At 42.1% G+C, this 144,179-nt stretch overlaps 5 protein-coding genes across 55 annotated transcripts; 3 read left to right on the top strand and 2 right to left on the bottom strand.

Annotated features, from left to right (window-relative positions):
* The first annotated feature begins 31,667 nt into the window (after positions 1-31,667).
* Positions 31,668-34,147, top strand: LOC149984098 (uncharacterized). The gene has a single exon (XM_090232490.1). The coding sequence runs from the start codon at positions 32,746-32,748 to the stop codon at positions 33,991-33,993; it is 1,248 nt and encodes a 415-aa protein (XP_090088616.1). The 5' UTR covers positions 31,668-32,745; the 3' UTR covers positions 33,994-34,147.
* Positions 34,148-39,884: 5,737 nt separating this feature from the next.
* Positions 39,885-50,696, bottom strand: LOC110522100 (mitotic checkpoint serine/threonine-protein kinase BUB1). The gene is made up of 23 exons (XM_021600220.3): positions 50,416-50,696; positions 50,030-50,089; positions 49,481-49,819; positions 49,295-49,338; positions 49,134-49,213; positions 48,994-49,040; positions 48,637-48,821; positions 48,273-48,406; positions 47,603-48,165; positions 47,356-47,402; positions 47,147-47,266; positions 44,293-44,403; positions 44,005-44,089; positions 43,821-43,896; positions 43,515-43,683; positions 43,206-43,275; positions 42,181-43,046; positions 41,972-42,072; positions 41,616-41,777; positions 41,180-41,337; positions 40,858-41,035; positions 40,649-40,755; positions 39,885-40,470 (listed from the first exon to the last, which is right to left on the bottom strand). Exons 1-23 carry the CDS (start codon positions 50,436-50,438, stop codon positions 40,275-40,277), a joined length of 3,921 nt encoding a protein of 1,306 aa, XP_021455895.3. The 5' UTR covers positions 50,439-50,696; the 3' UTR covers positions 39,885-40,274.
* Positions 50,697-54,921: 4,225 nt separating this feature from the next.
* LOC110522097 (heterogeneous nuclear ribonucleoprotein Q) lies at positions 54,922-71,483 on the top strand. Of its 23 annotated transcripts, XM_090232475.1 has the most exons (13): positions 55,883-56,040; positions 58,293-58,326; positions 61,886-61,906; positions 62,155-62,332; positions 63,115-63,233; positions 63,317-63,424; positions 63,706-63,819; positions 64,095-64,271; positions 64,417-64,552; positions 64,688-64,893; positions 67,836-67,985; positions 68,087-68,208; positions 69,430-70,561. In XM_090232475.1, exons 4-13 carry the CDS (start codon positions 62,155-62,157, stop codon positions 70,013-70,015), a joined length of 1,896 nt encoding a protein of 631 aa, XP_090088601.1. In that variant the 5' UTR covers positions 55,883-56,040; positions 58,293-58,326; positions 61,886-61,906; the 3' UTR covers positions 70,016-70,561. The 23 variants fall into 23 exon arrangements, with proteins under 23 accessions (XP_090088609.1, XP_090088604.1, XP_021455885.2 ...); XM_090232483.1 differs by lacking the exons at positions 58,293-58,326; positions 61,886-61,906 and adding an exon at positions 71,394-71,483 and having other exon boundaries at positions 54,922-56,040; positions 69,430-69,790; XM_090232478.1 differs by lacking the exons at positions 58,293-58,326; positions 61,886-61,906 and adding an exon at positions 71,391-71,483 and having other exon boundaries at positions 54,922-56,040; positions 69,430-69,790.
* snx14 (sorting nexin 14) lies at positions 71,394-104,186 on the top strand. 29 transcript variants are annotated; one of them, XM_021600202.3, is made up of 29 exons: positions 73,803-74,633; positions 74,781-74,930; positions 75,168-75,288; positions 75,459-75,535; positions 83,960-84,038; positions 84,124-84,167; positions 84,269-84,356; positions 84,553-84,637; positions 84,770-84,926; positions 85,162-85,237; positions 85,387-85,431; positions 85,520-85,600; positions 85,856-85,970; positions 89,572-89,727; positions 89,905-90,029; positions 90,164-90,222; positions 90,631-90,657; positions 93,415-93,544; positions 93,839-94,013; positions 98,461-98,544; positions 98,706-98,806; positions 99,042-99,153; positions 99,444-99,484; positions 99,692-99,811; positions 101,196-101,319; positions 102,016-102,180; positions 102,438-102,533; positions 103,290-103,381; positions 103,474-104,186. In XM_021600202.3, exons 2-29 carry the CDS (start codon positions 74,794-74,796, stop codon positions 103,540-103,542), a joined length of 2,781 nt encoding a protein of 926 aa, XP_021455877.3. In that variant the 5' UTR covers positions 73,803-74,633; positions 74,781-74,793; the 3' UTR covers positions 103,543-104,186. The 29 variants fall into 29 exon arrangements, with proteins under 29 accessions (XP_090088596.1, XP_090088595.1, XP_090088577.1 ...); XM_090232455.1 differs by having other exon boundaries at positions 74,408-74,633; positions 98,449-98,544; XM_090232462.1 differs by having other exon boundaries at positions 74,419-74,633; positions 75,462-75,535.
* LOC110522099 (5'-nucleotidase) lies at positions 101,785-124,319 on the bottom strand. The gene is made up of 9 exons (XM_021600219.3): positions 120,092-124,319; positions 111,977-112,199; positions 111,309-111,497; positions 110,008-110,205; positions 106,579-106,733; positions 106,382-106,490; positions 106,049-106,198; positions 105,636-105,836; positions 101,785-105,239 (listed from the first exon to the last, which is right to left on the bottom strand). Exons 1-9 carry the CDS (start codon positions 120,533-120,535, stop codon positions 105,073-105,075), a joined length of 1,836 nt encoding a protein of 611 aa, XP_021455894.2. The 5' UTR covers positions 120,536-124,319; the 3' UTR covers positions 101,785-105,072.
* Between the last annotated feature and the right edge of the window lie 19,860 nt (positions 124,320-144,179).

Genomic DNA, 144,179 nt, shown 5'->3' with positions numbered 1-144,179 from the left:
TAATATTGAAAATCAATGAGGGAGGACGAGAGAGGAGTCTTCACACAGACAGAAAGCCCATTTAGTCCATCTCTCATATGAAATTATCATTGACATTTCTTGGTCAAGCACGATGGCTTTGGCTCACAAAAAGTGCCGTATTAGGTCCCAATATTTCACATATTACTGCATCCAGCAGTCAAGGAATATCTTTAAAAGTATCAACATGATCCAACTGAGTTGGTCTCGATAATTTATTCAGCCCCATACAATTACGTGTATTGAAGCACATCTTGGAGGACCTCCAGGAATTCCTATTTCCAAGTAAAACAATACTGGAGGGATGAAATGTCAGGGTTTGCATATATTACCCATGTAGCCATGGGTGTAGTGTGCCACTAGCATGTGCATTGTTGAATTCGTTTGGGGATAAGATCCCATGGGAGCTGTACACTTTTAATGGAAAGCCATATCAGGAAGTCTATTTACGGCATCTCACTTTGATAACAGTAATGTGTATGTATACTACATGACCAAAAGTATATGGACACCTGCTTGTCGAACATCTCATTCCAAAATCATGGGTATTAATATGGATTTGGTCCCCCCTTTGCTGATATAACAGCCTCCACGCTTCTGGGAAGGCTTTCCACTAGATGTTGGAACATTGCTGGGGGACTTGCTTCCATTCGGCCACAAGAGCATTATTGAGGTCGGGCACTGATGTTGGACCATTAGGCCAGGCTCTAGCACTCAGCTCTTCAGTAAGACCATTCTACTGCCAATGTTTGTCTATAGAGATTGCATGGCTGTGTTCTCGATTCTTTACACCTGTCAGCAAAGGATATGGCTGAAATAGCCAAACCAACTACTCTGAAGGGTGTCCACATACTTTTGTATATACAGTACTTATTAACAACGGGTGAGACATTGCAATCACCCTTTAGGGTTTCGTCTGGCCTAGTGGAAGTATGAGGAGTTTGGGCTTGAAAGGGGGGGATAGCTTAAACAAAGAAGAAGTCTGACTCTGAAGAGCATTTCTACTGGAGTAGGCCATCATCCATCCCTCTCAAGTTAATTGATTACTTCTGGGTGTTCATTAGGTCAGGAACAGGTTCATTAGGTCAGGAACAGGTTCATAGGTCCGGAACAGGTTCATAGGTCAGGAACAGGTTCATTAGGTCAGCAACAGGTTCATTAGGTCAGGAACAGGTTCATAGGTCAGGAACAGGTTCATAGGTCAGGAACAGGTTTCCTTGCGTCTAATTCGGTAACTCGGGAAAGGAGGGATATGTAGGGATAAATGTCACCTGGAGACAGCAGGTTCCTATTGGTTCTCCATGGGTCAACCATCGCAAGGATTCCACAGAACCATAAATCACTACAACTCTGTCCCGGCAATCAGCCCACAGTCTGTGCATGCATGACTTATTATGTGCTCAATGGGTCTTGGTCAAAAGTAGAGCGCTATGTAGGGGAATAGGGTGCCATTTGAGACTCAACATCATGGGTGGCAGGCTGAAAAGAGCTCATTAGAGTGATTAGATTGTTTCTATCCTCGCCAAATATTTCTGGTTAACCTGAACCGTTCATTATGATGGCCATATTTCACATTGATGTGACGTAACAGAAGAGGAACAAACTTTAAGCATAGAAATAGAATGAGTAGAACAGGCTTGGAAACACTGACCATTATGGTATAATTGACCTGAATGGGAATGCCTGTTCTATTTCTTCTAATTATATGCCTTTAGGAACTCTCCTCTGCTGAGGATTAGTCAAAGGAAGTCACATGCAGAGTAGTGGCCATAGGTGTGTCATCGTTAATGTTGCCAATGCCATGTCAATGAAATAACATTGAACCAACGTGGAATAGACGTTGAATTGACATCTGTGCCCAGTGGGATGGAGATTAAATTAAAATATCCTTCACCAAAGTGGAAACTGTAGCTAATACTGCCTGACAACAACCAGCATTTGACGTAAATAAACTTGGGGTTTTCCCTATACTAATTGTCCACTGCAAACTGAGTCACACCAAAGCAAGAGTCTCTTATCAAGCTTATTCTTACTGGCTTTAGTCATTTTGAACTTGACAAGCCCTTATCCTACCTACAATCATTATGTAAGTTGTTCAAACAGCATATTATGACTTTAATTATTCTATTCCATATGGAATGATGAAACGTGGCATTTAATCTTTAAAAACCTCAGTTTCCAGAATTGATCGTAGAATAAAACAACATCATCTGATCTGCTGTTCTCTTGTTCACTATACTCTCCCTCCTCCTGTATCCTTGTATCACCCAAATCTAAGAGTATCTAATTACATAGAAAAGAGCCTGATGATTGTTTAAGAATTATCGAGAAAAAACAAAACAACAGTAATGGTAACAGCATCCAGACAGCATCCATACATAACCATGGTAAACAAAATAGCCCGTTGTCAATGACACACACACTTGATTATCTATATTATTATCTCTCAGGGACTAAACATTATCTCTATCATTATATCTCAGGTAGTAGTCTAGAGCTAATTCACCCAGCGCTGCTCTACAAAGATCCTAAGTGCACACCATTCATTAATTTAAAATGGCTCCCTTTGAACTCTAACTTTGTTTCGAACAGTAGGGACCTTTAATTTGATTTATTTATTAATATATTTTGTGTTCATTTCTCTTCTCTCTTGCGGTGAGCTTATCACTAATAAGCCTGTGGCTCACCAGGGAGAATATTTAATTAGACTACAGGTCCACCACAGGTCTGATTTACAGTCCCCCTCTTCCTGTCAGTACCCATAAGCCACTGCACTACCAGACAGGTGAATAGATCAGTGGGAGAGGAGAACATCTACCTCAGATGCAGATAGAAAACTTATACGTAGGTTAGTGTAGCGATTGCTGTTGCATTATTCAAATGGGTTCACATCCACAGCTTCTCAGGATGTGAAAGTAATATGAATCTATAGCCGAGTAGACTAGAAATGGTGTTTTAAATTCTTGATAGAGGGGAGCTTTGGATCTCAGTTCTGCGCTGCTACTTTGATCAGTCACCTGTCATCAGGAAAAGAGGCATGAGTACAGCACAAGGATCTAATGGGCAGCAGTACTTGTCTATATATGGAAGTCTGCATCAGGCAGATGCATAAGAATGGTTTCCTGGATATGTACTTTGTGAGGAATATGCTTTAAGATAAACTACGTTCCTACTCAGTCCAAGCCTGTAAATGAAATGGAGTCTGGGAGAGTTATGTCTGCGACAAGGTCAGACAAAAATCTTTCCATTAACAGCTCTCTGAGCCCAGCAAAACACAGTGGGGGTGAAATATGATGCCGCCCTGAGATGTCTACCACGCTGCACAAAATGTAATCATCCTATTGTTGTTAGGGTACCCGTTAATGTTGTAGATAAATCTATCTAAAGAGGAAATGGTTGATATGGCTGCTATTGTTCATTAGACCGTGTACAATTGACACGCTATATTGATTATATGGCGATTGGCGAGGCATCACACCTAATAGGATATTTTTTTTCTCCCTTAATCATATCACAATTAACTTAGGGAAGGAGGGCAATGTGGGATAAATGTCACCTGGAGACAGCAGGTTCCTATTGGTACTCCATGAGGAACCATCGCAAGGATTCCATAGAACCATAAATCACTACAACTCTGTCCCAGAAATCAGCCCACAGTCTGAGCATGCATGACTTATTATGTGCTCAATTGGCCTTGGTCAAAAGTAGAGCGCTATGTAGGGAAATAGGGTGCCATTTGGGAGGGAGCCCATGACTCAACATCATGGGTTGCAGGCTGAAAAGAGCTCATTAGAGTGATTAGATTGTTTCTATCCTCGCCAAATTTTTCTGGTTAACCTATATGAACTATAGGGCGATTGGCGAGGCATCACACCTAGTAGGATTTTTGTTTTCCCTTAATCATATCACAATGAACTTATAATACTTTTTTGTATTACAACTTTTCTGAAATATTGCATTAAAATATACAAATGAGGCAATATCTCATTAAATATGTGCATGTTTGCATATTCCGCAAATACATTTTTCTTGACACTGGAGGAAGTTTTCTTAAGACACTCCAGGACCAAACTTTTGTCGAGCAGATTGTGGATATATAATTTTTTCATATTTCTAGCTGTAAAATACTCAAGACTGCATTTTTTTGGGGCGTATTTGCAAAAACAATATTATCTACAATCAAACTTTGACAACGTATCAACAATTCTCTCTATACAAGACTGGAAAATACAGTGGGGCAAAAAAGTATTCAGTCAGCCACCAACTGTGCAAGTTCTCACACTGAAAAAAGATGAGAGAGGCCTGTAATTTTCATCATAGGTACACTTCAACTATGACAGACAAAATTACCAAAAAAAATCCATAAAATCACATTGTAGGATTTTTAATTAATTTATTTGCAAATTATGGTGGAAAATAAGTATTTGGTCAATAACAAAACTTTATCTCAATACTTTGTTATATACCCTTTGTTGGCAATGACAGAGGTCAAACGTTTTCTGTAAGTCTTCACAAGGTTTTTACACACTGTTGCTGGTATTTTGGCCCATTCCTCCATGCAGATCTCCTCTAGAGCAGTGATGTTTTCAATTCCCTCCAAAGATTTTCTATGGGGTTGAGATCTGGAGACTGGCTAGGCCACTCCAGGACCTTGAAATGTTCTTACGAAGCTACTCCTTCATTGCCCGGGTGGTGTGTTTGGGATCATTGTCATGCTGAATGACCCAGCCACATTTAATCTTCAATGCCCTTGCTGATGGAAGGTTTTCACTCAAAATCTCACGATACATAGCTCCATTCATTCTTTCCTTTACACGGATCAGTCGTCCTGGTCCCTTTGCAGAAAAACAGCCCCAAAGCATGATGTTTCCACCCCCATGCTTCACAGTAGGTATGGTGTTCTTTGGATGCAACTCAGCATTCTTTGTCCTCCAAACACGACGAGTTGAGTTTCTACCAAAAAGTTATATTTTGGTTTCATCTGACCATATGACATTCTCCCAATCTTCTTCTGGATCATCCAAATGCTCTCTAGCAAACTTCAGACGGGCCTGGACATGTACTGGCTTAAGCAGGGGGACGCATCTGGCACTGCAGGATTTGAGTCCCTAGCGGGTATTGTGTTACTGATGGTAGGCTTTGTTACTTTGGTCCCAGCTCTCTGCAGGTCATTCACTAGGTCCCCCCGTGTGGTTCTGGGATTTTTGCTCACCGTTCTTGTGATCATTTTGACCCCACGGGGTGAGATGTTGCGTGGAGCCCCAGATCGAGGGAGATTATCAGTGGTCTTGTATGTCTTCCATTTCCTAATAATTGCTCCCACAGTTGATTTCTTCAAACCAAGCTGCTTACCTATTGCAGATTCAGTCTTCCCAGCCTGGTGCAGGTCTACAATTTTGTTTCTGGTGTCCTTTGACAGCTCTTTGGTCTTGGCCATAGTGGAGTTTGGAGTGTGACTGTTTGAGGTTGTGGACAGGTGTCTTTTATACTGATAACAAGTTCAAACAGGTGCCATTAATACAGGTAACGAGTGGAGGACAGAGGAGCCTCTTAAAGAAGAAGTTACAGGTCTGTGAGAGCCAGAAATCTTGCTTGTTTGTAGGTGACCAAATACTTATTTTCCACCATAATTTGCAAATAAATTCATTAAAAATCCTACAATGTGATTTTTTTGATTTTTTTTTTTCTCATTTTGTCTGTCATAGTTGAAGTTTACCTATGATGAAAATTACAGGCCTCTCTAATCTTATTAAGTGGGAGAACTTTCACAATTGGTGACTAACTAAATACTTTTTTGCCCCACTGTATATCTATGGATAACCCCTATTTTCTTTGTGAAGGCAGATGCTTCTGAAGCTAAGAGAAATGTGTTGGCGTGTGGGAAGAGTTTAACTTTCGGGAAATGGCAGTTTCAATATATTTTGTCTATCAATCGCTAAATGGCTAATTAGACCCAATCACAATCTCTTCAAACTAAGTTACTACATATAGTTCAGTTTCTAACATTCTCTATGAAATGGCATTTTAAATTATGTATGATTGATTACATGAAATGTTGATGATGGTAGTTTGATAAACACAAGAAGAAAAAAATTGCATCAAGTTTTAAACATTTTTATTTTTACTTTTTGAAAGTACTAATATTTTACATTTTTACTTTTTGTAGGTACCAAAATATCCCAAAATTGATAATCTGGTGAAAGAAATGTAATTTTTTTGCCCTAAAGAAAACTCAGGTAGGTAGTGGTGAATATTAATGTAGCAGAGGGTAATTCCTACTAGTTGTTCATAGTAGATATTAATAGAACATAAATCATAAAAGTTGAAAATGCTTCTATATGTAAAGCAGGACAAAATCTGGGTGCACAAAGAACCACTTTATTCCATTGATGAAATTATTATATTTCTGTGGCTATGACACACTTGACCTTGAGCAGCATTAACATTGCCTTAATGATGTGACAAGTTTAGACAGTCATTGCTGTCAGTGAGCCAATCATCCAAGATGCAGACATATTTCATTCAGACTTGAAAGCTGACAACTGAGGTGTATATGGCTGACTCACCTCTCCTCACTAAAGTCACTGACTGCGCTGCTGCCGGAAGCCCTGCAGTGATGATGAGAGTGTGCCAGAGCCCTGGTCAGGACAAGAGGCACTGTCCACTGGAAACAGGGCCCAAAAGCAGTGCACTATATAGGAAATAGGGTGTCATTTGTGATGCATCCACTGCCTTTATGAAGCTGGCGAGTTGGATGATTGTCTAATGACCTTGGTTGAAGTTAGGAGCAAAAGAGAGAGCTTGTACCCAGTAAGCAAAATTAAGTTGAAAGGACGTCTTTTAGGTGTCTTTTCCAGACATTGCGAGCAAAACAGATAGCTTGTGCCCAGTAAGCAAAATTACATTGGAAAGCCATCTTTTAGTTGTCTGTTCCAGACAGATGTCAGGTCCCAGAGTGGTGTGGGGAAAAAAAATCTGAGGCCCATAGTTTTTCCTGATCTAACCAGGTAAAACTCCAGACCTTATACGGTATGACGTGATTAATCTGTTGTAAAAAGGTTTAATATTACTATTTTTTAAAACATTTATTTAACCTTTATTTAAATCTAGGCAAGTCAGTTAAAAACAAATTCTTATTTACAATGACGGCCTACCCCGACCAAACCTGGACAACGCTGGGCCAATTGTGTGCCGCCCTATGGGACTCCCAATCACGGCCGGATGTGATTCAGCCTGGTTTCAAACCAGGGACTGTAGTGACGCATCTTGCACTGAGATGCAGTGCCTTAGACCGCTATGCCACTCGGGAGCCCTAATATGGGCTATGATGGGACCGAAGATTTTCGAATCAGGTCACATGGTTTTAAAAAACTCCTAGAAAAACTCCTGGCCTTGGGGAGGATGAAAACCCTGTTAAGCTGCAGCAACCTTGTACTTGTTCATATGAAATATATTTTAAAGAAGGACTATAGGGCTTTCCTATACACAGACACAGAGAAAGCAACATGGTTGGATAATAAAACTCACAGGGCTGAGCTTGCTTCATGCAGGTTTGCATCATGAAGTACTGCTCACAGTCTATGTCAGCTGTTGTGTTTATTCATTAATTCCAGTTAATCATTTTGGATTTAAAAAGTCTAGGTAGCCTAGTCAGCCCACGTTTGAATATAAACCCAATTTGATCCCATTCACATTTTCTCACAAACAAATGGGCTATAATTACACAATGTTACCGACTTAATTTACCCTGACCAGAGGGACATGGCGCATAGTAGCAAACTTTTTCACTCATACCCCCCTTCCACCATTGGGGAACATCCCGCGGGCTAAAAAACCTAGCTAAAAAACATTAGTTGAAATGGGCTAGTTTATCTGGACATTTCTTACAAGTTATAAGTAGCTCTCTGAGGTATACAATGACTGAAATGACAAGAGGAAAACTGATGATGCACTACCCAATTTCGAAATTGCACCCTGTGCATTCTACTATTACAACTTTCAAGAGTAAGTTGAATGCCAGTTCCCAGGCCCAAAAATACTGGTGGAAAGTGGAGAGCTTTTTGTATTGTGTCCGGCCCATACAACCAGCGAATTACCATGAATCTGATTGGTCAAGACACGCAAAGAGCCAACAACAGCAGTCCGAAGTGAAGGACAGCGAAATTTTGCGGGATTTGACAAATCATGAAGCAAATCGATTTGAAAAACAGCGCTTTGTGTCAATGTATTTTATTAAACTAAACCAAAAGCGGTGTTGCGATGCCACACCTGATTGAAAAGTGCTCTGGCAAAATCTGCCTCATCACACGTTTTCTGACGGCCCTGCGTTGTTGTCAGGCGCATTTTAGGTGCTGAATGAAACGTGTATACGTTTTTCGTTTCCTTTTTCCCGATGTGGAAAATCCGTATTTTTCAGTCGTTGACTCTACGGCCAAATTTCAACTGCACAAACATTCTCAATTAAGTAAGCATCATAGCACAAGCCTCTTAATATAGGAAAAAGGAGCCAACTGAAAATTGCAACAGAATATTTATTATTGCTCCCGTCTGTCACATGCACTTATGTTAGCTTTTTCAAAAGCTTTAAAATTGGCAGTGATGATGTTCAAAGTAGTCAAAACTGGGTATTATTCTAATGAGCACTCCCAAACAAGTACACATTTGTTCGTGTGGAACAGATCCAAATCTGAACGAATCATGGACGTCTAGGCTATGGTTTAAGAGTTTGAACATCAGAGTACAGTACGACACACTTTAGTACAGTAGAGCAGAGTAGAATACGGTACGATATGGTATGGTACAGGACTGTGGAGTTTTATTCAGTAGATTAGAGTGCAGTACGGTACAGTATAGTTTTATTCAGCAGAGGAAAGTATAGTAGAGAACAGTACAGTACAGTATAGCTTAATTCAGTAGTGTACAGTACAGTTTAACCCTCCTGTTGTGTTCGTTTCGTGTTAATTAATTCTGTGTTCCCCGTCCAAAATGACTGCCCCATTATAGATGATTATATATCCATAATGATACATATATTATCACCTAATGTTGTGTTAGATCTTTTCATCAACCTAAGTTATTGTGAACATTACAAGTTTTGAACTTCTATTTGCTATTTATGGCCAGCATGACCTGAGCTCATACAACTCGTTTTTGAGTTTAAAAAAAAGCATAATGTATGGATTATTTTAACTGTAACAAGTACTCAGATGAAATATATTGTGCTATTTATCACAGACTACTTTGTGTCAAAGTTTAATAAGGACTCTCTCCTCACCAGTGTCATGATCAGACATGATCAAGAGCCTCACATACAGTATATGGCTTGGTCATTGTGCTGCCACAGAATGAATTGTGAGCAAGGCCTCAAAAAAGCTTTATATACCAGAGCTGTGAGAAAAGCTCTATATATTATTGAAACAATATTGTGATTGTTTGTGAGAATGCCAACGGGTGTGGTTCCCGTGGGGGAAATATTCTATTGGGGAAAGATTCCCATGAGGAAGATTCCCATGGAAGCCAAGAAGGGGAGTGAGGTGTGTGTGTGTGTGTGTGTGTGTGTGTGTGTGTGTGTGTGTGTGTGTGTGCGTGTTTGTGTGTGTGCTCAAACATGCATGCATGTGGGGCTCTGGGAGAGGAAGTCTGTCCATATGATGACTGGGCATGTGCCTGAACTCAATTTTGTACACTAATTGTAGTCTCACCCATTCATTTCTAATGACCGGTCATTTTTGACCGGGAACATGACAGTTGTACAAAAGTTCAATAAAACACCCCAAATTTTATAAAAATCTTCTAAATGTATTTTGTGTGTTCAGATGCCCAGTGTGGAAAAGTCATGGAACCTTATGACAATCAGATTAAATTAACTACATGTTTTCAGAGAGAGAACTTGTAAATTGGTCTATTTCGACTGGAACACAGCAGAAGGGTTAATTCAGTAGAGTAGAGTACACTGTACTTTACTTCAATTTACTGCTCTACTGTATTGTACTGTTCTGTAATGCACTATGCTTTACTGTACTTTATTGTAATGTACTGTATGTACTCTGTTGTGCTCTACTATACTGTATTGTGGTGTACTGTGCTGTCCAAACTTGTGAAACATAAATTACCATGATTGGTCCAGCCGGACCAGACCAAATCTGAACTAATTACAGACTGATCTGGACCAGGTCAAAAATGGATGTTGAAATCGAGGCCGGTCCAGACAGGACCAAAAGAAGACGTTCAAAAGACGTTAGCGTCTGTAAATGCTTCGTGGGTACAGATGTCGGAGAACTCTTGTTTTGTCAGTCATATTGGATTGTTCTCTGAGGGCAGAGCACGTTTCTCCTCAGGATAATCAGATGAAAAGGTTGTTTATAAATCACATGTACAATGAAGATAAATGATTCTGACATCGCGGTACACTGGTTGTAGGATTTGACCTCGGTGCAGTCTGTTCCTATTCAGCAGTAGTCAGTTAGTGTGGGCCTGCATCCCATGGGCTCTGATCAAAAGTAGTGCACTAGGGAATAGGATGCCTTTTGGGATGCAGCTTGGGAGATTGGTTTTGACCTCTGAGTCTGTCAGGTTTGGGGTTTGTGGAATGGAGGAACAGCTTGATTGTTGTCTGTAACAATTTACTTCGAAGACTCTCCAGAGTCTCTGATTGCTCAGCTCAAATATAGACAATTAGATTCATGTATTTTTTTCTCTGCCCTTTAGGGAACCTGTTTAATGTGTGCTCTAAATTATGATTGGAGTGCGAACATTGTTTTTGGCAGCCAAACGTAATCTTCTAGACTTCATTTCAGAAAATCAGAATAAAATTCACAGTGGGTCTCTTTTTGTAGTAAGGTGAAAGAGCCATCCAAAGAGAAAGCATTATTACAATACAACCTCTCTGTCTGTATTAGCAGATTCTAAGCAAGCTGTGTATGGCAGAAATACAGTAGCGTTGCAGTGCTGCAGCTGTGCTTCTGCACATGTTTATCTGCAGGGGTTCTCTGTCTCTGGCTGTCCCCAAACCCGAAACCATTGAACTGTGCAGGATCCTGAGACTCCAAAAGACGCACCCTATTGCCTATATATACAGTAGTGAACTACTTTTGACCAGAGCCCAAGTTTTTTAAACATTTTGGATACATATCCACATACATATCCACATCCCCATATCTCTCCCAGAACGTATTACTTGCGTGCAGCGATTATTTCACGGTTTCACGGTCTTGTCCTAAATCCCCTAAGTCTTCCAGATGCATTGTAGCCCGACACTTGAAAACAAAAGTAATTCAGAATGATGCAGATTGGCTAGCTAACTGAATTGTCCTCATACAAAATGAAAAAAAGCTTATTATAGTACTGTAATTGAACAAATCAGGGGTGTGGGGGATTTATGTCTAAGCATAACAGAAAGCTCTTTAGGCTTTATTACCCAAAGACATCGTAAATCTCCTCTGTCAGTGCTATCTCATAGAGGCCCATCCTCAGTGGAACACACACACAAAACTCTCTACTGTCGAATGTAACAACTATTATACAAGCATTATAACACACTCTTACAAGCATTATAACATACTCTTACAAGCATTATAACATAATCTGGCAATTTTCCACGACACTATTCAATATTGTACTTTCAGCCACGGGTTCTTCTTTCAGCCACGGGTTCTTCTTTCAGCCACGGGTTCTTCTTTCAGCCACGGGTTCTTCTTAATGTGAATTAAGAAGAACTCGTGGCTACAGTGAGAATGTGCTAACATGCTAACAGTAACTGGCTTAGACAGCACCAGTCGCAACACCTGCTTATTAAAGGTGTTGAGGAACTGTCCACTGTAGCTAATGCTCCAAACTGACAGCAGTCCTGCGACTGCGACTCTGTCTGCTCCCGGCTCCGTCATCACTGGAACCGAACATTGACAGAAGGCCAGGCAGGAGGCAGGGCAAGTGGACCCCTGGATCACATTTGACATTTAGTCACCTCCAAAATGATTGCCACCCTTCATAAAGACTGTATAAAAGAAATAATACAAATACTGAGCTAAATTGTATGCTCCCAAAATATAGAAATGTTGATTATTGTATACTAAAACAAATTCTAAGAGAAATACATTTTATTTTACAAGTAATACTTGTATTTTATTTTTCAGAAAGGTAGGTATCAAAATGATGTTTTTACATATTTTATGTTTAAATTGTGTTTTTCAATACTTTGTGCACCCTCCTGCTGCAATGATAATGGCACTGAGCCTTTTTCTACAATGTTGTTTAAGATTGGAGAACACATTGGTAGGGACCTTAGACTATTCCTCCATACAGAATCTTTCCAGATCCTTGAAATCCTTCATCTGCACGTATGGACTGCCCTCTTCAATTAAAACCACAGGTTTTCAATGGGGTTCAAGTCCGGAGACTGAGATGGCCATTGCAAAAGGTTGATTTTGTGATTTTGATGTGTGCTTGGTGTCATTGTCTTGCTGGAAAATCCACTTGTGGTCAAGTTTCAGTCTCCTGGCAGATGCAACCAGGTTTTTGGCTAAAATGTCATGGTAATTTATGACCTTAAAGCAGCAATCAGCAATCAGCAGGTGAAACAATAACAAAGTGTGTCTTCCCGCCACTGCTTCAGTAAAAAGCCGAGGGACGGAGCTGGAGAAATGGAACCACTATCAATTCAAAGACATAGCTATGGATGCAAAGAGTGACCATTATTTGTGCCGAAATCCAAATGAAGGAAAAGTTATCTTGCAAATTCAGCAGGCTATGGTGTGAAATAGGCTTTCAGAAGTGCCATCTTTGTTTTATTAGCAATCAAATTTGATTTGTCAATTGCTTTGTTAACAACAGGTGTTGACTGTACTGTAAATTCTTACTTACAGGCCCTTCCCAAAAATGCAGAGAGAAAGACAATAGAGAAATAATAGAAAGCAAAACCTGTTGGTTCCAGACCTGGTGCATCGGTACCGCTTGCCGTGCGGTAGCAGAGAAAACAGTCTATGACTAGGGTGGCTGGAGTCTTTGACAATTTTTAGGGCCTTCCTCTGACACCGCCTGGTATAGAGGTCCTGGATGGCAGTGAGCTCGGCCCCAGTGATGTACTGGGCCATACATCATACCCTCTGTAGCGCCTTGTGGTCAGATGCCAAGCAGTTGCCATACCAAAAGGTGATGTAGCCAGTCAAGATGCTCTCATTGGTGCAGATGTATAACTTTTTGTGGATCTGAGGGCCCATGCCAAATTGTTTCAGCGTCCTGAGTGGCAAGAAGCAAGGTCGTGCCCTCCTCATGACTGTGTTGGTGTGTGTGAACCAGGATAGATCCTTAGTAATGTGGACACCGAAGAACTTAACTTACTTATCGTTAATGCCATCTTTGGTGTGCTTATCTATGCACAAGCACCTTTTTTCCCACTCCTATAGATTTCTCTAAAGTCATGCAAAAGCGTTACATTGCGTGAAGTTTAAAATGCATTCTGCCATTACTAAATGTGTAATATGATATATTTGACCATTTCCTTCACACAAATAAACATTAATCTAATAAAATATTTCATCAGTTGTCTTCCTCAAATATAGGGGATGATGACGCAATCTTTGCAAAAGGGAAGGAACCTGATTTCATTGGTCCTCAACTCGTGGCTCTGTACTTTCATTCAAGGTAAGTGGAGTTAGCCTGCCCCGGAGCAGGTTAGTTCTGGAGGATTTGTTGCCATAGAAATGTACCTGGCTTAAAGGTGAGCCGCTTTCGTATGGTCAGTTATCCGAGTTGAACTCAGAGCTGACTGAAGATACCTCGCTAACTCTTCAAACCTGATTCGTAAGATACCCCTCAGGACCAGTGGAAACTAAACAGCTCCATGATATCAAATATCCGGCACAATATTTTACAGTAGGTATGAGACTATTTTCAACATACGCATCCTTCTTTGACCAAATACCTTTATTACCATGTCATATCACCTTAGCACTTGGTTCCAGTTCACATGCCAATGCCATTTAGCAAGCTCCAGGCATTTACATTTGTTGGTTACTGTCAATAAAAGCTCTAAATAGGGAAGAGGGTGCCATTTGGGACACAGACAGTAGGCATTATGCAATGCTGGGGCCAATTGACAGCACATGGCTGCATCTCAGTGGAAGGCTCCATCAGGCTGATTATGAACACAGCCAACCTCCCTCCTATCGTTTCTACTGCCTGTATCTGGGATTGAAATGCACTGTATACAGAATCTTGTTGTGGACCCCCCTAAAAATACTTTTCATGTGTCTGTCACAAATTTTGCATAAGTAATTTGTGTCTATTTCACAATAATTAGTGATAGTGGGTTGGATTAATTACTTCCGGCGCCGACAGAGATGGCCGCCTCGCTTCGCGTTCCTAGGGAACTATGCAGTTTTTTGTTTTTTTACGTGCTATTTCTTACATTAGTACCCCAGGTCATCTTAGGTTTCATTACATACAGTCGAGAAGAACTACTGAATATAAGATCAGCATCAACTCACCATCAGTACGACCAAGAATATGTTTTTCGCGACGCGGATCCTGACACGGATCCTGTGTTCTGCCTTACAAACAGGACAACGGAGTGGATCCTATGCAGCGACCCAAAAAAACGACTCCGAAAGAGAGGGAAACGAGGCGGTCTTCTGGTCAGACTCCGGAGACGGGCACAGCGCGCACCACTCCCTAGCATTCTTCTTGCCAATGTCCAGTCTCTTGACAACAAGGTTGATGAAATCCGAGCAAGGGTAGCATTCCAGAGGGACATCAGAGACTGTAACGTCCTTTGCTTCACTGAAACATGGCTCACTGGAGAGACGCTATCCGAAGCGGTGCAGCCAACGGGTTTCTCCACACATCGCGCAGACAGAAACAAACATCTTTCTGGTAAGAAGAGGGGCGGGGGCGTATGCCTCATGGCCAACGTGACATGGTGTGATGAAAGAAACATACAGGAACTCAAATCCTTCTGTTCACCTGATTTAGAATTCCTCACAATCAAATGTAGACCGCATTATCTACCAAGAGAATTATCTTCGATTATAATCACAGCCGTATATATCCCCCCCCAAGCAGACACATCGATGGCTCTGAACGAACTTTATTTAACTCTCTGCAAACTGGAAACAATTTATCCGGAGGCTGCATTCATTGTAGCTGGGGATTTTAACAAGGCTAATCTGAAAACAAGACTCCCCAAATTTTATCAGCATATCGATTGCGCAACCAGGGGAGGAAAGACCTTGGACCATTGTTACTCTAACTTCCGCGACGCATATAAGGCCCTGCCCCGCCCCCCTTTCGGAAAAGCTGACCACGACTCCATTTTGTTGATCCCTGCCTACAGACAGAAACTAAAACAAGAGGCTCCCACGCTGAGGTCTGTCCAACGCTGGTCCGACCAAGCTGACTCCACACTCCAAGACTGCTTCCATCACGTGGACTGGGAGATGTTTCGTATTGCGTCAGATAACAACATTGACGAATACGCTGATTCGGTGTGCGAGTTCATTAGAACGTGCGTTGAAGATGTCGTTCCCATAGCAACGATTAAAACATTCCCTAACCAGAAACCGTGGATTGATGGCAGCATTCGTGTGAAACTGAAAGCGCGAACCACTGCTTTTAATCAGGGCAAGGTGTCTGGTAACATGACCGAATACAAACAGTGCAGCTATTCCCTCCGCAAGGCTATCAAACAAGCTAAGCGCCAGTACAGAGACAAAGTAGAATCTCAATTCAACGGCTCAGACACAAGAGGCATGTGGCAGGGTCTACAGTCAATCACGGACTACAGGAAGAAATCCAGCCCAGTCACGGACCAGGATGTCTTGCTCCCAGGCAGACTAAATAACTTTTTTGCCCGCTTTGAGGACAATACAGTGCCACTGACACGGCCTGCAACGAAAACATGCGGTCTCTCCTTCACTGCAGCCGAGGTGAGTAAGACATTTAAACGTGTTAACCCTCGCAAGGCTGCAGGCCCAGATGGCATCCCCAGCCGCGCCCTCAGAGCATGCGCAGACCAGCTGGCCGGTGTGTTTACGGACATATTCAATCAATCCCTATACCAGTCTGCTGTTCCCACATGCTTCAAGAGGGCCACCATTGTTCCTGTTCCCAAGAAAGCTAAGGTAACTGAGCTAAATGACTACCGCCCCGTAGCACTCACATCCGTCATCATGAAGTGCTTTGAGAGACTAGTCAAGGACCATATCACCTCCACCCTACCTGACACCCTAGACCCACTCCAATTTGCTTACCGCCCAAATAGGTCCACAGACGATGCAATCTCAACCACACTGCACACTGCCCTAACCCATCTGGACAAGAGGAATACCTATGTGAGAATGCTGTTCATTGACTACAGCTCGGCATTCAACACCATAGTACCCTCCAAGCTCGTCATCAAGCTCGAGACCCTGGGTCTCGACCCCGCCCTGTGCAACTGGGTACTGGACTTCCTGACGGGCCGCCCCCAGGTGGTGAGGGTAGGCAACAACATCTCCTCCCCGCTGATCCTCAACACTGGGGCCCCACAAGGGTGCGTTCTGAGCCCTCTCCTGTACTCCCTGTTCACCCACGACTGCGTGGCCACGCACGCCTCCAACTCAATCATCAAGTTTGCGGACGACACAACAGTGGTAGGCTTGATTACCAACAACGATGAGACGGCCTACAGGGAGGAGGTGAGGGCCCTCGGAGTGTGGTGTCAGGAAAATAACCTCACACTCAACGTCAACAAAACAAAGGAGATGATTGTGGACTTCAGGAAACAGCAGAGGGAACACCCCCCTATCCACATCGATGGAACAGTAGTGGAGAGGGTAGCAAGTTTTAAGTTCCTCGGCATACACATCACAGACAAACTGAATTGGTCCACTCACACAGACAGCATCGTGAAGAAGGCGCAGCAGCGCCTCTTCAACCTCAGGAGGCTGAAGAAATTTGGCTTGTCACCAAAAGCACTCACAAACTTCTACAGATGCACAATCGAGAGCATCCTGGCGGGCTGTATCACCGCCTGGTATGGCAACTGCACCGCCCTCAACCGTAAGGCTCTCCAGAGGGTAGTGAGGTCTGCACAACGCATCACCGGGGGCAAACTACCTGCCCTCCAGGACACCTACACCACCCGATGTCACAGGAAGGCCATAAAGATCATCAAGGACATCAACCACCCGAGCCACTGCCTGTTCACCCCGCTATCATCCAGAAGGCGAGGTCAGTACAGGTGCATCAAAGCTGGGACCGAGAGACTGAAAAACAGCTTCTATCTCAAGGCCATCAGACTGTTAAACAGCCACCACTAACACTGAGTGGCTGCTGCCAACACACTGACACTGACTCAACTCCAGCCACTTTAATAATGGGAATTGATGGGAAATGATGTAAATATATCACTAGCCACTTTAAACAATGCTACCTTATATAAATGTTACTTACCCTACATTATTCATCTCATATGCATACGTATATACTGTACTCTATATCATCGACGGTATCCTTATGTAATACATGTATCACTAGCCACTTTATACTATACTATGCCACTTTGTTTACATACTCATCTCATTTGTACATACTGTACCCGATACCATCTACTGTATCTTGCCTATGCTGCTCTGTACCATCACTCATTCATATATCCTTATGTACATATTCTTTATCCCCTTACACTGTGTACAAGACAGTAGTTTTGGAATTGTTAGTTAGATTACTTGTTATTACTGCATTGTCGGAACTAGAAGCACAAGCATTTCGCTACACTCGCATTAACATCTGCTAACCATGTGTATGTGACAAATAAAATTTGATTTGATTTGATTTGATTTGGATTATACACTGTGTCTCAGGGGATCTGGAGATCGAGTCAACAGCCGGCCAAATATAGATATTTCTGGAAGTCAGCCCCGCAATGAGGAAAAGTGGTGTGATTATGTTAGATTACTGCCAATCAGTGTGTCAATTATCAGTTAAATGGATTGATTTATGTAAATGATGCATGGTAATGTATATGCTGTCTCATTTACAAACTGAAGAGGTGTCAGTTAGTGTTAATGGCTGTAATAATAGGAGTAACAAGTACTTAGAGATAATCGTTTCAGAAGGTGCAGTGTTCAAGTCTCTCTCTCAAACCTATTTATACGCAGCTATTTATTTAAAAGAACATTCTCACTCTCACTAAATATTGTTGCGTTTTATTTTTCAGGCCGAACCCTAAAACACGGCAAACAATCCATCCACAAGTCAAAAAGTACATTTCAAGGGCTCCTTTCGCAAAATTACAGACAGATCTCTGAAAAGCACGTCACGTTCCAAGAAGGGACTGAATGACAACTAGATAAAACTGCTGTATTCAGAATTGTGACAGTGCCTTCCAATCAAATATCTCCTGTTGCCCCGCCCACTTGTTGCCACCACCCACTTGTTGCCACCGCCCACATTTTTTTTTCACGGGACCTCTGGTGCACAATTTTTTTATGGGGCCTAATATTAATATTATGGGGTCTATTATTAATAGACTTCATTAACAGTAAAAAACTATTATGACCTTTAAATTTGGCATGAACACAACCAGTCATGATGTTTTCCTCTTATTGTCAAACAAATCGCTTCAAAAAGTAGGCTACCTGCACATGTTCATCCACTCCAAAATAATCCCAGCATGCAAACAGTGCACTGTGCACCAGCCATTGGATGAATAGAAAGAGACATCTGTTACAAAACACCAAAAAATGTAATGACATTCGGGGATTGTCATTGGGTCTACACTCTTGTAGCATCAATTAATTGATGCGTCTTGCTGACCAAAGGACCTTTTCGCACACGTGAAAAGGGGCTTAAATACGGGACTTTCCCGGGATGACAAGTGCAGACACATGGGGGGAAAAAAGGGTTTAAACCTTGACACAGAGGCAGGGGTGTTTGTTAAATTTGGAATAAGCTTTTATTTTCATATTTACCACTACAGCACTACAAATTGCCTTTTTAACAAAAAGGAGAATGGTTAAATTAGTCCAAAGTTGGACTTTTGTTGCATTTAAGGGGGCTCATCTCTCATTCAGGGGGGGTTAGTCCCCTGCTGACACCTCGTAATTCGCTATGCTGGATTTGACAGTTACTCTGTTTATTCAAACAATTATTATTGTGAGGACAAAATGAGACAATTGCAGAAAGGATTTGGATTTATGCTATAAAAGCCTGTCTTATAGAGACAAATTAGTCAAAATCCCAGATTTAACAACACTGAATAATCAGCTAATACAGATATTGGGTTTTGTCCTAAATGGAATTAGCCTGTGTTAAATAATCCATGGCAGTAGCAAAAAGTGTTCTTGTTATGGATCGATGACATTAACAACCTCTTAGTGGCCCACTTCCGTCTGATGTCTTCCAATTCTGTCTTCCAGTTCTCTTCCAAGAGCAAAGAACAATGTCCCCAAACAGACAATAACAGTATGACCATCACCATGTGACGTTGTGGCTCTAAATTACTCCTAGCAACTCATCCTTATGTGTGGTAAACTTAATTGGAAATGATTCATTTGATTCAATGCAATTTAATCTTTGAGGAAAGACAGTGAAGTAACTTCCATAGAGTCTTCAAGTCAATAAACAAACCCTTCCCCCCTGAAAAGATGTGTTGTTTATACAGGAAGCTAATATTCTCAGTTCCGGAGAACTTTGTCCAAACTTTCCCGTGGGATCATGGCACTTTTTGCCTTCCCTTGGAAATTCAATGATTTGACAGGCCTATGTAAAAAAGTAACACACAATAGTGTCAAGTAAAGTGAACAAAACATACAACAAAATACCAGCCAGCACAACAAAATAGTTTTAGCTGTCTTAAAAATGTGTTAGAGTATTTTAGAGCATGTTGCTGCTCATTCCAGAGATTATGAGGGTCTCTAGAAAAAACCCAGAGATTTATTGAAGGATCAAACCAAACCAGAGTATCATTCATCTGGCACAGTAACATGATTGAACTCATAATTATTTATAATTAGGTCACAACTGTCATATTTGTTTTGAAAATCTCAAAGGGGCTTAGTGTTTGAACCCTGTAGTGTACAACTTAAAAGTGACTGGTTGTTGGTCAGGTTTCCCCATTGGTTATCATGCCTTGGGTTGGGGCTAATGAGCATGAGTGGTCACAGCTTAAAACCTCTTAAGGATCCTACCCTTTTTTCCAATTTTCGCCTAAAATGACATACCCAAATCTAACTGCTTGTAGCACAGGACCTGAAGCAAGGATATACATATTCTTGATACCATTTAAAGGAAACACTTTGAAGTTTGTGGAAATGTGAAATTAGTGTTGGAGAATATAACACATTAGATCTGGTAAATGCATCTTTGAAATGCAAGAGAAAGGCCATAAAGTAGTATTTTAGCCCAGGCACAATTTAGATTTTGGCCACTAGATGGCAGCAGTGTATGAGCAAAGTTTTAGACTGATCTAATGAACCATTGCATATCTGTTCAAAATGTTGTATCAAGACTGCCCAAATGTGCCTAATTGGTTTATTAATACATTTTCTAGTTTTTGTTACTTACAACCTCATGCTAATCACATTAACCTACTTTAGCTCAACCGTCCCGTGGGGGGGGGGGGGGGGGGGGGGGGCGATCCCGTAGAGGGTTAAATGAGTAGTTGACTTAAAAAAAATATTTTAGGGGGGTATTTTACCTCCTTTTTCTCCCCAATTTCGATCTTGTCTCATCGCTGCAACTCCCCAACGGGCTCGGGAGGGGAAGGTCGAGTCATGCGTCCTCTGAAAAATGACCCTCCAAACCGCGCTTCTTAACAACCCGCCCACTTAAACCGAATGTGTTGGAGAACACACCGTTCAACTGACTTCCGCATTCGCAACGTTATATTCCATTTTGTTGGTCTCAAGCAATGCATTTCCGTATGCGAGCATGCACATGCTTTCTCGTATCACCACAATGGGAAAGCATGCGCATGCTTTCACACAGAAAAGTATCACTTGATTCCAACAAACTGGAACATAATGTTGAGGATAAAGTTCTGAGTTACAAAATGTACAACTTCTAAAGACCTGCATCACTACACTGAGTGCTTTGCCGTAAAGGACGTATTTGGGTGTTCTTGTAGCCTTTGTTCATGTTTATCCACTACATTACGAGCAGTAAGGAAGTAATTGCTGGTGTGGTGTTTCTCAAAACCAAGTGAAAAAAAAGTGTCTGGACGCAAAAATAGAGATTTGTTTCAAAACCACTCCTTCAAAAGTTCATGATCCATGATCCTATAATTTTTGCAATTAATTTTACATTTAAAACAAATCCCTTTAGAGAGTGAACTGCTATGGGTTCACAGGACATTTGGTCATGATTCGTGATCCCAAAATGTTTCGGATTGTTATTTTAATTGACCCATAAGAGGATTCAGATTCAGAAAAGGACTGACTCCTTGAGCTATGACATATAATTTCAGCTAACATTACATTATTTAAAACATTATTTAAAATGTATTTTACATTAAAAAAAATCATTTTAGAGAGTAAACTGCTTGAGGGTTCACAGGACATTTCCAAAGACTGGACCCAACCACTCCAGGTTCAATCAATGGTCAATGTCATGTCATCACAACCATTCCTACTTTCCCCGTATTTATTTCTGGCAAGCATAATGGATTTTCTCTGAGTGATTATGATTCATCTGACTGGACCAGTGGGGGACTTAACCCAATAATCAACCCATGGAATAGATTTTCCTGCTCTGCAAACGCAGAGTCCCATTTTTAACATTTCAACAACATGTTCAGTAACTGTTATACAAAGCAGACTAACAGATGGTAGCCTACAGTATGTTACAGAGTTCAACAATAACCAATAACCAGGTTTAGGCAATGTATGAATGATGTTCCAACAAATGAAGGAGAAATCCAAAAACATCTGGTCTCTTTCACTCCTCTTATGTCCGGGCCCCACATTGTGAGTTTGGCATGCTATTGGTGTGATTTTTCTTTTCTCTGTGAGGCCCATATCTGTTGGCTGGCTGGTAGGACAGGTCTCTGCTGAACCTCTGAGCACCATACATCTCTCAGCTGTGAACCTAATTCTGCCTTGGATGGCACTATTCATAAATCTATTGCATAAAAAAAGCTAAGTGGTAAGATGAAACAAGGATCTAGCCTACATCTTGACAAGCTGGGACAAAGCATCGAAAAGCATAATTGAGGAGCAAGCCAAACAGTACGCCAAAAATTCCCTTTTGGACTATTTTATTCATTAGAGTATATTCTGCTCTATATGTAATTCCATCAGTTTACTACAAGTGCACGTCACAATTTCAGGGCACCTTGAAAACATCAGAATATAATAGCTTTCCTCTAGGAATGGGAAATGCTGTGTCTTTGCCCTACACACTAAAAAATGTGGGTTCCTCGAGGGTTCTTTAGGAAGGGTGATGGTTATATGTGGAACCATACTGACCCAAAGAACTCTTTGAGCCTTTAAATGGTTCTTTGCGGTTCAAAAAATGTTTCTTTCCTCTTTTAGTAATAATTAAAATGTATGGACGGAGGCTCATTTGAATATTTTGGGGCGTGGTTTGCTAACAACTCTTTTTGTGCAACCATGAGTGAGAGTGTCATTCTAGTTTATGTATTCTGTTGTATTATACAAATATGTATATGACTATGAACAGTGGTAGTGTAAATGTGAAAGACTCATGTATGGCCTTGTGTTAATTGAGAAGGATGAGTAAATCAACGGTTCTCAATTCTCTCCTCAGGGACCTTTAGCCATCCCAAAGCTAGCACACCTGATTCAACTTGTTACTGAACACAATAATAAAACCTATGGAATTTTAAAAATATAATATGGTTTTTAAACCAGCATAAAATAAAGACACGAATGGTTCTACAGAGAACCTTTGATATTGAGAATGGTTCTAAAATGAATCATAAAATAAGGGGTCTACAGTATATAGCACTAAAAAGGGATGCAACCATAACAGAACCCTTTTTTGCTGCTATGTAGAAGCTTTTGTTAATGGTCCTTTATAGAACCATTTAGAACCTTGGGAAAATGGTTCTCTATAGAACCTTCAAAAATGGTTAAAAGCCAAAGAATCCTTATTTGGCATTATTTAGAACTCAGTGGAGGCTGCTGAGGGGAGGAAGGCTCATAATAATGGCTTGAATTGAGTGAATGGAATTGCATCAAATGCATGGAAACCATGTGTTTGATGTATTTGATAATATTCCACCTACTCCGTCCTCCCCAATTAAGGTGCCACCAACCTCCTGTGATAGAACCATTTGTTTTTAGTGTGTATGATGAACAAGACTATTTGATTAATTTTATTATGAGTAATCTGAAGATCAATCACAGGTGCCCTGTTTATCTTAGGCCATAGAGGTCAGATCCATTTTTTTTTTTACATTGAGATGAATGTTCCACGTGAACTCCATTAGTCCCCACATTAATCACACTGTGTGGGTGCATTCCAAATGGCACCCTATTCCCTGGTCTTTATGGTGCACTACTTTTGAGCATACGGCTTTTGTAGTGCAGGACATAGGGAATAGAGTGTCATTTGGGACACAGAATGTTTGAGATATTTATTGATTGAACATTTTAAATAGCCTTGCGTAATCATATGTGGTAAAGACCTGGAGTCATTTGTCCCAGTAAAAGTGTCACATCTTTACCAATTATCTATTCTCACATCCTCTGAGAAGTATATCAATGTTTAACTTTTGAGGTAAACACTAAAACGGAGTTCCAATCTTGAAGGATATAGATAAAGATTGGAGCGGAAAACAATCCCATTTGACCTATAAGACTTAAGAAAGTATTCACACCCCTTGACTTTTTCCACATTTTGTTGTGTTACAGCCTGAATTTAAAATGGATTGCATTTAGATTTTTTTGTCACTGGCCTACACACAATATCCCATAGTGTCGATGTGGAATTATGTTTTTAGACATTTTTACAAATGAATTAAAAATGAAAAGCTGAAATGTCTAGAGTCAATAAGTATTCAACCCCTTTGTTATGGCAAGCCTAAATAATTTCAGAAGTAGAAATGTGCTTAACAAGTCACAGAATATGTTGCAATTTCTATCAGCATGTTAGACGTGCAACCAGAGAGAAAAAAAACTCTAGACAACCTTTACTTCACACACAGAAAAGCATACAAAGCTCTCCCTCGCCCTCCATTTGGCAAATCTGACCATAATTCTATCCTCCTGATTCCTGCTTACAAGCAACAATTCAAGCAGGAAGCACCAGTGACTCGGTCATTAAAAAAATGGTCAGATGACGCAGATGCTAAGCTACAGGACTGTTTTGCTAGCACAGACTGGAATATGTTCCGGGATTCTTCCGATAGCATTGAGGAGCACACCACATCAGTCACTGGCATCATCAATAAGTGCATCAATGACGTTGTCCCCACAGTGACTGTACCTACAGTGGGGCAAAAAAGTATTTAGTCAGACACCAATTGTGCAAGTTCTTCCACTTAAAAAGATGAGAGAGGCCTGTAATCATCATAGGTACACTTCAACTACGACAGACAAAATGAGAAAAAAAATCCAGAAAATCACATTGTAGTATTTTTAATGAATTTATTTGCAAATTATGGTGGAAAATAATCCTGACTGGTTGCATCACTGCCTGGTATGGCAACTGCTCGGCCTCTGACCGCAAGGCACTACAGAGGGTAGTGTGTACAACCCAGTACATCACTGGGGCCAAGCTTCCTGCCATCCAGGACCTCTATACCAGGCTGTGTCAGTGGAAGGCCCTAAAAATTGTCAAAGACTCCAGCCACCCTACCGGAGTGCCAAGTCTAGGTCCAAGAGGCTTCTAAAACAGCTTCTACCCCCAAGCCATAAGACTGAATATCTAATCAAATGGCTACCCAGACTACTTGCATTGCCCACCCCCTTTTATGCTGCTGCTACTCTCTGTTATTATCTATGCACAGTCACTTTAATAACTCTACCCACATGTATATATTACCTCAATTACCTTGACTAACCGGTGCCCCTGCACATTGACTCTGTACCAGTACCCCCTGTATATTGCTTCGCTATTGTTATTTTACTGCTACACTCATTTAATTATTTGTTACTTTACCTCTTATTTTCTTAAAACTACATCGTTGGTTAAGGGCTTGCAAGTAATGACTACCCTCATCTCTGTACCCCACACATACATATAATTGTAAGGTCCCTCAGTCGAGCAGTGAACTTCAAACACAGATTCAACCACAAAGACCAGTGAGGTTTTCAATGCCTCGCAAAGAAGGGCTCCTATTGGTTGATGGGTAAAAAAACAAGCAGACACTGAATATCCCTTTGAACATGGTGAAGTTATTAAATACACTTTGGATGGTGTATCAATACACCCAGTCAGTACAAAGATACAAGCGGTCTTCCTAACTCAGTTTGTATTTGTATTTATTATGGATCCCCTTAAGCTGCTGCCAAAAGTTCTCAGGGTTGGTAACAGCTATTGGTCAGCTATTTGAGCCAGTAAAGGGGGCTTTACTATTCTTAGGTAGAGGAATTACTTTTGCTTCCCTCCAGGCCTAAAGGCACACAGTAGGCTTAGTGTCCACTATTATTCTCAGTAATTTTCCATCCAAGTTGTCAGACCCCAGTGGCTAGACAATAACTGTTTCACCTCTTCCACACTCACTTTATGGAATTCAAAATTGCATCATTTGGTCAGATATACTTGAATGTATAGTGTCAGGGTTTGTTGCTGGCATGTCATTCCTACGTTTGCTCATTTTGCCAATGAAAAATCATGAAAGTAGTTGGCAATATCAGTGTTTTTTTTTAATGAATGAGACATCTGAGTCAATGAATGATGTAGACAATTTTGCCTTTTTGCCCAAAATCTCATTTGCCAGAGAGGAAGGAAACCGCTCAGGGATTTCACCATGGCCAATGGTGACTATAAAACAGTTACAGAGTTTAATAGCTGTAATAGGAGAAAACTGAGGATGGATCAACAACATCGTAGTTACTCCACAATACTAACCTAATTGACAGAGTAAAAAGAAGGAAACCTGTAGAGAATAAAATATTCCAAAATATGCATCCTGTTAAAAGTGTTAAATAATCTACTCTAATGTACATGTCATCTGCTCAGTTGTGCACCGGGGCCTCTCACTCCTCTTTCTATTTTGGATCGAGCCAGTTTGCGCTGCGTTCTAGTACACTGCGTTCTACAAGATCTTTCTCGCATGGAATAGCCTTCATTTCTCAGAACAATAATAGACTGACGAGTTTCAGAAGAAAGTTCTTTGTTTCTGGACATTTTGAGCCTGTAATCGAACCCACAAATGCTGATGCTCCAGATACTCAACTAGTCTAAAGAAGGCCAGTTTTATTGCTTTTAAAACAGGACAACAGTTTTCAGCTGTGCTAACATAATTTCAAAGGGTTTTCTAATGATCAACTAGCCTTTTAAAATGATGAACTTGGATTAGCTAACACAACATGCCATTGGAACACAGGAGTGATGGTTGCTGATAATGGGCCTCTGTACGCCTATGTAGATATTCCATAACAAATCTGTCGTTTCCAGTGACAATAGACATTTACAACATTAACAATGTCTACACTGTATTTCTGACCAAACAAGGATATTTCTAAGTGACCCCAAACTTTTGTACGGCAGTGTACATGTACATATTACCTCAACTAACCGGTGCCCCCACACATTGACTCTGTACTGGTACCCACTGTATATAGTCTCACTATTGTTATTTTACTGCTGCTCTTTAACAACTTGTTACTTTTATTTCTTATTCTTAATCATATTTTTTAAACTGCTTTGTTGGTTAGGGGCTTGTAAGTAAGCATTTCACTGTGAGGTCTACACTCAATCAAATCAATCAAATGTATTTATATAAGCCCTTTTTACATCAGACGATGTCAAACTGCTATACAGAATCCCAGCCTAAAACCCCAAACAGCAAGCAATGCAGATGTAGAAGCACGGTGGATGGGAAAAACTCCCTAGGAAGGCAGTAACCTAGGAAGAAACCTAGAGAGAAACCAGGCTCTGAGGGCTGTTCAGTCCCCTTCTGGCTGTGCCGGGTAGAGATTATAACAATACATGGCCAAGATGTTCAAACGTTCATAGATGACCAGCAGGGTCAAATAATAATAATCACAGTGGTTGTAGAGGGTGCAACAGGTGCAGCACCTCAGGAGTAAATGTCAGTTGGCTTTTCATAGCCGATCATTCAGAGTTAGAAACAGCAGGTATGGTAGAGAGAGAGAGTTGAAAACAGCAGGTCCGGGACAAGGTAGCACGTCCGGTGAACAGGTCAGGGTTCCATAGCCGCAGGCAGAACAGTTGAAACTGGAGCAGCAGCACGACCAGGTGGACTGGGGACAGCAAGGAGTCATCAGGCCAGGTAGTCGTGAGGCATGGTCCTAGGGCTCAGGTCCTCCAAGAGAAGACAAAGAACAAGAGAAAAAGAGAATTAGAGGGAGCCTACTTAAATTCACACAGGACACCGGATAAGACAGGATAAATACTCCAGATATAACAGACTGAACCTAGCCCCCTGACACAAACTATTGCAGCATAATTACTGGAGGCTGAGACAGGAGGGGTCGGGAGACACTGTGGCCCCATCCGACTATACCCCCGGACAGGGCCAACCAGGCAGGATATAAACCCACCCACTTTGCCAAAGCACAGCCCCCACACCACTAGAGAGATATCTTCAACCACCAACTTACTACCCTGAGACAAGCCGAGTATAGCCCACAAAGATTTCCCCCACGGCACGAACTCAAGGGGGGCACCAACCTGGACAGGAAGATCATGTCAGACTTCACCCACTCAAGTGACGCAACCCTCCTAGGGACGGCATGGAAGAGCACCAGTAAGCCAGTGACTCAGCCCCTGTAATAGGGTTAGAGGCAGAGAATCCCAGTGGAGAGAGGGGAACCGGCCAGTCAGAGACAGCAAGGGTGGTTCGTCACTCCAGTGCCTTTCCGTTCACCTTCACACCCCTGGGCCAGACTACACTCAATTATAGGACCTACTGAAGAGATGAGTCTTCAATAAAGACTTAAAGGTTGAGACCGAGTCTGTGTCTCTGACATGGATAGGCAGACCGTTCCATAAAAATTGAGCTCTATAGGAGAAAGCCCTGCCTCCAGCTGTTTGCTTAGAAATTCCAGGGACAATAAGGCCTGCGTCTTGTGACCGTAGCATACGTGTAGGTATGCACGGCAGGACCAAATCGGAAAGATAGCATTACATTGGCTTGCTCCTATCTTTGTAGGTTAGCATTAAAACCTTAAAATCAGCCCTAGTCTTAACAGGAAGCCAGTGTAGAGAGGCTAGCACTGGAGTAATATGATACAATCTTACACCTGTTGTATTTGGCACATGTGACTAATTCAATTTGATTTGAATTTACATTTGGTTGAGATGTCAATTAATGTCAATTCAATGTGAAATCACCAAAAAATGTCAATGTCATTGGATTTAGGTTCAAAGTTGAGTGAAAAAAAAACGAAGTTCCATTACGTTGATGACTTTTTGCAAATCCAATCAGTTTTCCACATTGATTCAACAGTCATCACATTGAACGGTCATCACATAGAAAAAACGTTGACCAGTTTTTGCACAGTAGGTTGTAAGGCTGAAATTGTCTTCAGTTCGGGGCTTGGGGACGGAGAAGAGACCCAAGGCAAGAAGAAAAACTGACATGAGTTGTTATTATTGCCCTCTCCCTGGAAGACAGAGTGACAGTTTGGGTGTTCCTCAGACCCAAAGGGGATGAAGCAGAACAAGTCTGAAGACACAAGTGCTAAGGGAATGTGGAGTGAAACATGTTTCTTTTTTTTGAGAAGTGGCCAGTGCCACAGGCAATATAATGGAAAGGTCTCAAGAGTTTAAAAAAAAGTATCCTAGCAACATACCAGTATAGATGGAGCTATAAGATGGTTGTTACTATGATTATGTCTACGTCCCAAATGGCACCCTATTTCCTATACAGTGCACTACTTTTGACCAGGGGCCATAGGTGTGCCATTTGGGATAGTACTAAGTTGCTTTTCTTTAGTTGCTTTTCTTTTGTTGCCTAAGGTCAAGTAAGAACTTTTCATCCTGCCTGTTTTCCATACTGTTTGTGAACTAGTGTGCACCATGTGAATGCATATGTATTCCCTTAGCATTTCGGTCTTCAGACTTGTTCTGCTTCGTCACCTACGGGTCTGGGGAGCACCCAAACTGTTACTCCATCTTCCAGGAGGAGGGCAATAATAATCTTGACAGTTTTTATATATTTTTTTGATGTTGTTGGTTTTGTTTGGTTCTCGCTAATACTACGAGACACCTAGCATATTTATGAAGTTGGCTTTAGCTAGCCCAGATTGGGAACCTATCTCCCAACCTCATAATTAGCTATCAAGTTAGAGAAGGTGGCTTGTCTAACTACAGATGTAGGATCTTAATTTGAGCCAGTGTGCTACAGCAGGGAAATAATCCTGCAGCAACAGGATGATCAAATTAAGATACAGCATCTCCATATTATCTGGCATGCTTGCTGGCAAGGTTGGTAGCCTTTAAAAAAGCAAGCAATAACTAAATGTACTGAATAAGACTCACATTCCTTTCAATCTTTTACCCAGATGTATTTATAGCATTTGTTGTTGTTGAGATAAGCATATTTAGTTTCGAAAAGAAAATAATCACCAGGATACAGACAGCTGAAGAGGCATGCTTAGATATGCAGAAAATTAGACATATGTTTGAATTAAGAATAATGATTATGTCTCTAGATTGCAGGAAACAGCTGTTTCAGGTGTTTGAAAAATGCTAAATTACAAATTACAAATAACATTTGATTTGATGCTCTACTTATATACTGTTTATACAACTACACAACCAAGATACTATCCACTTTATACGTAAAAATACAGTCATAGTTGAAATTTCACTCATCATTTATACTGTATATATCTTATTGTGTACATTTGAATTACTATGCATACTACCGTCTTACTTTATATTTTTTATTTGACTTTTGATTATTATTGATATTGTACTGTACTGTACAAGTAAGCATTTACTACACCTATTATACCTGCTTGTTAACTGTGTTCGTGATTAATAAAATTGGATTTGATTCGAATTTTACATTCCAAAAATGTTTCTGATGGATAGCTGATCTACGGTTTCCAATTATATATGATTAAAGTCAAGGGAGGGCTACACTTGAGCAATAACTAAATAACTAAATAACTAAATAAATTTTTTTGTCAAAGGGTTAAATTCATATGGAAAAGTGAATGGGATGGAGGGATGAAAGGAAGAGTGATAAACACACAGAAAGCTGTCATTGCTGCAATGCTATCCCACATTTTCCAACTCTAGTGACATAGACCTTTAGGAAAATCATTATTAGACATAGTTAACCCAAGTAAACCCAACCGATCCCACTGGCTCATAGACTATTAAAATATTCCAAATCAGACTGCGTAGACTAGCAAAACCCACGCTGGATTTTTTAAAATTCTAAATTGAGGATGTTTTGCTTTCATTTGTGGAATTTTCAAACAACACGATAGGTAGGTCTACCAAAAGTGCAAAAAGAAATAGCCTATGAAATACATTGTCCATAGGGTAAATTAGAGTGGCGTATAAAGGGACACAGTATACGGGAGTTTCTCTTTGAGGCATATTGGGCCATAGAGTTCTCGATTCAGGATGCGTTGGGATACCCATCTACTGTTTACTGTGATTGCGTAACGCACTACACGTCATAGAGATCATATTCAAACCGGTATATTCAATTGTATTCTAATTCCTCATTCTATGCTACACATCAAGTTTGCGTCATAATAGCGTTGCGCGCACCTGCTACTTATGTGGCCCACAACCACCTGTAACCTGATAGAAACCTTCAGTGTATCGGACAGAGCAGTAACGTTGCTTCAACCCCACGTTTTCCATTTGTAAAAGAGTGCGCAATCACCAGAACAGCACTGGATCGAAGCGGACGCGTATCTTTTATATCCGAGTGATCATGACGATGTCTGACTGAAGAACTTAACATGTTTACCACTTCAGCAGAATACCTGGGCCTCCGTGTGGCCCAGCTCCTGCAAACATCAGATGAGTTCGGCTCAGATCGTGTCATCGGGCTCAACCTTTTCCTGATTCTCCTCTTGCTCCTGTTCTGGGCTATCCATCTGCGTAAAAACGATGTAAGTGCGCGCCGCCAGTAGACTTTACTTCTTTGTGTAATGGTGTTTGACGCGGGACTATCAGCCATCCTGTCACAAACTTCCCACAAACTGTTCCATGCCCACAAACATGAGAACTATAGCTGCAGTTACGCTGTCCTTTTAGCAATGCGGAGTGACTACCACTATACGACCACAGCTCTCCATATAAATGCAGGCACTACAACTAGAATGTATATTTCAAAATCCTTATCTTATACACCCATGTATTTTTCTCTTCACAGGATGATGTCTTCGGGGAGATTGACCCGTAAGTTTCATCCTTCATAATTCATTGTGTATTCAAAGGGATCTTTCATGTGGGTAAAAAATATAAAAAGAATCCTGAAAATGAATAGCTCTGAACTCAATTTAAACCCAGTCTTGTATTTTCTCTTGCAGAGAGCTGGTCACTAAGTTCACAGAGGGAGTGCAGCTCAACTACAGCTACCTCAAACAACTGGAGGAACTTCTGGACATGAAGAAGTCAGAGATAGAGGACCTCACCTCTGAGATGGACCTGGACTGCTGCTCTGAATCCAAGTTGTGCTCTGACTCATGCCGCTCAAGATCATCTTCTAGATCACATTATAGATCACATTCTAGATCTTCTGTATCCTCTAGATCTAGTGATGGCAGCACATGCCAAACCTGTAAGAAACGGCCTCCACCTGACAGGTTTATATACCCGAAAGGCTGTAGGCCAGATGGTCAAGATAGTCCCTGCCCTCGAGTTAATCCTAGCCCAGTGGGTAGTCCTAGCTCAAAGGCCACTCCCTGCCTCCAGCTACCAGGAGGTGGGGAAGATGAGGACAGTTACCATTGCTCCATTCTCTCCTCCCGTAGCTCCTCCTGCAGCTCCTCTAGGTACGTGTCTCCTTCTGACTCCCCTCTGCCCCTTGAATACCAGCCCAGCCCTCATCAGCCTGCTGCTACTGGTTGGAGGCGAAACTGGACTTTGATGGAGACTAAAGCGGACTCTGTGACTAGTCCTGTGGCAGCTCCTTCTACTGTCACGTTCCCTGACTGCAAAGACAGAGCTGCTGACTTCACAGACCATACAAACTGGTCCAAGACCACTCCAGACCATTCCAAGACCACTCCAGACCACTCCAAGACTCCGACAGTGAGACAGATTCTGACGGTGAGACAGCTGTTTGAGGTAGTGCCGAGGAAAGCAGACCCACCCCTCCTGCATCGCTGGCACCGCAGACGCCTGGAACTCAACGTGACGCAGAAGGTCTGTAGAAATGTACTGTTAATCTGCGTCCCAAATGGGACTCTATTTCCTACATAGTGTACAAATAAAGGAAATAGGGTGCCATTTGAGACACAACCACTACTGTTAAAATGTCTGGGTGATGAGTTGTTGGTTAGGTGTTCGTCTAAATGTACAAGTCTGTGAAAAGTAACATATACTCTGAAGACAATAAAACTAATCGAATCCAAACTATAATCTAAGGTGGCCCGCAATCGCTGGAGGATTGCTGTGCTGATGATCTCAATCGTTAGGTGGCTGCTCGCCGAGAGGCTGAAGGGAGGAGGCACCACCAGCTCAACCTCCCCCCCAACGTCCACCACTACCACCCACTCCAACACCTCAACCACCTCTCAGGCTAAGAAAGGATCCGAGATCATTAGGAAAACTGTCAGCATTCCAGCCTTCTTCCCACAGGGTGTAAACCCTCCACCTCACTCCCAGGCTCCATGCCAGTTTTTAGGGGCGGAGGGTAAACTCATTATGATGTACGCTCAGGGTGCCAGGATCCCCTTAATTTCCCAGGAGGTCCGGGAGAAGCTGGAGTCCCACGTCCGCCGCAAGCAGAGCCAGCGCCTCTGGGGCTTCCCCAAGCTGGTCACCAGGTACGTGGGCGACCTCACGCCCCTGCAGCCCCCCACCTCCTGCAGCGAAGGCAACTGGAAAATCATGGGCAACGTGACTGACCGCCGGGCAGTGTTCTCTGGACGAGTGCACCTCAACACAGAGTTCAGGTTGAAGAACAAGACTACCAAGCCAGCGGGGGAGCAGAAGGCTACTGCTGTAGCTGTAGCTGCAGCAAAGGACACCTCACCAGCCACCAAAACTGTGGAACAGACTACCACCATCAGCACCATGCTCCAGCCAGCCGACACTCATGCTACTAAACCCCCCCAGACCAGAGCCACTCTGAACCAGCCCTCCCCTGCGATAACCTTGACCCCGGAGAGACAATGGCTGGAGAAGAAGATGAGGAATAAGTGTATGGAGGTAAAGCTCAAACACTTCCCGGGCATTGTTGCCCAGTCATACCACTCCACCCTTGCCTGGACAACTAGCCAGCCAACCAGGAAGCCCACCCAGGTGGCGAAAGTCTCCACTGTTGTTCCGAAATGCCCCGCCCCACTCAGACAGAGGGATAAGGTATCATTCATGGACCAGGGGGAGCTGAGGCACCTGGCGGACAACCTGATCATGAAACACATGGAGCACCTTCAGAGACAGGGAGTGACAACCCCTTCGACCCACACCCAGGGAGTGACAACCGCCTCGGCCCTCTCGCAAAGCTCTCACAGCCTGGCCCTAGAGACCTCGACCGGCACCACCGTCTCACATCCCTACCCTGCCCTCATTAAACAGCTGGTGCTAGTGAATGGTTTGGAACAAGGTGCCAGGGAGAGAAAGACACTGCAGGCTCCACAGCAGTACAATGTGAAGCCTGGCTCAGCCACAGTCAAGGTGGGAAGATGCTGCAGCATCATGTGAATCTGCGGCAGCATCATCCAGCACTGAGGTCCAGAGGGCTCCTGCTGTCTCCTTTGATTAGGCCTCCTCTCATTTCCTGCATATTTTAGCTAAAGATATATCCAGAAATGAATAGAATGTATTCTTTCTACCAAATACAGAGTTTTGCATTTCACATTATTTGACTTTGTTCTATTTTTTTTATTTATTTTTTTTATTTTATTTAACTAGGCAAGTCAGTTAAGAACAAATTCTTATTTACAATGATGGCCTACCCCGGACGACACAGGGCAAATTGTGCGCTGCCCTATGGGACTCCCAATCACGGGCGGATGTGATACAGCCTGGATTCAAACCAGGGACTGTAGTGATGCCTCTTGCACTGAGATGTAGTGCCTTAGACCGCTGCACCACTCGGGATACTCTATGAGTAGAGTATGTGTCTGTTCCTGATTAATATTAATTTGGGCTTATTCATTTCGGTTTGTTTTAAATACAACATGCATAGTTTAAAATACACAAAGTCAAAACTGAGTCTTAGATGGCCACATAGACACAAGCAAACACAGCTGACTGGAGATGAAATAGCAGGGATATTGATGCTATAATGCACTTTACAGTAACAAACTGACACGTTGAGCTATTTTGGTCTGAGGTGGCGCCTCTAGAAGGTCTACTGCCGCTTTCCATTTCCATCGCAGAGCCGTTAGCCCAATCAGCTCTTTTCCCAGTCACCTGTTTGTCCAGTGAGCCCATTGGAATGACAGGTGCAGGTCTATCTTTATGGATGTAAACAGACCAGTTCATTCCCCTGTGTTATGTTTCAGTCTATGCTTGCGGATTCCTCCTAATGTCAGAACAAAGCGACACTACCTTGGAGACAGTGAAAGCAGACAGACAGAGCTATACTCCCACTCCCTGTCGCACACCCGCCCACATACAAGTATTTATATTTCGTGCACATGGAACAATACCAGAACAAAGAGAAGGATACGTGCTAAATTATACCTGACCACTTTAGCTGGAGTGTTACTATAAACAGCTAGGATTGACCAGTCAAAAGTAGTGCACTGTGTAGGGAATAAGGTGCAATTCAGGATGGGCCCCGAGTCTCCAAATCAAGGAGTAGGTCCTTGTTACTCAGCCTCCAACAAAGACAACAGAGCAGATTTAGAATACAGTGCCTTGATGAGGCTGATGCAGGAACAGTGCTATGGCTCTCTCCCTGGAGTCCTGTCACACGCTCCAGCAGACTGGGAATGAGAGGACAGTAGGAGGGGGAAGGGGGGGCAGAGGGTGTTTGTCTCACTAACTGTGTGCTGCATCATCTTTTGACAGCTAACATTTACATCCCCACTGTGCTCTCTTGCTATTAATATATTTATGCTAATGAGACTCCCAAAACCCAGGTGTCAGCGATGGTAAAAAGGTCACAATAAATAGAGAAAGGAGCACAACCTGCAATTCTGAGCCACCTGTGCCATGCATGGAAACTCATCTGTGTCCCAAATGGCACCCTATTCCCTACATAGTGCAAAACGATTGACAAGAGCCCTGGGCTCTTGGTCAAAAGTAGTGCACTACATAGGGAGCCACTTGGGGGCGCAGACTTATTCATCATATGCCAGGCTATTCCAGAAGAGCGTTCTTCTCAGATACGCATTTCAACAGATGTGACACATACCATGCTTCAATGTATTATGCAGTGCCCCCTAATCTGATTTTGATGAGAAAGCCAATAATGATGAGCTTAGTAAACAGCCCTGCACACAGTTTCTAGCAGACAGCTGTGGCTGAGAAGGAAACAACAGAGTTGGTCGCTGTGGGTGAAATATAGTGTTGGACTGGGACCCAGAGATACCTTTGAAAATGCTGAGCCTAATGTACAGGAAGGAGATCACACCTCTCTCTACAGCCCGTATACAGAACTGATGTACCATACAGTTGGCACAATAGTCACTTGTGATACAATGGAGTTATTCGGCACAAAAATAAATCGCAACGTACAATGGTTGTGTAAAACTGTTATATCGCAAAAACATCAGCTGTATCAAAACCATTGTGTCAAATCGTCAGCTGTACATTCTGAGTGTCTATGGGGTCTCTGAGTAGAATTCTATGTAGATATCCTCCTGGTGGCAAAATGATAGACGCAACGTTGCCAGGATGGATACTGACGTTCCTCTCTTTTCCGAAGTGAATGAGATATATAATATTGATACCCCCTGCCCTGCACTCAGGGGTACAGCTCTGTGGTCAGAATTATAACATCATGAGCACATCATCAGTACAGGGGAAACGGTCTCGAATAAAGTTGCTTTCATTCTCCTGTGAATGACACCATTCTCTGTGATCCTGCAAACGACATTGAACAGAGAGACCTTGGGGAAACAAAAGCAAGGAGACTTCTTGATAATTGGTTACCTTGGTGAGGTTTTTCATGGCTCAGCCACATCTCTCATGTCAGTGGCTCTTTTCATAAGTGTACTGGCTGTGGCCAAGGTAGAGAGTCACATAGCATCAAACCAAATGACACTTTAACATCAAATGACCTCTCAGGAGTGTCACTATGATTCACTACTCTGCTCTGAGGTGACTACAGCAGACCGTGGGGAGGTACTTCAGCTGGCTCCTGGCCCTCAGAACCAAGGCACATGCTATGGTGCATTGGACGAAAACGTGTAGGAATCCCAAATCCCTCAGAAACCGCTCATTAATCAACACGGTTGTAGTTCGTCTTAATGCCGTTGGAATGGGAAGTAATAATTCCACTAAGGGCAGCCAGCAAGGCATGACCCATCTCTCTTCTGCTACCTGTGGCTTAAGTCTCACACAAGGCTGCCTATTAAAGCCACCGCACAATTATAAATGACATTTTCAGTTTGTGACATTTAATATCTCACACAATGGAACACACCAAATTTAAAAGTCATTGCCCTTGATGAATATTCAACGTTATGAGGTTTTTGCTATGTGTAAATGCCCCCCATTCGCTAGGGTGGCTAGGTTCTCATTACAAGGTGTCAGCACAGTGGCTTGAATATACCGGATAATTATCTTCTCTCGAGTTTTTGGATGCATTTCAAATGATCAGTCGCACCCGACCCTTTGTCCTTGCGCGCCTACAGTATATCTATTCAGCAAACAAATGGCTTTTGCCTTTCTGTTCCTCTGCTCTTTGCCCCGCTGGATGGACAATGTTATGCAGAACAGATCATGATAATGTATGTAAAACACCCCACTGTGAGCCACGGCATAAAATCCGATATTTATAAAACAGGGTCACTTTCAAAGTGCGCTTTCTCAGGAGTTTATTGAGAACCACCTGTTCTGATGTTCTCTGACATCACTCGCACCTGAGGGGATGGAAAAGGGGAAAAAAACGACCGAGGCACGTTTTTATCATCAACCCCCTTGAGGGGTATACTCTAGCGTCCGCCCTAAAAGGCAGGTGTGTTGCAGCATCACCTTTCCAGCTGCCTGGAGATTTAATTAGCAGCAATACCAAGAGCAGCACGTCACTGCTGCGCTCATTTCTCTTTTCAGCTCCCAGGCTTCAGATAGTGACATAATTGACAATGCTGTATACGTCCCAAATGGCACCCCGTTCACTCTATGGTGCACTACTTTTAACCAGGGCCAACAGGGAAATTAGGTTGATATTTGGAACTCAGACCCTGTGACCAAACACAACAAATAATCTCATTAAGCATGCAGAGAGCAGAGGGCATCAGAGGGAGACCAGAACTGTAAGTGGGAGGCAAACAGTCTGGCTGGCAATGGGACTAGTCAGTGGCAAAGCTAGAGGCACTTCTGAGGGAACTGTACGGTAGGGGTACAGATTGTGGTAACTAAGTATGTGGCCTGGATCCAAACTAAATTGTAAGAAAGCCTTCATAGGATGGCCTATCTCCTGGTTCTGTAGCAGGAGGCAGTTTGATGCACCAGTACAACCCCAGGACAGGACGCTAGTCTGCCAAAAGGGGCTTATCAAAACAATCCATTTCCTTAATGCCGAGTGCCAAGCAGAGGCATCGGTGCTGTTTAAAATAATATTTGGTATGACTTGAAACTGAATTGCTCCAGTTGAAAAATGTGGTTTGGATCCAGGCTAGTAACTGTGGTCATTTCATATATCACTTCCTCCTAATCTTCAATTATATAATGCACTATAATACATGTCCAGATTCTGGTATACAGTGTGGATAACATCCAGTGAAAATCTTCAGCTGGAGTTTCTTTTGATAACCTAAACAACAGAATACAAGCTTCATTGACCTGCTTCGTTTGTTTTGATCTGTTATGTTCTCTCAGTCTAAATCATGGAAATATAATTTACTCAGAATGCATTCTAGCTCTGTCTTCAGGATGAAAACCACTATCTGATTGCTGTATACTGCTGGTGCATTAACCCATCTATAATCATGACACAGCTAGATCCAGATAGGATTCATGTATGGAAACATCACTAATAATTGCCTTGCCTTTATTTACCTCTACTGTAGTCTCAGGAAAATGACTGGTAAATGGCCTGTGAAATACTCGGTTTACTGTACACACACATATGCTGTATTAGTATTTAGCGAGATATCAAATACCGGATTTAAAATTACACACTAAATCTATTGCACGTTGCTTAGCTTTATGAACAAGCGCGACGCCTAGTGACATCATCCTGCATTAAAATTGGATTTAGATGTCTGTGCTGGACACATTTCTTCATTCCACTCCGCATCTTTTCATATGGCATCCGCAATCGCAAAAACGGGTCCCAAAGCCAACCACTGTTCCGCAGCTCACTTTCAAGCCATGGTCCCAGCAATTGTGCTGGGACAATAAGCAATAATAAATGCGCAACAATAACTTACATAGGTTAAATGACCAGATTCTCACATGGCCCATGACATTAGACCATGGGTATTACTGGGCTATATTAGCCAATATGCTAGATGTAGTTTGAAAGAGCAGAGTTGGGGAGACACGCACTTCCTTTTCAGCTATTTTTATAGCCTACCTTTTAGAGGTGGGAAGATTTTAAGACGGAGAAATATAGGTGATCAATATGTATTTATAGGAAACGTGGTAAACTACAGCCTAATTATATTTGGGAAGAACATTTCCTTGAAAATAACTGTCCCGTTCTAGCCTACTCTGTAATTGAGACCGCACTTGATCTCGCACGTATGGCTACGGAATTTGAAGCAAGAATGATGGAAGCGGACACGACACATGCACTTTCTCTTGAGCTAAATAGTACATATAGGATATAGCCTACCTTTTAGGAGGACGATTTGCAGGCAGACAAATAGGTCATCAATAGTTAATTAAAAGACGCAATGCTCGCTCGTAGCTGGCGCTCGCGTTTTAAATGTTGATTGCACTTGGCTCTGAGCGCCCTCCACTTTTTTCCCTTATCAATATATATTTAGACTGTAGTAAACTATAGTGTAATCCAGTGGATGCTGCTGTGGGGATGACGGTTCATAATAATGGCTGGAACTGAGCTAAGGGAATGGCATCAAACACATGGAAACCATATGTTTGGGGTATTTGATACCATTCCACTCGAGTCATTACAAAGAGCCTGTTCTCCCCAATTAAAGTGTCACCAACCTCCTGTGGTGTAATCATTTAAAAAAAAGTTACATTCCTTGAAAATAGAATAGCCACGTCATTCTCTGCCCACGCATAGGCAGCCCACTATGTCAATGTAATACAATAGGTAGGCCAACGCATACAGAGCAGAAAGACGACAATTTCCAAATAATCTAGGGGACAATACAAATGTTTTAATTCCAAAGTAGTCTGACTGCACGTGCTCACCCAGAAGCATCAGAAATGCGGACGGCACCCCAGTGATCTCTGTTGGGACCCAACTGAAAGCCAAACAGAGGCCATGACCATGACTACACTTGGCAGACTGAAAAGGTTTTTAATTATTTACAAATGAAAATACACCATAACATCTCCAACATCAATCTCCCTATTTATGTAATTTACAAATGGACAAAAAGATAGACAATGAATAAAAAAGGTTATTCAAGGTAGCTAATTCAAGACCCAATTCAAGGTAAATCTTTTATATTTACAAATGGAGTAGAGATGAGACATGGCAGTAATACCCATCATCCAGGGTTGTGTACATTAGGCTCGTGTTGACAACGTTTTGTTACGAAACACAAAAACAAATGTTTCTTAGTGGACAAGTTCACACAGCATCTCCTTGTGCCACTCCGTTTCAGACCACTTTCATTTTATACCTAATGAACAGCACCCAGGACTATCAAGGTTCTCTGGGAGTTCTATCTTCGTGCCGACCGGCTTTCTAACAGCTGAATGACCAGGCGGGTCTTCATCGATGGCAGCTTGTTGCTGTAGTTCTGTTGGAGCACGGTGCTCAGTCTACTGCGCAGGCTCCGCAGGCAGGGCAGGGAGTTGCAGTCAGGCACATTCAGCAGAGTGTGGAAGAACTCTGTCCACAGATCACTGTGGGGATTTCTGGAGAAGAGAGAGAGAGGGAAGGAGAAGGTAGTGTGAATTTGAACTATGCTGGAAATATTTTAGGTCAAAAAGGGGGATATTTTCAAAACACAAACAAAAATATTCAAGCGATTACTCAGAGCAACAAAAAGTAGTGAATCTATAAAAGCCATTAGCACTCCTACTCAAGGGTTACCTTCTAAATACTGCATTTGTCTTCCACACACCACCCTCCTGTGTTACTTGCATGTATGTTCCAAAAATCATGCAGTACACCGTTCCAGCTATTCCAAAGTAGTCGGTCTAAAACACAAAGAAACGTAGTTAATATTCTCAGCAGGTCGTATCGGACATCCACCCATATCACTACAGGACACGCACTTGCCACCGACAGACACACTTTACCTGGTAGTTCCATGGTCTCCCACTCCTCATCTCTGTACACTGGAAGCCTGAGGTCATACACTTGGCAGTGAACGAAGTGCCCTCTGGGAACAGAGTCATGTCAATGCTCTGACCCAGGTCAATCAGGGCAAGGCCATGATACAGGTTATCTGGGTCAAAAGACTTGTTCTCCAGGAACCTAAAACACAACAGACAATTAGCACAGTGAAGAGCCTCTGGTAAGCCCTGGTAGAGTACTGCATCCACCCATTACTAGAAATGACTACAGGGAAAACAAAAACACATCCGAGAGACATAAGCACCAGTAAGGAGCCATCCCTACCTATCTCCCAGCAGGAAGTTGTCTGGTTTGATGTCAGCGTGAACGATGTGGATGCTGTGCAGCTGTTCCACCATGTGCAGCATGCAGACAGTGAAGTAAATCACCAGAGGCTGGGGCATCACCTTGTCAGTCAGGTTTTTGTACAGGTTCACAGCGTTCTGGAGGGGAATAAACATCTAACTCCATTTAGTGCTCCAGTGTGGCATCTTTGGGTGCATCCCAATCTCCTTTCTCCTTTAGTGTAAACTTGTTCATTACTTTCCACATATCTAAAAGCATTGGATAGGTCGAGACATGGGCTACAGGGAGTTTCCATCATATTTTTAATACCAGTCATTTCCTTTCAAATCAGTGAAGGGAAGCGCACACAGATGTAGCCCTGATGTTCAATTGATTGATAAAATATGGTGGGTGCTGAAGAAGGGTTACTACCCACCAATAGGGTGCCACAGTTGTGGAGCTCGCCCAATAGCACGCTGCCGTTCTGAAAGAAGTGGGCAGAGTGGATGTTGGTGAAGAGGTGACGCACGCTCGGCTGCAGTCGGGCATTCAGCTGAGTGTTGATGTAAAACTCCCATGGATTGGCTGGTTTCTGCACCTACATGTACAGATCAAGATACACACAAGAATGGACAATCAAGCATTCAATAGGAATGCATGAATTGTGGGGATAAGGTCACTTCACTATAAAGCAGTCATGTTATCAGGCTTTACTAACGGCAGCACCAAAACAGTCACCAATCAATTCATGAAAGGTCAGGGGAGTTACCAAGTTTAAATTAATATTCCTACCTTTAAAATCATCTTCTCTGAGGTTGTCAGGTCAGTTGCCTGGTAGACCGTGGCAAAGGCACCCTGTCCGAGGACGCAGTCAACCCGTAAGGAGCCTTCACCTATGTATGAACATCAAAGTGATTTTTAGATGTTTTTTTTTTTAAAGAAATAGGGTGATTTAAAAAAAAAAAAAGTCACAGCCAGTAAACACACCAAGACTTTCTTACCCATCTTGATGGTCATCTTGGGTGCGATGCTGGGGACTTTGCACTGCCAGGTGATGAAGTTTGGCTGGGAGGTGAGTGGCATGGGCAGTTTGGAGAGCAGGGAAGAGATCAGCTCATCATCCCAGGGGTCGGAGAACAGCTCTGACCCTTGGTCTGGGCTCATAGGAATATCCATGCCGTACCTCACCTCTGGAGCTGGACTCATAGGAATATCCATTCTGAACCTTGATGACGGATGGACTGGACTCATGGTAACATCCGAGCCAAACTTTGATGGTTCGGGACTCATAGGGATGTCCATGGTCTTCAGAGGGAAGCCATCTGTTCTCTGACCCTGACAGGGACTCATGAAGGCATCCAAGTCGAGTTCAACCCCAACCTCTGGGCTTTTTACCACTAACCAGTCTGGCTTGGGTGCACACTCCGGGCTCATTGGGATATCGAAAGCAGGTGTTGGGGCTTTCTCTGGACTAGTTGAAACATCAACGTTGGATTTGAAGGCATCAATCTGGCTCTTTGAAAGGGATACCTCTTCCGCAGGTGCACACTGTGAGAGAGGACAGGCTGGCTTTAAAGACTGCTCTGGGCTCACATAGACATCCCAGTCTGGTTTAGAGGCCTTGGGAGGAGGGCTTTTGGCCCCTGCCCCCTCAGTATGAGCCAGGGGGGCAGTCTGGTCTCTGAAGGACAGTGCGGCCGGGGCATGATGCTGCACTTCAGTCATGGAGCAGGTAGCCAGGCTTCGCTGGGCCAGGGCTAGCCCTTCCCCCACGATAGTGCCCTGCTCAGCAAAGCCCTGCACCCTCATAGAGCACTCAGCGCCGGTCTCAGATATCCCATCAGGTGGGCTCTGCTCTATGATAGGGCTGAGGGAGGGGAAACAAACTCATTATCTCCACTATGGAGGCGTTTGACCCAAACACTTTGATTACATTTCAAAAACATTGACCAACGAGCATTCGAGTGAAAACGTACAGTATACTGCAGTTACTGGTAGTCTACAATATCCGGTTACCAGTAAGTACCTGAGTTTAGTGGGCTGTCGCAGGAAAGGGCCCTCTTCTGGACCACTAAAGCCTCTGGGGTGATCATTTTCTAGAGGGAGGAGAAAAATAAAATAAAAAGTCAGCCAAAAAAGGTCAAGTACTTGCTTTAGACCACATTGTTGTTCTGAACAACAGACACCGTTTACCAGGTGAGGGCATTTCTGAACTGCTTATGGTTGCATCCCAAATGGCACCCTATTCCCTATGTAGTGCATTACTTTTGACCAGAGCCCTATGGTGGCAATTGGGATGCATGCATCCTATGCATGAGCTCAGATAGAGGGCTACCTTGGTCCTGCTCAAAGTTCCAGGAGGAAGGAGCTTTGTTTTGGAAGGGCGTTGAGACCAGGTGGGCCGACAGGGAAAAGTCTCTGGTGCTGTTGGGGCAGGTGGCCAGGGAGTTGTAGCGTGCTCCCCACATAGTGCTTTCATCTGGTATCAATTCCGAAGGAGATTCCTGAGCAAACACACATACACACGAAACGATAAAGGTTTGCATTGTGTACACAACTTAATAACATAACCCAACCATATTCTTTCATTGAGTCCTTGCTAAATGGAAATGAGTATGTCACCATGTAATTTTGCACTTACACCTTGTTTCTCTCTTTTAGATACAGAGATTTCTGCTAGGGCCCTTGGTGTCTTAGCCTTGTTCACCATAGTAGCACTAAATGGAGCAGAAAAAGCACCATAAAGCAGTGTTCATAAATTTACTTTGAGAATTAAAGGAGATAGCAAAGAAAATGTGATGCAGGAGAAGAACTGCATGCTTCACCTGCAGTTCTCCTTGTTCTCGTTCTCATCCTGAAAAATTGCGAAAGGCACTGCATTGGGGGGCTTGCTGAACAAAGAGGCGCCTCCTTTAAATAACATTTTTTTTTTAAAGAGGGGAGAAAAAAAGACGTTTAACCACAATGTAAAATCAAAAAGGACAACCTGCCATTATGCATTTCTATTTTATTGTTTTACTGTAAAGTGTTTTGCAATTGTAAATACACTTTTGATTTAACCTATAGACAAACAAAAAGTCGAGAAGTTACAATCGAAGGGGGAATTGAATTACCCATTCTCTGGTAGGCAGCATCAAAGCTCTTCTCAGCCTGATGCATTGACATGCTGGGGAACTGTTCCTCCTGCATGAGGGTTGGAGCCTGGAACATGTCCATGATCGCATCTGGATGGGAAGGTAAAGAGGTGAGATACTAAAAGGACCATATAATTAGGAATTAGAATTCTAGAATGGACATGAACCTTCTTATGGATGGGATGACAAAGGTCAGCCATTTTGGTCAGGGAATTGGTAAACCATGGTTTTCCAGTGCTGTGATAAGATGGTGCAAAATAATGAATTTGAATCATTTATCATCTGCACTGCATGTTTGTTAGCTACTGTAGCTAGCCAGCTAGTTTTACAGGAATAATTCCATCCATTTTTCTAATTAACTGCCAATATGCCAACATTCCATTCAAACAATATAGTCAATCCACAGCCATTGTCCATATACTGGCTGAAATCAGTTGATGATAGGACTTAGACATGTTGTAAATGCAACGACTACTGATATTCTATCATACAATAGCACTCACAGCTTTCCAAGAAAACAAAATCTGAAATATTTATGGTCCGTTTCCATATATTTTAAAGGCTATTTATACAGAAAATGTGTATAAAACCTGTATAAACTATGTATAATTATATTACAATATTTTAGGTTGACAATTCCATTACACAATTTCGATATATAGTGCATTCGGAAAGTATTCAGACTCCTTGACTTTTTCCACATTTTGTGACGTTACAGCCTCATTCTAAAATGTATTAAATAGTTATTTCCCCCCTCATCAATCTACACACAATAGCGCATAATGACAAAGCAAAAACAGTTTTTTAGAAATGTAATAAAATACTGAAATATCACATTTCCATAAGTAATCAGACCCTTTACACAGTACTTTGTAAAAGCACCTTTGGCAGCGATTACCGCCTCGAGTCTTCTTGGGTACGACGCAACAAGCTTGGCACACCTTCATATGGAGAGTTTCTCCCATTCTTCTCTGCAGATCCTGTCACGCTCTGTCAGATTGGATGGGGAGCGTCGCTGCAGAGCTATTTTCAGGTCTCGCCAGACATGTTAGATCGGGTTCAAGTCCGGGCCGTTAGGGTCGTTGTCCTGTTGGAAGGTGAACCTTCACCCCAGCCTGAACGCTCTGGAGCAGGTTTTCATCAAGAATCTCATCGCAGTGCTAGCTGACACTCTCCCGAGTGACGCAGTGGTCTCAGGCACTGCATCGCAGTGCTAGCTGTGCCACTAGAAATTCTGGGTTAGAGTCCAGGCTCTGTTGCAGCCGGCCGCGACCGGGAGACCCATGGGGCGGCGCACAATTGGCCCAGCATCGTCCAGGTTAGGGGAGGGTTTGGCCGGCAGGGATATCCTTGTCTCATCGCGCACTAGCGACTCCTGTGGCGAGCCGGGCACAGTGCACACTGACACGGTCGCCAGGTGTACGGTGTTTCGTCCGACACATTGGTGCGGCTGGCTTCCAGGTTGGATGGGCATTGTGTCAAGAAGCAGTGCGGCTATGTTGGGTTTCGGAGGACGCATGGCTCTCGACCTTTGCCTCTCCTCAGGCCAAAGTTTCACCAGACCAGAACATCTTGTCTCTTATGGTCAGAGTCCTTTAGGTGACTTTTGGCATACTCCATGCAGGCTGTCAGTGCCATTTATGGAGGAGTGGCTTCTGTCTGGCCCCTCTAACATAAAGGCCTGATTGGTGGAGTGCTGTAGAGATGGTTGTCCTTCTGGAATGTTCTCCCATCTCCACAGAGGACGCCTGGAGCTCTTTCAGAGTAACCATCGGGTTCTTAGTCACCTCACAGATCAGCGCCCTTCTCTCCCAATTGCTCAGTTTGGCCGGGCGACCAGCTCTAGGAAGAGTATTGGTGGTGCCAAACTTCTTTCATTTTAGAATAATGGAGGCCACTGTGTTCTAGGGGACCTTCAATGCTGCAGAATGTTTTTGGTACTCTTCCCCAGATCTGTGCCTCGACAATCCTGTCTTGGAGCTCTACAGACCATTCCTTTGACCTCATGGCTTTGTTTTTGCTCTGACATGCACGGTCAACTGTCGGACCTTATATAGACAGGTGTGTGCCTTTCCAAATCATGTCCAATCAATTCAATTTACCACAGGTGGACTCTAACCAAGTGGTAGAAACATCTCAAGGATGATCAATGGAAACAGGATGCACCTGAGCTCAATTTTAAGTCTCATAACAAAGGGTCTGAGTACTTATGTAAATAAGGTACTTCTGTTTTTAAATTGTAATACATTTGCTAAAATTTCTAAAAACCTGTTTTCACGTTGTCATTATGGGGTATTGTGCATAGATTGATGAGAGGAAGAAATTATTTAATCCATTTTAGAGTAAGGCTGTAACGTAACAAAATGTGGAAAAAGGCAAGAGGTCTAAATATTTTCCAAACGCACTGTATCACATGCCTTACTTTTATTTTCCTGCATAGGTAAAATCAGGATCATCACTGTAGTGCCATTCATTCCTCCCTGACCAATATGGCTGCCATTTTCACCCCATTCTGGAACTTTTATTCAGGTTCATGACATAGCCCCTCTAGTAATTTAATAGGATCTCTATGCTAAATCTCCATTGGTTGTACTGCCTTTATCATACACATGATGATACACACATGATACATTTGAATATCTCCACCAAAAAAGGGATTGAGTGTAGCAGACAGCACAATGGAAGTGATTGATTTGAGCACCATTTTTTTTTTTTTGCCTTTGAATTTAAATCACCAATATCTGAACACAACACACAATGACTGATTGACCAAAACATGTATGAAGAAATGCCTTCATTTCAGTAAATGAAAAGAGTTGAGTACCCAACTCACCAAGTGCCTCCCGTGTGTTGACTGTTGGGGATGGGAGAACCCTGGACGGGGTGGCTTGCACCAGTCCCAAAGAGGTGTTAGGAGTGATATGGGACAGGTTCCCAGTCCCTCCCTGTGACACTGACAGAGAGAGTGAGGTTAAACGTTTTAATTCACATACGAAAACTAATGATGAGAATAAAGGGCCCAGATTATGATATTTTACTTACCATCTAATTTCACCTCTGACTCAGTAGCTTCACTGACAGACACCTCACTGGAAAAACAAAGGGAAATGATTAGCTTAGATGACAAAAGCCTAAATAATTAAAAACAAATTCATTACCTACATCTCTGAGGTGTCTCGCCCTGCCAGAGCTAAATAGGCTAGAAACACATAATGACATTTGGGTTGTGAATAATGACACATCTGAAACGAGGACTAATCTAGAGACATGATGCCTCATTATCACTTACTGGGAATCTCTGCCATTGTGCTGCTGGAAGCTGCTGCGGAGGTAGTTCACTGAGCCACCGAGTTGGGACTGGGAGTGAAAATCCTGGAGAGGATCTCCCCCGTGCTGCAACTCAGATTCATAGGCTGCTGGCTTCTTTGGGGCCGATCCAAATGACAATCCAATAGACTTTTGTCCTGGTTGGGGTTGAACCAGAGAGGCCTGTAGAGAATATGCCTGTGGAGCAACTGCAGATGATTTTGGTGCTTCTGTACATTGACGCAAGTCACCCATTGGTGCTTTTGGCAGGTGAAAGGAGCAGCTATGGGAGGTGTTTTCCTCTTCGACCTGTCCAGATGGGGGAGAGGACATCTGTGAGAGCAGGGTGTCTGTGATGGGAACCCTGAGACGGATGCGCTGAGAGTGGGCCTCAGGTTCCCTCACCGTGCCTTTTCTGGGGTCCTGTCCACTATTCAGTCTCAAGCCTGGAGTGGGTTTGATTCCGAGGTTGTTTGAGAGTGGAGGGTGCCTAAAGGACTGTTGTAGAAACCCAGGATTCAGTCCTGTTGCAGGTGTGCAGGATGCCTGAAAACAGAAGTGCATGCCACATTTAAAAAAGGGTCCTACAAATTCTATGGGAACCACGACAATAGAAACAACTGAAGTTAAGGAGCCATGTGGATTCCCTTTACCTGCACTGGTGGAGCAATGGCTGAGCTTCCCTGAACTGTAGAGCTCACACCGAGGTTACTCTCCAGCTCCTCCAGCAGTTGGTTCATCCTTATCACTTCCTCCTCCTGCTCTCTAGCCAACCTCTGACGTTCCTCTGGTAATAAAACACAAACACACATTGGTCAAAACTGACAGTTGGCAGTGTGGTAGTGAGGCACACTCAGCTGTTGGTGCATTTGATTTAGATAAAGCGTGTCTGTAAAGGATGTCATGTGGCCAGTTCATATTGATGTCTGACTACACTATAAAATACAGCCTTGCATTTCTACTCTGTTAGAGGAGTGGGCTGCAACAGCGCTGCGTTAGAAAGTCATATGATCCTACCAAACTCTCTCTGCTTCTCCACTTGCTTGCATCTCACAAAGTATCGTCTGGCTCGGGCCTCCTCAAAGCAAAGTTCAGACCCTTCGCAGATGAGGTCTTCAGTATGGTACATCGACACTGTTTGCAAGTTTACAGCCAGTCCTTGATTGGGTTTATTTACCACCACATTTTCAGACCGGGAGATTCTGCGGGAGAGTCGTTTCATTAGAGGGAATACAATTAGCTTTTCTATAAAATATATAAAATATATATATATATATATATATATATATATATATATATATATATATATATATATATATATATATATAACACACACACACTAAAACATTTTGTTATTACATTATAAAGACTTACATGCGAACTGTTCTGTCTGCAGGGAATTGGGACAGACCTTCGGGGTCCTGTGGCAGAAACATTTATATTTCTCTGTTGATCACTTTCTATGAACAAACGTGAGAAATGATTCTTATCACATCTGAAATGTGGTAACTCACCTTGTACTGTGGGCCAGGCTCTCTGTGGGATTGCAGCTGATTTACCAAGTGAGAAGTCTGAAGAGGATTCCGTACACCTTCTGTTTTCATAAAAAAATTCAGGTTAGATTGTGGATACGTTAGTCAAAGAACCAGTCCACAAGGAAGAAAACAAGTCTCACCTGATGCCCCTGTCCCACCCCTAGAAGAGCTGGTTTGGAACCTCCTGTGAATACATTTAGATGTATCAACAATAAACACAACATGGAAAGGTTAAAACTTAATCAGTTTCAGTCAATAGAGTCCTTAATTTTGACATGTAATTCAAATGCAATAATTTGCATTCTAACTTAAGTGTTGGAGGTTACCTGTATTGCTGAAGGACAGTGTCAGCTGGCTCAGCTTGGTTCTCCATGGCTCTCTGGTAGACGGCGTCAGCCTGTTGAAGCAGGCCCTGCTGCTCAAACTGTTGAGCCCACGCCACATAAAGGACTGCAGCTCTGGTGCCAATACCCTTACTGTATATGTGACTGTACAGTTTGATGGGCTCATCATAATAACTTGCACATTTGATGCAGTAGTTTACGTATCGGATGTCATTGGAGTAGCGCTCCTCTTGGAGAAATCTTTGTACTAGACGATCTAGCACAAGAGACATCCCCTTGGCATCTTCAGCAGGTAATCTCTTCTCTAGATATTCAATAAATCTGAAATAATGTAAAAGTATGGTAAAGCTAGTTTACACACCAATAAATATTCACACACACAAAAAAAGTTGTTGCTCCCAAACCAGGTGAGATTTGCATGCAAAAATATCCCATCAATGGCAGATGCATAACCCTTAATTGTTTACTTTTGTTGGTGGCCCCCTCTATGAAGATAATAATGGAATAAAACGCATGTACAAGTTACAGTACCTGTCCCATGGATCTAGGGGGTCGTCTCCAGTATAGTTTCTCAAACTTTCCTCAAAGCTCCTGTAAAACAAATGAATTTGATTTAAAAACTTAACAGCAGTTTGAACCCCTTTCTCTTCTGCTTAACTGTAGCTAGCTAACTTCTAGCATGGATGACAATATGTTTATGTCAATCAAAACAAAGTAACGTTATTACTGCAATTTGTATCAGCAAAGAAACTCTAGTATCAAATATTGTATTATTCACCAAGTAGGAAAATAGGAAATAGTTAGGTAATATTAGTTGGCTAGCTACTGTTAGTTACAGTTAGTTAGCTAGCAAGGAATCAGGATTAACGTTAGCTGGGTGGGGGAAATAAAAGCAGTTAGCTAGCTACCGAACTTACTGTAAATGTGAACCGACATTCATGGTGTGGCCTGAACAGCAGACTGGCGGGTCCCACTCCAAATTCCAACAACACAAATATGAGCAATTACGCGCAAATCTAAGTTAGATTAATTCAATAACTAAATACCAAGTATTGCACTCACGTCGCCAGCAAAGACACTGGTGGCTTATTCTATCTGTGTCGTTAGCATGGCTGGTGTCACAGAGTACTGTGAAACTGCCTTTGCCATTGAGCTAAAATAAGAACGGACTTTGCTGGTAGGGTATTTCAAATTCCGCGCCTAGCTGATACGTCAAAAAAAAGCATCATAAATGAATGCATCCAATCAGCGCCTTTGGGGCGAGTAAACGCAATTTCATTGGCTGGGTGAAAAAAAAAGCTTTTCACCTAAGTGATACTTTCGCTAATGCCTGAATCTGCCATTTTGAATCGTTTGATGAATTCGACTATATAAATATGTTACAAAACGTGCACATGAAAAAGTGCTGTATCTTAAAAATGAATGACAACAAAAATATGCTTTTTGGTCTTAATTTAAAGTCAGGGATAAGGTTAGCATTGTGGTCAGTGTTGGTGAGTAGTGAACTACATGTAGTTCCACTACTAATTTAAATCCACTTCAATCAGTGTAGATGAATGGGAGGAAGCGGGTTAAAGAAGGATTTTTAAGCCTTGAGACAATTGAGACATGGATTGTGTATGTGTGTGTGCCATTCAGAGGGTGAATGGGAAAGACAAAATATTTAAGTGCCTTTGAACAGGTAATGGTAGTAGGTGCCAGTGTAACAGATGTGAAACGGCTAGCTTAGTTAGCGGTGGTGCGCGCTAAATAGCATTTCAATCGGTGACTTCACTTGCTCTGAGACCTTGAAGTAGTGGCTTGCTTTGCAAGGGCTGTGGCTTTTGTGGAGCGATGGGTAAAGATGCTTCGTGGGTGTCAGTTATTGATGTGTGCAGAGGGTCCCTGGTTCGCGCCCGGGTATGGGCGAGGGGACGGTCTGAAGTTATACTGTTACATTGGTGCCGTGACCCGGATTACTGGTTGCTGCGGAAAAGGAGGTCAAAAGGGAGGTGAGTGTAACGGATGTGAAACGGCTAGCTTAGTTAGCGGTGGTGCGCGCTAAATAAATCAAATCAAATTTATTTATATAGCCCTTTGTACATCAGCTGATATCTCAAAGTGCTGTACAGAAACCCAGCCTAAAACCCCAAACAGCAAGCAATGCAGGTGTAGAAGCACGGTGGCTAGGAAAAACTCCCTAGAAAGGCCAAAACCTAGGAAGAAACCTAGAGAGGAACCAGGCTATGTGGGGTGGCCAGTCCTCTTCTGGCTGTGCCGGGTGGAGATTATAACAGAACATGGTCAAGATGTTCAAATGTTCAGAAATGACCAGCATGGTCGAATAATAATAAGGCAGAGCAGTTGAAACTGGAGCAGCAGCACAGTCAGGTGGACTGGGGACAGCAAGGAGTCATCATGTCAGGTATTCCTGGGGCATGGTCCTAGGGCTCAGGTCCTCCGAGAGAGAGAAAGAAAGAGAGAATTAGCGAGAGCATATGTGGGATGGCCAGTCCTCCTCTGGAGTAGTAAATAGTGTTTCAATTAGTGACGTCACTTGCTCTGAGACCTTGAAGTAGTGGTTCCCCTTGCTTTGCAAGGGCTGTGGCTTTTGTGGAGCGATGGGTAAAGATGCTTCGTGGGTGTCAGTTGTTGATGTGTGCAGAGGGTCCCTGGTACGCTTCAGGTATGGGCGAGGGGACGGTCTAAAGTTATACTGTTACACCAGGCGCACCAGTTTGTGTCAAGAATTGCAACGCTGCTGGGTTTTCATGCTCAAAATGTGTCATTGTTTCAATTCTATTCTGTAGAGCTAAATTCTCTAAATAATCATATTGGGGATATGTAATTCCTAAGGAACACACCATGTTCAATTTCATAGTGGTATGACAGTGTTATGAGAATTTTGTTATCAATGTTCATAAACTTCAATTGATCTACTCAGTCTGCAACCCAGAGTTTGTAAGATTCTGGTTGAATGAAGCAGACAAGAGTCCCAGTTTACAAAAATCAAAGTGTTTATTCACGAGAACATTCTGAAGTCTATTATACGAAGACATCCATTTTATAGCTGCGCACATACTTCCACACAAACAGTAGGTATCCTACGCACATACTTCTCACCACTGTATCACTACCCAGCCGACAGTTCCATTCCCCCGAGATTAGGGAAACCTTGAGAAGTACTCCTTATGCCCTCATAAGTTCCTCAGAGGCCTAGCCAGGTCGGTCCAAACACAGTTTTACTGTTCTCGGTATCTTTCTTCGGCCCCCACATACAAGTTCAAACCCTGGGCTAAGCCTTGCTCAGACAGTCTGTGTTTTTCCACTAGACAGATACATTGTTTAACCTAATTCTGACTAAAACTACACACATCATCAGATTATAATTTTATGATTCTAATCAATTTCATACAATTATAAGGTTTCAGAGTGGAATTATTTAATCATTATCTTTCAACATTTAAATTATATTATCACACAGCTCTAATGAATTTGGCATAATTGGCTCAAGGTGAGGGAGCAATTGTCATTTGAGAGAATGGAGAAAGACTATTCTGTAGAGGTAAGGTTTGACAACTGATATTTAAAATGCTTTGCACATGGCTTTCTCAACATGGACCTTATCAATCAAAACATGTTTGAAGGGTGAAGGTTAGCCTAGTGGTTAGCGCGTTGGACTAGTAACCGGAAGGTTCTGCCCCTGAACAGTCAGTTAACCCACTGTTCCTAGGCCGTCATTGAAAATAAGAATTTGTTCTTAACTGACTTGACTAGTTAAATAAAGTTTTTAAAAAATTACAAATGTATCCACGACGTGGAGATCTACAAGATATTAGACTAATAGTTCCAGTTGTAATTGGTACATTTGTCCTGTCCCCTCCCCTCCACCATGGACCTTACCATAGACTTTAGAGATGGTGCTGCACTTGGAGCAAGTCGTAATGACATGCATGAACCACATGTGTTGTTGGGTTCGAAGAGTCGCGCTGAGCCATGGAGTCGGAGGAAAGATGTAAGAAGAAAGGTAATACCTTTGACCCTTCGTCAATTCACATTTCCTCAATTCTCCCCATCCTTCTCAAAAGCCAAAAGAAAAGGTTATAGGGGAGGGCCTCCATCACTTTGCAATTATGTAGCAATGTTTTTCATTTTACTGTAGCAGCACAACTGAAGCAATGTTAATTGTGTTCCCTCCCTCCCCAGGTAGCTGTGGTCAGGCCCAAAAACTGAACAGTGGCAGGTGGAGAGCATGGGACTATAGTCCCCCAGAGGTTGCAAGTCCTACATCAGGCCGAACCTATCCAGGAACATCCTCCTGTTGACGTAATTCTCTGTTTTTAACCACAGCTACAAAAAAGTAAATACATTTTAGCTTTATTTTATGTAAAGGGACAGTTTCCTGGACTATAATGCACTTTCAATGAAGAATATGTGTCTGGGAAACCACCCATAAAAATGTTTCTTAAATTGTGTACCTTAGGTGCTAGTAAAATGCAATAGAAGACCTGAAGGAGTGAAAGTAGGGTACTGGTAATTTACCAGGTATTTCTCTTGAAAGACAGGTACCAGTTAATGAGCTGAACAGTACAGACCAAATTGTATAGGAGGATGCATCTGAACGTGCTTCCAGAACTGCACTGACTGAGTTGGAAGCATCGAGCACCATAAGCCAACCAGTCAAGCAGAAGACAGTCCCCATCAAGGATCAGGATCTCTTTATCTGAGACAGAGTCTGAAAGCGATTCAGATATTAAATTGGATGCATTGTTGGCCTCGTCTGACTCATCATCTGAAATGTCTGATTCATTTGACTCTTTGTCTGACTTAATCTGAATCCAATTCATCTGACCCTGAGACAGAGGCATAAACCTGAATGAGATTAAATTAGCTCTAAGGATCAGTACTAGCACTGCATAATGTAATATGAAATGATGGTTGTCTTGTCCAGAATAATTTATATTTCTTTATGAAATTATGTGAAGCCTTGACAAATAATGCTTTTGAAATGCTTATTTGTCTGGCTGTTCTGAAGATTACATAACTTGGGTCCACCTACGGTGCCTTCAGAAAGTATTCACACCCCTTAAATTATCCCACATTTTGTTGTGTTACAAAGTGGGATTAACATGGATTTAATTGTCATTTTTGTTAACGATCTACACAAAATACTCTGTCAAAGTGGAAGAAAAATTCCACTTTTATACAGTATATTGATTAGAAAAGTATTCAGCCCCCTGAGTCAATACATGTTAGTATCACCTTTGGCAGTGATTACAGCTATGTGCCTTTCTGGGTATAACATGCCGGACACGGCATCGGTCCTGTGCGTCGCAAAATACATTTAGAAATCCATGTTATTTAATTATTGTGCAAGCTCTGCGATGCCAAGGGCTAAAATATAACTCCTTTCTATTTCTGACGCAGATCTTGGGCTGAAAATCCTGCCTCTCCCATCTCCTCATTGGTTTATAGAAGCTGGTACCCGCTTGCCATCTCCTCATTGGTTATACCCACGCGGGTGATTGAAAGACGAACTTTGTTGCCGGTTGTCGTGGTAATACTAATGAAAGTATAGATGGATCACCATATAAGTTCAAAGATGAAAAAGCCTGGAAGGAGGAGAGAAGACTAGAAACGATTCGGTTGACCGTTTTATGTGTGGATTAATTGTCGGAGTAGAGGTCCTTGTGCATTTCAGGTAAAATAACAACTCAATGTTTATATCCCAGGACAAATTAGCTAGCAACAGCAAGCTAGCTAAATTGCCATACATGTTTAATGGTTTTCGACCTGTCCCCAAATTAATGTAATTGGTTCAGAGTTTGTTTTGATATTTTAACCTGCGTGTCGTGATCGCGTTTGGTGTAGGGGGACAAAATACATGTATGCACGATAAACGCGCGGTTTAGGTTTGGTGTAAGAGCATTCCAAACCTGGATTGTACAACATTTGGCCATTCTATAATCAAGCTCGGTCAAATTGGTTGTTGATCATTGCTAGACAAACATTTTCAGGTATTGCCACGTTTTAAGTCAAAGCTAACTTGGTAAGCAACTCCCGTTTAGATTTGGCCTTCTGTTTTAGGTTATTGTCCTGTTGAAAGGTGAATTCATCTCCCAGTGTCTGGTGGAAAGCAGACTGTACTAGGTTAACCTTTAGGATTTTGCCTGTGGTGGGGTTACACCTACATTTATTTAGGCTTGCCATAACAAAAATGGGTTAAATTGATTTCAGACATTCCAGCTTTTCATTTAAGCAATATGTCAAAACAAATTCCACTAACATTTTGGGGTATTGTGTATAGGTCAGTGACAAAAAAATAACTTAAATCTGAAATGAAGATCAAAAACTAATTTTTTTCATTATTTAGTCAGTTTTGACTTTGTGGCTGAGGTAACTAGTGACAACACACTCGCATCTACAGTCAAGTAGCCGCCATTTTTCATTATCCGGACAGGAGCCTGACCTAACCTTATGCCGGGAATCGTAGTTTTTTTTTTTTTTAAACACCCTGAAACCAGACAAAATCAGCAACGTGCAACTTGGTGAACTATCGAATGGTAAGTATTTACATGGTGTTAACTGGTGAATTCACGCGGATAGGTGACTTTTGATCTAGCTGTATTTTTAAAACAATGTGGAAAGTGGTTAGCTAGCTAAGTAACGTTAAACGTTACTCCTAAGAGTCCTACTCGACATTTTGAAAATTAATTCCAGAGTTGGCTAGTTATTTTGCGCCTGGAGACCAGGCCGGCGCCAATGGAGTAGATCCACTAGCGTTGCGGAAGCGGTGAGACATTGCAGACGTGAAACGCATGACAAAGGTTAATTAACGTTTGCTAGCTAACGTTAACTTGTTATTCGCTTTAGCTAGTAACCGGTTACGTAGAACTATGGCTACGCGGCGTGGATGTCTCGCATGGGCTGGTTAACGGGATTGCAAACACTGAAGTCTTAACATAGTTAGCTAAGTCGTTAACATTTAACTGACATTCAAGCATTTCTTGGCAACTATTTAACTAGCGTTAATTGTTTCCAGGTACAGTAACGTTTTCTAACGTAGTTAAACTGCACTGGTTGGCTTGTTTAACAATGCATAGGAAGCTAATTAAGTAGCTTGTGCACAAAAGCACGTGTAACGTTAACCACTAAGTAACTAGCTGGTTCTGCTCGAATTGGTAGTCCAACAACTCAAACCAAATGTTAGTTAGCTAACTGAATGTAGTTAATGGTAAACAAATGACTCCCAATTTAGTTAAGTATTAATATGTTCAGTATAATGCCTGGTGTCCTGACAAATTGTTCAGGCCCTTTAGTAGCTAGCTAAAACAAGACCATCGACGCAACATAACTGATGGCTTTTATCATAACGTTAGCCATTTGTCTTCATTGTAGTAGTTTCGTGATTAGCATGAGCATAGGCGGGTTGATTTGTCACCTGTGCACTAAACTTGCCAGGACAATTAATTAAATGCTTATTTGTATGCAATGTTGCCTGGAAACCTAACGTTGAATTACATTGAATTCTATGTTGGACAGAAATTAGCTTTTGAATCAGTTTCGAATGTTGAATAAAATTATATTTTAACATACTTTACCGGTTGGTATTTGTGCCATTTACGAATGTATAATTACATCAACTTTTCAGAGCGCTGGTAGTGCATTCAGATTCTAGAGGCTAAAGAAACGCACACCTATTTAGGCGAGGTGCTGGCTAGGGGAGTGGAACACTTTTTTTTAATTAAGGAGAGCCTCACAATCTAGGAGCTCAGATGCAAAAATATTTATGGCTAACGTTTCGACAGACAAGCTGTCTTCATCAGGGTATAATGACAACACTGCGGGATGACTCATATAGTGTCAAAAGACACACGGGTCTGTAATAATGGCCGGGTGTGGCCTGATATCATTGGTTAATTTTCATATTAAAATAGCATACAAAAAACAAATGGATAGTGTACGATCATAGATACAATTTGTCTACATAAGCCTACAAACATTTACAATAGCATAATCACAAGAATGGCTTCAGATAAAAGTCTACGTTGAGACCGAAGGGAGCAAGGGTTTTTAAATTACAGATCCAAGCAGCCTTTCGTTTTAACAATAAATTGTCGAGATCACCCCCTTTCCTAGGGAGGGTGACATGTTCGATGCCAATATAAAGTAGAGACTAAATCGAGTGGTTTTCTTCCAAAAAAGTGGGCCGCAACTGGGTAAGTCGAGCTTTTGCGCCTAATGGTGCTACGATGCTCCAAGATACATACTTTTAATTTGCGCTTTGTTTTACCCACATCATTTTTTACTACAAGGACAAGTTATAAGATAAATAACTGCCTCAGTGGAGCATGTGATAACACCTTTGGTTGGGATCTGTTTCTCTGTTTGGGGGTGTTTGAAGGATCTACATTTATAAGTGCCATTACATTGAGCACAGCCATTACACTTGTAGTTTCCATCCAGTAAGGGAGCAAATACACGTTGTGCAGGGATATCTTGGGGTGGTAAATCAGGGTTTACCAGTTGATCTCTGAGGTTTCTGCCCCGCGAGAATACGGGGGCAGAAACCACATTACTGATACAATCGTGTGTGTGTTTTTTTTTACACCTTTTATTTAATCTTTATTTAACTAGGCAAGTCAGTTAAGAACACATTCTTATTTTCAATGATGGCCAAGGAACGGTGGGTTAACTGTCTTGTTCAGGGGCAGAACGACAGATTTTTACCTTGTCAGCTCTGGGATTCAATCTTGCAACCTTACAGTTAACAGTCCAGCGCACTAACCACCTGCCTCTCATTGCACTCCACGAGGAGCCTGCCTGTTACGCGAATGCAGTAAGCCAAGGTAAGTTGCTAGCTAGCATTAAACTTATCTTATAAAAAACAATCAATCATAATCACTAGTTAACTACACATGGTTGATGATATTACTAGTTTATCTAGCGTGTCCTGCGTTGCATATAATCGATGTGGTGTGTATTCGTGAAAAAGGACTGTCCTTGCTCCAATGTGTACCTAACCATAAACACCAATGCCTTTCTTAACCTCTTTGGGATCGTTCGGCACGCTAGCGTCCCACCTCGCCAACAGCCAGTGAAATTGCAGGGTGCCAAATTCAAAGCAGAAATCTCATAATTACAAGTATTTTACACCATTTTAAAGATACACTTCTCATTAATCCAACCACAGTGCCCGATTTCAAAAAGGCTTTTCGGCGAAAGCAGAACATATCATTCATTTATGTTAGGTCAGCAATTAGTCACAGAAAGCATTCAGCCATTTTCCAACCAAAGAGGTCACAAAAAGCAGAAATATAGATAAAATTAATCACTAACCTTTGATCTTCATCAGATGACACTCCCAGGACTCAATGTTACACAATACGTGTATGTTTTGTTCTATCAAGTTCATATTTTTATCCAAAAAACCTCAGTTTACATTGGCGCCATGTTCAGAACTGCCTCCAAAACATCCAGAGAAACTGCAGAGAGCCATATCAAATAACCTAAATACTCATCATAAACTTTGATGAAAGATACATGTTTTTACATAGAATTAAAGATAAACTTGTTCTTAATGCAACCGCGGTGTCAGATTTCAAAAAAGCTTTACGGCAAAGCACAATATTCAATAATCTGAGAACAGCGTTCTGCCACAAAAGTAAGCCATACAGTTACCCGCCAAATTGTGAAGTCAACAAAAGTCATAAATAGCATTATAAATCTTCACTTACCTTTGCTGATCTTCGTCGGAATGCACTCCCAGAACTCCCACTTCCACAATAAATGTTTGTTTTGTTCGATTACGTCCATATTTATGTCCAAATACCTCCATTTGTTCGCGTGTTTAGTTCACTATTCCAAAGGCACAATGTGCAAGCGCAAAATCCAGACAAAAAGTCAAGAGTTCCATTACAGTTTGTAGAAACATGTCAAACAATGTTTACAATCAATCCTTAGGGTCTTTTTATAATAAATCTTCCATAATATTCCAACCGGACAGTAGCGTATTCATTACAGAGGAAAAAGAAGGAACGGCGTGACCGTGCAGTAAACAACTGATTGGCCTCAGCCTAGTCCACTTGTTGAAACAGCTCTTATTTGACACCCTTCCACAATAGAAGCCTCAAACAACTTTCTAAAGACTGTTGACATCTGCTGGAAGCCTTGGGAAGTGCAATCTGCCTATCCAATATGCTGTGTCTATGGGGCCAATCACTTAAATGGAACTACAAACCTCAGATTTCCCACTTCCGGGTTGGATTTGTCTCAGGTTTTTGCCTGCCATATGAGTTCTGTTATACTCACAGACAGTTTTCAGAGTGTTTTTCTATCCAATACTACTAATAATTTTAGCATCTGGGACAGAGTAGCAGGCAGTTTACTCTGGGCACTTTATTCATCCAAGCTACTCAATACTGCCCCCCTGTCACCAAGAAGTTAAAATCAATACACAGAAGTATATATTTTGAAACCTGCATATTTAGCTAAAAGAAATCCAGGTTAGCAGGCAATATTAACCAGGTGAAATTGTGTCCCTTCTCTTGCGTTCATTGCACGCACAGTCAGGGTATATGCAACAGTTTGGGCTGCCTAATTTGCCAGAATTTTACGTAATTATGACATGACATTGAAGGTTGTGCAATGTAACAGGAATATTTAGACTAATGGATGCCACCCCTTAGATAAAATACGGGACGGTTCCGTATTTCACTGAAAGAATTAACGTCTTGTTTTCGAGATGATAGTTTCCGGATTCGGCCATATTAATGACCTAAGGCTCGTATTTCTTTGTGTTATTATGTTATAACTAAGTCTATGATTTGATAGAGCAGTCTGACTGAGCAATGGTAGGCACCAGCAGGCTCGTAAGCATTTATTCTAACAGCACTTTTGTGCGTTTTACCAGCAGCTCGTCACTGTGCTTCAAGCATTGCACTGTTTATGACTTTAAGCCCATTAACTCCCGAGATTAGGCTGGTGTAATCAATGTGAAATGGCTAGCTATTTAGTGGGGTGTGCGCTAATAGCATTTCAAACGTCACTCGCTCTGAGACTTGGAGTAGTTGTTCCCCTTGCTCTGCATGGGTAACGCTGCTTCGAGTGTGGCTGTTGTCGATGTGTTCCTGGTTTGAGCCCAGGTAGGGGCGAGGAGAGGGACGGAAGCTATAACGTTACTGTTACACTGGCAATACTAAAGTGCCTATAAGAACATCCAATAGTCAAAGGCTAATGAAATACAAATGGTATAGAGAGAAATAGTCCTATAAATACTATATTAACTACAACCTAAAACCTTTTACCTGGGAATATTGAAGACTCATGGTAAAAGGAACCACCAGCTTTCAAATGTTCTCATGTTCTGAGCAAGGAACTTAAACGTTAGCTTTCTTACATGGCACATATCGCACTTTTACTTTCTTCTCCAACACTTTGTTTTTGCATTATTTAAACCAAATTGAACGTTTCATTATTTATTTGAGGCTAAATGTATTTTATTGATGTATTATATTAAGTGTTCATTCAGTTGTTGTAACTGTCATTATTACAAATACATTTTAACAAATCGGCCGATTAATCGGTATTGGCTTTTTTTGGTCCTCCAATAATCGGTATTGGCGTTGAAAAATCATAATCGGTCAACCTCTACTTTGAACAGTGGGTAGTTAGAACACAAGAATGCTTATTTTTGCAAGACTGACCTTGAAAAAGGTTATGTTTTGTTTTGAATTTTCTCAGTGGCATCATTTTTGTACCCCCCCTTGAATTTTCTTTGGTCTCAGCCATATTTCTGTCAATCTGATTGTTTTTTACAAATTCTTTTGATTTGACAAAATTGGCTGTAGGGCAAACTGTTTTTCAAGGGAAGTGGGTGACAACTATCAGCCCTCAACAAACTTACGATCGGTAGGTTTCCTGTAAAGATCAGTGTATAGAACATTATCTTCACACAAGATCAGAAGATCAAGAAAACGAATTTGACATGTATCAGATTGCATAGTAAATCTCAGATGCTCAGAACAGTAGTTAAGAAAAGCATGGAAAGCCTGGAGCTGTTTTGCATCACCACTCCACAGGACAATAATATCATCAATATACCGTTTCCAAATACTGATGTTAGGCAAGAAAACATTTTTGAGAGGATTGAAAATAGACTGTTTCGCCATGTAACCCACATACAAATTAGCATAGTTAGGAGCCATGGGGGATCCCATAGCAGTATCATTCACCTGAAAGCTTGCGCACAATATAAAAGACATATGCAGGAGATGCATGCATACTTGTCGAGCTCGTTTACATGGTTCTGTGCATGCTTCAGAGATCTGAAGACTACCAGCACTTTACAGAGTTGATGTAATTGTACATTCCTGTGAATATATTGTCTTACATTGCTGCCGCCAAAAGGATCAACTGCACAGACAAACGGTAAAGTACGTTAAAATATAATTTTTATTAAACACTCTGGCTTGTAGAGGGAGGAAACTTTCCCGAGTCAAACACAAATTTCTGCCCGACATAATATTCAATGCAATTCAACTTCGGATTTCCAGGCAAGCAATGATGTTATGCCTGAAAGTTATGTTTTGCTTATTTGAATTGGCTAAGTGCAGTAGGTGCTTAACTGTTATTGGAACAGTCATTCAAATAATTTTACTCATCATTGCATTAAACAGATGGCGACCGATCAGACGACTGATCATGTAAATGGGAATAGTACAGAGGAACCAATAGACATAACTGAAGTGGACACAACTACAGCTGAAGTTATCCATTCAGACAATTTCCAGACTTTATTAGATGCTGGTTTACCACAGAAAGTTGCAGAAAAACTAGATGCAATTTACATAGCAGGTGAGTGCATGTTAAGCATAACCTAACTTTTTTTGTTGTCATGTTCTTCCTTTTTAGTTTGTATTTCTATTAGAAACTTCTATTTATTTACCTTAGCAACTTTGTGTGATATATTTACAAACTAAGCTATCCCCACCATAACAAAGAACTGTGAATTTGATTCCATTGTGTTTGGGTAGAGTTAGCCATAGCAAAGCTCGCTAACACTAATTCTGCTAATAGGTTATGCATGTATAAACTACACATTGACACATCCAGCCCAAAGCGGGAGCTTTAAAATATGCTTTGTAGTTGCCAACCAAAGTTCCGAAGCATGTCTTTATTTAAGGATGGGGGTGTTGTGTTGTCTTGATATGGTCTCCGGGGGGAGCAAAAGAAAAGCGTAGTGGGGGTGTTCAGATGTCTGAATTGACTTGTGCATGTACAGCTGACCTGGTTCATGCAGTAGGATTAATGCTTTGGGTGTGGGTGCTGTTAGCAAGATACTTTTCCCCTCCTTTGATTAGCTTGTTCATGTGCATTTCCTTGGTTTCTGTAAGCATAAATCATTATTCTTCATATTTTATAATGTACAACTAGCCTGTCTGGTTACTATTTCTAGCAATGTTGACAATTTTGGGGGGTTTTGGTTGTCCACATGATGATCTCTATACTCAAATACTGGAGCAACTCAACATTGCTGTGATGGTTTACCGCTAAGATCTGATTGGACATAATCCCATGAGTTCTTTGTGATTTCATTGGCAAACAGTGGTTATATTTGAAATGTCACCCTTCTACAGGCTTGGTATCGCACAGTGACCTAGATGAAAGGGCTATTGAAGCATTGAAAGAATTTAACGAAGAAGGTGCTCTACAAGTCCTGCTTGAATTTAAGGAAAGTGATCTGTCGCACGTGCAAGTAAGTGGCCACTGCGTTACACTTAGTTGAGGATGATTTAATGAAACGCAGGGAGTACTAAAAGCTTAAACTTTCCTTTTCAGAACAAAAGTGCCTTCCTCTGTGGAGTAATGAAGACTTATAGACAGAGGGAGAAGCAAGGAACCAAAGTTTCAGATTCCACGAAAGGACCAGATGAGGCGAAAATAAAAGTATGTCAACACCAGGAATGAAGCTTACTCTTTGTAGAGATGAAGGCATGCCTCTTTTCCAATATCTTGGCATAGCCAATTGTAAGAGTCTTGCTCATTTGTTGGCATACTTGATCTTGACTTAGCTCGTCTGAGTATTATACCACTGTTACAAAAGTCTGTCAGTTTAGGCTACGCGGTCACATTTTTTGCATAGCTGATTTATTGTGGTTGTGTGAAAATCAAGCGGTGTCTGTGTGTGGTTACAGTAACATTAAATATTTTTATTTTGATAATGACAGGCTCTGCTTGATAGAACCATCTATACACTTGATGTGACAACGGGTCAGCGGAAGTATGGAGGCCCCCCCCCAGAGTCTGTGTATTCAGGTGCTCAACCCACTATTGGAACAGAGGTACGGTCTTTATCTTTCAGTGAACAAACACTTTAGAATAAGACCATCAAATGTCGACAAATCTCTGTTTGGCCTTATGATGACGTTTGTAATTCTGGAGTGACTCTTGTTGCACTGAGAGCTTACCGCTAAGATCTGACTGGGCCAAATCAAACATTTTTTCCCCGCTCTCGTCTCTTTGATTCCCATAAATATTTTACATTTCCAGAACTGACCACTTTCTTAGCTGCTCACAAATGTTTTTTCATGACTTGTTTCATGACCTCCCTTTGCAGATATTTGTTGGGAAAATTCCTCGAGACTTGTTTGAGGATGAGCTGGTGCCCCTCTTTGAGAAGGCGGGACCTATCTGGGATCTACGTCTAATGATGGACCCCCTGAGTGGCTTGAACAGGGGCTACGCCTTTGTCACCTTCTGCACTAAAGAGGCTGCCTCGGAGGCTGTAAACCTGGTCAGTGTCTCCCCATGCTTCCAGTTATGGTCTGTCTCTTCAGCCTTATCAGTCAGTTTGGAAGTATGAACTTTGGCATAGTCTGTGCCATGGCTGTTTCATATTTATCCTTGTCACACTGGTTGATGAGTTCCTCCTTCCCCAGTGTAATAATCATGAAATACGCCCCGGCAAACACATTGGAGTGTGTATATCTGTTGCCAATAACCGGCTGTTCGTCGGCTCCATCCCTAAGAGTAAAATGAAAGAACAGATTGTGGAGGAGTTTGCTAAAGTCACAGGTAAGAAAGATCTTTGTTGATGGGTGAGATAAATCAAATGAAAAGTACCTTTGTCAACGACATGTCTTGTAGTTGTAACTAAATACATGATCACATTTTGCTCAAACCTCGCTTAACTTTTTCTATTTCTAACAGAGGGTCTTAATGATGTCATACTGTACCATCAGCCAGATGACAAAAAGAAGAACAGAGGTTTTTGCTTTTTGGAATACGAGGACCATAAAACTGCTGCTCAGGCCAGACGCAGGCTAATGAGTGGCAAGGTGAAAGTGTGGGGGAACGTGGTTACTGTGGAATGGGCAGACCCCATCGAGGACCCAGATCCAGAGGTTATGGCCAAGGTAAGTGATCTGCTGACTACAAAGTGATGAAACACTGGAGAAACAAGGTGTTATGTCCCAAAGGGCACACTATTCCCTATATAGTGCACTGCTTTTGACCAGGGCCCATTGGACCTGCTCAAAAGTAGTGCACTATATACAGTGCCTTCAGAAAGTATTCATACCCCTCGACTTATTCCACATTTTGTTACAGCCTGAATTCAAAATGGATTAAATATATTTCTCACCCATCTGCACACAATAACCCATAATGACAAAGTGAAAACACATTTTTAGAAATGTTTGCAAATGTATTGAAAATGAAAGCCGTTATAACATTTACATATGTAGTCGCACCCATGTTAGAATCACATGTTAGAATCACCGTTTTTCTGGGTAAGTCTCGTAAGAGCTTTGCAAATCAAAATCAAATCAAATGTATTTACAGTGCCTTGCGAAAGTATTCGGCCCCCTTGAACTTTGCGACCTTTTGCCACATTTCAGGCTTCAAACATAAAGATATAAAACTGTATTTTTTGGTGAAGAATCAACAACAAGTGGGACACAATCATGAAGTGGAACGACATTTATTGGATATTTCAAACTTTTTTAACAAATCAAAAACTGAAAAATTGGGCGTGCAAAATTATTCAGCCCCTTTACTTTCAGTGCAGCAAACTCTTTCCAGAAGTTCAGTGAGGATCTCTGAATGATCCAATGTTGACCTAAATGACTAATGATGATAAATACAATCCACCTGTGTGTAATCAAGTCTCCGTATAAATGCACCTGCACTGTGATAGTCTCAGAGGTCCGTTAAAAGCGCAGAGAGCATCATGAAGAACAAGGAACACACCAGGCAGGTCCGAGATACTGTTGTGAAGAAGTTTAAAGCCGGATTTGGATACAAAAAGATTTCCCAAGCTTTAAATATCCCAAGGAGCACTGTGCAAGCGATAATATTGAAATGGAAGGAGTATCAGACCACTGCAAATCTACCAAGACCTGGCCGTCCCTCTAAACTTTCAGCTCATACAAGGAGAAGACTGATCAGAGATGCAGCCAAGAGGCCCATGATCACTCTGGATGAACTGCAGAGATCTACAGCTGAGGTGGGAGACTCTGTCCATAGGACGACAATCAGTCGTATATTGCACAAATCTGGCCTTTATGGAAGAGTGGCAAGAAGAAAGCCATTTCTTAAAGATATCCATAAAAAGTGTTGTTTAAAGTTTGCCACAAGCCACCTGGGAGACACACCAAACATGTGGAAGAAGGTGCTCTGGTCAGATGAAACCAAAATTGAACTTTTTGGCAACAATGCAAAACGTTATGTTTGGCGTAAAAGCAACACAGCTGAAAACACCATCCCCACTGTCAAACATGGTGGTGGCAGCATCATGGTTTGGGCCTGCTTTTCTTCAGCAGGGACAGGGAAGATGGTTAAAATTGATGGGAAGATGGATGGAGCCAAATACAGGACCATTCTGGGAAGAAAACCTGATGGAGTCTGCAAAAGACCTGAGACTGGGACGGAGAGTTGTCTTCCAACAAGACAATGATCCAAAACATAAAGCAAAATCTACAATGGAATGGTTCAAAAATAAACATATCCAGGTGTTAGAATGGCCAAGTCAAAATCCAGACCTGAATCCAATCGATAATCTGTGAAAAGAACTGAAAACTGCTGTTCACAAATGCTCTCCATCCAACCTCACTGAGCTCGAGCTGTTTTGCAAGGAGGAATGGGAAAAAATGTCAGTCTCTCGATGTGCAAAACTGATAGAGACATACCCCAAGCGACTTACAGCTGTAATCGCAGCAAAAGGTGGCGCTACAAAGTATTAACTTAAGGGGGGCTGAATAATTTTGCACGCCCAATTTTTCAGTTTTTGATTTGTTAAAAAAGTTTGAAATATCCAATAAATGTCGTTCCACTTCATGATTGTGTCCCACTTGTTGTTGATTCTTCACAAAAAAAGACAGTTTTATATCTTTATGTTTGAAGCCTGAAATGTGGCAAAAGGTCGCAAAGTTCAAGGGGGCCGAATACTTTCGCAAGGCACTGTATATAGCCCTTCGTACATCAGCTGATATCTCAAAGTGCTGTACAGAAACCCAGCCTAAAGCCCCAGACAGCAAGCAATGCAGGTGTAGAAGCACGGTGGCTAGGAAAAACTCCCTGGAAAGGCCAAAACCTAGGAAGAAACCTAGAGAGGAACCAGGCTATGTGGGGTGGCCAGTCCTCTTCTGGCTGTGCCAGGTGGAGATTATAACAGAACATGGCCAAGATGTTCAAATGTTCATAAATGACAAGCATGATCCAATAATAATAAGGCAGAACAGTTGAAACTGGAGCAGCAGCATGGCCAGGTGGACTGGGGACAGGAAGGAGTCATCATGTCAGGTTGTCCTGAGGCATGGTCCTAGGGCTCAGGTCCTCCGAGAAAGAGAAATAAAGAGAGAATTAGAGAGAGCACACTTAAATTCACACAGGACACCGAATAGGACAGGATAAGTACTCCATATATAACAAACTGACCCCAGCCCCCCGACATATAAATTACTGCAGCGTAAATACTGGAGGCTGAAACAGGAGGGGTCAGGAGACACTGGCTTGAACACATGGATTGTACAATATTTGCACATTATTCTTTTTAATATTCTTCAAGCTCTGTCAAGTTGGTTGATCATTGCTGGACAGCCATTTTCAAGTCTTGTCGTAGATTTTCCAGCTGGTTTTAAGTCAACTGTAAGCAACACTGGAGATTTTCATTTGATATATTTCCAACCTGAAGTCTCGCTTTATAGGCTTGCAGTTGATGCTTGATCAACCTTTGATGTCTTTAATTTAACAAAATACAACCACTAGTCTTTGTGGGTGCAGATCACACTGATGCCTGTGTGTAACCCATGTAGTTGAAGTTCTTAACACGTTTCCCATTGTGCATTTCAACCCACAGGTCAAAGTTTTGTTTGTCCGAAACCTTGCGAACAGTGTTACGGAAGAAATACTTGAAAAATCCTTCGGCCAGTTTGGTAAACTGGAGCGAGTGAAAAAGCTGAAAGATTACGCCTTCGTTCATTTTGATGAGAGGGACGCTGCAGTCAAGGTACTTTATATTGAGTGATAATATAATGAGAAAACACTGTGGTAAGTAAATTACATTGTGTACAGTGTAATTGTATGATGACTAGTTTGCCATCTCCACAGGCGTTGGCTCAAATGAATGGCAAAGTTCTGGAAGGAGAGCGCATTGACATAGTCTTTGCAAAGCCCCCTGATCAGAAGAGGAAGGAACGCAAAGCTCAGAGACAAGCAGCCAAAACAAACATGTAAGACAAGGCTTTACAAAATATATTTTTTTGCGCTCCACTTTTCATGGCCCAATTTTAAATTGGTGCATGACTGATTCTAAAGCCTTGTTTACACTGCAGGCCCTAATGTTCAAATCCGTTTTGGAGTACTGACTGTCAAAATGGCAAGGTACAAGTGACCAAATCAAATTTGTGGGTGTTCAGATGGCAGTTATTTGCTGACATGGCTATGTTAGTTGTCATAGTAATGATGGGTGTGTGTGCAGTGGTGTAGGCTGATTTGGCTGTGCTTGTGCTTCCTATCAATCAGAAGTTTTGTAGCAAGCTAAGGTAACAACAATGCCTGCCATGGATGTTTCCCAGTTGCTTTGAAAGTTCAAATAGTGTCGTAGTGTAATAACACTTAAAGCCTTTTAAAATGAGTCATTTTTGGCTAGCCACAGCAGTCAACTATCTAGCTAGGTAGCTGTTTGTCTTTCTAGCACATTCACTCATTTGTTTGTAAACAATTAACAAGCTAGTTACCTACAGTTTGATATTGTCAAACTGTCAACAGAGCAGCTAACAAGCAACAATATATGCCTAGTAACAGTCTAAAAAATAAATATTTATATTTTACCATTCAGAAAAGTCGCATGGCCAGGAATCAGATTTGTATCTGATTTTCAAACCACCTACGAAGGTGGTTTCAAATCAAAGTTTGTCACGTGCGCCGAATACAACGGATGTAGGCCTTACAGTGAAATACTTACTTACAGGCTCTAACCAACAGTGCAAAAAAGGTATTAGGTGAACAATAGTTAAGTAAAGAAATAGTGTAAAGTAACAGTAGCGCGGCTACATACAGGCACCGGTTAGTCGGGCTGATTGAGGTAGTATGTACATGTAGATATGATTAAAGTGACAATGCATATATGATAAACAGAGAGTAGTGTAAAAGAGGGGTTGGCGTGGTGGGTGGCAGGACACAATGCAGATAGCCCGGTTAGCCAATGTACAGGGGCACGTTGGTCGGGCCAATTGAGGTAGTATGTACATGAAGGTTTGAAATGTGTGTTTGAATTATCTGATTTCATGTGATTTTTGGCTGTTCAGACTGCAGGAAAAGTAACCGATTCTAATTGAGTCACTTTAAGCTGCCAGTGTGAACAAGGCTTTAGTGATCAAATCAGAACAATGAGTCCATTTGTGTTCAGTGCCTTGAACATTTTTGCCAGGTTCTGCTTGTTTCTCCCATAGGTATGATGATGATTATTATTACAACTACGGCCCCCCTCAGTTGCCCCCTCCCACAAGAGGCGGCCGGGGTAGGGGAGGTTATTCTTACCCACCCGACTATTATGGCTACGATGATTACGATGATTATTATGGTTCTGATTATCCCAACTACCGCGGGGGATACGACTATGACTACGACTACTACGACTACTACGGCTATGATGACTTTCAGGCTCCCGCTAGAGGAAGAGGTGGCAGAGGTGCACGGGGGGCATCCCCAGCCAGAGGTAGGCCAGGCACTCCCAGGGGAAGAGGTGGCTTTTCCCCGCGTGGTGGTCCAGGATCAAGCAGAGGAGGTGTGCAACAGAGAGGCCGTGGTGGGGTACGTGGTGTGAGGGGTGACCACAGTGGAAATGTAGGAGGAAAGCGCAAAGCTGATGGGTACAACCAGCCAGATTCCAAGCGGTGCCAAACCAATAATCAGAACTGGGGCTCTCAACCCATTGCTCAGCAACCGCTCCAAGGTGGTGATCATTCTGGTAACTATGGTTACAAATCTGACAACCAGGAGTTTTATCAGGATTATTTTGGGCAACAGTGGAAGTAGAACATTAGGGCTTTAATTCCAAATCCTTTTTTTAGACTTGATCTGATTGGCCCTAAATCCATATGGTTGCCTCAGTTTTTTTTCCAATTTGGTGACATCTGGCAAGATGTATCTTGTATATATTTTAATAATTTGCTTGGATTTGAACAGTAGTCACACTTCCAACTGTTTTTGACTAACTGGTTTTTATTTTTTCAAAGTTGATTAATGTGATTTCCATAATCAGGTTTAAAGATTTAAAAATGTGCAATCATGTGATCCAGCTATTTTATTTGGCTGTAGTTTTATGTATGTTTTTAGTGATTCCATGTTTTAAGTAGCTAACAGCAACTAAACTTATTTCTCCTAAACATGTACCTACTTAAAACAAATGAAACCACAATTTGTATGTTACAGAAGATAATGCTAGGAAATGGCGTGTCTTGTAAAAAAGAAGAAAAAAAAGACTAGTCCTATTTATTGGGCTTTACATTTTGGCTTGTATTTTTTTTTGCTATTTGTCTGCTTTAATAAACATACACGCAGAAGTGTACAAAACCTCAAATTGTGTTTCAAATTCATGTTTCGGAAAATTCTCTCTTCAAATTGCCTTCAAATTTAAGGCTCCTTGTGGAAGAAAATAACTAAAGGTTTGCCTATGTTTGCCACATGCAGCAACTTAACATTTTTTATGGCATGCAAAAGTGATCACTTATTTCAGTAGTCGGCATATTCCACAATTCAAGTGTTACGTATGTGTAGAGACATACTCCATTTGAGTTTTTTTTTTAAATTCGAGACCGTATCTCAAACATTCTCAATTTAGATTTCACAATTTCGTAGCCCAAATTAAATGGATTCCCGTTTTAAAGAAATGTCATGAAAAGTGGAGTCTTTCTCCGATGGCCAGTTCAAATGTATCCCTTTGGCTATTAAGAAATTAGTCTGTGAAAATGTTCTTGTCCCCGAAGGCTCTACATAGTCATTGGTAGCCTTAACACTGGTCTTACGTGTTTCTCAATCAAATTGAGCAACGATGGGAATAATTGGCGTGCATCAACTGTCTGTACGTGGTGTTTGTAGTTTGGACATAACCACCAATCTTTCCATATCCCAACCACTTGACTCTGGTCACCTTTTAAAATAACACAGCAAGGCCACTGTTCTGCTCTACCTTTTCCTGACGGCATAGCCTTGTTGCATGTGAAGTTGAAGGGTGTAGAGGTCTTGGTGAATGTCTAGAAACCCCTTTGCTTTTTCCTTACTCAAGTTAATTTGCTTGTCTTTAATGTGAATTGGACTGTGTTCTGTAGTTACTTGTGGGTAGCTAGCTGGATGTTATGTGGTCATCTGTTGTGATCTATCTTCTAATTGCGTCCTTTTGTTACCTGACTAGCAGGGAAAAGTGGTCGAGGCCGGTCCTGACCTGTCACTATGAAGACTGACCTGCTATGTGGGGTTATACTGGAAGCTGCCAATTGAAGTGATGGTAAGGTGAACTCAATGGTCCAATGATATTCCAACTTTACAGGAGCATATCTGCCAGATTAGAAGATAATCAAAAGGGCAAACTCAAGACACTTGTTGCTTGGACTTTTTAGACCGTTGCTGCAAATAGAGTTTTCACACCTCTGAACCTCTCAAAGCTAACGATCCAGGTCATATTCTGCGCATGTTATTTTATGCACACTTTGTAGCTGCTGCTCACACTCCCCTCCCATTTTTCTTTTTACTCACCCTCTTCTGGACCATGCTGATGTAGCCTATGGCTTTCTCATATTTCTGAACAGCTGAAATAACCCCAAAGTATTTGATCTAACGTTCCCCCAAAATATATTAAGGCTATTACAACCATTGTCTGTTGTAACGGATATTGCAGTTGCACAAGCAGGATGCAGTCCTTACACATTCATTCCATTGGAGAAAAAACAGTCAAGTTTTTGTGTGAAGTAGGCTAATGCTTTATAGTCATATCGTAGCCACTAGCCAGAGTTCCTGGCGGCGGCGGGGGGGGGGGGAACACTACTACTTTGACTGCCTGTCTGCCTCCTGCTTAGCCAATGCTTGTGATGAGAAAATAACATTAAATCGCTAATTAGACTGCGTCTCTGTGTCTTGCTTGTGTTTCATATGCTGCCTAAATAGCTGCATAGAACTAGAACTCCCCACTTGAGTTTTGCTTTGGGGCAAAAAATGATCTGCGTTTCAACCACACCCAGACCCTACTAACTACTATTTTGCTTTTCAATGATAATGCAAGTACTGCATGAGTAAGCGTCCTAGCTGTTCCAACTCTGGACAGGTGAGCATGTATTTTGACCCGTAACCAGTGTCTGACAATGGGCGAGTGTTTTGCATCGCCCGGCGTGCTATTATTGCTTGTGTCATATGCTGCCATATCGATGATTGCTGGAAAAAATAACTATAGCCAATGTTTGCGATGAGAAAATAATATTAAATCACTATTTTGACTGCCTGTGTGTCTTGCTCGTGTTTGATATTCTTGCCTAAGTAGCTGCATGTTAACTCAGCAGCTAAAAAGAACATGGACTTGCTAGACTGCTTATGTTTGCAACAGACAACTGTTCCAACCGACACAGTTTGTACAAAGCATGATGGCTGCATGTAACACCCCTCCTGAAAATAATTACATGAAGTCACGCTTGAGGCATGGAAAGCATAGTTTGAACATGTTGACCATGTCTTAAGCATAGACAAAAAAAACATATGTATATAGTGTAGGCTACAACATTAAGTGGAAGCAGCAGTGGAACACTGAGCAGACACTACTGTGGGCAGCAAGTTACGTAAAAAAATAAATACTGCACATGTGCAGAAAGCTCATTATCCACGGCAAGTGTGGTTCCAGAAAATCCAAATCCAAAACCACAGCCATGCCATTGTTATTATAAGCTTGCCACCTCCCCCATGTCTCCAAGGAATATGCCATTTTAAAATGACTATTGAAGATGTTGAGTTCCCAGTGGAATGTTCATCCCAAAATGTAGTTATGCCTTTTGCACTTTGTCTAAGTTTGAAGTGGCTCAGAGGAGCTTGACACCAATGTATATTTTGATGCATAATGCAGCTTTACAATGGAATATACCTATTTAATTCTGTTTTGGTTGGTTTTAATATAATGTTTAGGAGGGTTTTAGGTTTAACCAACTGGCATAACGGTCAGGCATTCCAGGAAAGTGGTTATTTTCAGAACTTGTCTTTAAAGGGTTGGTTAAATACCTCCAGTACAGAGGATAAAACTGCCCTGTCTACTGTAAGTATGGAAACGTAATTGATGAAAGCAGGGCTTGTGCCATGTAGTTTGTTTATTATAGGTGCTGCATGCTGTTATTCTAACACTGCCAACAGTCAAACTGAGCATGTTAAATAATCTCATATAATGAGCGAATGAACAAACCTGGCTTTCATATGGTTTGAACTGCATTGGCTATGTGCTTATTCATATAATGTAGTTACAGGTTGTATAATAGTTTAGGAAAATGGTACTTCTTGTAAAAGCTTGAAGGAAAGACATGCTTTTTTCAGAAGCATTGCAGTGTCCCTTTTTCTTTCTGGGATAGGATAGTAAGTATTTTGTATATGATCCATTCCTTTTGGTTGCCTGGAAACCCAATGTAGCATTATATGCCACTCAACATTGGGTTTTCAGGCAACCCATTTGGAAGGTTGCATACACATTTAAGTTTGAGAGACATCGGTCTACTTTGTGTACAGAAATTTGCCTAATCATGATGTACAACATGAATGTCGATCGTGACATCTATGAGCTGCCTTTTTGTCACGTGACAAGTCTTGACTCTGCATCAGGTTGAGCATGTAATTTAGTATCGGAGTTAGCTGGATATGACTTGGTAAATCCAGTTCAAATGGGATACTGAAGTTTAAATAAAATAAAAATATGTATTTCCTGGATCGCATAAAGGAGACAACTTAATCAGGTTTTGTACACCGTTGACTCTGAAGCTGTTACCAGTTTAAACAGTTGTTGGTGGCTAACAATTGTTTTTGCATTCTTGCAAATAAATTGTTTTATACTGTTAAGTGAGGCGCGTGTAATTTATTTTTAAAATAAAGGTCTTGATTTTCATCACTGTCTTAAAATATACAAATATATTTGATCAATTTATGACTATTCGTCCAACATAGTTGTATACATTTAAATGTAGATGTTATGGAATAACGCAAACAATTCAACATTGTGCTTTGTGCACCACACCTTCGTATGGAATTTACGGCAATGGTATGAATTTAATTTCACTAAAGTGTTACTTTCAAACGTACTATTTCGTTTAGGAAATGAAATAGTTTATGAATAACAAGCAATTACCAGTTGAGACTACAGTACTAAAGATTTTCCAGTAGCTTCGCCTATCCCTCCCTCTCTGGTCTACTGGCACTTCCTGTGGTGAGGATTAGAACCGGAAGTGACGACCATCGGATTAAGGAAACTCGATCTGTCAAGGAAATCACAATACTTTCTGAAATGGGAAATAACAAAAGTGCTAACCATAATTAAAAGGAAGATCTATCGTTGAATAAATTAGAAAACAATGTGAAACCTGAACAAATTTATGACATGGTTCGCTGTTTGAAGTACTAATTGATGGGATTATATTGTGTAAGTAGCTAAAGTCGCGAGCCTTGTTAACTTTAGCAGACGCATCAAACGTTATATAACTTTAGAGCTAGCTAGTACATTTGTAGCTGGTGTTATGGGTCACTTGTTTAGGGTGTCCATCTAGCTTTTTAATGTTTACTTCAACAGACCCCATTGTAAAATGGAACGTATTCGAGTTTATTTGGAGAATCTGAAGCAAGGACTGCAAATTGATGTCCTGAGGGAAGTTGGACGTCAATACCCTGTCTTTTGCTTTCTTCTGGTTTTCATGCTTTCATCAACTATACTTCTTAATAGGTAGGTTTTGTGGACATACAATGGATATTTGTTCATGTGGGATGTTAAATGTTTTTGACTCGGTCATAATGTCATTTGAAGTACCTGTAGTTAAAGTTATCTTGCTCATTCTGGAGTGTCAGGAAAAGTTAGTTCAGCACACTGTCTAAACTCATAATTTCAGAATGTTTCTTTTTTAGTTCCGGTATTAATAACCAGACATCTAGCTATATGTGTCTGACCAGGTTTTCCTTCCAGGTATCTCCACATTCTGATGGTGTTTTGGTCCTTCCTGGCTGGAGTGATTACATTCTATTGCTCCCTCGGCACAGAATCCCTCCTGCCCAACATCCTCTTCACCATGAAGCCCAAGAACAAAGTAAGTTGAATGTTAAATATACAAATACCAGTAGTTGGGGGAAATGCAGTGTCACTCCAGTGGTGAAGTGACTCAGTTGCTTAACTTTTCTAATGGGTCAGTTCCCATTTGTCAGCCGGATATCCAAAAGTAAGTTTTGTAGCTTTAGGATCTCCCTCTATTTTCTACAGCAGCAGGAGCAACAGGAGCTGTTTCCATTGGGACACAGCTGTGCAGTGTGTGGAAAAGTAAAGTGCAAACGTCACAGGTATGTCAGCACACTAGTGATATTAAGGTTGACTCATAACCCGCAGTCCCTGCATGTTAAGGGTCATTAAATATTGTGTAAGTAAAGGGTGGGTCGCGGCCAGGTTTTATAAAGAGAAAAAAACTCAGAAAAAATTCTGAATGTATAATTATTGTACAATTCATCTCTCGGCTACATTGAGGTTTGCTACATTGATGTTTTTCTTGATTTATTTTTATTTGGTGTTAGGCCCAAAAGCCAAATACACTCCAATTGCCAAATGCTTTTGGGAACTTGGGCAGAAAAGTTAATGTTGATCCACTGAGGCAAAGAGGACTTTGTCACAGTTTAATTCAATAATGAAAGCTGCGAAATGGAGAGTTGAAAATAAAGAGAAGGGTGCGTCAGAACAATAGCCTAATGTTTTGGACAGTCACAAGACAGGGTCATCAAATATGGCACATGAAAGGAACTGTACTGTTCAGATTGGTTGCAAATACATACACAACACTGTGCAAACTTCAGAACAACTGCAAACCCACCTAGCAATCTCCATCAAAGTTGGAATCATGTAGTAACCCAAAAAGTGTTAAAACAACTTCAAATATATTTGAGATTCTTCAAAGTAGCCACCCTTTGCCTTGATGACAGCTTTGCACACTCTTGGTATTCTCTCAACCAGCTTCACCTGTAATGCTTTTCAAACAGTCTTAAAGGAGTTCCCACATATGCTGAGTAATTCTTGGCTGCTTTTCCTTCACTCTGCGGTCCAACTCATCCCAAACCATCTCAAATGGGTTTAGGTCGGGTGATTGTGGAGGCCAGGTCATCTGATGCAGCACTCATCCCTCTCCTTCTTGGTCAAATAGCCCGTATAAAGCCTGGAGGTGTGTTGGGTCATTGTCCTGTTGAAAAACAAATTATAGTCCCACTAAGCGCAAACCAGATTGGATGGCGTATTGTTGCAGAATGCTTTTACCATGCTGGTTAAGTGTGATTTGAATTCTAAATAAATCAGTGTCTCCAGCAAAGCACCCTCACACCATTACACCTCCTCCATGCTTCACGGTGGGAACCACACATCTGGAGATCATCCATTCACCTACTCTGTGTCTCACAAAGACACGGCGATTGGAACCAAAAATCTCTACTGTGGACTCATCAGACCAAAGGACAGATTTCCACCGGTCTAATGTCCATTACTCGTGTTTCTTGGTGTCCTTTAGTAGTGGTTTCTTTGCAGCAATTTGACCATGAAGGCCTGATTCACACAGTCTCCTCTGATTAGTTGATGTTGATGTGTCTGTTACGTGAACTCTGAAGCATTTATTTGGGCTGGTAACTCTGCAGGGGAAACGCTTGAGCCATTCTTGTAAAGTGATCTGTTGTCACTAGTATGTCAATGAACTTGTTGTTTGATCATTCAGCAGACCAGAAATTGATACAAACCAGTTGTAGCGGCCCTGTCAAGGTGATACTTTCCAGTGGAGCCCTGCCCTCGGGCTCAACTGTCTTGCTGACGATGCAACAGTGGCAACCACGGACATAATCCCTAACATCTCTGTCAAGGTGCAGCCAGAATAATCTCTGTCTAACTAAGGCAATTGAACTGACCCTGATGACCTGCATGATCATGAACATCCTTCAGGACTTTTGCTTTGAGAGACTCAGGAACTACGTACTGGAACCACTTTGTCTTTGATATCTGATCTCGCGAGACTCTGTACAGTATGTCATTACTGACAACAAGCTTCTCCCAGCTCTTCAAGTGTCTGATGGCTGTAACTGTTTCTCTTGCTCTTTCACTTTTTGAAGGCCTGCGTTGTCTCTCCACATAGAATAGCACACGAGAAATGGTCCTGTTGTTGAGTTGCTCATCACAAAGCTCCTTCTCAGAGTAGGCAGGTAAGGTGTCTTGACCAGGAGATATCAGTTGAGGTAAATGATTCACGTGTTCTAGCTCCTGTTTCCTAGTTGTCATGTGACTGGAGTATGGCTGATGTATTCGCTGCCAAGGACTGAGAACACATGTAAACAGACATGGAAGTTCTGTGAGCTTACACATTTGGGGCTACCTTTGAGATCGCTTGACCTCCTGAAGGCATCTTGGACTGAAGTGTTTGACACTGCCTGAACGTCACTAAGGAGTTTTTCCATTGGGCTCACAAAGCAGTCTGTTGCCAACAGCTTTGATAAAGGGCACTCGACTTGGAGCAACCATATTCTGAGGACCTGGCACGTCCTTGATGTCAAAATCATAACTGGCTAACTTGGCCACCCTGCGTTGCTCGCAACAGTCCAGCCTCAGCTCGGTCATAATGTCAGTAAATGGATTGTTGTCAGTCCAAACAGTGAAGACATGACCTTTCAACCAGTGACTGAACTTGTCACAGATCGACTACTTCATTGCCAGAACTCCAACCGAAGAGCTGGGTAGTTCTTCTGAGGCAGACAAGGACTTGCTAGCAAATGCAATGGGTCTGGCACAAGTTTCTCCGTCTTGCAACTGACAGGACAGCACCAATGCTGCATCTGTCGATAACATGAACAGGCGGGAGAAGTCAGGATGTGCCAACACCACCGTGTCTACCAGAGAGGTCTTACATTTTTTGAAGGCCTTCTCATGTTCTGGTGTCCAGTCTGCGACGCTCAACTTTCGACGCTGAGGAGTGCTTTACTTTCTGACGACCCTTGGGTTTTCTCTTTGATCCAGTCAACGAGTAGAGGTTTGGCTATTGTAGAGAAACCAGGCACAAAGTGTTGGTAGTAATTTACCATGCCAAGGAATGACCTTACCCGTTTCTGTGAAGGAGTCACCATAAAATTCCATCAGATCACCCAGGCTTATCTTAGGGATGCTGTCAACTTTATTAGGATCTGTAGACACACCAGTTTCATAAATTATATGACCAAGGAACTTGACAGACTTCCAGAGAAAAAGCACTTCTATGTGGCCAACTTCATGTTGTGACCATCTCCAAGGGTTCCAAGGCCGTCTTCTCGTCTGGGCCAAAGACCAACAGATCATCCAAATAACACAGCAAATACATGAAGTTCTGATCTCCGAAGATACTGTCCATCATGCGCATGAAGCTTCCAGGGATGTTAGAGACCCTGACGTAGACGGTTATATTCAAAGAGCCCCATAGGTGCTGTGAAGGCTGAATACTTCCTGTCATCTTCGTGCAGTGGCATGTTATAGAACCCAGAGGTGAGAACCAGTGTGCTGAAGAGAGAGAGCGTTGCCGCTGAGCGCAGCCAAGCAGTCCATCTAGTGCGGGAGAGGATGTGCATCTTTCAGGGTCCTCTTGTTCAACCAGCGGAGGTCTGTACAGATACAAAGGTCTCAATTTTTCTTCTAGACTAGCACCAGGGGAGATGCTTACTTGCTTGCCCCCCCTTCTCACTCAAGACCTGGCGCTGACTTGGAGGCACTCTTTGGAACGGAAGTGTCTATTGTCAGTCATGCGGATTCTGTGAACAAATCCTTTATCTTCTCTACAATCAAGATGGTGACGTGAAAATATATCCTCATAGCGCACTACTAGGTCAGCCCGCTGACTCTTGCACTTCTCATTCACATCACAGGGGCTGAGGTCCAAAGCACTCAACTCCAGCAATCTTAGCTTCTCTTCCGTAGAACGTGTCTCTTGTGGCCCGTCAGATCGGCCTCAGACGTGGCTTGAGGACAGCTGACCAGGTGGACTACACTGTTCTGGTTCGGTGTCTTGTATGTCCTCCATTGCTACACATGGGAAGACGTCTGCAAGCTTTACATTGTACTTCAGCCACACTGGACGGCCAGACGTGTTGATCAGCTTCAGTGGGACCCATCTGTCTCCCCACACAGGCATAACAATCCTTGCCAACATGATCCCCCATAGTGCTGAGCGAGACGTAGTAGGTTCTGTCATCACTGAGCTGCCAGGAGACACAACACTAGTTTTTGTTTAGCTTTCCCCGAACTAGATACTCGTGACCACGGTCAAGGCAAATGGCTGAGTTACATCTCACTCTTCCTATCTTGTTAGAAATGTTGTCGCCTCTCCAGTGGTTGATTCCAGCTAACATGTTGAGAAACTGCTCAGATTCCGTGTCATCTGTAATGCAGGGAGCCGAGACTGCTTTCCAATAATTGTCACATTGTTTTGATACACGGAGGATGTGCTTGATCACTTTGGTTTCCAGTATTAGTTCATCATGTTGACCTTCTACTCCCGAGGTTGGAACAACCATCTTGCATCCATAGACTTCAATGTTTATGTTGAATGCAGACTTTGGCCTCACAAGGCGTCCTCCACAGCCAACAAGTACGACATCTGAGTTAAACTGGCTTTTCACACCAACTACCCCAGCATCTATTAACTTCAGCTCAGCCATCTCACTAATTGTACACGCCATTGACCCACTGTCAAGCTTAGTGCAGAGAGTCACTTTGTTACCAACAGGTGTGTAAAACAGGCTGTTGCTTCTTCCTACTATATGTGTGTTCTGGTACACAACATATCCAGTCATGTCATTAGTCTTTGGCTGACATGTATAGAGCTTCGGCATTGGGAGTATCTTTACCTGTACTGCCTCCCTCAACACAGACTGGCTAGTTTTCCGGACTGGACTGTGACAAAAGCCTGGGGAATGCATCTCTCGTGTGACCAGGAGTGAAATGGAGGAAGAACATACGCTCTCCCATGCAATGAGACTGTTGAGTGCCTAGTATCATTACAGACCCTGCAGGCCTGGTCACTGGTACGATGTTGAGACCTTGGGTTGCGTGCAGGGGGGTTGTGTTCACGGGAACCACTGTGTTGTCACTGCACTTTCTCCATCATTAGTTCCAACATGTCCATCTCATCTGGCTGCTGCTGTGCATTGAACCAAGGCAGGAGTTATGTATTGCAGGAGGATGGGGTAGATTAGATCCAGGTTCTGTTTGACGTCCAACGACTCTTCACAACATTCCTGGCTTTTCCCATTAACCTGCTCATGATCTCTGCTGCTTGATCAGGCACCTCACATCTTTGCTTTTTCAAATAGTCTGTCATATCAACCCACTCCTGAACTGTGTACCCGCACTCCTAACATGATCAGCTAATGACTGATATATCCCCACTCCCCGACCATGAATCCCACCATGAATCTGGACATTGCATTGCATTGCATTTGCCAAACCAAACACCCCTCCCCTTGGCAATAGTAGGAGTAATAAAATAGTCAACTATTTCACTATCAGTTGAAGATTTGTGATCCCTGACACCGCCCTTAGATAAAACAAATTAAATGTCAAAGAAAAAGTTAAAGAAAAATTGACAAACTAAAAACTGGAAAATCACAACACTGAAATGACAAAACATCAGCCCTATGGCATGAAACCAAACATCTGACCAGAAGAGCACACTTGATCTTCACTTCTGCCGGTGATCTGCGTCAGGCTGATCATGAGGATCATCCGGGTCACGGCACCAGTGTAACGGCTCTTGTATGGGTCATTGACAAAGGGCACAGTGCTCTTCTCTTTCTCGGTTTATTCTCCATCAAATTTGAACTCTTTGGATCTGCAAATACATTCACAACACTGTGTAAACTTCAGAACAACTGCAAACCCACCAAGTAAAGTTGAACAACTCTGGCTGGATGCTGCGTGATCATGCGCACATATACAGTACCAGTCAAAAGTTTGGACACCTACTCATTCCAGGGTTTTTCTTTATTTGTATTATTTTCTACATTGTAGAATAATAGTGAAGACATCAAAACTATTAAATAACACATATGGAATCATGTAGTAACCAAAAAAGTGTATTTTAAATTTGAGATTCATCAAAGTAGCCACCCTTTGACTTGATGACAGCTTTGCAAACTTGGCATACTCTTGGCATTCTCTCAACCAGCTTCATGATGTAGTCACCTGGAATGCATTTCAATTAAAAGTTGTGCCTTGTTAAAAGTTAATTTGTGGAATTTCTTCAATGCAGTTGAGCCAATCAGTTGTGTTGTGACAAGGTAGGGGTGGTATACAGAAGATAGCCCTATTTGGTAAAAGACCAAGTCCATATAATGGCAAGAACAGCTAAAATAAGCAAAGAGAAACGACAGTCCATCATTAGTTTAAGACATGAAGGTCAGTCAATGCGGAAACATTTCAAGAACTTCAATTGCAGTTGTAAAAACCAAGCGCTAATGATGAATCTGGCTCTCATGAAGACCGCCACAGGAAAGGAAGACCCAGAGTTACCTCTGCTGCAGAGGATAAGTTCATTAGAGTTGCCAGCCTCAGAAAGTGCAGCCCAAATAAATGCTTCACAAGAGTTCAAGTAACAGACGCATCTCAAAATCAACTGTCCAGAGGAGCCTGCGTGAATCAGGCCTTCAAGGTCGAAATGCTGCAAAGAAACCACTACTAAAGACACTGCTAGGGCCAAGAAATAAAAGCAACGGACATTCGACTGGTGGAAATCTGTCCTTTGGTCTGAGTCCAAATTTTGAGATTTATAGTTCCAACCGCCGTGTCTTTGCGAGACGCGGAGTAGGTGAACGGATGATCTCAGCATGTGTGGTTCCCACAATGAAGCACGGAGGGCGTGGTGTGGGGGTGCTTTGCTGATGACATTGTTGGTGATTTATTTAGAATTCAAGGCACACTTAACCAGCGTGGCTACTACAGCATTCTGCAGCGATACGTCATCCCATCTGGTTTGAGCTTAGTGGGACTATCATTTTTTTTTATTTTTTTTTTAAATTTTACCCCTTTTTCTCCCCAATATCGTGGTATCCAATTGTTGTAGTAGCTACTATCTTGTCTCATCGCTACAACTCCTGTACGGGCTCGGACGACGCTAGGCCAATTGTGCGTCGCCCCACGGACCTCCCGGTCGCGGCCGGTTACGACAGAGCCTGGGCACGAACCCAGGGACTCTGATGGCATAGCTGGCGCTGCAGTACAGCGCCCTTAACCACTGCGGCACCCGGGAGGCTTATCATTTGTTTTTCAACAGGACAATGACCCAACACACCTCCAGGCTGTGTAAGGGCTATTTGACCAAGACAGAGAGTGATGGAGTGCTGTATCAGATGACCTGGCCTCCACAATCCCCCGACCTCAACCCAATTGGGATGGTTTGGGATGAGTTGGACCACAGAGTGAAGGAAAAGCAGCCAATAAGTGCTCAGCATATGTGGGAACTCCTTCAAGACTGTTGGAAAAGCATTCCCTGTGAAGCTGGTTGAGAGAATGCCAAGGGTGTGCAAAGCTGTCATCCAGGCAAAGGGTAGCTACTTTGAAGACTCTCAGATATAAAATATATTTTGATTTGTTTTAACACTTGTTTGGTTACTACATGATTCTGTATGTGTTATTTCATAGTTTTGATATTTTCACTAGTTTTCTATAAGGTAAAAAATAAAGAAAAACCCTTGAATGAGTAGGTGTGTCCAAACTTTTGACTTAGGCTTACAGTACATCTAAATTGGTTAAAAAAAAAAGATAATCCCACAACCCTGTCACTTTTCACTTCATCACATAGTCAGTCAGTCTGGCAGTTGCAGATGGGTTATTAGCAATTGTGTGCAGGTGGGGTGAGCAAATGGCTGACACGCGCATCACTACAGCTCACCACTCACGTTTACATTGTGAATGCTTAAGAATAAATATTGTGTTGAGTAATGAACAGCAGTGGCATTGATGAGTAACATGCCAAGAAGGATTTTGGCCCCATTGGTTGGAGGTGCATCTGGAGTTAATCTGCCATCTAGTGGACACAAGATTACGGTTACATTAACACTATGCGATTGTGAATTGTCAGATGAATATAACGTAATAGTTTGAATATAACCTTTACGTGCTTTGCAAGAACGATTTCATAAATAATCCTGTTTACATGGACACATCTGAAATCAGGCTACCTGATGGCAGAAAATCGGCAATCAAAATAAAAGTTCTCCCACTATGACCATGTTATTTTTGGGACGCGTTTCATATTGTGTTCGGACATATAAAGTTTGTTTGTGAAAACTACTTCTAAGACGCATACATTCAGTTGTTCCGAACTCACTTCACTCACGCTAGAGGAAGTTTGTGTTAGCACATGCGCAGATCAAATACACTGCTGGAACGCCGATTTCTAAGGTGTTTACATGTCCTAATAATTTGAAAGATTGCTCAGAAAACCAGGTGATTTAATTGTCGTATGCTTACTTTGATTTTGACTGTACGCCGATTTTAAGATTAGCAGAGTAAGGCGTTTACTTGACTTGCGTCATCTGCCTACTGCCATAATCAGTTTATTATTGAATTATTACTTTGCGTGTAAACTTACTCTGAGTATGTGCTGCACAGGACCGACTGACACATTCACACATCACTATGCAAATTATTGTGATAAATATGACTGAATTGTGATTTGAAATGTAAAAATTTAAATTAAACTTGAAATATGGTGTCCTTCACAGACCAACATTACTCCTAGAAAACTATCAGCCATGGTTGGACTTGAAAGTCTACTCAAAAGTGGATGCTTCTATGTCAGAGGTACAGTAATGGGTCATTTCAAAGATATAATTTACATTTTGAAAATCACAAATGCAATTAATAATTATTGATATTTGGCCCTTAGTTGCTCGAGTTGGTTCTGGAGAATTTTGTATATCCCTGGTACAGGTGAGTAGTTTCTACCACAGTTTTGAACAATTTGACTTGGGTTTTCTGTCTGGATTTTGGAATGCGTATTTCATTATGCTTTTTATTACTTTACTTTATAGGGACATCACCGATGATGAGGCATGCGTAGATGAACTGAGAATGACTTTTCGTTTCTTTGCATCTGTGTTAGTTCGACGCGCTCAGAAGGTGATATATAGTTCTGTCTATTAATCTCTTTCACCCATATTCTGTTCTCCGAATAGTAACCTTTGTCAAGACACCTTAGCATATATTAGAATTTTGTATGTCATTTGAATCCACATATTGCTAATGGTTAATACCGTGTTAATGTGCTGTGGCTATTTTTCAGACTCTACGCTAACTGTGTAATTGCTTCACACAGGTTGATGTCCCCTCACTTATTTCTGGCAAAATGATGAAAGCTGCCATGAAGCACGTTGAAATCATTGCAAAGGCCAAACAAAAAGGTTTACAATTTGTTTTGTGTATTTGCACATTTTCATTCTCACAGTAGTATTCTGCACTGCAAGATGTTGGTCAATAAAGAAAACAAAATGTGTACTGGCTGTGCAAGGGTTAATACTCTGTGTGTGTTCTAGTGAAGAACACTGAAGATTTGCAGCAGGCTGCTCTAGATGAGTATGGCCCTGACCTGCATGTTGCCCTGCGCAGTCGCAGAGAGGAGCTGCTTTATCTCAGGAAGGTGACGGAGATGCTCTTTTCCTATCTCATGCCACCCAAAGCTACTGACTGCAGGTAGGCCCACCCAACCAGGCAGTCAGTCACAATTGTATATATTTTATTATTCTTATCACTATCTTGTTATCAAAATGATTGACATTTAACTCTTTATTATTGATCTTAACCACTAAATATACTGAGTGAACATTTTTTCTGTCAGATCTTCCTCAAGGAAAAACTGAGAACACTACTGTTAAATACATTTGAAATCAGGCACTTTATCTGAATCCTATGTCTTCCTGATTGTCAGATCTTTAGCTCTGCTGATGCGAGAGGTCATGGTAGGGTCTGTGTTCCTCCCCACCTTGGACTTCATGGCTGATCCTGTAAGTAGAATGTTGTGTGCTTAGTGATATAGGATATGAATACAAATGGATATAAATGAGCAGAACATGTACTTCTGGAATGGTAGCAATTTAACTGAGCGGTGGTTGACATTCCATCTTATTGATGCATTCCTCCTGTTGCTTTTCAGGATACTGTGAACCACATGGTTCTAATATTTGTTGATGACTCTCCAGTAAGTAATTTGGGCGTTTTACCAAACCTCATGTGGAAGCATCATGCTGTAATGCATTTGTGATTTATTCCTCAAATTGTTTGCCCAGCATGAGCTGGCCATGGATCCACCATCTGCCCTGGTTCCATTCCTGCAGAAATACGCTGACCCTCGTACCAAGAAGACATCTGTAAGTACTTAGTCCCTTCAGCATTTGGAACAGAAAGCCCTTGTTAGTTATGTATCCATTCCACTGACAATTAATAGCTGTACTACTGTACCCTCCTAGTTCTAACAAGCACAAATAGAAAGGTAGTCAGTGAACTAAAACAGAAGACATGACAAAATAATAAAAATGAAGGCAATAGTTAAAGTATTGGTTTAGAGTTTTGCATGGACAAGCACAGTTTCTGAACTGGCTGCCCTCCCGCCTGTGGTTTCCCAGGTGCTGAAGCTGGAGCTGAAGGAGATCCGGGAGCAACAGGACCTGCTCTTCCGCTTCATGAACTTCCTGAAGCAGGAGGGGGCCGTGCAGGTTCTTCAGTTCTGCCTCACTGTGGGTAAGGACAGCACTACTTTCAGAGATCCTCATACAAGGCTATAAAAGGCCTTTTGTTTGCCTCCTACCACATTCTCACCCCATAAAATATTTTTTGAATGGAGTTGTTTGTCATGACAGAAATACATTTGCATTGCCATCTTTCCTGCTTGCTACTCCCATATTGAGAGGCATGTAATATTGAAGACCATAGTCAGTGATGTCTAGAGTCACAACACTCAACCCCACTTCTCTTTCTTTATTAGTGTGCTTGCTGAGGCCCACTCTAGAGCTTAAAATATGTTAGCTATTAACACGAAACCAGATTGCCCCAGTTTAGATTGTTTGAGAAAATATTTTTGATAGCATTTCTACTTTTTTTTTAATTACTGCAATATTTAAATGAGCTCCCATAGACTAAAATTGTAATTTTTAAAATAATAATCTAGACCTATCAACCATTTTACTGTTTAAGCTATCAACTCCAAACCAACATTGAGATGTTCAGACTGACCCTACTTAGATTGCTTGTCAAAAACCTTTGAACTATAACCGTTTCAAATGTGTATAAATAATCATGAGTTTGAATGAGACCCATAGGAATACAGAGGTAGCAATTCAAAATGCGCCCCTCTGTATGTGTAGCCCATCTATCTGATGATGTCTGGTCAAAAATAGTTTGATATTGTTGCCACCTCGGTCTGTTGCGATGACTGTATTGCCGCCACACCAGCGGTCACAAGTCAAAAGGCAGTCAAATTCCAAGTGACCGTTTAGTCACGGTAATTAGGCTTCTCCAAGTTCTAATGCTGCTGATGGTCATTAGTAGCCTACCAAACTTGCTAACTGCCTGGTACTCAGCACTCTATTGTCCCTCTAATCACTCTAACATCAATGCAAATGTGTTTGAAAATCTAATCAAACACTTCATGAGAGCCAATGAGCTCCTGTTACACAACATTTCTATAGGCTATGCAATTGCATGAGAGAACAGAGTGATGGCCTCTATTTTAAAAAGAGGATCCCATCTTTCTATAGGCTAGGCCTACTATATTTATTTCTCAACTTTCCTAATATTAAGCACATTGTTTATCTTTACAACAGGAGTATAGCCTACCTGGCTGGCATTTAAAATGAACCATGGGAAAAGCGCCCTCCATTCGCTACTGAAGTTCATAGATGATATGGTCTTTTTTACCACTTCCCCTGTTTCGAGACAGGTGCATGATAATGGGCCATTCTAAATCAAAACACATTTTACACATATATTATTTAGTACACGTAAAGACAAGATTAAGTCAAGAATAGTCTGATGGGTGGCAATATTAACCTATATATTATCACTTCTATTGCATACCAGAACTGTCCCAGACTATGTTTGGAATATTTATTTCTCGCACAGAATAGATAGAATATGTTGACTTTTGTGCTATGTGGGAAAGTAGATTGACATAGGCTAGTGCTTTTGCTGTTCGTTAGGCCTATTCATCTTGTTGGCTGACAAAAAGTAAATGTGGACAGTTCTTCCAATATCTTCAATATGCGCCTCGAAATTGGATAAGGACGTGCGCAGTTGCGTCCCGGATGTGTCGGTCTTCACTTGTAGCCTGTGAGAAAGACTCAATCACGTGATGGAGAGCCGTGTGAGTGAGCGGTGCTTTGGAGCGTACAGCACTCAGGGTGAAGGGTACAATGTAGCACAATGGTCACTGGCCGCAAAAGGCATGTATTTTTTTAGGGAGCATTACGGACACAAAGGGGATGCCGGCGTGAAATTCGAGGCATTATCAAGTGCTTGTCTAATTGTGAGAGAATGAGAGACAAATGAAGTGTGCAGCTTGCGCAAAAAAACAAAGCAGAGCTCATGCCTTTCAAGCAACTTTTTTCAAATCATTAGTTGCATCATGCAGCCTTACAATGTATTAAAAATCAAAACATATAGCCCAACGTTTGTAGAACAACTTAAGTTACATTAATAACTCCAAATGAAACGTATAGGAGTACCTCATTTATGTTAACCGCTCAACACAGAATAGCCGCATGTGCGCACACCTTCAAATCGTTTGGAAAAAAATATTGGGATTTTGTTTAGCTTTTTCTATTTTATTCTTCATACTATAAAATAATGCCATGGAATTCTAAGTAAGTTTTGTTTACTAAATGAACTAGTGTAGCCCACAGCCATTTGGCATAGCCAGTTCAGGACCAAACATAAGGACAACTCAAGAGTATGCTATTCTGTTCTTCTGAAATAGATTAGATGTTCTTCATATAATGCTTCTTTTGACCTATATTACGTAGCCTTATAAAGTCTAATAAATCCATGTGTGGAAGCCAGGAGATGTTAAATGTGAGCCCGACAGTTATTTGCTTGACAATCACAGGCTGACTAAATTTTGTGACAGCTCTGTTGCTGCCCGTAGCATTTGTCCTCCCTTGATAAACAATTTTACAATAATGGGCGCAATCACCTTTGAGCTAAACTGAGTGAGCTCAGCTGTGAATAGACCTATCAAGGGAAGCCAGTTTGGATTTGGCTTCACACCAAGCACATCAAGCCAAACTTAATTGACAGAAAACAACTTGAATTGTTGCATCTCGTTGTGTTGTTGTCCTCCGGTGGCTAGCTAGCTGAAATGGGCCCTTTCCTAAATTAGCCATGGACGGAGGTAGGAATTTCAACTTGTGGCTTTACTTACTTCTCTGTACTGGCCAGTGATTATAACGGTGATTCTGATCTAACCATAAATTCATACATTGTGCCTCAGGCCTGAGAGGATGGAAGTTCAAGATGTAGCTAGATGTAGTAGGCTAATGTTAACTAGCAGGCTAATCGTTGCCCATGAAGTCAGACTAGCCAGCCAGCATTTTAGCCAGGTAGCCGAGGACAACAAAAACTAAGTGTGTACTGTATGAAAATCATAGACCGTTTCTGCAACATGAAAGAGAGGAGGATGGCATTGGCATTTTTCTACACGTAAGGTGAGTCAACATGTTTTTTTCAAACTTACTTACACACACGCGCGCACACATCAATCAGTACCATGGACAGCCACATATCTAGCTTATGTTGATTGGACTAAATTGTTTTTGAAATCTTTTAGTTGTCACTATATTAGACTAAGCATAGGTGATTTGATGATGTTGAAATGGTGCTGGAATAGTGGAGGAAGCTCCCTGTTTTCTTTGCGACTTGTGTTAACCCTACGGTGTTCTAAATCAATAGTTGTTTAGTAGTCTGAAAATGTCGGAAACATTAACTTGCTTAACCATGCTGTAGGTCATGTGACTGTTTGTTACATGCAATATGTTTTGTGGACTTCACTCTCTGGTTTTGTGTTGAAACAAAGGTGTGGTTGAATTTATTCTGCCACTGTGCCTTATTGTCCCGACCTTTATATCAGGGTCGCAAGGCATATGAACTAACAGGGTATAGAACAAACAACGCAAGTATCACAACACGTAGGTCGTAATATGGCTTTTTTTCCCCCCCTGGCTTGGCTTGGCTTCCCCAGTGATTTTACCCACGCACCTCTACTGTGAATTTGGAAGTTTTATAAAACATTGATCAATCAAGTAACACTGTAACAGCATTCATCTAGTTCTCCTTCATGTCATTCCAGAGGAGTTCAATGATAAGATCCTGTGTCCGGAGCTGAGTGACTCTGAGCTGCAGCGCCTGCATGGAGAGGTGCAGCACCTCTATGAGACCTACTGCCTGGAAGAAAGCATCGACAAGATCAGCTTTGACCCCTTCATCATCGAGGAAATACGAAACAGTAAGCTCTGCTAGATTCTCGGTACACAATCATTGTTCAACATAGTGTGACGTACGCAGCCTTTTTTTGTTCAGATATGTGCTATTTTCTCAAAGTCCACAAACCTTGAAAATATATGACTTGCTCTTTTTAATATATTTTATTTATTTTACTGTACTCTGTCATAATTGGCACTAGTTGCACAGGGGCCGTACGAGGGTGTGGTGAAGCTGCAGACCATGCACTGCCTGTTTGAGGCCTATGAGCATGTGCTGTCCCTGCTTGAGAGCGTCTTCACCCCAATGTTCTGCCACAGCGATGAGGTGAGCCCAAGTACAGCACCTACACTACTATACTATCGTCTGTGTTCTAAATTGCACATAGGCCAAACATACTATGACAGAGTCAAAAGATATACAAAAGCAAGTTGACAAATTAGCTCTCTTTCTCTCTGCAGTATTTCAGACACCTTCTGAGGGGGGTGGAGTCTCCAAAAATGGACTCCAGAATGAACAGGTTTGTGCTCCTGATGGCAATGACTACATTGGAAAGATGTCTAATATTACTCTAAGCTTAAGTGGTTTAGTGTAGTTCGTTTTATAGGTTTTTTGTTGTCATAATATAGTCCACAAATGTTCCCTTTACATCTAAATAGAGACTTAATTGGAGAGCTTTAATATTCTTCCAAACAGAAGTGTTAAGACTAGTTTCATTATGTCATTCATGTAATACACAGAATGCCTCCAAGTCTAAATCAAGTTCACATCAACACTACATTAGGGTGGTGTATTATTTTTGGCCCCAGTAACAGACCTGTTGACGCCCACCACATCCCCACAAAGGGCACTGTGGTTAATTTGTACTATTTGTGGGCCGCTCCTGTTTATCCTGGCAGCCTGTGATTCATTGTGCCTATTATTCCAGGAATAGTCTGAGTTTGGATGATATGAGGTGAGTATGTGTTTTGAATGATGCAGGCCAAGCTAATGTCCCTCGGCTGGCTGCCGTTGATTTAGCTGCTTGCAAGATATGCTACTTAATATGCCCAGAATGAAGTGAATGGAACCAAAATTTGCCTGAGAACAAAAGCATTGTGGGGCAATAAGCACTTGTCTTCAGTAGGCTTTTGCAATCTAGTGTTTGTATGTGTTTTTGTATTGACTTAGCTTTACCGTGTTGAATTGTGCTAAGTGAAAAAGGTCTGGGGTTATTGGCCTATGTTACATTTTGGATAGATGTATTGGTCTTTATTTTAGGTGCACCTTTTGAATAAACAAAGTATAGGTCGACCGATTATCATTTTTCAACGCCGATACGATACCGATTATTGGAGGACCCCCAAAAAAAGCCGATTTTTTTATTTTACCTTTATTTAACCAGGTAGGCAAGTTGAGAACAAGTTCTCATTTACAATTGCGACCTGGCCAAGATAAAGCAAAGCAGTTCGACAGATACAACGACACAGAGTTACACATGGCGTAAAACAAACATACAGTCAATAATACAGTATAAACAAGTCTATATACAATGTGAGCAAATGAGGTGAGAAGGGAGGTAAAGGCAAAAAAGGCCATGGTGGCAAGGTAAATACAATATAGCAAGTAAAACACTGGAATGGTAGTTTTGCAATGGAAGAATGTGCAAAGTAGAAATAAAAATAATGGGGTGCAAAGGAGCAAAATAAATAAATAAATTAAATACAGTTGGGAAAGAGGTAGTTTGGGCTAAATTATAGGTGGGCTATGTACAGGTGCAGTAATCTGTGAGCTGCTCTGACAGTTGGTGCTTAAAGCTAGTGAGGGAGATAAGTGTTTCCAGTTTCAGAGATGTTTGTAGTTCGTTCCAGTCATTGGCAGCAGAGAACTGGAAAGAGAGGCGGCCAAAGAAAGAATTGGTTTTGGGGGTGACTAGAGAGATATACCTGCTGGAGCGTGTGCTACAGGTGGGAGATGCTATGGTGACCAGCGAGCTGAGATAAGGGGGGACTTTACCTAGCAGGGTCTTGTAGATGACATGGAGCCAGTGGGTTTGGCGACGAGTATGAAGCGAGGGCCAGCCAACGAGAGCGTACAGGTCGCAATGGTGGGTAGTATATGGGGCTTTGGTGACAAAACGGATTGCACTGTGATAGACTGCATATATATATATATATATATATTTTTTTTTAATGTATTTGTAATAATGACAATTACAACAATACTGAATGAACACTTATTTTAACTTAACATAATACATCAATAAAATCCATTTAGCCTCAAATAAATAATGAAACATGTTCAATTTGGTTTAAATAATGCAAAAACATAGTTTTGGAGAAGAAAGTAAAAGTGCAATATGTGCCATGTAAGAAAGCTAACGTTTAAGTTCCTTGCTCAGAACATGAGAACATTTGAAAGCTGGTGGTTCCTTTTACCATGAGTCTTCAATATTCCCAGGTAAGAAGTTTTAGGTTGTAGTTATTATAGAAATTATAGGACTATTTCTCTCTATACCATTTGTATTTCATTAGCCTTTGACTATTGGATGTTCTTATAGGCACTTTAGTATTGCCAGTGTAACAGTAACGTTATAGCTTCCGTCCCTCTCCTCGCCCCTACCTGGGCTCGAACCAGGAACACATCGACAACAGCCACACTCGAAGCAGCGTTACCCATGCAGAGCAAGGGGAACAACCACTTCAAGTCTTAGAGCGAGTGACGTTTGAAACGCTATTAGCGCGCACCCCTCTAACTAGCTAGCCATTTCACATCGGCTACACCAGCCTAATCTCAGGAGTTGATAGGCTTGAAGTCATAAACAGCGCAATGCTTGAAGCACAACGAAGAGCTGCTGGCAAAAGCACGAAAGTGCTGTTTGAATGAATGCTTACGAGCCTGCTGCTGCCTATCACCGCTCAGTCAGACTGCTCTATCAAATCATAGACTTAGTTATAACATGATAACACAAAGAAATACGAGCATTAGGTCATTAATATGGTCGAATCTGGAAACTATCATCTCGAAAACAAGACGTTTATTCTTTCAGTGAAATACGGAACCGTTCCGTATTTTATCTAAGGGGTTGCATCCATTAGTCTAAATATTCCTGTGGAGTGCAATGAGAGGCAGGTGGTTAGAGCATTGGACTAGTTAACTGTAAGGTTGCAAGATTGAATCCCCCAAGTTGACAAGGTGAAAATCTGTCGTTCTTCCCCTGAATGAGGCAGTTAACCTACCGTTCCTAGGCCGTCATTGAAAATAAGAATGTGTTCTTAACTGACTTGCCTAGTTAAATAAAGATTAAATTAAGGTGTAAATTCGGCAAAATCTTTGTCCAACAATACCGATTTCCGATTGAAATTGGCCCTAATTAATCGGTCATTCCGATTAATCGCTCGACCTCTAATACAAAGATGCGAGTGCTTGAATGGAGGATGCTTTGTGTGTGGCTAGCTTTGAGCCTTAGTCTGTAAGCATGTACTTTGTGTAATACACAACTTCAAAGTACCTCATCTGTTTTCGTCTGTTCGTTAGTTGAATGTGCAGCGTTTCATAATGTGTGCTCTCGTTGTGTGTTGTTCGGATTTGGAAATCAGCATGGCATTTTGACATGAGGCAAGGCTGCATTAACATCAGACGTTTGCATAAGTGGCCTCAACTGTTGACAGGAACACATGCAGTCGCTCACAGCTCCCTTTCCAACTCTATGTTTTTGTTTGTGCCTGTGAAGGAATATCTCAAAACGAGGGGAGTCCTTCGGGATAAGCAGGATCGGCAGCAAAATCAAAGGTGTCTTCAAAAGCACTACCATGGAGGGGACTATGCTGCCGTACGCCATGGTCAATGCTGAAGATGAAGCGGTGAGCGCTTCCCCTCCAAATGGCACTCTATTCCCGATATAGTGCAATAATTTAAAACGGACACCCAAAGAGATACCAATATCACTTCCCCATCCTCCACTATCTGTATATGAATAGGTGGTTTTCATGTTTATTATCACCAAAGGTTTTATTTTTTAGGCTTAGTACAATTTAAAGGGACGTTCTGCTATTGGTGCATATATATTTTGTAACTTTTATGTAAATTATTTGATTCTAAAAGAATATAACTTATAAGTGCCTCAACTGTCGTTCCACACCTCCCATGTGTTGCAGATTGAGGAGGCCACAGTGGTGGTGGAGGATAACACCCCAGTGGAGGCTTGCAGTACTCCAGGAGTCCTGAGGAACCTGTCAGCCTGGAGCATCACCATCCCCTACGTTGATGAGGTCAATAGGGAGAGAGTCCCTGTGTTCTGTATCGAAGTGGAACGCAACGACAGGAAGGAAGGTGAGGGCACAACCAGAGGTGTTTATGAGTTAGTCCCAAATGGCACCCTATTACCAACATAATGCACTACTTTTGATCAGAGAGTCCTAGTCAAAAGTAGGGCACTATGTAGTAGGGCTGGGGGATATGGCCTAAAGATACTTATGAGTGATTCAAGATATATTGGGGTTGCGTGGTGTGCTGGTATGAATGTGAATACTGGTATGATGTTGTGCCATGATGTGGATTTTGCCATATCATGGTAAATTAATAAATGTATGAAATAAGGTGTTTTTGTTTTGTTCAAAATTTCAGTCGAGTGATACAGCTTAGTGGGCTAGTTCAAATTGTTTTATCTTTTACATAGCTTTTTATTTTGTTTTAGCAAAGAAAAAAAGTAGGAGCATGGACGTTACACGCAATCTGCCTATCAATCAAAGTCAACAAAAGACACATGCAAACAAACATTTAGTGAAGTAAACTCCTTTCGTTAGCAACAGTGTCCGAAACACAAGCGCAAAAGTATAAGCAAGAATTGAGGATGACTGAAGACGAGGAAAATAACACTATTGAGGTTGATTTGCAGGACGACTGGAACTGGTTTGGCTTTCAGATATCGGACCTCAACCAACAAATAGTATTGTGTAAGTTGTGTAGACTCATTGTGCTTGCCAAAGGTGGAAATACCAGCAATCTTTTTCACCATCTGAAATGTGCGCGAATATGAAGAATCTACCAGAATGCGTGCAACAAACCCCCGGAGCAGCAGAACAAGTCTCAAGACATCTTCAAGCCAGACCCGCACTCAGCTATCACTCAACGCACCAATCATTAGTGGTAATCCGTATGACAAGAAGTGGAATGAAATAACGAATGCAATTACGTATCACATAGCGAAAGACATGGAAACAAATCAAACTGTGGAGAAAGATTGTTTCAGAAAATTGATTCGAACTCTATACCCAAGATACGAGATCCTGAGCCGTAAATACTTCAGCAAAACATGTCTACCAGAACTCTAGAACACCCTGCACCCTCCTGGCAAGACAGTGAGGTCTTTGAATCCATCACGGTAGCACCTCCAGGATTTCACTGTATTTTTAAAATGTTTAATTTATTTAACCTTTATTTAACTAGGTAAGTCAGTTAAGAACAAATTCTTATCTTACAATGACGGCCTACCCGGCCAAACCCCCCCATAACCCGGACAACGCTGGGCCAATTTTGTGCCGCCATGGGACTCCCGATCCCGCACGGGATCGAACCAAGGTCTGTAGTGACGCCTCTAGCCCTGAGATGCAGTGCCTTAGACTGCTGTGCCACTCGGGAGCAAATGCCGTCAGGAGAGACATACGTGAGTGTGTCGAATCTGAAGCTGGTCCTCCATTTGTTCAAGACGGAGGTTCTGAAATCAATTGATGGCAATGTAACCGGTGTTTTGCGGAAAAAAGACTGTACTACTTGTATTTGGCAGGAACAAGTAAAACAAAACAAAAAAAAGTTGACATTTTCTTTACATCCTGAGTGCATTAAATATTTGTATTTTATTTAACTCATACCTTTTTGTTTCATGTTTGCACAGGTTTACCACAGAAGTAAAAAAATAAAAAATATATATATATATACACATACAGTGCCTTGCGAAAGTATTCGGCCCCCTTGAACTTTGCGACCTTTTGCCACATTTCAGGCTTCAAACATAAAGATATAAAACTGTATTTTTTTGTGAAGAATCAACAACAAGTGGGACACAATCATGAAGTGGAACGACATTTATTGGATATTTCAAACTTTTTTAACAAATCAAAAACTGAAAAATTGGGCGTGCAAAATTATTCAGCCCCTTTACTTTCAGTGCAGCAAACTCTCTCCAGAAGTTCAGTGAGGATCTCTGAATGATCCAATGTTGACCTAAATGACTAATGATGATAAATACAATCCACCTGTGTGTAATCAAGTCTCCGTATAAATGCACCTGCACTGTGATAGTCTCAGAGGTCCGTCAAAAGCGCAGAGAGCATCATGAAGAACAAGGAACACAACAGGCAGGTCCGAGATACTGTTGTGAAGAAGTTTAAAGCCGGATTTGGATACAAAAAGATTTCCCAAGCTTTAAACATCCCAAGGAGCACTGTGCAAGCGATAATATTGAAATGGAAGGAGTATCAGACCACTGCAAATCTACCAAGACCTGGCCGTCCCTCAACTTTCAGCTCATACAAGGAAAAGACTGATCAGAGATGCAGCCAAGAGGCCCATGATCACTCTGGATGAACTGCAGAGATCTACAGCTGAGGTGGGAGACTCTGTCCATAGGACAACAATCAGTCGTATATTGCACAAATCTGGCCTTTATGGAAGAGTGGCAAGAAGAAAGTAATTTCTTAAAGATATCCATAAAAAGTGTCATTTAAAGTTTGCCACAAGCCACCTGGGAGACACACCAAACATGTGGAAGAAGGTGCTCTGGTCAGATGAAACCAAAATTGAACTTTTTGGCAACAATGCAAAACGTTATGTTTGGCGTAAAAGCAACACAGCTCATCACCCTGAACACACCATCCCCACTGTCAAACATGGTGGTGGCAGCATCATGGTTTGGGCCTGCTTTTCTTCAGCAGGGACAAGGAAGATGGTTAAAATTGATGGGAAGATGGATGGAGCCAAATACAGGACCATTCTGGAAGAAAACCTGATGGAGTCTGCAAAAGACCTGAGACTGGGACGGAGATTTGTCTTCCAACAAGACAATGATCCAAAACATAAAGCAAAATCTACAATGGAATGGTTCAAAAATAAACATATCCAGGTATTAGAATGGCCAAGTCAAAGTCCAGACCTGAATCCAATCGAGAATCTGTGGAAAGAACTGAAAACTGCTGTTCACAAATGCTCTCCATCCAACCTCACTGAGCTCGGGCTGTTTTGCAAGGAGGAATGGCAAAAAATGTCAGTCTCTCGATGTGCAAAACTGATAGAGACATACCCCAAGCGACTTACAGCTGTAATCACAGAAAAAGGTGGCGCTACAAAGTATTAACTTAAGGGGGCTGAACAATTTTGCACGCCCAATTTTTCAGTTTTTGATTTGTTAAAAAAGTTTGAAATATCCAATAAATGTCGTTCCACTTCATGATTGTGTCCCACTTGTTGTTGATTCTTCACAAAAAAATACAGTTTTATATCTTTATGTTTGAAGTCTGAAATGTGGCAAAAGGTCGCAAAGTTCAAGGGGGCCGAATACTTTCGCAAGGCACTGTACATACATACATACAAAAATGTGCAATGCCCCCTTTATGTTTTTATAAGGTTCAAAAGCAATATTTTGTCATTTATTAACTTTGAAGGGCTCATGAAATGTTTTTTGTTTAAAGTATATCGTTATCGTCCGGACAGTGGAAAATATTGTGATATGAATTTTTGTTCATATCGTCCACACCTACGATAAATATCTTGATTCTTTTTTTACATTTAAATAAGTTTTGTTGCACAATTAAAGGTCAAATACACTGCATTTCAAACAGTCAGCAATAATCAAATTAATTCAGGGCGTATAAAATTATACCTAGGCTAAAATATAAGCCTTCTACCATAATAAGCTTTCTATTTGCTTGCTAATAAGGTAGAACAGTTGAACTATTATGAATACACCCTCCTGTCCATCTCAACTGTTTGAACAGCATAGCCTGTTCACTTTGTTTCGTTGTTGAAATCAAGTGGCTTACCTGGATAAGAAGGTGCTTATTTCTCAGAATGACAATGAGTTGCCAATTCCTTATCTAAATGAATATTTTTATGCTCATTGCACATTTATTAAAAAAAACAGACAAGACAGCTAGTATGTAAGTCTGTGGCTAAAATGCTGCTAGCAGTAGCGTGTCAGAAACTGAGCATGAATTTTCCACGGTCATGTTTATTGATACTCCCGTTTTAGTAGGATCTGCTTTGTTATGAATGTTATGAATGTTGGGAGTTGAGACATAAAAAAGAGTATCGTTCTCCTCTATTACAGAAAAATGTCTTAAGTATTTCGGTGTCCATATGACCGATTCTGTTCACCCAAACCTCAAATGCAAATAGTAAGTTTAGACTGCTTGTTAGAGAGCAAGAAGTTATCGTTTGTCATTGTTGTGTGTGGCATGGGGAGGGACTTTGTCTGTGTGCGAGTGAGAAGGTGCACAGAAGGAGCGAAAGAGATGAGACCAAAAATACATAAACGCTCATAAAAACAGGGGAAAAATGTACTTTTGATTGTTGTGATACAAGCATTTGGAACATCGCGCTAAAACATAAATTCAAATCAATCTAATGAATTCTATATATCGGCCTACCTACTATGTAGGGAATGAAGTGCCATTTGGGAAGCAGCCATACATTTGATGAATTATGACAGTGGGGATTGGGAAATATAAAACTGCAATATTGATGTTGGTTTTCAATTCTGTTGATTCTTGAGCGGTTTTCTCAGTGGGGCAAGAAACGGAGAACTGGTCCATCTTCAGAAGATACATGGAATTCTACGTTCTAGAAAATAAACTCACAGAGTTCCATGGTAAGATGTCATTTATACTTTCTCACACATTTTAACAGAGGAAGTTATACCCTTTTGGCTTTATTTCAGTCCTGTGGCTGGTGGATTCAGACAGAACTTTTGTTTCCTTCTTTGACACTGTAAATCTCACTAGTAAATTGACCTTGTTCACTTTTGCACAGGCTCATTTGCAGATGCACAGCTTCCCTCCAAAAGAATTATTGGACCAAAGAACTATGAGTTCTTGTCATCCAAAAGGGAAGAATTTGAGGAATATTTGCAGGTAATGATTCATAGGCCTGTTCCTCTGCATAGTGTGAAGTAACTGTAGTGCATTCAAGGCTTAAAAAAACAACAAACAATCAAATTACTCTAATATATCGTCATCTCTCGCTTTTGGTGAGTCCTGTGCGTGTGTGCATATGCATATTTGTATTGTGTGTGTGTGTGTGTGTGTGTGCATCTATGCGTGCATCCGTGCCTGCATCCATGCCTTTATGTGCGTGTGTTGGGAACAGAGACTGATGCAGCACCCAGAGCTAAGTAACAGTCAGTTGTTGGCAGACTTCCTATCGCCTCACAGCATGGAGTCTCAGTTCATGGACAAGATGTTGCCTGATGTCAACCTCGGTATGGAGCATTTTCTAACACATTCATACAGTACATCATTAACATCTATGGAACATTTTCTAACATTCATATATATTATAACACGAGGAGGGCTAAAGATACCCTGGAGAAGTACATGTTCTGTGTCCCAAATGCCACCCTATCCTCTATATAGTGCACTACTTTTGACCATGCGTTCATACAGAATTTATAGGACTAAAAATGCCATGGTAAAATACATGAGAAGTTCATAATTGATTAGCTATGTAGCGCCATGTGGATCTGTGTTGATTGATTTTATTCCTTCTCAGGTAAAATATTCAGGTCTGTCCCTGGAAAAATTATTAAAGAGGTAAGAGGCATTTTTCCAATGTGCTTTTAATAGTAGCATATCTCTTGGGGTTCTGGCCAATACCAATATATCAATGTCATAGTTCATCTCTGAGACTCAATTTAACTGGAAAAGGAAGTAGATATGATCAGACAATATTCCGGCTCAGTCGACTGATATTATTCACAATGTTCTGTCTTTGTTTTCCTCTGCATCTCTGCCTGCCAGAAAGGACAGAACCTGGAGCCCTTCATCCAGTCCTTCTTCAACTCCTGTGAATCTCCCAAAGCCAAACCTAGCAGACCAGAGATGACCATGCTCAGCCCTACTGCTGAGAAGAACAAGAAGGTGAGGCTAGGGTTGCACAATTCCCCAAAGTAACCTTAAAAAAAGCCTATAATAGGGTCACATTTTCCCCAAATTCCCTAGTTTTACCTTTACACTTACTGTGCAAAGCTCCCCATTTGCCCTGGGACCACGTACACACTTCACAGTGAACACTGGTTGTATACATCCCTCCCATCAATCTCAGATATATCTAGGCATGTGTCCTGCTTCAGTGGACAACCTTGACCAATGTTCCCTCTAAGTCTGGTTTTGAGAACGAAGCGAGCTCTGTATGTAGCCACGTGCCCATTTGTTCATATCCTTTGCTAGTTAGGGAGTTATTAGCCTAGATAATTTGTAGTCAGCAATGGGGGAGTGATTGCTTCCTACAAGAGCATCTTTGAAAAGTGAGTAGGGTAAAGAGCTTTTTCTTGTTTTAAAGGGGCAGTGTTGTATTTTGAGACAGGCTAAGTAGCCAATAGGCAGAGGGTAGCATAATATTTCTGATTCTCTATAATTATGGGAACAAGAATACATTTTATTTTGTAAAGTGGTTTAATTTTCAGTCACCTTCCTTGTCTAAAGGACAACTGCATAAACAGGTTTATATCAAGCCCTACAGGTTTTTTTTCCCCAAGAGGCTCCTGGAATGTGGGCCTACATTGAACACCAAACATTGCCTGCTACTGTAGGCTGAATGATAGAACAGCTATTTCTGTGTTAAAATGTTATGGGATGCATTTTCTGTTGTTTTTGATGGTAGGCCCTTCTGGTAGGTCTACATTATGATCAAATAGCCACAGTAGCCTACTTGACCTCTGTCTGAAACTAACCTAAAGTGGGTACAGCCTGTGTTCACAGTAAACGACCGCTGGAAGTTGCACTGCATTTTCACAACGTAGAAGCTTGCGCTCAGCAGACCTGAAACTTGTTCAGTGACACAAAACATTTGAAGGAGCATTGGCCTTGACCCCAACTAATAAATTAAAACCATTCCTCGTAACTCTCAGGTGTTTTTACAAATGACCCCACGATGAATGCTGGAACCAAATATTTGACTATCTTCCGTTTAAAAAAAAAAAAAAAAAAGTGTTTTTGTCAGTGTCAAATACTCCTTAGCCCTGCTCTTTGACAGGATGTGCTCATTTCAGTCACAATGATAAATATTTGCATGTTCCTTCAACTAACCGTAATGAGAGAATGTTCCGGTCATTCCAGAGTTTAGCACTTTTGAAAAAACATTCCATGGAAATGTTGCATGTATAATCTCAGATTTAAACGATTAAGTAAGTGTGGCAGACTGTGTTAACTGTGTGGTTTGACTCACTCTGAACTTCCTTGAAAGGCTGAGTTGTGCGTTTTGTAGTCCATTTCTCGTCAATATAAAAGATTTCTATCTCCCTAGCTATTCACTGACCTGTACAAAAACAACGCTAACCTGCCCGAGGGCCTGGAGAAGAAACACAACCGGAACTGCTTTATGGAGGTGATCTCAGTGGAAGGGATGTATGACTACATGATGTTCATGGGTAAGTGACCAGGCACCAGGGAAGAAGTAGTCCCCTGTGACTGAACCATGATTTGAAATATGGTAGTCACACAAATAACACAAACATCTTGAGCATAATATGGCTGTCATTAGAAGTGAATCTAGTGAAAGAATATGGAGGGTTTTAGTATTGCCAGTGATGGCCACTACAGTACGTGTGTGTGTGTGTGTGTGTGTGTGTGTGTGTGTGTGTAGTTGTATATGAAGGTTGTAGGTAGGCCTGTGACTGTAATTGAATAACCTAGTAACTGATGGTAATGAATGAAGTCCAACATGAAAGTAAAACAAGGACAAAGTAGGCATATTTATTTTGACTCCATTAGCGATGTCAATACGAAAATATGACACTCGCCAACCTGGCATTTCTTAATTTGTTGATTCATATTTATAAGTAACCTGAAATAATAATTAAAATGAAATGGCATGATGATAATAACAAAGTGTAATGGCTTTTTAAAATAGCTTTTATTAAGAACAATATTCATGCAAGCAAGTGTACAAACAGAATTGTGACCGTCACAGTGCTAGTTGTAGGAAGGTCAGGACTGTCAGACCCACACCTATTACCCAGCCATGATTATTCTCATTGTGTTTGGTGCTGTGTTGCGAGACTGTGTTTGTGACAACTGCTCATGTAACAAAATAAATTTGATGAAATGATTGTTTGACCCGACAGGTCGAGTGGTGTTCCACATGCCAGACTGGTTGCACCACATCCTGTCAGGGGGACGGATCTTGTTCAAGAACACGCTGGAGGCCTACATGGATAACTACATCCAGCACAAACTGGACGTGATCCTGCAGGAGCATCACGTCGTCTCTCTCGTCACCATGCTCAGAGGTACAGTGAATTGCTTCAGTAATGTTTCCCCCTTTATAAACCTTTGACTGTTTTTCTTCCCCGACCCCTCCTATTTCCTTCCTAAGGCTCCACCAAAGGGTTTTAGGGCAATACACACAATCACTGTAGATGTTGCTGTTCCACTTCAGTGCTTATCCAATCTCACTGTTGTGAATTACTGTCCATTAAGTTCTGGAATTGCCTTGCCTTGATCCACTTCTCCCAGACTCATGATGATGTTTTCTGCCCTATCTTAGATGCTGTGTTCTGTGAGACCAGTGAGGAACTCACTACAGGAGACAAGCAGAGAAGAGCCAAGAAGGCATTTGAAGAGATGATGAATTATTTGCCAGGTTAGACCCAAGCTTTTAGCCTGATCATGGCATGACAAACATGATATGACAAGGAGTTGCTATGATAACAGAAACAGACTGGCACTCGCCGACGGTGAGTTGGGAAATGCAAAAAAACATTTCTAAACACACATGCGTGAAATAAGAAAATATAAGCACCCACCAAATTGTTATTATACAAACAGACTGGAACTCAGGCTACCAAGCATTGCCTGACATGTTCTCTAGTATTCTTTTGCTGTATTCATGTGCTGCACAGATCCAGTATGCACTCAAGATATCTAGCTATCAGCATGATGGATTCATGTCTTAATCACAGTTCATTAGCCACCGAGCAAGTTCCGTTTTGTTACATTGTATTAACAAATGACATCCAGACGCAGAGAATCATTTTCACCAAGCCCAGATATTTTCCATTTCATCATATCAATAAGTCCCATTGCCTGTGCATATGCCCCTATGGGCCCTGGTCAAAAGTAGTGCACTATAAAGGGAATTGGATGCCATTTTGGGACACAACCTGTGTCTGGTGAACACTCCCTGATTTATCGGTTCATTCTAATCTCTGGAAGCCTGGTCCTACTTTTGAAAGCATGTCCTGGCAGAAACGCTGCATGTTGAACAAGTGCAATGGCATCATCCATGGAAATAGTCATAATAATTTGATGGAATCACCTGCCAAAGGTATAGTTTGAGTTTTTATGGATTAAGTGGGCCTCCGTTGTACTGTATTGTCTTTGTCTTTTCACCTCATAGACTTTGTGGAAAAGTGCATCGGACAGGAGGCCAAATACGAGGGCATCAGGCTTCTCTTTGACGGTTTTCAGCAGCCTCTTCTTAACAAGCAGGTAAAGCTAAACAAGGAGACAATTCTCTCTGCAGCCAAGGTCTCATGGTGCATTATCTGTTTTCTCTCTTGTTTCTGTCCTCTGCCCCTCAGATGACTTACGTTCTGATGGATATTGCTGTCGAAGAACTGTTTCCAGAGCTTGGCAAGGTCAATTCCTAAGAATCGGATACACAGGCCAACCATGTCTTTTCCAAACTATTTAGATGTTTAAGACACGCTTATTTATAAAGTAGGAAGGTACCAGGATGTAGTTTGTGTACCTTCCTGCGGATACCGTGATAATGTCTATTCAGCAGGGACAGAGAGCCATCGGCCGATAGTAGCCAGTGGATGTAGATAACAGCACGCTTCCCTTCCCTGGAGCGAAAGTGCAGTGAAAATTCCAATGTACAATAAAATATTTAATGATTTTACTTGGTCAAATGTCATAGCTGGCTGCTGCACCGAGGTCCTTCTTGATGTGTCAATGTAAGAGGTCTTCCCCGACCGTATGTGTTTGTCGTGGTAATTATGGTTTAATTTGTGTGCTGTAAAAATAGAGATGCAGGCTGAAGCAATGAGCTGAGACCTGTGGTTAGGCGCATGTTTAAAGTCAGCTTCTCAGTTTTCTAAATTGTTGTGTCCTGCATATGACCTAATACGATTTCCATCTGCCCTCCCTTGGAATCTTGTTTCTCCCACTGTGGAAAGGAGATACTTTCATTGGTAATACCACGTGCATTCCCAGTCCACTGTTGCCAGCGGTGGGTGGAGATGAATGGCTGGCCCCTGTAAAGAATAAAGCCTTTGGGAGGTTGAGTGTTCCTTTTCCTCAGAATACTCCTGATCAATGGTGAGAGCAGCAAAGCCACACCACTCACACGGATTTCATTGTTTCCTTTTTAAACCCTACATTAGATGGAATGAGGCATTGTACTTTCATTTTTTTGTTGTTGCATGAGAGCCAGTTCAATATCAGCTAGACCAACATTGACATCTAAATGTACTACTACCAAGCTTATTTCAATATCACAACTAAGCCACATAAAACATTTCACATTGGCTATTTACAAATTAAAACTGAGAAACTCAATTTATATGACCTCTGGTTCAATGTATTTCTTTAGAATTAACAGGGATTTGAAACAAGCTAACCAACTTTAGGAAAGTCCTAATCAGAATTTATACCATCCTATAAAAAAAACAGTATAGCGTTCATGACCATAATAAAGAATTCTATAAATATTTACAAATGGTTGACCAACTCATTTATCTCCTTTCTAGATACCTCTCTGGTCCCAAAGAGCTTAAAAAAACAGAGCTCATTGTATATCTTCTCCCATAAACTAATGCTGGTTAAGCAAGCATACTTTGCACACATTAAAACAGCCAGTGGGCATCTGTTTCCAGCTCTGTTGAAGTGTTCTTATGTTGGTACTATTATATAAACAGAATTTCTGAGCAAGAGCTTGACAGCAGTTACTGTACATGAGACTTGACAAAGCAAAACCTGTCTAGAGAAGTCCAGTGTGTCATTGACAGTGCATATCAAGCTGCAGTATTTATATAGAAATATCTAAGCGCCTTGTTAATGGATATTTCACCAATGTCCTTAATTTGTACTCTCACTAGACTAACTAGAGTTGAGCTCTTCCCTTGGATGCTGAGCAGAACACGTCCAATGGCGAGCTAGCGTTGCAGGCAGGGATCTCATAGGCTCCTAGACAGAGCCATCACCAGCCCTATGAGGATTAACAGAATTGTGTGTCCAGATCCTCCTGAATTTGAGTTGGAAATCTTGATACGTCCTTCTACAGCTGGGTGCACCTTCTTCCTCTCAGTAATGTAGCTGGCCACCACCGAAATGTCCATGTCACCTGTAAGATAAACTATTTTCAACCCCCATGAACCAGTTAACCAACACCTTATCTGGTAAATAATAGTTGTGCAACAGAAAATGCTCAAGGGGTTCCTGTTCATAAAATAAGTTATGAGTCTGCAGAAAGGAGCTCATCCCTAGAGATATTATCAGTGTCCCAAAAGGCACCCTGGCCTATTCCTTATTTAGTGGACTACGGGGTTGGGGTCAATTACATTGCGGACAATTCAGGAAGTACACTGAAATTCCAACTTCAATTCTCTTAATGCTTTGAGGAAAATGTAGAATTTGGTTTACTTTCTGAATTGACCCCAATCCTGGTGCACTATACAGGGAATTGGTAGTCTCCAATGGCACCCTTAGTGTTCTAATCTATTCAATTCTGTGAGCTCACCACTGTCGTGTTTCAGCTTCTCCTCTTTGATCATGGAGAATCCGTCTCCTCCTTCCACCAAGTAGGAGGGCAGGACCACCTTGTATAGTCTGCTGTTGTCCAGTGGCTCATAGACGGGCACCCGGCAGTTTGTACAGAGCACACTGATACTCCTGGCACGCTCCCCTGGGGGCCTTGACATATCATACTCTACATGGAATCCTATTGAGATTATAGGAGTGAAATAAAGTCAGTCCAAAACACTTGTCCTCATTCCTCTCCATGTAGTTTGACTAAGAGGGAAAAGCAAAACGATAGTAAATTCAATTTAGGTGCACAGGTTCTTGGGGATAGATAGCTGGAGACAAGTGCCTGATGTAACCTAAACCAGTTGACATTATGACCCTCTTTACCAATGAAATGGAGACTGATACCTGATACTTGAAGGAATTCCCCTGTGTTCCCTCCATATCTCCTGACAGAGTGCTCAAAAGCTTTCCTCAGAGTGGAGCCCTTCAGCTGCACCAGATCATAGGTGCCTCCAAACGGCAACACAGCAATCAGGTCTTCCATCGTGATGGAACCTAACAAAATACATTTAAATCAGTTTCCACATTGAGGGAGAAAACCCCAGAAATGGCAAACAAGGCTGGTTTCCTGGACACAGATTAAGCCTAGTCCTGGACAACAACAAAAAACAAGCTCAATGCAGAATCTCCAATTTTCTGCTGTTGTCCAGGAAACAGCCCCATAAAAGGCAAACGCACCATTTCGGCTGCGTTCATCTATGGATGACCGTATTGATCCCCCTTGGACGATGCAGGAGCTGACATGGTTCCACTGAAGCTCATCTGCATATTTAATGTTGTGGTGTACCTACAGCAAAATAACAGGATTTCATCAGTAGGCTACAGACTGACCGAAAGGTACCAGGTTTGGGTAGCTGTCCTGGATACTAACTCACCATAGCGTCGCAGATTAGGTTTCCCAGGTTGCACTCTCGGAACCTGCACTCTTCAAACGTTCCATTGAGATACACCAGGGTCTCCCCCACATACTGGGAGGAGTAATTTGCCAGGGCCTTTTTCCACTTGTTTACATCAGCAAGAATACTGGGGTCTGACAAGAAGAAATCATATGCAGTTTATTCACGAGAGTACTCCACACGATACAGGTTACCACAGGTTATAAACCAAAAATGACGTCATTAGTTCCAACACCAACCCGTGCCATCTCCGTTCCAGTACAAAGGCTGTATCTCAAGCCTTCCCACATCCGTCTCCCTACCAATTTAATATAATTTACGAGTCAAGGTTTTCTCGTGTAGATAAGCATTCTAGCCAGTCTGATTCATTTGTACCAAGGAACAGACAGTCATTGTTCTAACTCTTGACCACATTCACACACACATTCAGTACTGGGATCAAGAAAGAAAACTCATACATTTACAGCAACATAATATTATTTGGATTAGTCAGTCCTGATTAATGTATACATAATTAGTCATCATTGATAAAAATTCCCTTAACAGTCGGCCCAGAATCAAAATGAATGACTCCCCAGAATCGGCCCATTTCCATCTACTGGAAATTGTCAACTTAGCCGGCATTTTACCAGGATTGCCCCAGAAGCGTCCCGATGCAAATTTAAATGTATACAAAATTACCCAAATAAGTAATTTAAATTACTATTATACATTTTATGCATACAAATTATACCCATCCACACAAAAGTATGTCGGAGGAAACACCGTACACCTGGTGACCATGTCAGCGTGCATGCGCCTGGCCCGCCACAGGAGTCGCTACAGCACAAGGACATCCCGGCCGGCCAAACCCTCCCCGAACTCGGACGACTCCGGGCCAATTGTGCGTTGCCTCATGGGTCTCCTGGTCGTGGCCGGCACGAGTATAGAACTAGCATCTTTGGCAAGCAGTTTGCACTGCGATGCATGGTCTTAGACCGCTCCCCCACTCGGGAGGCTCCAGCCACAAAGTTAATGCGTATCAATTGCCTTGCACAAAGCATCAAAATACTACTTAAACAGGACTCTTAAAGAAATTCATTTTTAAAATAAATTGTATTTTTTGATCAAACATTGAGAATGTATTTTTCTATTGAAATATTATTTATATAAAGCAGCCCGTGTAATCATCTGCCAGAGAGTAGGCCCGAGCCCCAAGTAATACATTTGGGCCAGATAACTCACACCGGAATCGGCCGGAGTTCAAATCCCTGCATCCTAACCATAAGCAATACTGCCGAAGGCGGCCCAGACTTAGGCCACATGACGTCGGCAGAGTCTGACTATCAGCCGGAATTGGCCCAGATCCACTGTGCTAACTGGGTAACTAGGTTGACATGTTATGCTTGGCCCGCTCAGTTTTCCACAAGAAAATGGCCAAAAAAAGAAAGAGTAGAACTTGCTCACCTGCTTTTACTCTGTGATTTGACTATTAGATGTTCAATGGAATAGTTTCACCTTTTTAAAACGAGAGTTCAGTTCACCTTAAAATAAGGGTCAGATGTAAATGAATCACTACTCACATGAAATAGTAGTCTTCAGAAGTGACTGTCGAAGAAAACAAACAACTAGGGCTTTACAATGGTGGTGAAACTTGGAAGTGACAGGTTTGACTGATGCTGAATTTTGGCACTTTAGCAAGCCTTTATTCATATTAAAAGTATTTATTGAATTCTCCATGTGACTATATTAAAGTGCACTTCATTAAGCAGAACAGGCTTTTAAAATTCAATATCAAAGGTATTTTATTAGGATCCACATTAGCTGTTGCAAAAGCAGCAGCTACTCTTCCTGGGGTTCCACACAAAACATAATACAGATCATTATACAAGAACAGCTCATGGACAGAACAAATTTTTTTTTTTACAGGCACATGTAGCCTAAATATCAATGCATACACACAAACTATCTAGGTCAAATAGGGGAGAGGCATTGGGCCACGAAGTGTTGCTTTATCTTAAAAAAAAAAAAAAACAGGTTTGCTGTTTATTTGAGCAATATGAGATGGAAGGAAGTTCCATGCAATAATAATACTGTACGTTTTCTTGAATTTGTTCTGGATTTGGGGACTAAGAAAAGACCCCTTGTGGCATGTCTGGTGGGATAAGTGTGCGTCAGAGTTGTGTGTAAGTTGACTAGGCAAACAATTTGGGAATTTCAACATGAATGTTTCTTTCCTGGATATAGCCACTATATTGTGATCAATGCATCCAATGGGTACGGATACAGCTTTAGAACAAAGTTCTACAGTATTAGTAAAAATGTGATCGATACATGTGGATGATCTTGTTCCTGTAGTGGTTGATTAATAACCTGAACCAGATTACAGACACTGGTTACAGTGAGAAGCTTCCTCTTGAGCGGACAGCTTGATGAAAACCAGTCAATATTCAGGTCCCCAGGAAAGTAGACTTCTCGGTTTACATACATTATCAAGCATTTCACATATTATTTAGATAGCCTATAGCAACACCCCAAAAGAAAAGGCTTTAGATGTGCCAAGTGAACCTGCAACCACAACACTTCAATAACACTTGACATAAGATCTTCTCTAAGCATTACAGGGATATGGCTCTGAATATATACAGCAACTCCTCCCCCATAAGCATTTCTGTCTCTTCTATAAATGTTATATCCTTGTATTGCTACTGATGCATCAAATTAATTATCTAAGCGATGGCTAATACATGACTGTTATCTGATGATACCAAGTTGATTTCATGGACCTTATATGGCTACATATCAATACGGGCTATTTTTCAGCCGTTTCCTGGGTAACTTATCAGAGATAGACATAATATTAAAGGGACGCAAAAGGCACTACATTTGTGGAACAACCCTACTATATAAAGTTGAATACTTTTATATATTAATAAAAATTATACTGATAGTGGTACTGAAACTGACGTAGTCTTCACGTTAAAATTCTAATAAATAGCAGATTGTAACAGTGAACTCATGCTTAAGCGAAACACATTCTCATTGAATTAGTAAATATGAAATAAAAGCTTGAAGTAGAAGGTCAATGGTATGTGTCCACAGTAATGTTCAGTAGTGTTCTCCACCAGACATTCAAATGATTACAAAACATAGGACAGTATCACCATGCTACACAGAGTCAAGAAAACCAAAACGTGCTATTTTCACACTTCACAAGTGATAAAATAAACAGTAGCACTGCTGATGCAAACAGATGTCCATTTCACAGTGTAGGTCCGAAATGGCACCCTATTTCCTATACTACTTTTGATAAGGGCCAATAGGGCTCTGTTCAAAAGTAGTGGACTATATACTGTAGAGAATAGGGTGCCATTTAAGACACACTTACTGGCAACTTCATCTCATTTTACTCAGTAGTACTGTACTCACCCTCTGGTACAGAGCTGTCCAGCAGGATGGGGTTGCCTGTGGACTGGACCACATTGCCAGCCTCATCAAATGTCACCTTGAGGTAACCCAGATATTTCCCAAAAGCAAAGGCCTGCACCACAGGGACGTCCCGCCCATCCTCTGATTTCACCATGACGGGGTAAGGACCTGCCGGAACCTCAGAGGAAGGTTTCTCTCCTATCGAAACAGTGAATGTAAACAATGGAATGAATTGAATGTTTTTACATATCAAGCATCAGTTGCATTGTAATCATGCTTAAGAAAACAGCCTAGCAATTAAACAACACCTAAATAACTATGAATGCATTAAGATATAAACTGGGTTTCAATTAGCTGCTGTATAACAGAATGGATCCAGGCCATACTTTCCCACCACATCAGCCTGAACTACACTGACTTTCCAGGCAGAATTACTGAACAAAGGGCTTACTGTTTGTGGTTTAGTGAACTGTTCTAAAGTGTAGGCCTCACATCAAAGGGAATCCTTATAGCCATCACAGAGTCCTCGCTCTTTAAAAAAAGAAAAAGCAGCATAGCATAGGTACTGAACTTGCAAGCATGGGAACCAGCCAGTGCACTGATTCTAACCAATATGAAGCATGGCTGCTGTTGTGGAAAAAGCTCAGCACGGCACAAGCTAACTGTGGCTACATCCCAAATGGCACCCTAATCTCTTTGTAGGGAGTGTCATTTGGGACGCACGCAAAAACAAAAGGCAAGGATCGGCATCAGGTAAGACAGGTGGCAGATACTCATTGTTCCAGCTTTTTGATATTGCACTAATTAAGGATGTGGATCCCTCAAATCACAGACCAAGAGCTGCTGAGGCATAAAGTAATATACTGCCTGTGTGGTAAAAACAGCAAGGTGTGGTTGTTGGTTGAGTTTTTAGTAAGCCTTCTTCCTTCAGGACTGAAGGCAGAATTTATGTGCTTGTTGTTTTGGAGTTTCTATGGTGCTGTGAGTGAGACCACTGATGCTTCCAATTATATTTCCAGTCTGTTTTTCCATTACATGATGTCATGGTTGGATCGCTTGTAAGGAAGGAAAACTGAAGACAGCCAGGGACACATGCATGTTCAGTTCGGGAATCAACTGTAGGTTCCACAAGTCATTACAAAAACTTATGACAGTTAAAAATGATGGTGTTCGGATGAAATACAATCATAGAGATTGTAACCTCATCCCCAAGCTCAGAGAGAGCCCTGGCTGGCAGATGAAACTACTATGATTGTAAATATTAAACAAAAGTAGTCTGTGGTAAACAATGCATACCGTACCGTTGTACAGAAATGTGTTGCTGTGTCCTCCAATGACCACATCCACGCCCTTCACCCTTCTGGCTATTTCTTTGTCCGTAACGAAGCCAGAGTGACCGAGGGCGATGATCTTGTTGACCCCCAGGGTGATGAGTTTGTCGACCTGGGGCTGAAGGGCATCAATCTCATCCTCAAACACTAAGTTAGGTCCTGCAACAGAATGAGGAACAAAAATACATTTTATATCAGGGAAATTATTGAAATGTTTCCCAAACTCAGTCCTTATGACCCCAAGTGGTGCACATTTTGTTTTTTGCCCTAACACTACACAGCTGATTCAAATGATCAAAGCTTGGTAATTAGTTAATTATTTGAATCAGCTGTGTAGTGCGACGGCGAAAAACAAAACGTGCACCCCTTGCAGTCCCGACGACCGAGTTTGAGAAACCCTGATCTAGAGGAAGACATTATTAAAACCATAGTGTAAATAATGGAAGCAAACATGAAGCAACCTGGACAGAGCAATCAATATGGATTATTGTGACGAGAGTAGGAGAGGAGCGAATGCATGAATATGAAACTGAATAGAGGGAGAATAAAAGGATTGAGGAGAGAAGGAAGGAAGATACATTAAGAGGGGGAGCTAAAACGTCAATCAAAACCTTAATCAAGTCAAAACATAATTGTACCCGTTTGTGACAGGGCAGGTGTTTCCTTTGAAGTGTATCCAACCACGCCCACTTTCTGAGAGCCAACATCAAATATCTTATATGGGAAATAAAGCCCGCTGATGTGTGGGGCAAGTGTGTCATCTGCTTTGATGTTAGCACTGAGGACTGTGCACTTCACCTCCTGGAGAAACGGCTTGATAAGTCCCTCCACGTTATTGTCAAACTCATGATTCCCCAGAGCCTATAAAGTTACAAACAAAGGCAAAGGTCAACCACAATATTTCCCGATTAACAACCATGTTCAACCAACCATACTGTTCTGGTGTTATGGTGCTGCCAAGTCCATTTTAGATGAGTTTATCTAATGTTTTTCTTCATCTAATTGCTACGTAAGTGCATGTCCCCTAACAACTGATGGAAAGAAAAAATATATATTATTTGTTTTATACATAACTAATTAGCATCCTCCTGGGGTAGGCTTCCTGACCATATTATGAATATGGCTTCAATTTTTCCCAGACAATGTCACACTGAGAATTGAAGACCTTTGTCTGGACTTGTCTTGTCCACCACATTGACACCTTGCTCCAGGCTACTTGTCCCTTGTACGTCACAGATGAATACACCGCGGAGTACCCGATCCCTAAAGACCCTACGGAAAATATATCTCTACACACCAGTGTGCATCCCAAATGGCACCCTTTTATAGTGTACTACTTTTAACAAAAAGGCCCCTGGTCAAACGTAGTGCACTGTATAGGGCAGGGTACTCATCTCTTACCCTATGGAGGTCTGGAGCCTGCTGGTTTTCTGTTCTACCTGATAATTAAATCTAATCAAACTGTCACATGCGCCGAATACAACAAGTGTAGACCTTACTGTGAAATGCTTACTTACAAGCCCTTAATCAACAGTGCAGTTCAAGAAGAGTTAAGAAAATATTTACCAAATAACTAAAGTAAAAAATAAAATAAGTAACAATAAAATAACGAGGCTATATATAGGGGGTACTGTAACCAAGTCAGTGTGCGGGGTTACAGGTTAGTTGATGTAATTTGTACATTTAGGTAGGGGTGAAGTGACTGTGCATAGATAATACACTTTGAGTAGCAGCAGTGTACAAAACAAATGGGGGGGGGGGGGGGTGTCAATGTAAATAGTCTGGTGGCCATTTGATTAATTGTTCAGCAGTCTTATGGCTTGGGGTTAGAAGCTGTTAAGGAGCCTTTTGGTCCTAGACTTGGCGCTCCGGTAACACTTGACGTGCGGTATCAGAGAAAACAGTCTATGACGTGGGTGACTGGAGTCTCTGATAATTTTATGGGCTTTCCTCTGACACTGCCTATTATATTGGTCCTGGGTGGCAGGAAGCTTGGCCCCAGTGAAGCTGTTAAGGAGCCTTTTGGTCCTAGACTTGCCGCTCCGATACCACTTGACGTGCGGTATCAGAGAAAACAGTCTATGTGGGTGACTGGAGTCTCTGATAATTTTATGGGCTTTCCTCTGACACTGCCTATTATATAGGTCCTGGGTGGCAGGAAGCTTGGCCCCAGTGATGTACTGGGCCGTACGCACTACCCTCTGTAGCGCTTCACGGTCAGATGCCGAACAGTTGTCATTCCAGGCGGTGATGCAACCGGTCAGGATGCTCTCGATGGTGCAGCTGTAGAACGTTTTGAGGATCTGGGTCCCATGCCAAGTCTTTTCAGTCTCCTGAGGTGGAAAAGGTTTTGGTGGGCCCTCCTCACAACTGTCTTGTTATGTTTGGACCATGATAGTTAGTTGGTGATGTGGACACCAAGGAAGCTTTCAACCTGCTCCACTACAGCCCCGTCAATGAGAATGGGGGCTGTTCGGCCCGCTTTTTCCTGTAACCCACGATCAGCTCCTTTGTCTTGCTCACATTGAGGAAGAGGTTGTTGTCCTGGCACCACACTGCCAGGTCTCTGATCTCCTCCCTATAGGCTGTCTCATTGTTATCATTGATCAGGCCTACCACTGTTGTGTCGTCAGCAAACTTAATGATGGTGTTGGAGTCGTGCTTGGCCATGCAGTCGCGGGTGAACAGGGAGTACAGAAGGGGCCCCAGTACTGAGGAGCAGCGTGGCAGACGTGTTGTTGCCTAACCTTATCACCTGTGGGCGGCCCGTCAGAAAGTCTGGGATCCAGTTGAAGAGGGAGGTGCTTAGTCCCAGGGTCCTTGCTTAGTGATGAGCTTTGTGGCCACTATGGTGTTGACCGCTGAGCTGTAGTCAATGAACAGCATTCTCACATAGGTGTTCCTATTGTCCAGGTGGGAAAGTGTGGAGTGCGATTGAGATTGTGTCATCTGTGGATCTGTTGGGGCGGTATGCGAATTGGAGTGGATCTAGGGTATCCGGGAGGATGCTGTTGATGTGAGCCATGACCAACCTTTCAAAGTACTTCAAGGCTACCGACATGAGTGCTACGGGGTGGTAATCATTTAGGAAGGTTACCTTCACTTCCTTGGGTACAGGGACTATGGTTGTCTGCTTGAAACATGTAGGTATTACAGACTTGGTCAGGGAGAGGTTGAAAATGTCAATAAAGACACTTGCCAGTTGGTCGGCGCATACTTTGAGTACACGTCCTGTTAATGCTTCTGGCCCTGCAGCTTTGTGAATGTTGACCTGTTTGAAGGTGTTACGTTCCCCAGTTTCTGTGTTGTAGTTTGTGTATTTGAGTGTGTTTCAGGAGACGGCTTCCTGCAATCCCCCAGCAGCTGATTGGTCGAGTCCACGATTATTTGGAGAGCTGACCCCGCCCCCTCGTCAGGATGCAGCTGTCTCCAATTTCCAATGCCTTCTGAAGCTATAAAAGCCAGTGTTCTGTAGTTCAGGGGAGCGATTGATTGTGATATAGATCATTGCTGAGAGAGAAGGTTGATGACTGCGGGTTATAGCATGTTGGTCGTTGGTATGTACTATGTTAGTTGTTGTTGGTGGTGGTAGCAGCTTTGGTGTGTTTTTGCTTTGTCAGAGCTTCTTTAATGGCCTGAGTTATTTTTTTCTTCTCAGTTTTGTTGTGAAGTGGATTGTTTAATATTCTGTTTCATTTGTTCCCAGGGGGAAGGGGAAGGCACCTAGGGAGTGCTTAGGCAAGAGGCCCGCGGGCATACATATACTCGTAGTATATTCACCGTCTTGGCACACTAGGTAAGACCTGGGCGGACCACCCCCTATATTTTGGTAGGGCAACAGGTGGTGCCAAATTAGGTGGGTAGGCAGGTAAGGTAGGAGAGGGGGCTTTGAGATTTACTTTCTTTGCTTTGGTTCCGTCCAGCCCTTTTTCCCCATATTACCGTGTGAAGGAATAAATTCCTAGTAAACGGTAAATTCTCTGCCTTTTGTCATCCTTACTCACACCTACAGTCCATACCTCTTTCACTTCACGGAGAGTTGCGTTGTAGCAGGGTGTTGCGTTCCCTCAGAGGCGTGCGTAACAGAAGGTCTTGCTCACATCGGCTACCGAGAGTCTTATCACACAGTCGTCCGGAACAGCTGGTACTCTCATGCATGCTTCAGTGTTGCTTGCCTCGACGCGAGCATAAAAGTCATTTAGCTGGTCTGATTGAAGCTGCCCAGTGACGCGAACATATCTGGATTTCCCTTTGTAGTCCTTAATAGTTTTCAAGCCCTGCCACATCCGACAAGCGTCAGAGCCGGTGTAGTAAAATTCAATCTTAATCCTGTGTTGACACTTTGCCTGTTTGATGGTTCATCTGAGGGCGTAGTGGGATTTCTTATAAGCGTCCGGATTAGTGTCCCGCTCCTTGAAAGTGGCAGCTATAGCCTTTAGCTCTATGCGGATGTTTCCTGTAATCCATGGCTTCTGGTTGGGATATGTTACTTAGTCACTGTGGGGACGACGCAATTGTTGCTTCCCGGGACAACCATGCGTAAAATGTATGCAAAACAGTCCTGTCGTGTAGCATCCATCATTTGACCACTTCCGTATTGAGTGAGTCACTGGTACTTCCTGCCTTAGTTTCTGCTTGTAAACAGGAATCAGGATAGAATCATGGTCAGATTTTCCAAATGGAGGGCGGGGGAGAGCTTTGTATGCATCTGTGTGGAGTAAAGGTCTAGTTTTTTTTTTTTCCCCCTCTGGTTGCACATGTGACATGCTGGTAAAACTGATTTAAGTTTGCCTGCATTAAAGTCAAAGCAACACCCATCTGCGTTAGAAGTTCAAAATGAGGGCTCTCCAACCCTGTTCCTGGAAAACTAACGTTCTATAGGGCTGTGGTCCAAACACTTAAGACACACCCACTTACCCTCGCCTTATGCCCTTGGGGGAATCTCCATCGCCATCTTGGAGGGTGGTCCAAATGATTAGCCAAGCAAGGGAAGTTTGCAAAGTAAGCCCCTCAGTCCTCGTTTTCAGTCGGCTTTGAGAGTGTACAATTATGTTCACTCCGGGCCTGAAACGCCCCATAATTCAATCGGCGACAATGGTACCTCCGCTAAGAAAAGTCTGCGAAAACTTAAACATCAATGGAGAAGTCAACATGCAAGTAAGTAAAAACGAATGCCAATAAGTTAGAAATGTTGCTACTATGTAAAAAGTTTGTTTTTGTTTGGTTATCTTTTGGAAAGTGTAGAAATAAAACATTTTCCTTCAGAAGTTCCAGCTGGGCAGGCTAACGTCAGTTAGCTAATTTATTTTCTAGTTATACGTATATTAATAATTATATATTTAATATAAGTAGACATGCACTCATAATTGACTGTAGCGCAAGTTACCAGTGACTGAAACCGCAATCAGAGGGATGAACGAGTGGTGAATTTCCGGCCAAGGGTGGTTCATTTAAAAATAAATCCTTCCTTCCTTCCTACCTCGCCCCTTGCAAGCAGTGTATACTTGCGAGCAGTGTAAACGTCATCAGAAGTGTCCACTTAATTTAAAAATATTTATAAATTGGGTGGTTCGAGCGCTGAATGCTGATTGGCTGACAGCTGTGGTATAACAGACCATATACCACGGGTATGACAAAACATGTATTTTTACTGCTCTAATTACATCGGTAACCAGTTTATAATAGCAATAAGGCACCTCAGGGGTTTGTGGCATATGGCTATGGGCTGTATCCAGGCACTGTTTGAGAACAGCCCTTATCCATGGTATATTGGCCATATACCACATATTGGCCATATATTGCTTAAATATACACTGCTCAAAAAAATAAAGGGAACACTTAAACAACACAATGTAACTCCAAGTCAATCACACTTCTGTGAAATCAAACTGTCCACTTAGGAAGCAACACTGATTGACAAATTTCACATGCTGTTGTGCAAATGGAATAGACAACAGGTGGAAATTATAGGCAATTAGCAAGACACCCCCAATAAAGGAGTGGTTCTGCAGGTGGGGACCACAGACCACTTCTCAGTTCCTATGCTTCCTGGCTGATGTTTTGGTCACTTTTGAATGCTGGCGGTGCTTTCACTCTATTGGTAGCATGAGACGGAGTCTACAACCCACACAAGCGGTTCAGGTAGTGCAGCTCATCCAGGATGGCACATCAATGCGAGCTGTGGCAGGAAGGCATTGATTCTATGGACTGGCCCGCCCGTTCCCCAGACCTGAATCCAATTGAGCACATCTGGGACATGTCTTGCTCCATCCACCAACGCCACGTTGCACCACAGACTGTCCAGGAGTTGGCGGATGCTTTAGTCCAGGTCTGGGAGGAGATCCTTCAGGAGACCATCATCAGGAGCATGCCCAGGCGTTGTAGGGAGGTCATACAGGCACGTGGAGGCCACACACACTACTGAGCCTCATTTTGACTTGTTTTAAGGACATTACATCAAACTTTAATTTTGTGTGACTCCAAATCCAGACCTCCATGGGTTGATAAATTTGATTTCCATTGATAATTTGTGTGATTTTGTCAGCACATTCAACTATGTAAAGAAAAAAGTATTTAATAAGAATATTTCATTCATTCAGATCTAGGATGTGTTATTTTAGTGTTCCCTTTATTTTTTTGAGCAGTGTATCATAAGAATGTGGTACTGGTAATGTTGAGAACCCTGACTGACATAGGTATGTGGAGCCAAACAGGACCAGAACATCTTGTGCTTTCTCAGTTAGGCAGGAGACAGCTTCCTGCTGTAGATGAACAACCCAGAACTGTGTGTTTGCTTCAAAGTATCTTGCTTCAATCAGTTTATTCCAGTTCAGAATAAAAATGACTTGTATTTTGACAGCAACGGTTCCAACCTAGACTTGTTTCCAACTATTTCTACAGTAAGATGTACAGTAGGCTTGATCATTTTTCATCTTCAGTTGTAGTTACTTAGCTAGCTACTGATAGCTCAACCCTAACTCGCGTTGCCTAACGTTAGCTATTAGCTGTGTACAAGGCCAGGGGACTGTTTGAAAGAGAAACTCGCATAAACTACTGAGACAGTACTCCCTTAGTTCTGCTTATCACCTTTTTCTAAAATGACAATGCCTTGCTAGTTTACCTACTTTCCACTGTCGAAACACTGTTTCCTGACGCATTCTGCCCTGTTCTGAAAGAATTCCCTAGGTATACAGCCATGCTGTGGATATTTAGTCAGGACGTGTCGTTATAGTTATAGGATTTTTTTTCGTTTTCATTGTCTCATTAAGTTACTAAGCACTTCCCCCCCACAAATCACATTGAGGGATCTCCTCGTTAATTCTCAAAGTTTGTATGAAAGAGAAACTCATCGGTGTATTTATTGCCTTTTCGTGACGATTGAGCTCAGTCAGAACTTGTTGCTAGCATGAGTCAATTTGGGGAGTGGCAATGACAAGTCAGTGGCTGACAGCGCATCTGCTGTTAAACGACAGCGCTGCAGCTTGTCACCGAGTGAACGTCAAGAACACTCAAGAAAAGAAAGATCTGGTAAACCGCGAAGCACACCGGCAGCTGCCATACTGAGCAGAGACCGCTACTAAGCAGTGAGCGCACTGAACAGAGACCGCAGTTGCACTTGGCCAAATCAATTCACTAACTAATTATACATGTACTATGACACGTCGCGACCCATACTTTAAGAAAGGCTGTGTTAGAGACTTTTCCAATCATTGTTGAGATCTGATATCCTGCAAAGTGCAAGAGGAGAGGTAGGCCAGACAATATCAACCAATCACATTTCTTAAATCCTTTCGGGGTAAATTCCAGCTACGCATGGAGAGGACAGTTCGGCCTAACAATAATACTTACAAAACGCGTGCTTGTGACGAAGAGCTACCTAAGTAAGTAACTGAAAGATGGTGTATATAAGGTCATTTCTTCAAATTTGTGAGGGTAGCTAATTAGTTGATCAATCATCATTTTCCGCTACTTCACTCAATCCCGTTTTAAAAAAGGATCATTTCCTAACACTAACCAGAAAATGTTTCCTTGGACACATGTTTCCAGATTTTCATAAAACAGCCACACATGGGGTCAAGATTCTGCGTCACTAAGTTTTGCCCGAGGCAAATAAATGAGTAGGCTAGTCTTGGTGCGCTTCAATTAGCTCGTTCAATACAGCTGAGCAGGGGTTGCGTCGCACCGCCACTTCTCACAATTGTGGTCCTTTAGTAAAGTTTGATCAAAGCTGAATCAATGTCTTGGAAGATCATAATGATTCATTAGTATTCAACATATCGGATACAAACTTAACAGCATAGTATAACGTTACTGTTACACCAAAAACACCACCTCAGTTGTTATGAGATTTTAGGATGGTTAGCTAGATAGCTGAATAGTAAATATATATATATATATATATATATATATATATATATATAATAACAATGTGCTTTTATTGAAACAAAATACTGGAAGGTTAAAACCATCTGCTCTAATTTGCTCACAAATTCTAAATGCAGATATTCCCATGAAACTGGCATGCAGATGCAGTTTGGACCTTTCACCGTTAAACGTGAAGAATTATCATCCACGATTGACAGTGATAATGGCCTATTTTGAAATAGTGATAGTGTCCGGAGAATGTCGTGCCAAATCATTCTGTTGTCCCGCATATGGGTATTTTAAATGTGGTCACCCAGAGAGCATCCTCCATTATGAAATTATACAGTCGCCCACATTAATATTCTACTGGAATGATGTGAACTGCTTACCATCGCATCGTAGCCAAGTTTATTCATAAAATAGGCAGCCTCGGCTCCCTTATATACATTAAACCAAACGGTTCCCTGAAATTGGTCGCCTGCGTCCAGCAGCATCACGTTCTTCTCCCGGCTCCGGATCTCCTGTATTTTCGTAAACCTCCTTGCCACACCGGCAAAACACGGAGGCTTGGTGCATTTGCCGTAACTGTTGCTCGTCTCCTCAACCCTTGCGTGGACGTCGTTGGTGTGAAGCAAGGTGAGTTCCCACGCTTCCACAGTAGAAACATGACTACAGATGCAGAGGTAGAGTAGAAGACCCTTCATAGACTCACTCACTGCCATCTTGTCGTTGACAGCGCACTGTATTAGAACACAGAAGTTCACCCGTACATTGACTGCACCAGAAGGCGTGGACACAAGAAGGGGTGTTCTTCTCCAATCGTAGCATATCATTTACATAGCTTGGGTTGGTTTATGTGTTTACAGTGTGCAGTAACTTGACAAGGAATGCCCACACGCAATTCAATATTACTTTCAACCTAATTAAAGGTGTACAGCCATGCACAAACACAGCAAAGTGATACAGCCCACTCAACCATCACATTGAACAGGTACAACTCTGGGTGATGACGTTTCCCATTTGATGATGTCAAGGCCAATGCCAATAATAACCATGAACACATGAATAGTAATCATACTATATTGCAGGTAAGTACAATAACATATTCAATGTAATTATTTATATAATGTCCACACTATAACACTTCTCCCACCTTAATTTCAATCCCCCTGTGAGAAAAGAACATATGATTAACAAGTAAACCCCATCAGTGTTTTCTTTTCAACATTTTAGAACTTCTGCTAGTGTTACTGTAAATGTAAACAAACAAAAATTGACAGTCCTTATTTATTTTCCACTAGGTCTGCTGTTCCAAACAAACACTAACACCACAAGCCTCTTCGTCTCAACTACAGAGTTAGTCTTTCAGGAGGCTCGTGACTACGCTGTGATCTGCGCTGTACTCCTGGTGTGCAACAACACACGGGTAAGCCGTGTCCCAGTGGAGCTGGGTCTGAGGCCACGGGAGCTGGTTAGGTGTTTGTAAGAGGAAGTCCATTACCCTCTGCAAGAACCACTGAATGCCCCTGTTCCTCATGAACTGTTTCCTGTGGGGTTTCCACTTGTATACTACCACCTGTAGCTGTTCCGTCTGAAAACATGGCATTTTCTTTGTCATAGCGCAGGTGAACGTGATCCTGGTGTCTGCGCATGAATCGACCATCAGTCAGTTTGACCACAAAGGAGACTGGGCCACTCTGACTCAGAATGGTACTTGGCAACCAATGTTGGCTGCTTGTGAAGTTGTGGATGTAGACTGTGTCATTGGGTTTTAACTGTCTCTCCCTCACGAGGTGGTCATGTCTTTCTTTTTGTTTCTCCTGCTTCCATTCCACTCGTGCTTTGATCTCCGGACATAGTACATCCAGGTGAGCTTTTGGCTTTCTGCCCATCAATATCTCAGCTGGAGCCTGTCCTGTTGTTGTTTGTGGTATGATGTGGTACTGGAACGGAGAGAGCTTAGTTGTAATGGTTCCCCCAGTCATCTTTTTGAGCCCCTCTTTCAGTGTCTGCACAGCCTGCTCCTCTCCTCTAAGCTGCTTGAGGCCGGATGAAACGGCGCACTCGGACATGGCGACTCCTGTTTTTCCGCATTAATTCTTGGAACAAATCACAGGTAAAGGTGGCGTTGTCGGACACGAGAGTCAAGCAGACCATAGGTTACAAACGCCTGCCGAAGCTTTTCGATGGTTGTGGTCGCTGTGATGTTGCTCATGATGTGAGCCTCCAGCCACTTGGAGTGCGCGTCTACCATGACAAGGAACATGTGGCCCACAAAAGTGCCTGCAAAGTCTATTTTCAGCCTGGACCATGGGCGATCAGGCCACTCACACAGATGTAGTGGCGCCATCTAAAGGGTTGATCTGGCACTCAGAACATGATTTTACTTTTTTTTCTATTTCCTAATCCATGTTAGGCCACCAAATGTAAGATCTGGCTAAACCTTTCATCCGGGAGGCACCCGGGTGAGCCTCATGGACCTCATCCATGACTTGTGAACGGCCAGGGGGTGGAACAACCACTCTGTACCCCCAGTGTATGCAGTCATCCTGCACACTCAGCTCAGTTTTGCACTTGGCATAAGGTCTCAGTCCATCATCCTATATTACAGGAGGCCAGCCTTGCATAAGGAATCTTTGCACTTGTGCCAGGATAGGATCCCGGTCTGTCCATTGTTTGATCTGTTTGGAATTTACAGGTGAGTTTGACAATCTCTCCATTAGGAAAATTGTCTCGGAAGGCACCACAGTTGTGGTGGGCATCTCTGGTAGCGGGTGTCTGAACGCATCTGCGTTTGCATTGTCCTTCCTCACTCTGTACACGACAGTGTACTGGTAAGCTGACAGTGTGATGGCCCAGCGCTGTATCCTTGCTGAAGCCATGGGAGGAATACATCTTGATTCACTGAAAAGGCTCATCAGTGGTTGGTGGTCAGTGCATATGGTGAAATGACGACGGCAGAGGTACTGATGGAAGCGTTTCACAGCAAACTATGGCCAGACCTTCCTTGTCTAACTGTGAATAACCCTTCTCAGCACTCGTCAGCGTGCGTGGCGAATCAAATGGGTTTCTCAGTTGTGCTGATTGTAGTAGTGCTTTCACTTCCTTGCAAGCTTTCTCTTGAGCTGGCCCCCACTTCCATTTACAGTCTTTGTGGAGCAGCTGATAAAGTGGAGTCAACACTGACAGCTCCGGGAGGAACTTATCATAGTAGTTCAACATGCCCAGGAACGACCTGAGCTCAGACACGTTCTTGGGATTTGGAGCATCCTTGATTGCCCTGACTTTGTCCTCCACAGGACACAGACCCTGCACTGTTATAGTGTGACCTAGGTATGTCACACTCTGTGCTTGGAATGTGCACTTGCTACGCTTCAGGTGCAGCCCTGACTGGAGAATCTCTCTAACACAGATGGTGGAGGTGCTCCTCCTCTGTAACCAGGATGTTGTCCAGGTACACTGGTACATGAGGGATCCCCTGCAGCAGATTGTCCATTGTCCTCTGGAAAATGGCTGGTCTGGATGCCAATCCGAAAACCACGCGGTTGTACCTGAACAAGCCTTTGTGCGTGTTGACTGTGGCTTCGTTGCTGTGAACTTGCCTTGCCCAGCCTGCCCACCTTCTGGCTTGCTCCTAGGACCCCTGCATTTTTTTTTTGCTTAATGTCCCTTTTTGTTGCAATTGTGACAGACAGTATGCTTGAACTTAAATTTGTTTGCATAATGTGTTCCCCCACATCTGAAACATTCCACTGCTTTTCCTCTTTTTCCTGCCATCTCTTTTGTCACCTGATGCACTGCACAACTTACACTGTTGGCCTTTTGAATATTTTTTACATGACTAGTGGCCATCTCCATCCCTTGAGATAGTTCCAATGCTCTCTTGAAAGTCAGTGTGACTTCCCCCAGCAAGCGGCACTATATGCTGTCCTCAATAATGCCACAGACTAATCTGTCACGGAGCATGTCCGCTAACATAGCCCCAAAGAAAAAGTGCCAAGAAAGTGTCCCAACCTTTCCACATATTCCGTCAAGTCTTCGTTGTCGTTCACAAACTCAGTGATAGTCCCAATGTTGCCATTATTACGCCAACTTGTCTATGATCCTCATTAGCGATTTCCATGTGCTGCTGGTTGTCGGCGTTGCCCTCCAGCGGCGGCTGCTCACCGTCGCTCATTAAGCTAGCTAGCTAACTGACTACCTCCATTGTTTCTTAGCTAGCTAGCACATCGCCCTGTACATGCTGATCCAGTTTTATTCTCGTCGCCAAAAAGATGTAACTTGACAAGGAATGCCCACACGCAATTCAACAATCGTAACTATGCGGCAGAGTTGTGGTACAGAAGCAGCAAATCAACATCCACATTTGTTTTGAGACGCAGATCGGTGCGACTGTCAGTCAGATCTGGCATCGACATCGGTTCAAACCCTGTTGCGTCATACATACACACCTAGTAAGACATACATTCAGTGAAGGCAATTAGCTCGACAAATTGATTATTCTAGAGATTGTTGAATTGAGTTATAACATTTACACAAATGTAACACTTTTGCGTTCTCTCCGACACCGATTTACATGCCAGCACAATGTGTCTGTGCATTGTCAAAGAGCACGAACACGTCACCGGATGTTAATGTTGGATATTAATGTTGTACTCAATTTTCTCATTCAAACACTAGAAAAAGAGTGATTCTCTCAAGGTATGCTTAATGCTCTTTTTTACATATGATAGCAAGGCTCTGCACCGGTGGCCTGGCCACCAAAACACTATAAAATTAACCTTATGCTTATATGCAGGTTATTGTGCCACCTATTGTGAGAACATGAGGTGGGCGTAACTAACAGGTTAACAGAACCATGCAAAGAAGGGTCGCCAGAGTAGAGAACAGGTAAAAGTAGTTTCTGTTTAACACTAGGTTTATTACCCTGTCCTTGGAATACAAAGTGCGTACATGGCCCTATTACATGTTTCAAGTTATATATTACATGTTTCAAGTTATATATTACATGTTTCAAGTTAGAAAATGAAAACAGATATTGAATTCCACCCACCTGGTCTAGAGTGGCTGTTATAGCCCCCAGTAATTTGTTGTAACACTAATTGCCTCATCAGAACTGCATTGACAGTTTAACTGAAAATGACAGTATTCATGAGTTTGATACAGGTTTTATCCAAAATTCCATTTCCCACTTGAATTCACATGCCTGTAGCTCTGTGCACTGATAGTATCACATGCTAAACTTGTAGTTTGCTTGCAGTGGTGTAAAGTACTTAAGTAAAAATACTTTAAAGTATAACTTAAGTCGTTTTTGGGGGTATTGTTAGAGGAATTTCTTTCCTATATGTTCAATTAAAACACTCTGTCCATTTCTAAGAATTTGTAAGATATTTATTTGCATAAAATGGACAGAGACCAGTCTCATAATTAGTCAGTAGCGTTTATTTTCGAGAGCTCTACCCATAATAACATGAACATTAGTTTATATACCTCATATTTCGTCATAAATGTCTCTCCTCCTCTCAGATACAATGGCAGTATAGTTCACAAGCCTTCCCACATTGTCTGCCACCTGTTAAACAATCTACTACTAGCCAAAGGCCTCTCCCCTCCCTGGGTAGAGACAGAATGTCCTGTAAGGAACACAGCATTCCAGCCGGTCTGACGATAGCTCCATTCGTTTCTAACAAGGAACAGAAAGTCCTTGTTCTAATTCTTGACGAAAACTACACACATTACATTAATATTATGATTATAATAAGATTCATACATCCATACAGTAACATAGTAGTATTCTGTTAAGTTATAGTTCTAATTTAAATGTATACATAATTTAGTCATTATTCATAAAAATCCCTTAACAGGTATCTGTACTTTACTATTTATATTTTTGACTACTTTTACTTCACTACATTCCTAAAGAAAACATTGTACTTTTTACTCCATACATTTTCCTTGACAACCAAAAGTACTTGTTATATTTAAATGCTTAGCAGGACAGGAAAATTGTCAAATTCATTCCTACTGCCTCTGGCCTTGTGGACTCACTAAACACAAATGCATATTTTGTAAATAGTGTTGGAGTGTGCCCCTGGCTATCCATACATAAAAAAGAAAATGGTGCTCTCTGGTTTGCTTAATATAAGGAATTTACTTTTGATACTTACAGTGGGGCAAAAAAGTATTTAGTCAGCCACCAATTGTGCAAGTTCTCCCACTTAAAAAGATGAGAGGCCTGTAATTTATCATAGTTACACTTCAACTATGACAGACAAAATGAGAAAAAAAATCCAGAAAATCACATTGTAGGATTTTTAATTCATTTATTTGCAACTTATGGTGGAAAATAAGTATTTGGTCAATAACAAAAGCTTATCTCAATACTTTGTTATATACCCTTTGTTGGCAATGACAGAGGTCAAACGTTTTCTGTAAGTCTTCACAAGGTTTTCACACACTGTTGCTGGTATTTTGGCTCATTCCTCCATGCAGATCTCCTCTAGAGCAGTGATGTTTTGGGGCTGTTACTGGGCAACACGGACTTTCAACTCCCTTCAAAGATTTTCTATGGGGTTGAGATCTGGTGACTGGCTAGGCCACTCCAGGACCTTGAAATGCTTCTTACGAAGCCACTCTTTCGTTGCCCGGGCGGTGTGTTTGGGATCATTGTCATGCTGAAAGACCCAGCCACGTTTCATCTTCAATGCCCTTGCTGATGGAAGGAGGTTTTCACTCAAAATCTCACGATACATGGCCCCATTCATTCTTTCCTTTACACGGATCAGTCGTCCTGGTCCCTTTGCAGAAAAACAGCCCCAAAGCATGATGTTTCCACCCCCATGCTTCACAGTAGGTATGGTGTTCTTTGGATGCAACTCAGCATTCTTTGTCCTCCAAACATGACGAGTTGAGTTTTTACCAAAAAGTTATATTTTGGTTTCATCTGACCATATGACATTCTCCCAATCTTCTTCTGGATCATCCAAATGCTCTCTAGCAAACTTCAGACGGGCCTGGACATGTACTGGCTTAAGCAGGGGGACACGTCTGGCACTGCAGGATTTGAGTCCCTGGTGGCGTAGTGTGTTACTGATGGTAGGCTTTGTTACTTTGGTCCCTGCTCTCTGCAGGTCATTCACTAGATCCCCCCGTGTGGTTCTGGGATTTTTGCTCACCGTTCCTGTGATCATTTTGACCCCACGGGGTGAAATCTTGCGTGGAGCCCCAGATCGAGGGAGATTATCAGTGGTCTTGTATGTCTTCCATTTCCTAATAATTGCTCCCACAGTTGATTTCTTCAAACCAAGCTGCTTACCTATTGCAGATTCAGTCTTCCCAGCCTGGTGCAGGTCTACAATTTTGTTTCTGGTGTCCTTTGACAGCTCTTTGGTCTTGGCCATAGTGGAGTTTGGAGTGTGACTGTTTGAGGTTGTGGGCAGGTGTCTTTTATACTGATAACAAGTTCAAACAGGTGCCATTAATACAGGTAACGAGTGGAGGACAGAGGAGCCTCTTAAAGAAGAAGTTACAGGTCTGTGAGAGCCAGAAATCTTGCTTGTTTGTAGGTGACCAAATACTTATTTTCCACCATATTTTGCAAATAAATTCATTAAAAATCCTACAATGTGATTTTCTGGATTTTTTTCTTCTCATTTTGTCTGTCATAGTTGAAGTGTACCTATGATGAAAATTACAGGCCTCTCATATTTTTATGTGGGAGAACTTGCACAATTGGTGGCTGACTAAATACGTTTTTGCCCCACTGTAAGTATATTTTAGCAATTACATTTACTTTTGATACTTAAGTACATTTAAAACCCAAATACTTTCACTTTTACTTGTAACTTTCTATTAAGCTATCTATACTTTTACTCAAGATGACAATTGAGTACTTTTTCCATCACTGCTTGATCATAATGACCTTTGGGTAGGTGTTTGTGGGTAATGTAGTGTTGAGACCCCTCATATAGTGTTGAGACCCCTCATCTCTCAACACTATAGCACCCCAAATGGAGGTTCGCCCTGGGCCAAGCTGGATGACTTCCTGTCAGTACTGTGCTTGATTCTTTTGAAAACACTTTTGTGGATCTTTGAATAGGCTCGTTCATATTCCTCCATATGAGGTATACCCCTCAGCCCCTTTAACCCATATAGGCAGGTAAGCACCACATTTGAAATTCAAAGATTAATGAGTTTAAAAGACTCGCACAAATCATCCAGCTTGGCCCAGAGTTAGCCTCCATGGGGGTTACTTTAGTTTCAGGTCCTGCTTAGCCTAAATGCAGATGCTATTACCCGCTTTCTCCTGCTCTACTTAAATTAATTGTCATCCTTCAAGAAGTGTACAGTGCCTTCGGAAAGTATTCAGACCCCTTGACTTCTTTTCTCTCACATTTTGTTACATTACAGCCTTATTCTAAAATGTATTCAATCTTTTTTTCCCCTCATCAATCTACACTCAATACCCCATAATGACAAATCAAAAACAAGTTTTTAGAAATGTTTGGTAAAAAAAATACAGAAATATCACATTTACGTTAGGATTCAGGCCCTTTACTCAGTACTTTGTTGAAGCATCTTTGGCAGCGATTACAGCATCGATTCTTATTGGGTATGATGCTACAAGCTTGGCACAGACGTGAAGCTTGGCATTCAGGCTAAAGAGTTCAATCTTGGTTTCATCAGACCAGAGAATCTTGTTTCTCATGGTCTGAGAGTCTTTATGTTTGGCGAAGTGGGCTGTCATGTGCCTTTCATTGAGGCGTGGCTTCTGGCCACTCTACCATAAAGGCCTGATGGGTGGAGTGCTGCAGAGATGGTTGTCCTTCTGGAAGGTTCCTGTCTCGGAGCTCTATGGACAATTCCTTCGACCGCATGGCTTGGTTTTTGCTCTGAAATACACTGTCAACTGTGGGACCTTATATAGACAGGTGTGCCTTTTCATCCAGTGCCTTATATAGACTATCCTGCACCATTTTCAGAAAATTGTCTGCAAAATAACCACAGGACAACCACGCTCTCACCAAGCTCTAAGAAACATATAATGTGCTAGCTGAGAGACAGAGAGATGATTATACTTCATGAAGATCGAGAACATTTCTCCCTATTGCTGAATTTAGTCAACACCCACTGGATGATAGCAAAGTACACTGACAGGAATTTGTCAATCCACTCTCTCCCTCCCCTAACCCATCTGTATCTGTGTGGGCTGCTACTGGTATCCTCATTTCGAATGATAGATGACCGTTTGGAACATGTTGTACAGGGAGAATAAGAGAGCTTTCACTTTGTTTTATATATTTATTTACATCTCCCAATAAATATTTCTGTTTCACACAAAAACAAAATACGCTGTGCCGTGTCTGCTGTGTTAAAATGGTCTGACTATTTTGACATCTGTTTTGAACCAAAAGATAGTTTGACAATAATTTGAAGGTAAAGGGAGGTTTTCCCCTGACTTACACTAAGTGAGAAAACAACTACAAAGTCTGCCAAATCATCACCGCAAAGGGAGGAGGCTATAATCACTGCTCACAGAGTATTCAGACCATTTTGACTTTTTCCACATTGTTACATTACAGCCTTATTCTAAAATGTGTTACATTGTTCCCCCAATCTACACACAATACTCTCCATAATGACAAAGCAAAAACAGTTTTTTTTTTTTTTTTTGCAGATGTATAACATTTTTACAACTGAAATATCACATTTATGTAAATATTCTGACCATTTACTCTGAAGCAACTTTGGCAGCGATTACAGCCTCGAGACTTGCGTATGACGCTACAAGCTTGGTACACCTGTATTTGGAGTTTCTCTCATTCCTCGCTGCAGAACCTTTCAAGCTCTTTCATCCTCTCAAGCTTGTTCATCTTTCCCTCGATCCTGACTAGTCTCACAGTCCCTGCCACTGAAAAACATGCTTCCTCCAGATGTGATGCTTGGCATTCAGGCCAAAGAGTTCAATATTGCTTTTATCAGACCAGAGAATGTTTCTCATGGTCTGAGATTCCTCTAGCTGCCTTTTTGGCAAACTCCAAGCGGCCTGTCGTGTGCCTTTTACTGAGGAATGCCTTCCCTCTGGCCACTCTACCATAAAGGCCCGATTGGTGGAGTGCTGCAGAGATTTTGTCCTTCTGGAAGGCTCGCCAATCTCCACAGAGCTCTGGAGATCTGTCAGAATGACCATAGTGTTCTTGTTCACCTCCCTGACCAAGGCCCTTCTCCCCAGCTTGCTTAGTTTGGCCAGGAGGCCAGTTCTAGGAAGTGTCTTAGTGGTTCCAAACTTCTTGCATTGAAGAATGATGAAGGCCACTGTGTTCTTGGGGACCTTCAAAGCTGCAGAATATTTTGGTACCCTTCCCCAGATCTGTGCCTCGACACAATCCTGTGTCGGAGCTCTATGGACAATCCCTTCGACCTCATAGCTTGGTTTTTGCTCCGACATGCACTGTCAACTGTGGTGTCTTATATAGACAGGTGTGTGCACCTTTCCAAATCATGTCCAATCAATTTAATTTACCACAGGTGGACTCCAATCAAGTTGTAGAAAAATTTCAAGGATGATCAATGGAAACGGGACTTACCTGAGCTCAATTTCGAGTCTCATAGCAAAGGGTCTGAATACTTATGTAAATGTGTTTCTGTTTATTTTTAATACGTTTGCAAAAATTTCCGAAAGCCTGTTTCGCTTCGTCATTATGGGGTGTTATGTGTAGAGTAGATTGAGGAAAAAGTGAATTTAATTAATGGTAGAACAAGGCTGTAATGTAACAAAATGTGGAAAAAGGGGTAGGGGTCTGAATACTTTCCGAATGCACTGTATATTCTGCCGTTAGCCTGTTCCACAATGTAAGAGATAAAGACTACAGTTATGAAACAATTTCACTCATGTCTGCTGGCAGTGTGTACACTATACAGGGGCCAGAATGCCCAGTAATGGGCTAGAGGCGATAACAGCAAAGCTGTCTACAGAATGCTTGCACAGTATATGTCTGTGACCATTTGGGAGTATTTGTAGCGTCACATTAAAAGCTCTATGTAAGTGGGTGTCGTCATCCATTCTTTTCTAGGTACCGTGCAAGTTTTCTAGAACAACTGAGAACAGCAAGACATTTAGAAGTTTCCGTGGAAAGGCTCATTTTTGCAGGGAAGATTTGTCCTCAGGGCCCGATGTGGTAGACATTTATGGCCAGTTTCCTTCACAATTTCAATGGAGATTCTCCATTGGACATTCTTATTAAACTAGAACTAAGCCTAATCTCTGTCCGAGGATCTGACCCTTAGGGTCCATTAAAGTGTGTGGTTATGAAATGCTGAACAAATTAAACATTGTACTCATAATCATGTAATATGAAGGAGAATTTCCCATGAATTAACTGTCAATTGATATTATTGCTCCCATAACAATCCTGTGTTTTTAAATATTATTTTTATCCTTCCACAAAGTCCACTGAATTCCCATAAACTCTGTGCAGTGATACATGTATTTTACCTCTTCCTTGGTTGTTCATTACACATTTACTAAGCCTTTATTTGGTATGTTTCAATGCTTAAAAAAATTGGAGTGAAAAGTTCTCATTAGTTAGACATGCTGCAGGGACACCTTAGATGCACAAGGTGGCAGTACACATTAAATAATGGTGACATGTAGCCATACCCAGAGAGGAGGTAGGCAAGCTGCATGTGGCAGTATTTTGTAGTGCTATAATACTCAGTTCTAGCAATACGTGTGTTGTATCAGCACCTCTCCAACCATAAGACATGGTAACAGTTGAAATATTAGGAACTACTACTTCATTGATTATTTGAAATAAAAGCCACGCCTGAGGTTGGATGAAAAATTAAATGGATGTAACTTTTCGCAGAACGTCTGAGAGCTTCTCAAGAGAAGTCCTCTGTTTTTAAATTACAGCTGCTCACAAAATGAATGCGGATCTCTGTGTTTGTGGGCTTGAATCTCTCTCACCTTTCCACTTCACGTTCAACACCCAATGACAAATGTCCGCAACATACCGTAGACCTGCATGAGTGAGTTTAATTTTAGGCTGAAAGAGAGAGTGGAGGCACTACATGTGGAGAGGGAGGCCTTCCATTAGAAACAACTCTCTTCTATTTCATGTTTGATGGCCATTGGCCAACCTTCTCATACACCAGGCTTAATATGATGATACCTATGATGATAGTGTTGGTGATAAGGGTCTGAAGGATCCAATCCGACAGACATGTCTGGTCATGTCCTTTTGTGCAAGGACCCTGTAGCCACTCATGACTGGGCTTATCAGTCAAGAGCTGGCTTCTCATCCTCGCATGCCCGTTGCATGTCCTCAGTCACGGATGAGACCCATGTAGTTGACATGGGGTACATCTCAAATGACACCCTATTCCCTATATAGAGTACTACTTTTGACCAGGACCCATAGGGCTCTGTTTACAAGAAGTGCACTATATAGTGAATAGGATGTTAATTGGAACGCAGCCCATGGACCCATTGACAGGAAGAGGCTCAATCATAGATGCTCTCTGAATAACACCTTGTTTTGAATAGGTGAGGAAGTGGACCTGCTCGAAATGAATGGGGATTGATGAGGCCAAAGGATGAGGAGCTCTGGGTGGGAAATTACATTTTCCCTGGGCTTCTAGGGAACTGTGGGTCGAAATAGAGTGATAAAATTACCTACTGTGCCAGTACTGCGTGTTCTTGTCCTCCATCCAGACCTAAAAGTAAAGGGGGTTGGAGGAATTGATAGAATGATGAGGTTCTGAGACTGTCAGAAATGATAGCTGGAGGGGACCGAGGTGTGAGATTGAGACAGGAGGAGTTGAAAAGGAACATGATGCCGTCAAAGGGAAAACACAAATCTATTATTATACAATTTGTTCTGAGGGGCACATTCATAATTCCAAAAGAGAAGTCATTTGTGTTGCCTTTTTGTGTTTTTTTTTCCCCATAAAGACTGAGAATTCTTTGCAAACCTTTGGCACAATAGCTTTATCAAAATATTATATTTACCTCTCAATTAAGTGTAAACATGCCAGATGGCAACCTTTTTTATACTGATTTTATTCTCGAGATGGATTGAAATGGAGGGAATTTAGTGCCTATTCTTCAAGAAAGCATTTGAAAATATGTTTTCAACATGCCAACTGTGACTTCATGACACTTCATTACAGCTTTCCATTGGACGAACTTAAGTTTTGTTTGATTCCTTGTGAGTTAATGAACACAACAAGTAGGTAGGCTTGTTTTTTTGCAGTGTGGAGAAGTTATGTGATAACAGTTCCTGTTTTAATTTGAAATGGTCACAACCGTATGGGTGGTGTGATTGTATACAGTATTAGCAAATCCATAAGCGTTGCATGATTTTGGACCTCTCAAATCATTACTGAGTTGAGGTTTTTAGTGTTTGACTGAAGGTTGAGAAAGTAAGCAGTGACTTTGGCATCATCATCTTGCCTTGCCCGATCCTCCTGCCAAGTGTATAGCCACAAGCGCCCTTGTGGGTAGCAGCATGGATCAGTGAGACTCTGGTACACAGATCTAAGCTTGTACATAATGTTATGAAAACCATCCCACTGGGCACAGATGTCAGTTCAACGTCTACGTTTTGATTTACATTGGTGTGGTCAACTAATATGAATTTAACGTGAAATCAACAAATAATTTCACCATGTCATTGGATTTAGGTTAAAAGTTGGGTAAAAAAAAAAGACAAATGCCCTTCCCACGTTGATTCAACGTCATCACAAAGATATTTTGGGTTGAAATTATGTGGAAATCACACTGCCCAGTGGGATATGTTTCTTTGAGCTTGGTGAGAGCATGGTTGTCCTCTGGTTATTTTGCATACAACCTTACCATAACTTTCTGGGAATGGTGCAGAATAGTTGCTTGGCTTTGGAACATTCTCAGCACATTTAAGGAAAAAAAAAAAAACTTTATTTTCTTGTTATTTCATTACTTTAACAGAATGTTTTCCTAAACTCAAACAGGATTACATTTAATTTACATTTATTTTGGTAATGTTCTAGGAACCTTCTCCAACTGGTTTGACATTGCAAATGTTCTCAAATAGTTCAGAGATAACTAATAGATCACTGTGTGTGTTTATTTTTTTTATATATAACTTCAAAATATATGTTTAATAATTTATTTCCCTGAGCCTCATTGGGCCACTGAAATGCTCAGTCTGATCGTGTGGGCATTAGGAAACAAAATTGAATATGAAATTAGATATTTACATAGACAGCGATTAGAGCCTCGAGTCTTCTTGGGTATGACGCTAGCTGTATTTGGGGAGTTTCTCCCATTCTTCTCTGCAGATCCTCTCAATCTCTGCCAGGTTGTCCTCCTGGAAGATTCTCCCATCTCCACAGAGGAACTCTGGAGCTCTGCCAGAGTGACCATCGGGTTCTTAGTCACCTCCCTGACCAAGAACCTTCTCCCCCGGTGGCTCAGTTTGGCCGGGCAGCCAGCTCTAGGAAGAGTCTTGGTGGTTCCGAACTTCTTCCATTTAAGAATGATGGAGGACATTGTGTTCTTGGGGACCTTCAATGCTGGCAAAAAAATGTTGGTACCCTTCCCCAGATCTGTGCCTCGACACAGTCCTGTCTCGGAGCTATACGGACAATTCCTTCGACCTCATGGCTTGGTTTTTTCTCTGACATGCACTGTCAACTGTGGGACCTTATATAGACAGGTGTATGAATGCCTTTTCCAAGTTATGTCCAATCAATTGAATTTACCACAGGTGGACTCCAATCAAGTTGTAGAAACATCTCAAGGATGATCAATGGAAACAGCATGCACCTGAGCTCATGGCAAAGAGTCTGAATACTTATGTAAATAAGGTATTTCTGTTTTTTATTTTTTATAAATGTTGCTTTATCATTATGGGGTATTGTGTGTAGATTGAGTGATTTTTATTTTATAAATTTTAGAATAAGGCTGTGTAACGTAACAACATATGGAAAAGGGTGAAGGGGTCTGAATACTTTCTGAATGCACTGTATGTATAGCCAAGCCAACTGCTATGGTAACATGGCATGACAACTATCATACATAAGGAGTTAGCAAGACATAATAAACAGATTGGTATGTACAGCAGCCACCACCAGGATCAGCCTAGGAGGGTTAGGGGGAACCAGTTCAGCTGCTTCTCTGCCAGCCTGACCTCAGGGTTTCACCCCGAAAGTAATGGGCAGGTGGAGAGAGTTAACCAGGATGTGTGTAGGTTTCTGCGGTCTTATTGCCAGGACCGGCCGGGGGAGTGGACAGCTTTCATCCCCTGGGCAGAGATGGCCCAAAACTCCCTCTGCCACTCCACTAACCTGTCTCCGTTTCAGTGTGTACTAGGTTATCAGCCGGTCCTGGCACCGTGGCATCAGAGCCAGATTGAGGTACCTGCGATGGATGAATGGTTTCAGCGCTCGGAGGAGACCTGGGACACTGCCCATGTGCGCCTGCAACGGGCCATCAGGCGACAGAAGGCGAGCACCGACCGCCGCCTCAGTGAGGCTCCGGTGTATGCACCGGGAGACCGGGTCTGGCTCTCGAACCGAAACCTGCCCCTTTGCCTGCCCTGCCGGAAGCTGGGTCTGCGGTTTAAAGTCCTGAGGATATTGAACAAGGTATGTTATAGGTTACAGCTTCCCCCTGATTATCGTATTAACCCCTCGTTCCATGTCTCTCCTCAGGCCGGTGGTTGCTGGTCCGCTCCAGCAGTCTGAGGTGCGGGAGGTTCCTCCGCCCCCTTTGGACATCGAGGGGGCCCCGACCTATACTGTGCGAGCCATCATGGACTCATGGCGTCGGGCGAGGGGCCTTCAGTACCTCGTGGAGTGGGAGCGGTACGGTCCAGAGGAGAGATGCTGGGTGCCGGTGGAGGACATCCTGGACCCTTCCTTACTGCAGGAATTTCACCGTCTCCACCCAAATCGCCCTGCGCCTCGTCCTCCGGGTCGTCCCCGAGGCCGGCGTCAGCACGCTGCTGGAGCCGTGCGTCAGGAGGTGGGTGCTGTCACGACTTCGTTGTCACCGGCTTTCTAGCTGCCACCGATCTACGTTTCTTTTTCTATGTTGTTTTGACTTGATTGTACACACCTGGTTCCCATTACGTTAATATTATTTTCCCTATTTACCCTCTGGTTCCCAATATGTTTTGTGTGTGTTTGTTCCATGTTGAGTGTTAGACTGCTGTGGTTTGGTGTGCTCTCCCTGCGTGGAATTTATGGTTGTTTCTTTTCAAGTAAAGTTCATTCTTTAACTCAGTTCTGTGTCCTGCGCCTGACTCCGTCCTCACTGCTGCACACTGACACTTGACAGTATGAACATAACCAGATTCAACAACTGAGACAATCTGTACAAGTTCCACAGACATGTGTCTAACAGAAATTGAATAATGTGTCCCTGAACAAAGGGGGGGTCAAAATCAAGTACCAGTCAGTAGCTGGTGTGGCCACCAACTGCATTAAGTACTGCAGTGCATCTCCTCCTTATGGACTGCACCAGATTTGCCCGTTCTTGCTGTGAGATCTATCCCGCTCCATAGTACAGGTAACGCTCATTCCTTCGACAATAAACGCGAATCCGACCATCACCCCTGGTGAGACAAAACCGCAACTCGTCAGTGAAGAGCACTTTTTGCCAGTCCTGTCTTGTCCAGCGACGGTGGGTTTGTGCCCATTCGTAAGAAAACCTAGAATGCTATCTCCATCCTGGTGGTGCAGTGGACTAATTCCATGACTAGTGAACAAAGATTATAGGTTCAAGCCTCACTGATGCTGTGTCACAATAAAAAATAAATGTGTTTGCATGATTAATGCCTAAGGAAATTAATTTCCATGTGTGCTTGGGGGTCAAACAAGTTAACCCATAAAGCTAGCAATGTTATTAAAAGTCTTATTGAGACATTCAGTGAACACTTTAAGGAAGTTATCCAAATAACCTATCATTTCTGTTCTCAAAGCATTAATAAAACCTCCCAGGATAACTTTCAAGGAACCAGAGTAAAATGCTATCAGAAACCTAAAAATTAAAGATCTGTGATTGAAAAGGATTCAGAACTCTAGTGGAACAGCATCCTGTTACTCCCTCTCATATTTTTATTGCAATCTGAATTAAATGCGAGACATTGTCATAAAAACTTAAAACAATTCTAAGCATAAATCCTTACACATGAGGATTGAGACAAAGTCATATGAATGTGTTGATTCAAATTCATTTCTAAGCAAACGTAAAATAGAGTATGATATTGGTATCTTTTCTCATCTAGTCAAAAAGTTAATTTGAACGCAGGAGGGTATTATTTATTTTCATGCTGACTGAAATAGCATCTGATAAATAGCCGTACCTTTATATCCTGAAAGAGAATTTCTCTCTTGCTCTATGCATCTCTTCATTGGGGTTGGGAGTTGTAAATTACAGTATATTAATTCCAGTTATGTGGTTCTATCCACCTATTTACCATGGTGATGGTGGTGTCTTTTGTTTTTTTCTGACCTCTATGTCGCTCACCGTGAGAGCTTAAGGGCTCGATTCAATCTGTACCGCTGCGCTTACTGTGGATCAAGACTGTATGCATGGTGGATTGACTAGAAATACATGAGAAAATTGATTTAGGGTAGAACGCAGATCTTCCCTGACAGTGCATTTCCACATAACACGATGGGGGCGATGAAACAACTGAGGTCATTCATTTTCAATGGAGGGAAGCGAAGTGGGCGGGGGGGGGGGGGGGGGGACTGTTGGGTGATGCAAGCATAGGCGAGAGAGCGTGGACAAGGTGGGACCAAAGTTGGAGAAAGCTCAACTTTATGCAAATACTCTGCGATATTGGGACACTATTGACCAATTAAAGCTCACTAGTGATGCGCAGGTTGACTCATAACCCACAGTCCCGCGGGGCGGACGTGTTTAGGGTCATTAAATAGTGTGTGGCTGAAGGGTGGGTGGGTTGAATAAAGAGAAACAATACCTTTCAAAAAATCCATGAATGTATAATTATTGTGCAATTTATATAGGCTACATTGTCATTATTTCAGGCTATCTGGTAGTACTGCATAAGCCTAAACTTTAGGGTTTAACTGTACGCTTGCCAAGTAGCCTACACAGCCAATGGCTAAATAAGGCTTTTGGGAAGAGCAGAAAAGGTTCACGTCAATCCACAGAGGCAAAAAGGACATGGTTGAAGTTTAATTCAATAAGATAAAAGCTGTGAAAGGACAGTTGAAAATAAAGAGAAGGGAGGACCAGAAAAGTAATGTTTGGGAAAGATTTGGTGAAGTGGTAAAAGAGGATGATAGCAGTGCCAGCGATGTTATGTGTGATGATTATGAGGCTCAATTAATATTTGACAGTCACAAGATGGGACTTCCCCTGCATCTTGAGAGAATGCAATGCTCAGTTAGATACCATCTGTAGAGGTGCTGTCTTCATCATAAAAGCATCATAAAAGCTAATAGTATTTCAAACACATAAGATTTCAGTTTGGCTTCGATGAATATTTTATCAGAAACACTTTGGGTCGTTTTCACAGCTTACCTTTTCCTTACAACCTGTAAAACTGATGTAATTTGGATATTTTGCACAGAAAATCTTTCCTGTTTTTTTTTGTTGCTTTATTGTATTTTCTCCCCTGTCCCTAAACATCTTTGCTTCGTGAAAGATGACAGAGAAAACTTCACCGATGTCAACTAGATTGAAGCATTCATTCAATCGATCAATTACATTCCCGTTGAGTATGAGTATGGGTCTTCTAGGGCAACATACACTGCTCTATAAAATAAAGGGAACACTAAAATAACACATCCTAGATCTGAATGAATAAAATATTCTTATTAAATACTTTTTTCTTTACATAGTTGAATGTGCTGACAACAAAATCACATAAAAATTATCAATGGATATCAAATTTATCAAACCATGGAGGTCTGGATTTGGAGTCCCACTCAAAATTATAAAGTGGAAAACCACACTACAGGCTGATCCAACTTTGATGTCATGTCCTTAAAACAAGTCAAAATGAGGCTCAGTAGTGTGTGTGGCCTCCACGTGCCTGTATGACCTCCCTACAATGCCTGGGCATGCTCCTGATGAGGTGACGGATGGTCTCCTGAGGGATCTCCTCCCAGTCCTGGACTAAAGCATCCGCCAACTCCTGGACAGTCTATGGTGCAACGTGGCGTTGGTGGATGGAGCGAGACATGATGTCCCAGATGTGCTCAATTGGATTCAGGTCTGGGGAACGGGCGGGCCAGTCCATAGCATCAATGCCTTCCTCTTGCAGGAACTGCTGACACACTCCAGCCACATGAGGTCTAGCATTGTCTTGCATTAGGAGGAACCCAGTGCCAACCGCACGAGCATATGGTTTCACAAGGGGTCTGAGGATCTCATCTTGGTACCTAATGGCAGTCAGGCTACCTCTGGCGAGCACATGGAGGGCTGTGCGGCCCCCCAAAGAAATGCCACCCCACACCATGACTTACCCACCGCCAAACCGGTCATGCTGGAGGATGTTGCAGGCAGCAGAACGTTCTCCACGGCGACTCCAGACTCTGTCACGTCTGTCACATGTGCTCAGTGTGAACCTGCTTTCATCTGTGAAGAGCACAGGGCGCCAGTGGCGAATTTGCCAATCTTGGTGTTCTCTGGCGAATGCCAAACGTCCTGCACGGTGTTGGGCTGTAAGCACAACCCCCACCTGTGGACGTCGGGCCCTCATACCACCCTCATGGAGTCTGTTTCTGACCGTTTGAGCAGACACATGCACATTTGTGGCCTGCTGGAGGTCATTTTGCAGTGCTCTGGCAGTGCTCCTCCTGCTCCTCCTTGCACAAAGGTGGCGGTAGCGGTCCTGCTGCTGGGTTGTTGCCCTCCTACGGCCTCCTCCACGTCTCCTGATGTACTGGCCTGTCTCCTGGTAGCGCCTCCATGCTCTGGACACTACGCTGACAGACACAGAAAACCTTCTTGCCACAGCTCGCATTGATGTGCCATCCTGGATGAGCTCACTACCTGAGCAACTTGTGTGGGTTGTAGACTCCGTCTCATGCTACCACTAGAGTGAAAGCACCGCCAGCATTCAAAAGTGACCAAAACATCAGCCAGGAAGCATAGGAACTGAGGTCTGTGGTCACCCCCTGCAGAACCACTCCTTTATTGGGGGTGTCTTGCTAATTGCCTATAATTTCCACCTGTTGTCTATTCCATTTGCACAACAGCATGTGAAATTTATTGTCAATCAGTGTTGCTTCCTAAGTGGACAGTTTGATTTCACAGAAGTGTGATTGACTTGGAGTTACATTGTGTTGTTTAAGTGTTCCCTTTATTTTTTTGAGCAGTGTATAATGACAAAAGAGAAGCTACATGTATCTATTATAGACAAGTTGACTAACAAATAGACAACTAAAATGTCAGAAATTAAATCAGGAAAAAGAAAAAAATCCTGCACCCCCTGTCAGAAACTTTCTATAACTTTCTAAAATGTTCTATATTTGCGGGTTAGGGTTGGGTGTGGGCCTCAGATTTTCACTTTAGAGCATATAGTTGGGCTGTTGTGGATGGGTTATTAGAAACTGCGGGCAGGCGCGGGTGACAAACCGCTGACCCGCACCCCACTAAAGCTTACTATAGCTTCCAGCATCTACTGTATTGGCTGATGATACAGTACTTAGCACTACCTAGCCTGCTTGCTAGCACCCACATGAGGGCCGAAATTAGCGTGGCTTTCCAAATTATCGTGTTATGTGGAAATGCACTCTGACAGTGCCTCTTCACTGAAGACAATGTGGCTAGTGAAACTACAGAAAGCCAGAATACTTATATATTTTAATTGGGAACAGTAAGAGAGCGGTCGAAACGTGAACAATTGTTTCCCGGAGGAAAATGGGGGTCATTCTTATTCAATTTCAATTAGCGTTTAGTATTTTATATTTTTTTTGTCCAGGGTAGGGTCATGTAATTTAAAATAAATTAAATGCCATATTGCCCAGTGTTTGACAGTTAGTTGCTTATTATATCTTGATGTGTGCTCGATGCTGCTCCTCATTCCTGATTCTCTACTGGGTGCGCAATATCAAGTGGTCTCAATCAAATAGCATGCTCAGAGAAGAGTAGCACAGGGCAAAGTTATATTTCTAATAAAATGTACTTCCTTCCCGAGTTTGGGATGGTGTATTTAATACTAGGCTACAGAGAATTACACGCTGCAATGGATAGGCTATCCCAAACATGAGCCCTGGCCTGCCCCACTCTTGCTGATGTAAACCCTTTTGTGCTACCTAACTAATGGCTGTTCCGTGTACGGTGGCACTTCAGGAGGCGAATCAAAGGCTTCTTCTCAAAATACGTTTTTATTTGTAGAAAAAATATATATATCTGTGCGCACAGACTAGGCCTACTGATGTCCTGTTCAGTTTGAGAGAGCGAGAGAGTGCGAAGATGAGAAGGAGGACCGGAGGTAAGCTTGACAAAGCGAAAACTGATTTTTAGACATTTTTGCTTATTTATAAAAAATAAACAGGATTGTGTCGAGGCACAGATCTGGGGAAAGTTACCAAAAAATGTTGGCAGCGTTGAAGGTCCTCAATAACATAGTGGCCTCCATCATTCTTAAATGGAAGACATTTGGAACCACCAAGACTCTTCCTAGATCTGGCTGCCCGGCAGGGAGGTGAACAATAACCCAATGATCACTCTGACAGAGCTCCAGAGTTCCTCTGTGGAGATGGGAGAATCTTCCAGAAGGATAACCATCTCTGCAGAACTCCACCAATCAGGCCTTTATGGTAGAGTGACCAGACAGAAGCCACTCCTCAGTATAAGGCACATGACAGTCTGCTTGTAGTTAGCCAAAAGACACCTAAAGGACTCTCAGACCAAGATTAAACTATTTTATCTGAAAGCCAAGCTTCATGTCTGGAGGAAACCAGGCACCATCCCGACTGTTAAGCATGGTGGTGGCAGCATCATACCGTGGGGATGTTTTTCAGCAGCCTGGGACTGGAAGACTAGTCTGGATCGAGGGAAAGATGAACGGAGCAAAGTACAGAGAGATCCTTGATGAAAACCTGCTCCAGAGCACTCAGGACCTCAGATTGTGGCGAAGGTTCACCATCCAACAGGACAACAACCCTAAGCACACAGCCAAGACAACGCAGGAGTGGCTTTGGGACAAGTCTCTGAATGTCCTTGAGTGGCCCAGCCGGAGCCTGGACTTGAACCCGATCGAACATCTCTGGAGAGACCTGAAAATAGCTGTGCAGCGACACTTCCCATCCAACCTGACAGAGCTTGAGGGGATTTGCAGAGAAGAATGGGAGAAACTCTGCAAATACAGGTGTGCCAAGCTTGTAATTTGGCGCGCGTGAGCAGTGTTGGTGCAATAATTGAATAACATGGATTTCTAAATGTATTTTGCGATGCTCACGCACACGACGTGTCTGGTCTGGTCAGCATGTAAGAGCTTTGCACACTCATACATACAATACTTTTCTTTCCTTCAAGTTCTGTCAAGTTGGTTGTTGATCATTGCTAGACAGCCATTTTCAAGTCTTGCCATAGATTTTCAAGCCGATTTAAGTCAAAACTGTAACCAGGCCACTTGGGAACATTCAATGTCGTCTTGGTAAGCAACTCCAGCACAGGAGCTTGGTGGCACCTTAATTTAGGAGAATGGGCTCATGTTAATGACTGGAGCAGGATGAGTGGAATGGTATCAAATACATCAAACGTGGTTTCCAGGTGCTTGATGCCATTCCATGTGCCTCGTTCCGGACATTATTATGAGCCGTTCTCCCCTCAGCAGCCTCCTGTGTTCTCCAGTGTATATTTGGCCTTGTGTGTTAGGTTATTGACCTGCTGAAAGGTGAATTTGTCTCCCTATGTCTGTTTGAAAGCAGACTTAACCAGGTTTCCCTCTAGGATTTTGCTTGTGCTTTAGCTCTATTTTGTTTATTTTTATCCCAAAAAACTCCCTTGCAAATGACAAGCTTACCGATAACATGATGCAGCTACCACCATGCTTGAAAATATGAAGAGTGTACTTAGTGATGTGTTGGATTTGCCCCAACCATAACGCTTTGTATTCAGGACATAAAGTTAATTTCTTTGCACATTTCTTTTGCAGTATTACTTCAGTGCATCTTTTATAATATTTTTTATTCTATACAGCCTTCCTTCTTTTTAATCTGTCATTTAGGTCAGTGTTGTGGAGTAACTATAATGTAGTTCGCCTATCACATCCATTAAATTCTGTAACTGTTTTAAAGTCACTACAGGCCTCATGGGGAAATCACTGAGAATTTTCCTTTCTCCCCAGCAACTGAGTTATAGTAAGGATGCCTGTATCTTTGTAGTGACTGGGTGTATTTGTTGGTACTGTTTATTGTTTTGTTCTGCGTCTTTTTCAAATAAAAAGAGAACCACGCTGCGCCTTGGTCTTCTTCTTTCAACGGCCGTGACAGAACTTCCCACCACAAACGGACCAAGCAGCGTGGTAAGGAGGAGCAGCGTGTTCAGGATTCATGGACTTGGGAGGAAATCCTGGACGGGAAAGGACCCTGGAGGCAGGCTGGGGAATATCGACCGTCCGAAAGAGGAACTGGAAGCAGCTAAAGCTGAGCGGCGGTGCTATGAGGAGGCTAACACGGGGAGTGTGGCAGAGTCAGGATTCAGACTTGAGCCAACTCCCCGTGCTTACTGTGGCGAGCATGTGACTGGTCAGGCACCATGCTATGGGGTGATGCGCACAGGGTGTCTCGAGTGAGCATTTACAGGCCGGTGTGCTCTGTGCCAGTGTCCCACATTTGCCAGGTGGAAGTGGGCATCCAGCCAGAACGGGTTGTGCCAGCTCTGCGCTCGAGACTGCCAGTGCATCCGGTGCCTCTGCCAAGGACAAAGCCTCCTGTATGTCTCCCTAGCCTGGTGAGTCCTGTGCCTGCTCCCAGAGCCAGGCCTCCTGTGTGTCTCTCCACTCCAGTGATGATCCATGGCAAGAAGCCTCCAGCGACGGTCTCCAGTCCGGGGCCTGACCTTAGAGATCCTTTTTATGTCTCTATTTGATTTGGTCAGGGTGTGATTTGGGGTGGGTATTCTATGTTCTATTATTTGTATGTTTGGCCGGGTAGGGCTCTCAATCAGGGACAGCTGTCTATCATTGTCTCTGATTGAGAACCATACTTAGGTAGCCCTTTTTCCCACCTGTCTTTTTGGGAAGTTGACTTTGTTTATGGCACATAGCCTTTAGCTTCACGGTTTGTTTGGTAGTGTTTATTGTTTTGTTCTGAGTGAGTCTTTTTTTTTTTTTTTGTGAGTCTTTTTCTAATAAAAAGAGAATGTATGCTCACCACGCTGCGCCATGGTCCTCTTTTTTCAATGGCCGTGACACAGAGACTAGAAAAGAACTGTGGAACAGTATTAAACCTTATGATGCATATATTGCTAATCTGTGGTCCAGGATCCTATAAATGTAGTGG

Source organism: Oncorhynchus mykiss, chromosome 4 (assembly GCF_057628025.1).
Source record: "Oncorhynchus mykiss isolate SJ-2025 chromosome 4, ASM5762802v1, whole genome shotgun sequence".
NCBI classification, from domain to species: Eukaryota; Metazoa; Chordata; class Actinopteri; order Salmoniformes; family Salmonidae; genus Oncorhynchus; species Oncorhynchus mykiss.
Note: the sequence above shows the minus strand (reverse complement) of the source record. Positions and strands in the feature narration are given on the sequence as shown.

Coding starts and splice junctions, on each gene's coding strand:
- LOC149984098 (XM_090232490.1), top strand. CDS start 32,746: ATGATCTCAATCGTTAGGTGGCTGCTCGCCGAGAGGCTGAAGGGAGGA.
- LOC110522100 (XM_021600220.3), bottom strand. CDS start 50,438: ATGAATGTCGGTTCACATTTACA. Junction 49,041..49,133: donor AGCCTGGCCCACAGTACAAG/GTGAGTTACCAC, acceptor TTTCTGCCACAG/GACCCCGAAGGTCTGTCCCA. Junction 43,047..43,205: donor CGACAGCCCACTAAACTCAG/GTACTTACTGGT, acceptor CCCCTCCCTCAG/CCCTATCATAGAGCAGAGCC.
- LOC110522097 (XM_021600209.3), top strand. Junction 63,425..63,705: donor CAGATGAGGCGAAAATAAAA/GTATGTCAACAC, acceptor TGATAATGACAG/GCTCTGCTTGATAGAACCAT. Junction 63,820..64,094: donor AACCCACTATTGGAACAGAG/GTACGGTCTTTA, acceptor CTCCCTTTGCAG/ATATTTGTTGGGAAAATTCC.
- snx14 (XM_090232451.1), top strand. CDS start 74,794: ATGGAACGTATTCGAGTTTATTTGGAGAATCTGAAGCAAGGACTGCAA. Junction 74,931..75,167: donor TCAACTATACTTCTTAATAG/GTAGGTTTTGTG, acceptor TTTTCCTTCCAG/GTATCTCCACATTCTGATGG. Junction 99,485..99,691: donor CTGGAAAAATTATTAAAGAG/GTAAGAGGCATT, acceptor TCTGCCTGCCAG/AAAGGACAGAACCTGGAGCC.
- LOC110522099 (XM_021600219.3), bottom strand. CDS start 120,535: ATGATATGCTACGATTGGAGAAGAACACCCCTTCTTGTGTCCACGCCT. Junction 111,498..111,976: donor ACCTGCCCTGTCACAAACGG/GTACAATTATGT, acceptor ATTCTGTTGCAG/GACCTAACTTAGTGTTTGAG. Junction 106,199..106,381: donor AGATGAACGCAGCCGAAATG/GTGCGTTTGCCT, acceptor GTATTTTGTTAG/GTTCCATCACGATGGAAGAC.